At 39.5% G+C, this 133,205-nt stretch overlaps 2 protein-coding genes across 4 annotated transcripts in view; one reads left to right on the forward strand and one right to left on the reverse strand.

The window, feature by feature from the left end:
* Positions 1 to 8,369: 8,369 nt before the first annotated feature.
* Positions 8,370 to 78,367, forward strand: phf21ab (PHD finger protein 21Ab; the record flags this gene model as incomplete). The annotated part of the gene is made up of 13 exons (XM_059651879.1): positions 8,370 to 8,624; positions 12,557 to 12,646; positions 14,156 to 14,443; positions 23,849 to 23,944; positions 26,430 to 26,481; positions 32,222 to 32,301; positions 46,290 to 46,350; positions 51,638 to 51,792; positions 57,749 to 57,856; positions 58,726 to 58,881; positions 59,884 to 59,959; positions 60,358 to 60,461; positions 63,425 to 78,367. Coding segments are annotated over 13 exons (1,740 nt in total), but the record flags the coding sequence as incomplete, so codon positions are not given.
* Positions 78,368 to 86,370: 8,003 nt separating this feature from the next.
* arhgap1 (Rho GTPase activating protein 1) overlaps positions 86,371 to 133,205 on the reverse strand; it is a 53,719-nt gene continuing 6,884 nt past the window's right edge. For 2 of the 3 annotated variants that reach the window (XM_048545243.2, XM_048545242.2), the window contains exons 2-14: positions 129,243 to 129,396; positions 116,957 to 117,013; positions 116,268 to 116,369; positions 113,821 to 113,908; positions 110,735 to 110,866; positions 108,408 to 108,494; positions 104,767 to 104,865; positions 103,485 to 103,577; positions 102,893 to 102,969; positions 100,925 to 101,002; positions 99,466 to 99,594; positions 93,084 to 93,187; positions 86,371 to 91,691 (exon numbers count right to left, since the gene is read on the reverse strand). In XM_048545243.2, coding sequence (XP_048401200.1) covers positions 91,518 to 91,691; positions 93,084 to 93,187; positions 99,466 to 99,594; positions 100,925 to 101,002; positions 102,893 to 102,969; positions 103,485 to 103,577; positions 104,767 to 104,865; positions 108,408 to 108,494; positions 110,735 to 110,866; positions 113,821 to 113,908; positions 116,268 to 116,369; positions 116,957 to 117,013; positions 129,243 to 129,381 — 1,359 coding nt within the window. In that variant the 5' untranslated portion in view covers positions 129,382 to 129,396 and the 3' untranslated portion in view covers positions 86,371 to 91,517. The remainder of the gene's footprint in view (positions 91,692 to 93,083; positions 93,188 to 99,465; positions 99,595 to 100,924; positions 101,003 to 102,892; positions 102,970 to 103,484; positions 103,578 to 104,766; positions 104,866 to 108,407; positions 108,495 to 110,734; positions 110,867 to 113,820; positions 113,909 to 116,267; positions 116,370 to 116,956; positions 117,014 to 129,242; positions 129,397 to 133,205) is intronic. The other variant, XM_048545244.2, reaches the window with a different exon arrangement.

Below are 133,205 nucleotides of genomic sequence, written 5' to 3' on the forward strand. Positions count from 1 at the left end.
GTTTTAGTTGAAATCAAATTCCACCATCTGCCATGGCCAGATTTGAACCTTGTCCTCAGAATACTATCTGCGTCTCTGCATTTCCCCAGTAATGTGCAATAGTTGCATCTTGGAAACTGGTGGACTGTTAATTCTGAATTTGGTTTTTGTTGAAATTAAATTCCACCATCTGCCATGGCCAGATTTGAACCTTGTCCTCAGTACTATCTGCGTCTCTGGATTAATAGCCTCATGATAACAGTACTAAGCCATCACATCTCCACATAGGCCATAGATAGCCTGATTTATCTAGTGAAGCTGTGAAAAAGATATTAATCCTCTACCTCATCAGTAAGGGGCAGAGGGAGTTGTTTCGGTCATCTCTAAGTGGTAATAGGAATCCTTCCTGTTAGCTGCTGGGAACTGTGGGCGTCCTCTACATCAGCTATCGGTGATGGCTCCATAAGTTTAAAAAAAAGTCAAAAATTGCAGTAGCACTGTTAATTTCACAAAATTAAGGCCTTTTCACGCAAGTAAACTAAATAGTCATATTACGAAGACAAGATCACAAAAAATATCGCCAGAAAGATTTAATTTCAAAGGTGGACCTTGTAAAACAGAGTTGAACATCTTGGAATAGCCAATTCTTAAAATGCAGAAAAGGTTCCAAATTTGATACTAAATAGAAGCAGAATAAGTTAATGCCGTTGAATTTTTGATTCACAGTAAAGCTGATGCTGTAACAGTCCAGGTTTGAGGAAGTGCTGAAAGCCTTTAACAATTACTTTTGCCCTCAGAACAGACAAAATTCTTGAAAGAACAAGATTTAACAGAAGAATTCAGCATCCATAGGTAACTTCATTAAAGTTCTTTAAAAATGAATGGACAAAAGTAACCATGATGATTTAACTGTGTTCATAGAGGATTGTTGTTAGAATTGCTGATGAATCTTGCAGATTGATTATTAGTCAAAAGAAGATTGGCTTTAGATTAAACCAAGAAATGGTGAGTGAAGCTGACATCCAGAAGCAATGCAGATCACTGTTCAGGAGAGGACAACCTTAACACAAGATTGGTAGATTCCATTCAGTTTTTAAGGTCCAAAACCACACAAGACAATCCTGAGAAACCAAGAGAATGAGTACAGTAGACACTATAGATACTGAAAATCCTTGTCAACATTTGATGCAAGGAAATCTCTCTCAGGCAGTTCACGTTGTTTTCAGAAAATGTGCACAGATTGGACAGTCATAGAAAAACAAGTAGTCAAAACGCCTTCTATACAGTGGTTAATAAGGTAGAACAATGTGCAATAAACAAAGGTCTGAAGTACTTCTGCAGAGATAGGTGATTGAGATCTACCTTTTCAGATGGAGATATTTACCTCAATGGATTTTTCATGTATCATAATTCTGTTGTCGTTGTTGATAACTAGTGAACCATGGTTGAAAGTCTGCAGCCAACAATAGTACTATTTTTGCCTTAAGATTAATGGCATGCTCCAAGCATTCTTCAGCTTAAATGGCATCAAGTAGTTAACCTATACGTATGGCATGTTTGAGAATCCTCACACTTGAGCATTAATGTGTGCCTTGACATCAGTCATCTACAAATCTTGCAGTCAGGTTAACCAAAGTCAAGATAGATCAGGAGGGCTGGTTATGAAACAACAGGTCAAAGGCCAGTCGGTTAACAAATAGCCAGCTGTGGACCAACAGATCAGAGGACAGCCAGTAGAAAATTTCATAGGGCTCTCTAGATTCGTGGCAGAATCGGAAGGCCGAATCCACTGGGGTTAGCTGATTAGGCATAAGAAATTTGTTTCATGCTGTAAACAAGACAAGCACTTGCAATTATCCTGGATTGGCACAAATATTTTGCACTGCTACCAGCACGAGTTCAGACAGCAAACTTTGGAAACAATCATCAGCAACTGTGTAGACAACGAGCATTTGATGCATCTTCAATTGAGGGAATTCAGAGTGCAACACAGTTTAGTGAACAAATACTTATGATAATTAAATCAGATCATGAGATGATTTGGGAGGTGCAAATTCAAATTAATTTCTTTATCATCCCAAGAAGAATCCTCAGCAGCAATGACAGAGATGACAGCAATGACAGAGATCATTGCCAAGCAAGTAACAATCCTCAAAAGAGCAGAGCTAAGAAATGAACATGGTTTCTTTAATCCTGCAATCATGGAGGCCGGATAAAAACACTTAACCCTCAACTAAACCTACACTTTTAATTCCAATATCATGTATAGTCTAGACTTAATGGATTGTGTTGGAACTCTACCTAACACCTACGAGGAGAATGAATAACTTTTAACAAATCTGGATGTTTCCACAAAATTTCCCAAAGTTGCCTTTGTGAAAAATTGCAACAAAAGTGGTAATGAGAGAGTTGGTACAATTTTTTTTAAACAAGATATGGATTGCCAAAAAAAGGTAAAATTTAATGCCGCAGACAATTAAAGAACTTATGACCGGTTTATGACCTTTTGAACTAATATATGAACGTGAAGTAACAGAACCACTCAAAGTTAATGAACCAAATCTCAAACAATACTGCCTCAAATTTGAGAGAAACTGACCAATGCAAGCTTGCTGGCGTGGGAGGCTTGTCAAAGAATGGAAACTAGAGCAAACAAAAAGGTCAAATGCAAAATTTTGTAGGGACGACGTAAGGTTTTAGTGTTGCTAACTTTCTTTGGGGAACTATTAAAAGCAAGGTTCAGTGGACTACTTCAGATTAAGAAGAGACTCAAAGATGTACATTATGTGCTGAATACCTCAGGCGGGGGAAAAAAATCAGCGAGTGTGTCATGTTAACATATTGAAAAGATAATGTGGCAGTAATAATAGTTGGAGGGAAAAATGTATTTGTGGAAATGAAGAAAGAGGGGAAAGAAATAGAAACATCAGACCAGTTGGAGAATTGACTTGAAATGAGTATTCAAAAGTTAACTTCTCAGCAGTCAAATTGGAAAACATGAATGTACTTTAAAGTCTGATTTTTCATGAAACTATTGAAGTGGTTTCTGAAGGCTAATAGAGAATTATAAATCAATTTGTAAGGCTAGGCCAGGGAAAACAGTTTTGATGCTTTGTGGTTGTTGATAAGTTAGCTCAGAACAGGGGAGAGATTAAGTCAGACAGTGATGTTATTGAACTGAGTCAAGTAGTTGGAGTTCCCCTAGGAGTACTGGCAAGTTCCTTGGAGAGGAAAAGGGAGCTAAAGAACACCAGCTGGACTTTATCAGTATAAAATCATGCAGTTTGTAATGAAAAATATGCCACAGTTTCAATCCTTGACCAATAAATTAATTGAAGGACTCGGTGTATTGTATTGTTTATGTCAATAACTTGTTTGTTTTTACATAAACCTGGGAGAACTTCTGCACCATTTGACTGAACTGTTTGATCAGCTATAAAAAGCCAATTGTTTATATGTCTGGGTAAGAGTGAATTTGCCATGGCTAAGATGACTTACTTAGGCCATATTGTGGGACTGCAAGCCACACAGCACCTGGAGAAGCAAAAGTACAAGCAGTTTTGGATTTCCACATGTCTAAGGTGAAATGTGAAATTTTAGGCCTTGTTGGCATGAGTGCTTTCTTCCATGGGTTCAGTCTGAACTTCAGCGCTGTCATTGCACCCTTAAACTTATTGGAAAAAGGCAAGAAACTTAAACACCTTTTGAAAATTTAAAAGTAGTGCTAATGACAGCACCATTTTTACCTATGCTGAATTTTCAAAGCCATTCAAACTGGCTCTTGATACCGGTGATAACAGTCTGGGCTGTTCTACTGCAAGATGACAAATTGGGGATTGAACAGCCTATTAGTTATTCTGGAAGGAATTGACTGCATGCCAACAAAAATATTGCACCATTGGAAAAGAGTTTTGTCCGAGTTCTACACCATTTTGACAAATATATCACCAATAATGCAAAAAAAAGTACTTTTATGGATCATAATCCATTGACAGTACTTTAAGAATATTTTTGGGACAAGAACATGAAGATCATTTCAATGGAGTTTAATTCCGGTTCCACCCTGCTCCAGAGATGTGTAATAACATTTGTGAACAGGTGGATTGAAAAATATCTATGATTTTTAAGTTATATTCATGCACCTGGAATAGGAAATATCAGGATCACTTTGTAGAGGGCATTCATGGCAGAGACATGTAAAAATTATTGCTACGTGACTTAGTGTATGATTAATGTTAACAATGCAATTAGTGGTGGAATGTCATTGACTTCATGGTAAGAAGAATTTTCATGAATAATGGAATGCCTGTTTAAGATACATCGTCATTTTTTTTTGGACGTGGGTGGTGTGATGGTAAACTGGAATTTACATGTGTAATTTTTAATGTGTTTAGTGAAAATTCGGGTTTCTGGTTTTTGAGTTAGTAACCTGTGGGTTTTTCTGTATCCAGAGTTATGAATTAACTTGTAAGTATTTCTGTGAACATGGAGATTACTTTCATAAACCATTTTCAAAGCCTGGCTGGTGATTGAAAAGGTTTTGTGCACTAATACACTTTTGGTTATTTTTCAAAAGTTTGTTGGAGAATTTTGGCATTTCTTTTGTTTTAGTCTTAAAAAGAGACGTGCATAGCTGAGAGAGAGACCCGTAGTTTCATTTCTGACTTTGAGTGGGGCATTCCTGTAAATTCCTAGTCCTAGGATGTCTGTATAGCGCAGTGCTGCTGAGAAGGGAATGATGGATATAATTATTTTGATTACCTTGGAGTGAAGACTTGTGTAGTCCCAGACCAGAAGCGTTTGGATGGAAAAAACCCTTAAGAGGTGACTTACAGCTGATGCATTTAAGCTCAAGTGTGCGGTAGCTCCAGGGAGAAGCTGCCGCAGTTCCAGTCTCAATGTTTAAGTCAGAAGTGATTTAAACTACTGAAGCATTAGCTAAAGGGACTCTGACTGGGCCTTGTAGACCCTACCTCAAAAACACATTCCAGATGAACAATTTGGTAGTCTGTGAATAAAGAGTAAGAATAAATAGGACATTTTCAAGTTGGCAGCTTCTAGGTAAATGAGCACTACTGCAATCATTACTTGGCCCTAAACTGTTTATAATCTATATTAATGATTTAGTTGTGGGGAGTGAATGTAACACATCCAGTTTTGCTGACATTACAACATTAGCTGGGAAGGTAAGCAGAAAGCTACAGTTTGTGTGAATGAGTAAGAATATCACATGTGAAATACAGTGGTTTTTGAATAGCGAAAAATTGGGAATGCGATTTCTAAGGAAGGATCACCAGACCTGAAACGTTAACTCTTGTTTTCTTTTCCACAGATGCTGTCAGACCTGCTGAGCTTTTCGAGCAACTTTGTTTTTGTTCCTGATTTACAGCAGTTCTTTTGGTTTTTATTTGGGAAATGTTAGTATTGTGTCTTTGTGCATGGATTTCATACCAATGCAAACAATTAGGATGGAAAGCGTTATGTTAACTTTGTTATAAAGTGGGCAGTAGAGGAATAAAGACCAGTATTTCCTTTGACTAGACAGTCTTGAACACAGGATCACAGTGTTTTAATAAGAGGTCAGCCTTTTAGGAGCCTGGGGAAATAACTTCAATCAAACAGGGTGAACCTTAACAGTTCTTCACCCTGGAGTGCAGTGGGTGCTCTGTCTTTGAGTGTATTCAAGACAGAGGCTACCAGATTGTAGGATATTAAGGCAATTGAGAGATATGGGAACAATTGCAAGAAGGTGAAATCAAGATTAGAAATGATCTTGTTTACTGGCAGAGCAGACCTAAAGGGCCAAATAGCGAATTTCAGTTCCTGTCTCTTCTCCTCTTATGAATTAGACATTCCAGTTACTTGGTATTGTACTTGTCTGCAGTTGAAAACCCAGTGATCAAAATTGTGGTTTTACAGCTTTTAGTCCTTGCATGTTGAGCAATAGTTTTTAAATATAGGTAAGCAAGAACACAAAGATATTAAACCATCGCGAGATAACCTTCCATGATAGACCTGCCAAGTATATTTGTTATTGATTAATGAACAGTTGTATCCCTTTCTTCATCAGATCCATCTGGCATTCCATTGCCTTTTGGAGCCTGAGGAAAGAGATTGACATTTTCCTGTTTATTATGCAACTGTTAAGCAATCAATTGTGATCAATTTAGACTTGTGCTTCTGTAAATCAGGAGCAGGAGATGAACATTCTAATTATTGGGTACGAAAACAGAAGTTGCTGGAAAAGCTCAGCAGGACTGGCACCATCTGTGAAGAAAAACGTCAGAGTTAATGTTTCGGGTCCAGTGACTCTTCCTCAAACTTCCTCTGTTCTTTTGGTTTTTATTCTAGTTTTGTATTGTTCAAAAAAAGGTCAGTGTCATCAACAAAGTTCAGCAAAGCATGTTTATATTTGTAGTAATTGAAATATTAATGTCTGCCTCATTTATTATGTCATTGCCTTCTGGTTTTTAGAGGAGTTAATAAAAGAAGTGTTGAGACATGTAGAATAGATGCATTAATGGAAATTGAATAAATATGTGCGAGATGAAGGAAGTGAAGGCTACGTTGGAATTGGGTAAAGAATGATGTACGAAGATGTATGTCGAACATAAATCCTGGACTAAATGGCAAGCATGTTTCTGGATGTAACTACTGCAATTTGATCCTTTGAAATGTATCACAGAAATCAATGGTTAGTAAAAGAGTACTAATCTGTATCTGTTGTCAGTATGGGCATGCTTAATTGATTTTCTGGCAAAGCTCATTGACCCATACTTTGACACATCTATGTTTTGCAAATTTTAAAAAGCAATGTAGTAATCCTTCTCTGTGATGTAACAAAGGAGAGACTGGACAGGCTGGAACGTTTTTCACTGGAGCATAGTTCACATGGACGCTGAGGAGTGACCTGATAGAGATTTATAAAATCGTGAGAGGCGTAGATAAGGTGAATAGCAAAGGTCTTTTCCATAGGGTGAGGGAGTTCAAAACTAGGGGGCATATTTTTAAGCTGAGAGGAAAAAGATTTTAAAGGGACCTGAGAGGCATTTTTGCACAGTGGTGGTTTACATGTGGAATGAACTGCCAGAGGAGGTGGGTGATGCAAGTACAGTCACAACATTTAAAATACATTTTGGTAGGTACGTGAATATGAAAGTTTTATAGGGAAATGGGCCAAACACAGGTAAACTGGACTAGTTCAGTTTGGGAAACTTGGCTGGCAGAGATGAGTTGAATCGAAGGGTTCGTTTTGATGCAGTTTGACTCTCTGACCCTGACCCAAAATTAGAGTACTCAGTGTGTTGGAAAAAAAAGTAAGTTTGCAAGTCCTCAGAATCTGAGTAAAGATCTTAATAACTGAACTTAAATCAAGATATGATAGACTCCTTCTGAATCACTGTAATAAAACATTTAAAAATTCAGCTCACATGGACTATCACCATTGTTCGTTCCAGTTGACGTTTATATTGCAAAATAACTTCAAAGTGCATGTATTTTAAAATGATGTTCTTCCATTCACCGGAACGATGCAACTGTCTAAAGACAAAGTAATGGATTTTCTTGAAGTACATTTGAATGATCATCTAGTTAGCAAGTAAGGGTGTGGGAAGTTTCCTTCTATATCTCTCTTTAATTCCCATGTCAAATCTGGCAAAAGTTGAGGATTTAATGTGCTCATGACATTCTGATTTTTATGGTTCTTCAATGATTGCAGTAATGTTTGTAATTGCAAGTTGTACTGATAGAGATGAATAGGTGATATAAAAAGATGAGTTGTACCAACATTTATTTTTCTTGTATTCCACCAAAACTTGGTACTGATGTTTAAACAAATAACTTAGACTGAAGATTCTCTGAAAGTGCATTTCCTACTCGATCATGTTTCAGGCTTACTTTGGATGCCACATTACGGTGAAAAGTTGGCATCATTCCATATTGGTGAGACTGCTTATCTTTGACTGTAAATAGTGGGCTAGATGTGTTGGTTGATTCAATTGCTTGTGAGCAATTGTACATCAGTGCTTGTGATTTCTACCCTGAAAACTTATGCTAATATATTTAAATAATTGGGATGCAACCAATTTAGGATAGGTTGAACACAATGGATGTTGAACATTTAATGTTTTCCTAAAATGAGTACCTTAATGATTCTACAGGTGCTACCCATAGAACTCATGTTCTCTGTACAAACTCACAATTTTTGTAGCATTATCGTGCTGAACATGTTTATTCTTCTTGAGGTTTTCTTTAGCGTTGCAAGAAAAAATCCTGAAACATCTGATTTAAAATACAGGTTGTAAATACATAAGGCTGAAATATTTCCATATGTCTGTTTTTTTTGTAACAAATAAAATGTAATCTCAATTTTTGTGTACTTTAATTCACAGAAAGCAATAACTGACGCCTCAGTTGTTACCACAAATCAGATTCCACTTTCTCTACTAAAAACAGCGCATGCCATGTCTGCCTCGGCCGTTACACCAAGACCTACCATTGCCATGGTAACGGCTCTAAGCAATCCTCAGAAATCAGTGGTTAATGCGGAGTCACAAAGCGCACCCATCAACCTTCAGATCACCAACAAATTGACAACTCTAGGGACAGACGCTGTGCGAATAATGCCAAAATCAGCTGTACAGTTGGTAAGAAAAACTTCAAAATGCTATCTTTTCTTTTAATGAGTTTCCTCAGTCTTTGTTGTACTCTACCCCTTAAGAATCGGTCATACATTTTTGAGAGTTAATTTTATACAGTGGGTTAATTAGTTAAATTTTAGCAATGATGTGTTTGCTTTTTGGATCTATTGCCAATTATAGATCGTATGAGTAGCATTATCCAATCAAATCATCTTGAACCCAGCCTCAAAAGAGCAATCTCCCTTTTTTTCCGAACCACCAACTCCCCACCTGCATGCTCCAAAATTTTGGCTTTCACAGAGGACATCCTTTTACTGCTGTCTTCCGTTGGGTTGCTGAAATGTTACATAGTTATGTGCTATACCTGTGAACGAACTTGCACTTGAATTGTAACTGTTCAAGCTTACTGCTCACTAAGGATCTTTTACAATGACAGACTTGTGGATTATATTCGAGACTGCTGTTTTTAAAAAAAAAAGTGTTTCTTCAAATTGTCCTTGGAATTTCTTTTCCTCTTCCCTTTGTCTGCCCACGGACTCTGGTTTTGAAGAGAAGAAAACTATAGTGTACAATGCCTTGATGTCATCCATGGACAGTCATTGACATGAAGGAATTTTTGACAAATAATGTAAAAGGACAAAGTTAACCCTGATTCACAACTAATTCAAGTGATGTAAAACAAACTGCGTAATTACTATTAAGTGAAACATTGCCCACCTTTCTGTTCCTTCCATGTAGTCTGATCAATTTTATCTGGTGAAGCTATGCAAAAATGGCAAATACCCTGCTGATCTCTCCAGCCTGTCTCATAATTATGATGCTTTCTGCATCATAGTACAGACACTTGCTGCCCACTCAGAGCCAGTACTGAAATCATTCCTTTTGTCACAAGGAGGATGGAAATATAACATTCACATGTTTTATAACAAAAAGACAGGATAATACTTGGGACAGGAGAGGAATATTGAATATAAGTCAAGGCTTTGATTCAGAGTGTGCGTTTGTGTGAATTATAACAATATACTCTCACTAATGAGCTGTGAAAAGTTGGCATCTTTTCAGTCACTTATTCTTAAAATCATTGCTTCTGTTTTATAGTAGGTATTAGCTTTGCTTCTAATTAATTATTTTTCCAGCTCTTTTTTGGATTAGGTGTTGTAAGCTCTGTTTTTGTTGCTGTAACCTGCTTGCTGTGACTAGGACCACTGCGTTCCTGTCTGGCAGTTCAAACCTTTATTTTTAATAACTCTTGAATTTGTCTGAGTTTAAAATATTTCTCTGGTCCCATATTTTCTTTTACCTTAGTTATTTTACAACTATATTGTCCAGGTTAATTGAAGAATTTATTCTAAAATGAGATACCATTTCCGAAAAAGTCAATTCGCTAGATTTGTTTTCTGATATTTGAATGTGCTTGCCCATAACACGGGGCATGAAATCATTTCCAATTTTGTGATTTAATGTCTTAAACAAATAAGAAACAAAACAAACTTTCTTCCTATCCTTTTGTGGTCAAATAATTGGGAAATGCCCAGAAATTGATTTTTGACAGCACCTTTTATTTGTGAGTTGACAGTTTCACCAGTTGTCATGAATTCAAATTGATCATGTAGGTTTTGATGTCACCCATGAAGTCGCAGCACTCACTGCTGACCTCAGGAAAAAGCTGCCCACAAAGACCATGGACTTCACTTTTCCTAATATGAACTTAATTCGGACATCAACTAGAATTGATCTCTAGCAGTGACAAGGATGTCATCAACGCCAATCAATTATAAATTCTCACACCACAAATTAACAAGTGGATTTTATCAATCATTTTGAATAGTTATAATGTAGCAAAATAAAGATCAGCATTAAGGCAGAAGCTAAATAATAAAGTTTTTTTTGTTCTACTTTAAAAACGTAATGAGGTTTTTTACTGGAAATGGAGAAATTTTACATTTCACAACTGTCGACTTAGTTTTCAGGGACAGAGCGGTTATTCGGAAATAATTATTTCTTAGTATACCATTTGAAACTGAGTTACAGCCCATTCAGCAGGGCATAACATTAAGGGATTTCATAGCGATAAAAAGTAAAATTTGAGTGTTTACATCAATTCGGGATCTCAAATTTTGTAGCAAAACTCTGTTTTGTATAATTGCTCCACTGAAACTGTCTACTGCTGCATGCAAAATATCCCCTTGATATTTGATCCAACCTTGGAAAAGAGGAACACAGTGCCACAGAGATCGCTGTCAGTGGGCAGCTTTTTTCAGTCAGTGGCAAGTGCTGTTGCTTAGCCACTGAGCCCAAAAATCTGGGCCAGAGATTTCTGATTCCTGCAAGGACTTGAGCAGTGTGAAGAGTGAGTCGTCACTGATAGAACCTTAGGAATTCTGAACTTCTCCACTTATCTGTGGATGTCAAGTGCTGCAAGTTACAGTCAATTGCAATGAAGGATGAAGAGAAATGCATTCCATGTTACCATCATTATAGCTGCGACATCTAGACTGTTGTAGTTTTTAACTTCATTTTTTTTAGTACCTTGCATATTTCAGGATTTAATTTCAAAACTATTCAAAAAATATTCTGTTAAAAAGTGTCCCATATAAACAGACCTAGAGAGAAGTAAAATACATTTGAATTAGAAGAATAAAATGAGTATAGATACCTAACAAGACAAGTAAAAGACAAAATAATGACATGGGATTAAATTTTTTTTAAATGATGAAAAGGAAATTTAAAACTTGGTTGGTGCTGGAAGTCATTTGCTGACTGTAAAATTACTAGTCCTGACTTTGAAACTCATATTTGTCACTGAAGCATCTCAAAATTGCATGACAGAGAGAGAGAGAGAGAGAGAGAGAGCAAGAGATAGAGGCCATTCAGGCTGTTTGTCGAGTTTGTCCTAAAATGTTACTTAATTCCCTTTTGAAGGCTGCTATTGAATCTGTACCTACCAATGTATCAGGTAATGCATTCCAAATCCTAACTACCAAAGAGATATTTTCTTCATGCTACCTCTGGCTATTGACCCTTTAACGATTTGAGACAAAGTATTTTTGATTGCTTTAACTAAGCCCGTGGTGATTTTAAGCACTTTCATCAAATCTGCTCTTGTTATTCTTACAACAATGGAGAATTAACCCTAGCCTCTTTGGTGTATCCACTCAACTGTAATTATTCGCTCCTGGAACAGTCCTACTAAGTTATTTTCTGTATCCTCACCAGTGCATTCACACCCTTCCTTAACTGTTATGGTTCAGAGTACCACTGTACCACTGAACACTGTATACTCCACCTAGATCGAATGAGTGTATTCTATATTGTGTGACATGGTTGTGGTTTAACTATAAATGAAAGTGCGTGTATTTATACTGTTCCTTTCACGACCTTCAACAATTTTGAAGCACATCACGGCCAATGACACATAATATTTGGCATTTGTAATGCTGGAAGTGTAGCAGTCATTTGTGTTAAAGATCATATAAACTGTCAGTGACCAAATATTAAATATTACTCAGGACACTTGGGAGAACTTCCTGTCATTCTTTGAATAGTTCATTGAAATCTACTGTGAGAGCAGGCAGACATCATTTGAAAGATGGCACTGCACTGTGCAGTTTGCCTTTGCTAATGGACTGAAGTGCCAGGTCTCTGGAGTTTGGCTATAATCCACCGACTGAAGATTGGAATCACATATTATTGAATTGTGAAGTACTTATTTTTATTTCTTACATTAGTCTTTGTATTTTTCTCTATTTATTAAATAAATGCTTCTCATAGTTTGGAAAGTTTGTGGTTTTACAGTTCAGAAAAGAAAGCACATTGACTTTCTGGAATCTTGGTTGCAAACACAGGTAGTACTAGCATGTATGTATCCAGGGATTTATTCTTGATATGAAGGATTTCTATGAAAGTAGTGTGTAAGAGATGAATGTGTTCAAAATCAGCAGGTGCAGTCTACAAGTTCCCCACCAATCAAGGTTCCTCAGTTCATTCCTCCACCTAGACTGACTCAACGCCCAACGCTCTTACCACAGGTAAATAAGGGTTATAGAAAGGCTGCTATTATTAGTGGTTGCACATTCAAAATGCAGAATTAATGCTGAGTTGTCGACTGAAACATTAAATAGACATGACTCTATGTAGTATGTCAGTGTGCCAAATTTGATGTTTCATACCTGTATTTCAGCGATACTGGTTAGGCCAAGGGCCATATTCCAAGCGTATGATGTGGTATTTAGGAGAAATTTACCATTTCTTTTGTTTTTAATCTTTACTCACATACAAATGAAAATATGGGAAGAGGAACGACCAAATCTACCATTCTGTCAAGAGTTTTATACCAAAAAAGATTGGTATGTAGGTATTAATCCAGAATTAAATCTCAGTTCTGATCTTGCCGCAGCTGTATAGTCAGGGTTTACATAATGCTGCTATTCGTGAGAAGTATTTGGAATATAACTTGAAATAACTCTTGCATATGAGCTGAAGAGGGAAATATCGGAGAAGTGACTCAATCCTGTGTGCTGTTGTGTGGGGGAAAAATATTGTGGATGGTTAATAGGAAATAGAAACAGAAGGTGCTAGATATACTCAGTAAATTTGACAACATCAGTGTGGATAGAAAGACTGTTGTGTTTCAGGACAGTGACCAGATGAAAGGGGATTTGCTTGCTGAAAAATGCTGCCAGATGATGATGATGAGTTCAGCTATGATGCTTTACATGGCTAGATATTCTGATGTCTGCATAGGTTCACAAGTGAAATTTGGTCCCCTGGTGAATTACAGTTTGGCTGTTGGCATATGTGAAACCATAATCCAAATGAGTTAGTCCCTTCAGAAGAGGAATAGGGCAAGGTGACGAATATAAATTTTTGAAAATACTGTGTACATGGTAGGTATTCAACCAATTTTACTTGGTCCTCATTGGTCCTCATGTTGAGATGCTGCTCTTGTAAAGAACTTAATTTTAGAATGCTTTAAGGCTTGGGAAACTGAAACCGTAATTGAACATTGCATATGTTTATTCATAGTGAATGTAAGCAGTACAGTTTTTGAAAGAATCACTGTTTAGTTTGTGAAGATCAGTTGGTAAATACATCTGTCTGACACTCAGCCATTTTTACTAGAAAGACCTCTGGTTCAATCTGCAGCCTTAACTAAACTAGTTACATTTATTAAAAGCTGTTGTAAGAGTGATCTAATTGGTCTCTATTTTTACAGTAAAAGAAGGACAGTGTTGTCTGCGGTTTCAGCTGTCACTATCCTTTGCTGTGTTCAGAAAGTGTAACTGTGGCATTAGGAATGAGCCAAGCAATGGAATGGTTTGAGTTGTGGTAGGCCTTGGCTGTGAAACTCAATATGATGTCATTGCCTGGGCCCACAAATAGAGTTATTACTTGGATGATACTGGACCAGCCAGTTCTGGACAAGAGGACTTGGGTAGTTGTCAGCTTCAGAAAACACTGATGATATTTGGGGTACGGGAGGACAACCAGTTTATTTTGTAACATGCTAAATTGCTCATTGCAACCTAAATTCTCAGGTTCGTCCGAAACCAGTGATGCCAAATAGTATTCCTATTGCACCCGCACCTGTGTTTACGACTTCGCAACTAATCCAGCGACCTGTGATGCTGACAAAATTCACGCCCGCTTCTCAACCATCAGCTGCAAATTCCATACATCAGGCTAGAATTATGAATGGACAACCAACTGCTGTCACCAAAACTTTACCAACTGCACAGCTGACAAGCATTGTCATAGCAACCCCGAGTCCTAAAGTGGTTGGCCCCCAACAGCTGAAGCTCAGCAAAGCAAATCTGGAGAATAAGGTACTAATGCCTCAGTATTTTTCATTCACAAAACCGGCACAGGCTTGTATCTCAGTAAAAATAATCTTTACTGCATTGACCTAGTTATTTTAATAAATGTAGTCGGACTGGTGTGATATACATCTGGGGCAGGTGGGTACTTGAACCAGGATCTTTTGACTCAGGTGGGGACAGTACCACTGTGTCACAAGACCTTTACAGCGTTCAGTTGTGTATTCAAATCCATGTATGGTCATTGATTAAATATTTTTGTCTATGACATTAGAACTTAGACAATAAGAAATATTTGGGGAAATGTTTTAAAGTGTTGGTTTTGAATAGTTGTGACATTGAACCACTCAAACTTCAAATTTCGTGCTGTTACAACATATATATTTCTTGAGTATAAATATGTATATATTGGTTAAATTGTTGGGGCTGTAATCCAGAGGGCTACTGTAATAATCTGTTGTCGCAGCAGCTAATCTGGAATCAAAAAATGCTTACCGTGAAACCAATGGATTGTCATAAAACTTATCTGCCTCATTAATAATACATAAGGAAGAAAGTCTGGTATCCTGCTCTGGCCTGTGTGTGCCTCCAGAAGCAAAGCAATGTCTTTTACTTGTCCTTTGAAGTAGCTTAGCAAGCCCCTCAGTCATGCCAAAATGCCACAGGACGCGCGAGAATCAAGATAGGCACACCACCAATTGATCTGGGAAGCAGACAGAGCCATAGAGGTCCACAGCATGGAAATGGGCCCTTCGGCCCAACTTGCCCATCCCGTTCAGTTTTCACAATTTAAAGTTCCATTTGTCCCTCCATACCTAACCCATCCATGTACCTGACTAAATGTTTCTTAAATTAGATAATTATATTTGCTTCCAGCACTGCCTCTGGCAGGCTGTTTCAGATTGCTCACCGTCCTCTGGACTCTTTTGTATCTCACCCCTCTCACCTTAATCCTATGCCTCTAGTTTCAGCCCCCGGCCCCCAACACCATCACCACCACGACTACGGGGAGAAGCTGTTGGCTATCTACCTTTGTCTATGTCTCTAACAAATTTATATACCTCAATAAGGTTGTCCCTCAGTCTCCTACACTCCAATGGAAAAAGTTCCAGTCTATCCAAACTCACTTTATAACTCAAACCTTCCAGTCCAAGTAGTACCCTAGTAAATATTTTCTGCACTCTTTCTAGTTTAGTAATAGCCTTCCTACAGTAGGGCAACCAGAGCTGCATGCAGTACTCTAAATGTGGCCTCAGCAATGTCTCGTCCAGCTGCACCAAGAGTATCCCATCTGCTATACTCAGTGCTCTGACTGATGAAAGCTACCATGCCGAAAGCTTGCTTCACCGCCCTGTCTACCTGTAACTCCATTTTCAAGGTACTATGAACCTGTGCCCCTGGATTTCTTTGATCTATAACACTCCTCAGAGCCCTACAGGTGGGAAGGCTGCAGAAAGATTTGAACAGTTTAGGAGAGTGGTCCAGGAAATGGCTGAAGAAATTCAACGTGAGCAAATGCGAGGTTTTGCACTTTGGAAAAAAGAATACAGACATGGACTATTTTCTAAATGGTGAGAAAATTCATAAAGCCGAAGTACAAAGGGAGTGCTAGTCCAGGATTCTCTAAAGGTTAACTTGCAGGTTTAGTCCGTGATTAAGAAAGAAAATGTAACGTTGTCGTTAATCTCAAGAGGATTGGAATATAAAAGCAGCGATGTGCTTTTGAGACTTTATAAAGCTCTAGTCAGGCCCCATTTAGAATACTGCATCCAATTTTGGGCCCCTCACCTCAGGAAGGACATGACTGGTGCTGGAGCGTGTCCAGCAGAGATTCACACTGATGATCCCTGGAATGGTAGGCCTGACATATGATGAACGGCTGAGGATCCTGGGATTGTATTCATTAGAGTTTAGAAGGTTGAGGGGAGGTCTAATAGAAACATACAAGATAATGCATGGCTTAGAAAGGGTGGTTGCTGGGAGATTTTCAGTTAGGCGAGGAGACTAGGACCTGTGGGCGCAGCCTTAGAATTAGAGGGGATTAATTTAAAATGGAAATGAGGAGACATTTCTTCAGCCAGAGAGTGGTGGGCCTGTGGAATTCATTGCCACGGAGCACAGTGAAGGCCAGGACATGAAATGTCTTTGAGGCAGAGTTTGATAATTTCTTGATCTCGCAAGGAATTAAGGGCTATGCAGAGACTGCAGGTAAGTGGAGTTGAAATGCCCATCAGCCATGATTAAATGGTGGAGTGGACTCGATAGGCCAAATGGCCTTCCTTCCACTCCCATGTCTTATACTCTTACATAAGACCTGCCTTAACAAAATGCAACTCTTTGCATTTATCTAATTAAGCTCCAGCTGCCATTCCTCAACTCACATGCCCAGTTGATCAAGATCCAGCTGCATTCCCAGATCACCGTCTTCACTGTCCACTATACCACCAATCTTGGTGTTATCCACAAACTTACTAACCGTACCTTCTAAGTTCTTATCTAAACTATTTATGTAAATGACGAACAACAGTGGACCCAATACTGATCCCCGTGGCACACTGCTGGTCACAGGCCTCCATTTTGAAAAACAACCTTCTACCACCCTCTCACACCCACCCTCACCGCAGCTGCTCCTGACCACCCTGCTCCTCTAACTGCCAACGGAACCCCGCCCATGGCCAACGACCTTATCGCTCCGCCTACAGCCAGCAATCCCAGAGAAGACAGGCACACTGAACCCTGCCGCATCTTCACCATCCCCCCCCAGACCTTCCACTGACTGAGGACGAACGGTCAGTCCTAAGCAAGGGGCTCACCTTTGTCCCCCTACAACCACACACCAACGAATACCAGTCACGGTTGGACATAGAACAGTTTTCCCGCCGCCTTCACCTCCATGCCTACTTCTTCAACCGGGAACCTAACCCTCCCTCCACTGACCCCTTCTCCCGCTTCCAACACAAGTCCTCCTCCTGGACACCACCCCCAGGCCTCCTACCTTCCCTCGACCTCTTCATCTCCAACTGCCATCGAGACATTAACCGCCTCAACCTCTCCACCCCTCTCACCCACTCCAACCTCTCCCCTGCAGAACAGGCAGCCCTCCGCTCCAACCCCAACCTCACAATCAAACCCGCAGACAAGGGTGGTGCAGTGGTAGTATGGTGCACTGACCTCTACATCACCGAGGCCAAACGCCAACTCTCCGACACCACCTCCTACCGCCCCCTCGATCATGACCCCACACCGGAGCACCAAACCATCATCTCCAACACCATTCATGATCTCATCACCTCACGGGACCTCCCACCCACAGCCTCCAACCTCATTGTTCCCCAATCCCGCACGGCCCGTTTCTATCTCCTTCCCAAATTCCACAAACCTGCCTGCCTTGGTCGACCCATTGTCTCAGCCTGTTCCTGCCCCACTGAACTCAGCTCCACCTATCTGGACTCCATTTTCTCCCCTTTGGTCCAGGAACTCCCTACCTATGTCCGTGACACCACCCACGCCCTCCACCTCCTCCAGGACTTCCAATTCACTGGCCCCCAACACCTCATTTTCACCATGGACGTCCAGTCCCCATACACCTGTATTCCGCATGCAGATGGCCTCAAGGCCCTCCGCTCCTTCTTGTCCCACAGGCCTGACCAGTCCCCCTCCACCGACACCCTCATCCACCTAGCCGAACTCGTCCTCACCCTCAACAACTTCTCTTTCGATTCCTCCCACTTCCTACAGACAAAGGGGGTGGCCATGGGCACCCGCATGGGCCCCAGCTATGCCTGCCTCTTTGTAGGTTACGTGGAACAGTCCCTCTTCAGCACGTACGCAGGTCCCAAACCCCACCTCTTCCTCTGTTACATTGATGACTGTATCGGCACCGCCTCTTGCTCCCCAGAGGAGCTCGAACAGTTCATCCACTTCACCAACACCCTCCACCCCAACCTTCAGTTCACCTGGGCCATCTCCAGCACATCCCTCACCTTCCTGGACCTCTCAGGCAACCAGCTTGTAACTGATGTCCATTTCAAGCCCACAGCTACCTAGAATACACCTCATCCCACACACCCTCCTGCAAAAATTCCATCCCCTATTCCCAATTCCTCCGCCTCCGCCGCATCTGCTCCCACGATGAGGCATTACACTCCCGCACATCCCTGATGTCCAACTACTTCAGAGACCGCAACTTCCCCCCCACAGTGGTCGAGAACGCCCTTGTCTACGTCTCCCGCATTTCCCGCAACACATCCCTCACACCCCGACCCCGCCACAACCACCCAAAGAGGATCCCCCTCGTTTTCACACACCACCCCACCAACCTCCGGATACAACGCATCATCCTCCAACACTTCCGCCATCTACAATCCGACCCCACCACCCAAGACATTTTTCCATCCCCACCCCTGTCTGCTTTCCGGAGAGACCACTGTCGCCGTGACCCCCATTGTTCGCTCCACACTGCCCTCCAACCCCACCACACCTGGCACCTTCCCCTGCAACCGCAGGAAGTGCTACACTTGCCCCCACACCACCTCCCTCACCCCTATCCCAGGCCCCAAGATGACTTTCCATATTAAGCAGAGGTTGACCTGCACATCTGCCAATGTGGTATACTGTATCCATTGTACCCGGTGTGGCCTCCTCTCGGCAGTGCCACAAGGATGCCACCCGAAGGTTGCAGGAACAGCAACTCCTATTCCGCTTGGGAACCCTGCAGCCCAATGGTATCAATGTGGACTTCACCAGCTTCAAAATCTCCCCTTCCCCCACTGCATCCCTAAACCAGCCCAGTTCGTCCCCTCCCCCCACCGCACCACACAACCAGCCCAGCTCTTCCCCTCCACCCACTGCATCCCAAAACCAGTCCAACCTGTCTCTGCCTCCCTAACCTGTTCTTCCTCTCAGCCATCCCTTCCTCCCACCCCAAGCCGCACCTCCATCTCCTACCTGCTAACCTCATCCCACCTCCTTGACCTGTCTGTCTTCCCTGGACTGACCTATCCCCTCCCTACCTCCCCACCTATACTCTCCTCTCCACCTATCTTCTTTTCTCTCCATCTTCAGTCCACCTCCCCCTCTCTCCCGATTTATTCCAGAACCCTCACCCCATCCCCCTCTGTGATGAAGGGTCTCGGCCCGAAACGTCAGCTTTCGTGTTCCTGAGATGCTGCTGGGCCTGCTGTGTTCATCCAGCCTCACATTTTATTATCTTGGATTCTCCAGCATCTGCAGTTCCCATTATCACCTTCTACCACCACCCTCTGTCTTATACCATCAAATCAATTTTGTATCTAATTGGCGAGTTCTTCCTGGATCCCATTAGATTTAATGTAACTCAGCAACCTATCGTGGTACCTTGTCAAGAGCCTTGCTAAAGCCCATGTCGAAAACATCTATCTGCCTTTTTGGTCATCCCTTCAAAAATAATTCAATGAAATTCATGAACTGACATGCCAGAACCACACCCAGCCCAGTAAGTCATGCCAACACCTCACTGTCATGTGAATTAGTGCCTAATTTGGAATAGCCATCATCTCATAGACTAGTCAAGCAACAACCTGACACTGCAAAATCATATCTTTTCTTTAAATGTCCAAGACTCCCACATCAGCATTCATGCTAAGTGAATGGACCTGTGCACTGTGGCATCAAGGTATTATAGAATCAAGAGGGCGTAACCCAGGGAGGCCTGAACATTGACCTATAGATGTCATGAAAGTCTCATGGCATCAGTCAGAAGTGGACAATAAAGTGTCCTGAATGATGCATTCTCCCTGAGCTAGTTAATCAATACACTTTCCGTGTTGAACTTGAAAGAACCACTGAGGGAGCGTGGGCACACAGATTACTCTGGATAGGAGCCACCAACCACGTTACCTACATTTTTGGCTGAACTGGTTAATTCCTGTGCATGTAAGCGCTGCGCTAGGCCAAAGGCAGTTGCTATGGTAACAAGCATGAGGGAAAGACATTTTTCTCACCAATTTATCTCTCCCAAACACAGCTGCCTGTTACTATAGCTATCCCATTGTCTTTGGTGAGGCAATGCCTGTCTTCACCCATAGGGCACTGTAACTGTGTAGTGTGCCACTGTTACCATGCTAGGTTTAGAACAGGCTTGGTATCTCATAACTGAATGGAGCATCCATGAAACCAACAACACTTTGGATACCTCAAGTGCTACGCGCAGACAAATGCTCCCACAGTCAGTCACATTCAGCTCAGCCTTGGCATTCAGTTCCTTTGCCCACATTTGGTCTCAGACTGTAATGGGTCAGGAGCCAAACAGCTATCTTTGACTGCTGTCCGCATAACCTCGTGCCCTGGCTTAGCCCCTGTTCAACCATTATCACTGAACATGGGGACTGATCCTGGTTCATTGAGAAGTGTAGAAGAGCAAACCAGGAGTAGCACCTGAAATCTGCAACCTGGTAAAACTAGAATCAGGATCACCCGTGGCTAAATAATGGAAGCAGTGTTATACATATAGCAAAGCACTACTTCGCCAAGCAGATCAATATCTGCAATCCAGCGATATGTGGTTGTGCATGGTGATGGGCATGGAAATACTTTAATTGGAGCAGCAGGCTTAATGAATAACACCATCCTCTGGTAATTGTGCACAACACAAGTATAAAAAACAAGATTGAAGCATTGGCAACCATTTTAAGACAGAAATGTCAAGTAAGTGGTCCATCTCGGTTTTCTTATGAGCGCCGCCTCATAATCAAAGTGTCTTCAGCCAATTTAGTTCATCTGTGATGTCAAAAAAATTCTGTGCACACTGAATATAGCAAAAACACTACAATATCCAAACTGCGGCGATTTTAAGAACATCCCCCAAAACTAACGGTTCCTTATTGCAGCTACAGTACTAGCATCTATTTGAGAAGAGTGTAGAGTTGCCCCGGAATGTCCTGTTCATAATGAGCAGGACAAATCAAAACCATTAGTCTACTTTAAAATCACCAACAAGTGATAGATGTCAAAATGTACTTGTTCACCAAAAGGATCCTGACTGGTGCCTACAACTTTGATCCAAACATGGGAAAAGAAGGTGTAGAATTCCAGCTGTGATTTGTCCTTGTTACCAAGTTGGCAATCAACTGTATGTCCTTGAAAAACTAAGTCATTGTGAACTGTGGAAAAAGCCTTTCCTGTATCTGAAAGAGACAACTCAGAAGTGAGATAGCCTGCTCCCTGCACGCATGCAGCACCAACAATACTTAAGAAACCCCATATCAGCCAGTGCAGAACAGCCTGCTCTTCATTACTACCTCCATCTACAGCATTGAACTTTTATTCCCTTTGACATTGCAAAGTGTGCAGTTTAGAAGTGTACTATAGGAACTTACTATGGCTTTTCATAAACGTAGAAACATCAAAGGTAGCAAGAATAGATTGTTTGCCCCTCAGGTCTGCTCTACCATTAAATATGATCAAAGCTGATCATTGATCCCAAGACCGTAATCCCACTGTCCCCCATAATCACCTCCAGAGTCATACAGCTCATCCTTGCTGACCAGGTTTCTCAAACTGAATTAGTCTCACTTGCTTGCATTTGGCCAATATCCCTCTAAACCTTTCCTATTCATGGACTTTTCCAAATGTTGTAGCTGTACCTGCATCTACTACTACGTCTGGCACTTCATTTCATGTACCAGCCACCCTGTCTGTGGAAAACATCGCCCCCTCTTGGTCCCTTTTAAATCTTTCTCATTTCTCCTTAAAATTATACTGTCTAGTTGATGAACTCCCCTGCCCTAGGAAAAAGACACTTACTATTCACCTTTTCAATGCCTGTCAGGATTTTAAAAATCTCTGAGATCACATCTCAACCTACTACTCTCCAGGGGTGGGGGAAGTCCCAGCCTATCCAGCCTCTGCAATTACTCAAACCTTCTAGTACAGGTAACGCCTTTGTAAATCTTTTCTGCACCCTTTCCAATTTAATAATAATCTTCCTATATTAGGGCAACCAGAACTGCACACAGTACTCCAAAAGTACACTCTACTGCCACAGCATGATGACCAGTCTATGCTGTGTCCAATGAAGGCAAGCCTGACAAATGCTCCCTTTATCACCCTGTCTATCTATGATGCCACTTCCAAGAAACTATGTACCTGAACCCCAAGGGGAGGAGGGGAAAAAATTGAAGATTCAGAGAGTGTAACAGCCAAGGGGCATTGAATGAAACTTGCATCACTTTTGAGACCCCAATATCTTCTGGTGTTACTGAAAAAAACCAAGACCCAGAAATCAGGGGGTTTTTAACAAAAAACCAAGGCATCCCAAGCTGTTTACTCATAGGTCTTCAGTAGCCAGTTTGACGCCTCTGCCTTGCAACCTGTCTTCAAAGAAAAAGGATAAAACAGCCTGTTAAAATTACTGGTTCATCACACAATGCTGTTTGACTTCTTTTTAACTTCTGAAAAATTACTTCATGACAGCAAATATAATAAAGTAGTCACGATTGTTCTTGATTTCTAGCAAGAATGTCGACCGCTCAATCTGGCCACATTTCACATTCGGTGGCAAAGCACCTGCCATTCATGCTGGAGCAAGCCTTGCTGAGATTTACTCATCTCTCGTGGGAATTTTACCTCTATTATTATTCAGTTGCACTGCAACTGTGTTCCTTACTGAACATTGTGTACAGTAACTAGTGATTTCTGTTTGTTCAAGCAGCTAATCATATCGAAAGACTTCAATAGATACTAAAATTAAAAACACTTGTTAAAAATGTTTTTGCACACAACAAATTAAAAGATGAAATAGAAGCTAAAATAGTTTGATAAATGCTTCAAAGGATACCCAAAATATATGACTTAAAGTTAAGATCAGTTTGTTGTTCATCAAATTTTATTAATCACATTGCTGTTTAAAACAGCTATATGTGATTGAGCATATTGTAACATGTAAGAAATAATGGCAGGTAAGGAATAAGAAATTTGAAATTATTACTAATTTGTGATTTCTGTCTGTGAGGAGGTCATAGTAGTCTGTGTCAGAATCCCCAAGGACAGACAGCATCTTAAGGATTTGTGCATTAATCTGCATATGTCTGACATTCTGAAGTTGTCAGTTTAACAATTGTTATCCCCTTCTCTGCAAAGTATGGCCCATTTATTTTACTGAAAGATACCAACACACATTTGACAGACAATCGTTATTTGTGATAAGATATCAGATTTCAGTATTTTAGAAAAAAAAATACCGACTTGTACTTTCATCATGGTAACCCATATAGGATTTGCTTCAAATTTGGCTTTCTCATTTGTTGTATTTTAGCTAAGATCCATTTTAGATGATCTGAACCAAAACTTCATGTATCTGAAGTATGCATGTGCTTAAGCTTGTGGAATGTATATTGTTGAAATATTTAGTAACTGAGTTTACTTTTCTATCATTAGACTATCAAACTTCAGGTGGAATGGGAAGAAAGACCAAATGACAGCAGTCCCACGTCACCAGTTCCACCTAAACCCAAGAGAGAGGAGAACCCAGAGGTAATATTAATATTGTTGAAGCAGTTTCTATTTAGTGCCCAGTTTGTTAAAATTATTGCCAATATCTTTTTAAATAAATGATTATTGGTTAATGTTAACATGTGAAACATTTGAGATGTTAGTATAAAGCAACTGGGACTATTAAGAATGCCCGAAAGGATAGTGGAAGCAGAATTAGCAATGAAGCGAACTGGATATATTGTATGGTTGGAAAAGAAAACATTGTGTTGCGCTTTGGGGGAACAACAGGAGGAGTCAATAGAGATGGCAAGAAGTGTAGATGCTGGAGTCGGAGATAACACAGAATGGAACTGGAGGAACACAGCAGGCCACGCAGCATCAGAGGAACAGGAAAGTTGACGTTGTGAGCTGGACCTCTTCTTTGTGCATTTCGGGTTGGGACTTAATAGATCGTTCAAACAAACTATATACAGGCAAGATTGGCAACTCAGTCTGTTTGTGCTATTTGATTCTATGATCCTGCTTGGGCACTTGATGATATGAAGTCAGAATATAGTAGTAGTTTAGCTGCTCAAACAATGAATTGCATTTGATGTATTGAGAGATATTAAGATTGGAACATTGGGAAGCCAGTGAAGAACTGGTGGACATCCTGTGAAATACAGACATGCTGTTGTAAGAAACCATTAGATTTTCAGGAATTGGATTTGGGAGATAGAGTAGGAGTTGGAACACTGGAGAAGGTTGATCCTGTTCTATTGGAAAATGCTCCTAGAAATAAATTTATTGTCGATATTTTTCACGAATCTGTTGGAAACATTGTTTCAGCACTTTGACCATTTTTATAGTGGGACAGCTTTAGTGTGGAAGGGTTATTGATTATCCATCAATAGCAATTTAGTAATTGAAGAAGTATGTACTAAAATGCTTGGAGGTCACTGTACACACTTCATTTTGAGTATGAATTTCAATGTGAGTGCATTTCACAGCACTTCTCCCAATATGAAGTCTTAACTCTGAGCTAGTTAGTTAATTTTAAAAATTAAGATGTTCAGGCAAAATCTGTTAAAATACATGATCAGCAATGCAATTTCTCTTCGATGTAGCACTGTAGCGAAGCTAAGTATGAAGCCGACCCATATTAAGGAGATTGCCAAAGATTTGAAGTCTGAGGAGTGCTTTAAAGAAGGAAAACAATTTAGGAAGGCAGAGATTTGTAGGGAGGAAATTCCAGACCTTGAAGGTGAGGCAACAAAAGATGCAGCAACCATTGATGAACAAGTTATACTTGTGAATACTTAGGAGGCTGAAATTAAAGGATCAAGATATCCCAGGAGAATACAGGGCTGTAGAGAGAGCAAACTCATGGGGAGATTTGAAAACAGGATGAGAATTCTGAATGTAAGATGTTGTGTCACCTGGAGTTGGAGTTGATAATCATGTACAGGTGATAGGGGAACTGGACTTATTGTGAGTTAGATATGGACTTGCAGATGATTTAAAATTTATAAAAGGTAGGATATATGAGATCAGCCAGGAATACATTGAAATAATCTCCAGAGGTGATAAGGGAATGATAGAGTTTCAGCAACCAGTTTGTTGACAGATGAAATCAGGGGGTATTACTGAAGTGGTGATTCTGTCAGGAAGTGGTGTGATGGTAAGGTGGCAAGGTCATCCCTGAATCAAATGTGATTTTGAGGTTGCAAACAGACCAGCTTAATCTTAGACAGTTACAGTGGAGAGAGATAGGGTTGGTAGCTAGGGACATGAGTTTGGATGGGGGTTGAAAATAATAGCTTAGTTCTTCCCAATATTTAATTGGAGAAAATTCCTGCTCATTCAGTACTGTCAGGTGAGCAATCCAATTTTGACAGAGGTAGTGGAGAGGATTGCGGGGTGCTACCTGTATATGTGTGAAAAATAATATTTGTGCCTTTGGTGCTGCGTAGATGAGAACTGGGGGAAGAGCTAAGGATAGATTCTTGAGAGACATTGTGTTAAAGGTTTGGGAGTGTGAAGACAAGGCATTTCAGGTGGTATTCTGGTAAGAATGGAACCAAGTTCAAGCAGACCCATCCAGCTGGATAACAGTGGGGAGATATTGGAGGAGGAGGACGGTAGTCAGCCATGTGAGGCTGCCGACTGGTTGAATAGGACAAGGAGGGGAATGTTTACCTCGACTACAGTCACAAAGGATGGATGTCATTTGTGACTTCTGTGTAAGTATTTTGATTCTGTAGTTGGGTCTCAAACCTGGTGGAGGGAATTAATTAAATAATGGTCTGGGAAAGATCAAAATACACATAAGTCAAGGACTTTGAAGAGGAAAAGTAGTTTACTAGGACAGTGGTCTCCTCAAAATTGAGCAGGAGTAGACAGAGCAGAATGATCTATATTGTTAGAAATAGTGCTGCCCTTCAGAAAATAATGAAAGTTAGGGCATAAATTTCTTATTGAGCAGTATATATTAATTATCATAGCTTTTATTACGTACCATCATTCTTGTTTTATTTTTGTACAGAAAGTTGCTTTTATGGTTTCTCTGGGGTTGGTTACACATGATCACCTCGAAGGTAAGAAATTAGTTTTTGTTCTTTTTGTATCTTAATATTTTGCAGTTTTATCTGGGCGTATCTTTTACACGTCACTCCCAGGAGTAAAGTTGAACATGTGCAACTGCTAGTTAGATTTAGTAAGATCACAATAGGTTGAATCACAGGTGCCTTGCCCACGGTTTTGTATTAAGCAGAGACTTGAGATAGCTAAGCAAGTCGGTGCATAATTTTATTTGCCTACAAATGCATTGTACGTCTAAAGAAATAAAGACACAGTATATATGTGAAAAATGTTTTTCTTCTTCAGCTTGTTCACACTTTACAATGGTCTGGCCTTGTGCAGTAAAAGGCATAAAAAATGCTGAGAGTTAGCTCGGAGAAAAGTAATATTTCTTTATAATCCTTAATTAATGACTTCTCAGTAATCTATTTAATCTTAGTAGCTGTCTTTGGATGAGTTCTCATGTCATCAATGAAGTCAGACCTGTTTTGTGTTTTTGTGTTGTACTGTGAAATTTCTCTATTTTCATGGGTTTTGCAGCTTCAGCCAGGGAAACTGGTGGGTGGTCATTCATTAGATTCGTCAAGGTTTTTCAAGATGACAGTTTTCCTTTTCTCATTTGATGCAGTTTTTCCAATTTTCTGATCTGAAACTCAAATTGTGCAGGTCATCCATGCAAATTTGTTAGATTTGTACTGTATGAGTAGTATCTTAACTTTTTCAAAACTGTATGATTTCTTGGATTTTTCTGTCACATGGAGCAGCAATTTTTTTTTTAGTGCCATCCATGTTGGCACAGACCGTAGCAGCAGAGACCTGTTCCTTGCATCCCTTTTCACCATTACACATTTCATCTTGAAACATCAAATGGCAACCTGGTAACAGATGGTAAAAGTGTCTAGTTTCATCTATGTAGAAAATGTGTCTTGGTGCATTTTTGAGTAGAACATGCATAAAGCTATTTGTAGCCAGCACTGCAGGCTTGCCTCTAATTTTGGGTGAGTGTGGTCTATACACTCTGTTGGCCTAGTCATATGACCAGCATCCACAAATTGGGCTAATCTGGTATTAGCATTCTAGAAGTTCAATTTATTGCAGGCATTCTTCTGTTGTGCTTGGTGTACTGCCAGTGGGTATGACTGATAACGTCATCACAACATAGTCAGTCAGTGTGAGCAACATGCAGTAAACAGCTGAGTCATTCTACAATAAATGGAACAAATCTAAGCTGTACCATCCTGCCATATCATTGTGAATAGTAGTGGACAACTAAACAGCTTCCTGGACGAGGAGGCTCTACAAATAGCATCATTTATGATTCCCAGCTCGTCAGTGCTAAGTATAAGGCCGAAATATCTGCAAACGTTTTCAACCAGAAGCTTCAAGTGAATGATCCATCTCATCCTCCCCGAGGTCCCCAGTATCACAGGTGCCAGTCTTCAGTCAATTTTATTCAGAACACATCAACAAACACCTGAAGGGACAGGATGCTGCAGAAGCTGTGGGTACTGATAACATTTTAGCACTCAGCAAAGATGTGTTCATGGACTAGCTGTGCCTCTTCAGTACAGTTACAATACTGACATGTCCAAGTTATGCAATAGCAGGAAATATTTAATCCAGAGGATTACTTCCCCGTCAGCATTTAGAAAGGGGACGGAAGATATCTTCACAGGTGACATCAAGTGGCATTTGCTTGATAATAATTGATTCAGTGATGCTTGGCATGTGTTGTGCTGGACCCACGCTGCAACTGATCTCTTTTTGCATGTTTGTTTCATTCACGGGCAAAGGAGCTGAACTCTAGAGAATGAGGATAACTGCCCTTGACCCCAAGGCAGCATTTATCTGAGTATGGCATCAAGGAGAATATTCTATGCTGGATGGAATCACGTGTACCATTAAGATGAATGGTTTTATTTGTTGGAGGTTAATCACCTTAGCCACAGAACATCTCTGCAGGAGTTTTTCAACCTGTTTTTCAGCAGCTTCATCAATGACCTTCATTAAAGGGAATGTTTGCTGATGATTGCAAAATATTCAGCATCATTGGTGACCACTCAGATGTTGAAGAAATCTGTGCCCAAATGTAGAAAGATCTGGATAATATTCAGATCTGGGCTGACAAGTGGTAAATAACTTGCATGCCCACAAGTGCCAGGAGACAACCATCTCTAACAGCAGAAAAATTGTCCACTGGTATTCAGTGGGGTCACCATCACTGAATCCCCCACCGTCAATATCCTGGAGGTTACCATTGGCAGAAACTAAACTGGACCAACCGTATAAATAGTGTGATTCGGAGAATGGGTCAGAGATTGGCAATTATGTAGCTTACCCCACCATACTTGCCAAAGCCAGGCCCCCACCTACAAGATAAATATGAGGAGTGCAGGCAAATAATCTCCCCTTGACTGGATTTGTGTAGCTCCAGCAAAACTCAAAAAAGAGCAACAACTACTCCATCTAACACCTTAAATATTCACTCCGTCCGATTGACACACAGCTCTGCTGACCTTTCAAAGTTTTCCTGACCAACAACTGCATGATAATGCCAAAACTGGGAGAACTGTCTGACCGAATTAGTCAAACAACAGCATTGTGTTGTTACGGAATCATACCTTGGTGTCTCAGATGTAACCATAAACGTCACCGTCATTGGATATGTCTAACCAGAGCATGCCCAGCAGAGATGGTGGCACCATGGAATACTATCAGGAGGGGATTGCCTTGGGAATATTCAACATTGACTCCAAATACCATTGTGTCTCATGGCATCAGGTCAGGCAAGAAAACCTTCTGCTGTTTGCCATGTATCGCCTTCGCTTGGAGGATAACTTCATGCTGAACAATACTTGAAGGAAGCGCTGAGGGTGGCGTGACGCAGGAAGTACTCTGGGTGTGGAAATTTAAATGCCCACCACCAAGAATGGCTTGGCAGCAGAATTACTCATTGAGCTGGTTGGGTCTGCGGCATCTAATGAGAGAACCAGCAAGAAGGGAAAAATAACACTTGACCTCATCTTCACCAGTTTGCCTGCCGCAGATGCATCTGATCATATCCGTGTCAGTAAGAATGATCAGCAAACAGTCCTTGTGGAGACCAAGTTCTGCCTTTATATTCTGTTGTGTGGCTCTGTCACCATATTTCATAGAAACTGTAGAGTGCAGAAGGCGGCTGGTCAGCCCATCGAGTCTCACCAACCCTCTGAAGACATCCCACCCAGACCCCTACCGTAACCCATAACCCCATATTTACCATGGTCAATCCACCAAGCCTACACATTCCTGCACACTATATGGACAATTTTCACCATAGTCAATCCACCTAACCTACACATATTTGGACTACAGGAAACTGGAGCACCTGGAAGAAACCCACGCAGAAAATGTGCAAACTCAACACAGTCACCCAAGCGCTGGGAAGCAGCAGTGCTAACCACTCTGCCACCATGTGCCAGAATTCAAACATATCTAGCAACTCAAGACTGGGCATCCATGATGCGCCATGGACCATCACTAGCAGCAGAATTGTTTTCCAGCATAAGATTCAAACTTAGGGTCTAGCATATCCCCATTCTACCATTGCCATCAAGTCAGGGGATCAATCCTGATTCAATTAAGAATTCAGGAGGGCACGTCAGGAGCAGCACCAGGCAAACCTAAAAATGAGGTGTCAACCTCGTGAAGCTATAAACCAGAAGTATTCATGTGCCAAGTAGCAAATGATAGACAGAGCTAAGTGATTCTACAACCAAAAGATCAAATCTAAACTCTGCAGTCCTACATGCAGTTGTAAGTAGTAGTGGGCGGTGAAACAAATCACTTTAGGCGGAGGTTCCACAAATATCTTCCTGCTCAATGTTTGGAGAGTCCAGCATGTCACTGTAAAACATATTGTTGTGAATGCTTCAGCCATCTTTAGGCAGAAGTGCTATGCCCAAATGCAACAAAACCTGGAAAATATCCAGGCTTTGGATGAAAAGTGGTAAGTAACACTCGTGTCATACAAATATCAGACGGCGATCATCTTTAATAAGAGACAATCTAACCACCGCCCCTTGACATTCAGCAGTGTTACCATCAATGAATTATTCATTATGAGCATCCTGGGGTTACTGTTGATGAGAAACTGAATTGGACTTGCTATAAATAGAGATTACCAAAGCCACATCAGAGGCAAACAATGCTGTAATGAAGGACTCCTGCAATAGGGTCACCTGTTTCCCCAAAGCCTGTCCACTACCAAGGTACAAGACAGGAGTGATGCAGATCTAACAACACTCAAGAAGCTTGATGCCATCCAGGACAAAGCAGCCTGCTTGATCAGCACCACATCCATAAGCATTCAGTCCCTCTGCCACTGGCATTCAGTAGTAGTTGTCATAGTAGTGGTAGTTGTATGTGCTATCTATAACATGATAGGAGTTAATCAATGCTCCTTAGCAGCCTTCCAAACATGGAAACATTTCCATCTCGAAGGATAACAGCAGGAGATACATGGGAGAGTCACCACCAGTATGCTTCCTTGCTGGTCAGTCACCATTCTGAATGGAAATAAAATGTTGTTTCTTCACTGTCATTAGGTCAACATGGTGGTTCTCCCTCCCATAGGGCATGCAGGTCAACTGAAAGCAAATGCACTGCAGGCGTTCAAGAAGGCAGCTGACCACCAGCTTCACAAGGGCGTCTAAAAGCAGGCAATAAATGCCGAACCAAAGCTCTTTTTGAATGGTAGAGCCATGAGTAAATAAAACCAAGGTGGTAGCATGTACCGTCTACAAAGCGCGCTGCAGTAATTCTGCAAAGCTCCTTCAACAGCACCTTACACACCATAGCCTCCACCGCCTAGAAGGACAAGTGCAGCAGGTACACGGGAGCACCACCTCCTGCATGTTCCCTTCTGAGCCTGGAAGCCCTAATGTTACCTGGATTCATTATTCCTGGAAGCAGGCAGTTACGCTTCTTAGCTTTTCTGACATGGTCAGAGGTCAGGGACAGGATGGGGCGTGACTCCAGATGAGGGGTCTCGGAGGACAACATTGCAAGGAGTTTCAGCGATAGCAATTGTCCAATGAGTTTGAAATTTTCTCAGTTTGTTTGGATAAGAGTGAGGACTATGAAATAAATGAGTGAAATGATCATGGCACCATGGCACAGTGAGCCAAAAAGCCAAAATATAATGGTAGTAAGACAATGTGGTCTGGGTGATTTACACTGTTCATTGCAGCAAAGAGCGAGAGTCCAGGTTGCTATGTTACAGTATGGAGCTGGAGGAACACAGCAGGTCAAGCTGTGAATCGGGATGAAGGGTGTAAACCTGAAACGTCGCCTTTCCCACACCTCTGTTGCTGCCTGACATGCTGTGTTCCTCCAGCTCTGTACAGTATTGATTCTGACTCCAGCATCTGCAGTTCTTGCTATCTCCAGGCTATTGTGCTGTCAGCTTTCAGGTATTTGCTCTGGGCTGGAGAAGAACTTGCAGTGGATTAGGGAGGATCCAATTGTAGTGCACTATTGCAGAGGTAGAAATGAAAAAAAGAGGTTCTGCATCGGCAGAATGAGGAGCTAGAGTCTGGATAAGAATCTCTGCCTCCCTCCCTACCACATGGACACTCATTTTGCTCCCTCTCCTGATGTGCATATAGTTAGTCTTAGTGTGAAAGTTAGGGAGGTCAGGCAGTAAACACAAAAAATACAGTTGGTACAGAAGTAATTGTGAAGCATGATCTGTATAACATTTTTGATTTTAAACAGAGATCCAAAGCAAGAGGCAAGAAAGGAAGCGACGAACAACTGCAAATCCAGTGTACAGTGGAGCAATCTTTGAACCAGAGGTACTACATATGAACATGAGATAAGAGCAGAAGTAGACTGTTTGGCCCTAGTCTGTTCTACCGTTCAATATGATCATGGCCAATCTGATTGTGGTCTCTTCTCCATATTCCCGCATACCTCTGAAAATCCTTCACTCACTTGCTTACCAAGAAGCTATCCACCTGTTTTAAAAATAATTCAAAGACTCTGTTTCAGAACCCTTTAAGGAAATAGTTCCTAACAAACTGAAAGAAATAAAAGTCTCCTTTAAAATAGGTAGCCCCTTATTTTTAAACAGTGGCTTAATCTCTGGATTCTCCCACAAGATGAAACAGTCATTCGACAACAACCCTTTAGAGAGGGAAACTACCATCCTTACCTGGTCTGGCCTGCATGTGACTCCAGACCCACAGCAATGTGGTTGACTCTGAACTTCCCTCTGGGCAATTAGAGACGGACAATAAATGCTGCCTAGCAGTGATGCCCTCTTCACGCAAATGAATGAAGAAAAAACAATGTGCATTTTATTCTTCCTGCCAAAATGGACACTAGCACATTTTTTCACATTATAACCTACTTCCAAGATCTTTGTCCTCTTCACATCTTGCTTTCCAACTTTTTTTTGTCAAGAGCAAGTTTAACAATCATCTCTTTGGTCCCTTCATTGTAGTCATTTGCATAAATTGTGAAAGGTTAAGGCTTCAGCATTAATACTTGTGGCAGCAGTTGGATATTTTTCAGATTGACAAGACACAACATTTTAATTCCTGCTGTGTTTTCTGTTAGCAAGCCCTTCTTCTGTCTATGCCACACACCTTTATTTTCCACAATTACCTTTGATGTGACACCTTAATGAATGCCTTCTGGAAATCCAAGTACAGTATGCCCACTAGTTCCCCTTTATTCCCAAAACATGTTACTCTTCAAGGAAGTCTAATAAATTGGTTCAACATGCCCTCCCTTTCACAAAACCATATTGTATCTGCTGATTACCTTAAATTTTTACCAAGTGCTCTGCTTGGTGTCTTTAATAACTTTTTGCCAGATGTGGCATGTAGTTTTTTTTATTTTCTGTCTTCCAGCTTTATTGAATAAAAGTTGAATTTGCTGTTGTCCAATCGAATGAAATCTCCTCTGAATCAGGAAAAATGTGGGAAATTAGAACCAATGCATCATCTGTCCGAATAGAATAGATATTTATTGTTGTGTACTTCTACATGAAAAATTATAGTGAAAAATTTCATGTCACTACACCACAGCACCTGTATTAATGACAGAATTCATATTATTTTAAAATAATTTAGATGATTAAGCTCATCTTCAGTTCATGGCTCCTGGGCTCAGAGAAAACCAATTAGGGAATGAAAGAATGCCATGACGACGCAGCTGGGATGAGTCTGCTTTTTCAGGATGAGAACACCATGCTGGGATGAGCCTGCCATGCTAGGCTGCTGGAATGCTGGCTGGAAGCTACCGCCTGAAACCACCACACCAGGCTGCTGGGGACCGCCTCAGTGCTAGGCCAGGAGAAGCCTCCTGTTCCCCACCTGACGCTGCCACCGATCAGCCGTCCATCCCTTTCGCCAGTGCTTCTGCCCTTTCAACTTTCCCGGCATAGGTGTAGACCTGGAGCTTTGGCGGAGTCAGCGCAGGACCTAATCCTCACTTGATGGGAGACCCTGGGTTAGGGCGGAGCCATATCTGGCTTGTCTGGGCATTGCTGCCACTGCTGCCGGATGTGGTCTCCTTCACATGCCTCCCTGCAAGCTTTAAAGAACATGAAGAAAAGAGACAGCTAAAGTAAAAAGAAGGAGAAAAGAGAGAAAGAAAGCTGAGAAGAGTGAATGAGTCCTGGGCTCAGCTCCCCTGCTCTGCGGGTGTCGTGCTTAATTCACTGGTCACTTCCTGGATAAAGTCCATCAGAATTTGGGAATTTGTCAACATGTAGATCCAACAAGTTGCTGAGTACCTGGCATTTGTCATTTTCTTGAGTTCTTCCCACCCCTCCATTTTCTGTTTTCTCTGAATGTAGCCTCTGTTGTGAAAACCAGTGTGAATACCTGTTCAAATCATTTACCATGTCCTATTTTTCATTGTTAATTCTGCAGGCTCATTTTCTCTGGGACCAAATTTCACTTTGTTTGCTTGGCTTTATTTTAGAAAAAGTCTATTTGAATTCTTACTTTTTTATTGTTTCCAGTTTTCATTCTCTCGTGCGCAACTTTTCCCTGAAGACCATAAGATGTAGGAGTGGAAGTAGGCAATTCAGCCTTTTGAATCTGCCCGGCCATTCACTGAGATCATGGTTAATTTGTAATCCTCACTTCATTTCCCTACCTCTTGCCAATAACCCTTCGTTGGCTTACTAGTTGAAAATTTGGCTGAGCCTCGAATATATTTAACAACCCACCCTCAATGACTGTCCACCTATTTGAGTCATCAGAAACTTGGCAACAGGGCATTCACTTTACCTTCTTAGTAATCCTTGTAGTTATTCTGATTTCTTAATATTCTGTGCAATCTTCTGACCTAGCACTCATCTTTGTATAATAATAGCCTTTCTCCTTAAACCTGCTCTCTAGTCAGATCCCTGCTTCTTTGTCCTGGTTTCCTGAACATTAGGCATTGTTCTGTATTGCATTAATTCATTAGCAGAGCCGTCCCTCCACCTCCTTCTATTTTCTAGTCCTTCCCAATTGCCCCATACCGTAAAGTCAGCATTTATTGCACGTGATGAAAACTATAGTATATATTATTTTAAAAATTTTGTTTTGTATTGTGTGTTTGGATTTCTGGTTTTTGATTTGGTGGGCAGTGGTCTAGTGGTATTATAGTTAGGCTATTCATTCAGAGGTCCAGATAATATTTTAGGGACCCAGGTTTGGATCCAATCACAGCAGCTTGTAGAGTTTGATTTTAATGAAAAATCTGGTATTAAAAATCTAATGACCATGAAACCATTAATGATGGAAAAAATCTGTCGTTCAGTAATATCCTTGATGAAAGAACCTGATGTCCTCAGCTGGTCTAGTCGACATGACTCCAGACCTTCAACATTGTGGTTAACTATGAACTGCCTTATGAAATGACCCAGCAAGCTACTCAGTTTTAACGATTGCCAGAAAATCTCAAGAAAGAAATGAAACTGGATGGATCATCTAGTGTTGACCAAGACACTGGGAGCAATGTGAAAATTAGGGGAGATAGCTCTCAGACTAATAAAGCGAGAGCCTGATATATTCATACTCGTGGAATAATACCTTGCAGACAACATTCCAAATTCCTCCATTACTATTGCAGGGTATGTCCTGTCTCATTGGCAGGACAGTCCCAGCAGAGGTGGTCGCACAGTAAGATACAGTCAGGAGGGAGTTGCCCTGGAGTCCTCAACATCGACTCTAGATCCCATGAAGTCTCATGACATCCAGTTAAGAAAACCGCCTGCTGATTACCATGTACCACCCTCTCGACTAATAAATTAGTATTCCTTCAAGTTGAATGCCATTTAGAGGAAGCACTGAGTGTGGCAAGGGCCTAGAATGTATGCTGGATGGGATATTTGCATGTCTATCCCCAAGAGTGGTTTGGCAGCAGCACTGCTGATCAAGCTGGCTGATTCCTAATGAATGGTGCTGCAATATTGAGCCTGTGGCAGGCGATGAGGGAACCAGTAAGAAGGAACAACATTTTTGACATTATCCTCATCAATATGTCTGCAAATAAATCTGTCCATGACAGTTTTGTTAAGCATGACTACCATGCAGTCCTTGTGGAGATGAAGTCCCACCTTCACACTGGGAATATACCTTGTATGGTGCAGCACTGTCACAGGTAAAATGGAAGACTTTGAAAAGACCTAGTAATACAGGATTGGGCATCCATGAGGCGTTACGAGCCATCAGTAGCAGAGCCATACTCCAACACAACCTGCAAACTCACAGCCAGGCACGTTCCCCATTCGACCATAATCATCAAGTCAGAGGATCACCCTCAATCAATGACGAGTGCAGAAAGCTTTGTCAAGAGCAGGGCTAGGAAAACTCTAAAAATGAGGTGTTAACCTGGTGAAGCTACAAAACAAGACTACTTACATGTCAATCAGCATGGCCAGAAGTGATAGACACAGCAAAGTGAACTCACAACCAACCGAGCAGATCTAAGCTCCATAGCCCTGCCACATGCTGTCATGAATGGTTATGGGCAATTAAATAATTCATTGGAGGAGGAAACTTCACAAATATCCCAAGCACAATGATGGGACAACCCAAAAATAGAAGTATAAAAGATACAGCTGTATTTTTGACCAAAAGTGTCCAGTGGTTGATCCATCACCGCCTCCTCCAGATGTTCCCAATGTTGCAGATACTTATCTTCAGCCAGTGCAGTTCACTGTATCTGATCTCAGGGTGCAGCTATCTGCAAAGGATATGGCCTTGTATCCTGCACATAAAGAAAAGAACAAGTCCAACTCAGCAAATTACTGCCCCGTCAGTCTACTCTGGACTATCAGTGAAGTGACGTAAGCTGAACCTGCTCAGTGATGCCCAGTTTGGGTTCTGCCAGGGCCACTGTGCTCCTGACCTCATTACAGCCTTGGTTCAAACATGGGCCAAGAGTAGAATTCCAGGGGTGAAGTGAGAATAACTGTCCTTGACATTAAGGCTGCATTTGACTGAGTGAGGCATCTAGGACTCCAAGTAAAACTGGAGTTAGTGAGCATTCGGAAAACTCTGCTTTGTTTGGAGCCATACCCAGCACAAAGGAAGATGGTTGTGATTGTTTAATGTCAGTAATCTGTTTGAGGGCAACCGTAGGGTAGTGCCCCAGGTCCTACCAACTTCACCTGCTTTATTGATGACTTCCCTCCATCATAAGATTAGAAATGGGGATCCTTGCTGATGAATGCACAATGTTGACTATTTGCAGCTCATTGAAGCAGACCATTTCCAAAGCAATAAAATCTGGACAATATCCAGGCTTGGGCTGAAAAGTCTCAAATAACATTCATACCACATAAATGTCAGGCAATGACCATCTTGAGTAAGTGACAATCTAACCACCTTGGCAATCACTGGTGCACCTTTCATTGAATCTACCACTGTCAACATCCTTAGGGTTACCAATGACCAGAAACTGGATTGAATTTACCATTTAAGTATAAACATATAAGAGTAGGTCAGAGGCTAGGAATCCTGTAACTTGTAACAAGCCTCCTTACTTCCCACATCCTGCTCCCTTCTACTTAACAGATCAGGAGTCTGCTAGAATAATCCCTACTAGCCTGAATGAGTGCAAATTGAACGTCACTTAAGCTTGAGACCACACAGGACAAGGAAGCCTGCTTGATTAGCGCCACATCCACAAGCATTCACTCCCTTTACCATCAACAAAGAAGCAGCAGTGTGTACCATCTACAAATGCACTGCAGAAATTCACCAAGGCTGTTGGGCAGCAGCTTTGAAACTCATTATCACCTCTGTCTAGAAGGACAAGGACAGAAGGTGCCTGGAAACACCACCACCAGCAAGGTCCCCTCCAAGCCATTCATCATCCTGACTTGGAAACAAATCACTGTTCTTTGCAGCACACCAAGCCTCCAGTCCAAAATAATAATCCTGTATGATCACCCTCTTACCATCAAGCCAATTGTATATCTAATTGACTGTCTCTCCCTGAATCCCATGTAATCTGATGTTACAAACCAGTCTGCAGAATGATCTAAATTGTCTGTTTAGAAGACAAAAGATTTTCAAACCTACCGTAGAAGACTCGTCCCGTTAATTCTGAAATGTTCCTTTGTAAACTGTAAAGAAACAATTATTGTATTGTACCCAAAAACGCACATTACATGTTGTAGGATTCCTAGCCTCTGACCTCCTTGTGTCACTGGGCCAAAATCATAGAACTCTCTGTTGGTGGTACTCAAGACTCATCACTCCCTTCTGTAGGAATTAGTAGCAAATGCTGGCCTAGCCAGTGACACCCACCTTCCTTGAATTAAAGAATTAAAAAAAAAAGAATTTTCTGAGCATCTGAAGTTAGTAATTAATTTGTAAGTAATTATGTGTTTTTTTGCAAACATTTTGAGGCCTTGCTTTAGAATTAATCAGTGTTGTGCACTATAACGGACTTCTTTAAATTTTAGATTGCTTTGCAACTCAGCATGGTATGTAATCAGATCTCAAGGTTTCTGAGGGTAATCTTGAATTTGTTTCTTTTTAAACTTGAGTGACATCTACAGTTGAGGGGAGGAATTTTAGCTTAATCTTTTATTTTGAACGAGCCAGTTCTGTGAAGTCCTTGGAATAGGATGCCTATGTAGAAAAGTGCTATTGAGTGGATGGATATATGATAAACAAGGTTACCCTTGAAGGAAGAATTAGCATTGGTCTCAGACCAGAAATGTTGGGATAAAATCCTGAAAAAAAAACACTTAAAGCTAAGTACATTTAAGCAGATATATGAAAGCTCCAGGAGAGGGTGTCCGCAGTTCCAATGTAAAACTTTAACCCGAAGATGACTTAAAACTACTGACATGTTGGAGACAAATGATGTTTTGAATATTGTACTTGGATGTGTGTTTTGGGTGCTGTGCAAAACATCTTTGTTTCTTTACAATTTTTTATAAAGGAATTTTTTGGAATTAATGGGATTATACTTGATAAGTTTTACAAATTGTTTAATTTGTCTTCTAAATAGATAGTATGGATCATTCTGGTCAGTAAAGTTAGATTACATGGGATCTAGGAAGAAAGAGCCAATTGGATACAAAATTGGCTCATGGTAGAAGACAGAGCGTGGTGGTGGAAGATTGTTATTTCGGACTGGAGGTCTGTGACTAGTGATGTGCTGCAACGATCAGTGCTGGGTTCACTGTTGTTAGTCATTTGTACCAATGATTTGGATGACAGTTTCGGCTCTATGGTTAGTAAGTTTGCAGATGACACACAAATTGGTGGTATGGACAGTAAAGAAGGTTATCTAAGAATACAGTGAGGTCAGATGAGCCAGTGGGCTGAGAAGTGGCTGATGGGATTCAATTGAGAGGAATGAGATGTTGCATTTTAGTGAGGCAAACCAGAGCGCAACTTGCACAGTTAATAGTAGGGCCCTGGGTTGTGCTGTCGAACACAGGGACCTAGGCATACAAATTCATAGTCTCTTGAATGTAGTGTCACAGGTAGACAGGGTGGTGAAGAAGGCATTGATGATGTTGTCTTCGTTGATCAGAGCTTTGAGTATAGGAGCTGGGACGTCATGTTGCAGCTGCAGTAGGTATTGGTGAGACCACTTTTAGAATACTCTGATCAATTTTGGTCGCTCTGCTATAGGAAGGATGTTGTTAAAGTAGAAAGGGTACAGAGAAGATCTACAAGGATATTGCCAGAAAATATCTACAAGGATTTGATGGATAAGGAGAGTCTGGGTAGGCTGGTGTTTTAGAGGCTGAGGAGTGACCTTTATAGAGGTTTATAAAATCATGAGAGGCATAAATAGGGTGATTAGTCAAGGTCTTTTTCCAGGGTAGGGGAGTCCAAAACTAGATGACAGTGGGTTAAGGTGAGATGGGAAAGATTTAAAAGGGACCTGAGGAGCAACGTTTTCACACAGACGGTGGTGTGTACAGAATTGACTGCCAGAAGTGGTAGGGGTGGGTACAGTATCAATTTTTAAAAGACATTTTTCACAGCCACATGAATAGGCAAGGGTTTAGAGGGATATGGGCCAATAGCAGGCAAATGGGCTGGTTCAGGATACGGGTTCGCATGGGCAAGTTGGGCCTAAGGCTCTGTTTCCATGTTATGTGACTCTATCTATTCAGTTCTTTTGAATTGGTTTCTTTTGTATTGTTCAAGCAAAAGCTGCAGTATTGCATGTTTACATTTCAACTAAAAAATCATTGCTTTAAAACCAAAGCAAATAAAAATATGATTAATGAAGTCCCAGGCTTCTGTTTGGGATATGACTTGTCTGGTACTAGCATCAGTTGAGATCCTAACACACATCCCCAATGATTTCAAGGAAATAGTGAGTTTTTTTAAATACGTAAAGACTGGGAACAGGAGTCAATCACTTGAGTCTGCTCTGTCTTTCTTTATGATTGGCTGATTCTCTTTCTCATTATTATATTCCTACTTTCTCTCCAATTCTTAATGTCTTCAGCATCTAAACATTTGCCACTGTGTTGCTTGAATGTATTCAGAGAGCCAGCCTCCACTGCCTTCTATGGTAGCAAATTCCATAGGTTGGCCACCGTCTGAATGAGGGGATCTTTCCTCGTCACTCTTCTAAATGACCTGCTCCGTATCCTGAGATTGTTAACCCTTATTCTAGATTTCCCAGTTAGAAAAAAACATCCATCATCTTGTCAGTCTAACCCCACTAGAATTTTATACATTTCAGTTAGATCCCCTCTCAATCTTCTAGTGAGTACAAGCCTAGTTGTCCTAATCTCTCCTCCATAGGATAAGTCCTACCATCCCCATACCAGACTAGTAAACCTTTACTGTGCACTCTGTGATGAGTAGGAGAGCAAACTGCATACAATGCTTCCAAGTGTGGCCTTACCAAGACCCTGTGTAAGTGCAGTAATTCGCCTCTAATTATGAACTCAGACCTTCTTGTAATTCTCCCTTATCTACTCCAATAGTTACACCCTCAAAAGACTTCAATTGATTGGTTAGGCTTTATTTCCTTTCATCATGCTGATTGTCTAATCCTGTTGAAGCTTTTCATGTTTGCAAGTGTTTGCTGTCACATGTTTTACAACAGGCGTTAGTGTTCTCCCCGCAACTGATGTTAGCCTAACTGTCTGTAATGCTCAGTGCTTTTCCTCCTTTATTTTTTTAAATAGTAGGGGGTCACATTTTCCACCCATCAATTTGTAGGAAATGCTCCAGAGCCTGTATAATTTTGGAAGGTATCCACCATTGAATCCAATATTTTCCGGATCACATCCCTGGGAACTTTGTGTCCCTGCGAACTTGTCAGACTTTAACCCCATTAATTTCTCTCACTGTTTTCAAAAACCTTTTTTAAACTACTTGAATCTCTGTAGTCAATTGGAATACATAAAATCTATCCTATAAATTTAACCTCCTGAAACAAAGTTCAAAATTTAACAACAATAAAAGTAAAATACTGCAGTTGCTGGAAGTCTGAAGTAAAAACAGGAAGTGTTGGAGAAACTCTGCACGACTAGCAGGCATCTGTGGAGAAAGAATCAGTCAAAAGTTTTGAGTCCACCATGACTCTTCTTTGGAACACTTAATTAAATTAATTAATTATAATCCTCCTCCATTCTCAAACATTCAATTAAAACTTCAGTTTTTTTTAATCCTTTTCTCTAACTGAAATGAAATCTGATAAGCTATTCCTCACAAATTGAATATCAGTTTAGAGTTAGTGTTGCTCCAAAATGAATTGTCCCACACTATTTATCTGTAAAGCCTTTTGCTTCCATTCTTTGCCAGTTAAATTATTCAAATCTGTCCAACTTCTTGAGAGAATTGATCAATCTTGCATCAGTTGGGTTTCAGAAGTTTGAATCTTAATTATTAACAGGAGGAATGATTTCTTCTATACTCTAATAATGCAGGCTAGTTCATTTTTAAATCTCATTCATAGACCATTATATGGCCTGTTTGTTGGGATAATGAGACTTGCACCACAGCAGAAATGACAAAAATGCAAACATGTTTAGTACTCAAATAGTGCAGTGCACTTTTGGATCAAGTGGAAGTTTGGGAGGGTGCCCAAAAAATTAATAGAATTGTTCCTAACTGGGAAGTTAAGTTACTTGGATACATTGAAGAAACTGGGAAAAGAGAATTTTGAGAGAAGATTTTCTGATGAAGCTGGAGTAGTAGACTGCCCCTGTCTTCAGTCCTAAGCTCCACTGACCACAACAAATTTGACCATTTTACTCTTATTGGTATGGCCAATTAGATGTTTTATCTATTTAAGACCTACTATAAAGTTCCATCGACCATGTTACTTTAATATGCCAGCACATCCCTGTAGCTGTGACAGACATACAGGGTAGGTGAATCAGCCATGCTAAATTGCCCGTAGTGCCCAGGGATGTTTAGGTTAGGTCGGTTTGACATGGAGAAACCGGGGGTAGGGGAATGGGTCTGGGTGGGATGCTCTTCAGGAGAGCAATGTGGACTTGTAGGGGCAAATGCCCTGTTTCCACAATGTAGGAATTCTATGAAAATGTTTAAGAGTCTAGCAATTTGAGGGCTTCACTTTCCAATATAGAGTATCTTTTGATGATGATTTAGCTTTTTGAGTAAATAACCAACAGGCTTCTCTATGTCCATCTCATGTTTTTGTAACAAATACACCGAAAAAATCACTCACGTTGAATGCTACCAAGAAGGGATTAGTGACTTTATGAACAACCAACCATGGTTCCTTGATCAGAGATAATGGGAACTGCAGATGCTGGAGATTCCAAGATAATAAAATGTGAGGCTGGATGAACACAGCAGGCCCAGCAGCATCTCAGGAGCACAAAAGCTGACGTTTCGGGCCTAGACCCTTCATCAGAGAGGGGGATGGGGAGAGGGAACTGGAATAAATAGGGAGAGAGGGGGAGGCGGACCGAAGATGGAGAGCAAAGAAGATAGGTGGAGAGTGTGTAGGTGGGGAGGTAGGGAGGGGATTGGTCAGTCCAGGGAAGATGGACAGGTCAAGGAGGTGGGATGAGGTTAGTAGGTAGATGGGGGTGCGGCTGCGATAGGGTTACAAGATGACATTCCACATTAAGCAGAGGTTCACCTGCACATCTGCCAATGTGGTATACTGCATCCACTGTACCCGGTGCGGCTTCCTCTACATTGGGGAAACCAAGCGGAGGCTTGGGGACCGCTTTGCAGAACACCTCCGCTCAGTTCGCAACAAACAACTGCACCTCCCAGTCGCAAACCATTTCCACTCCCCCTCCCATTCTCTTGATGACATGTCCATCATGGGCCTCCTGCACTGCCACAATGATGCCACCCGAAGGTTGCAGGAACAGCAACTCATATTCCGCCTGGGAACCCTGCAGCCATATGGTATCAATGTGGACTTCACCAGTTTCAAAATCTCCCCTTCCCCCACTGCATCCCTAAACCAGCCCAGTTCATCCCCTCCCCCCACTGCACCACACAACCAGCCCAGCTCTTCCCCCCCACCCACTGCATCCCAAAACCAGTCCAACCTGTCTCTGCCTCCCTAACCGGTTCTTCCTCTCACCCATCCCTTCCTCCCACCCCCAGCCGCACCCCCAGCTACCTACTAACCTCATCCCACCTCCTTGACCTGTCCGTCTTCCCTGGACTGACCTATCCCCTCCCTACCTCCCCACCTACACCCTCTCCACCTATCTTCTTTGCTCTCCATCTTCGGTCCGCCTCCCCCTCTCTCCCTATTTATTCCAGTTCCCTCCCCCCATCCCCCTCTCTGATGAAGGGTCTAGGCCCGAAACGTCAGCTTTTGTGCTCCTGAGATGCTGCTTGGCCTGCTGTGTTCATCCAGCCTCACATTTTATCATCATGGTTCCTTGATCGTTTTTTTCTGCTCCTCAGAAGCTGCTTGACATTCCCGCAATCACATTGCCTTGACTTTTTTTTGTTGAAAATCTATTGGTGGAGCTGTCCAATGCTGAGGTTTGGAACAGACTTGTGGAAGAAACCAGACTTCCCCAAGAATCTTAATTTCTTTGTTAATTTTAGGTGCAGGGAACTTTACCAGAGCCTGTACTTTGGCTATTCTTGGCAGCACTTGCTCTTGCCCTGCAATATATCCTAGTAGGTTACCCATAGATTGTTAAATCGATTTTGAGAAGGTTTATCACTATATCAGCGACTCTGTATTATAGCTAAATTTACTAATGAAAATAAAGGTAGGAAAACAAGATATAAAAAAGAGACAAAGGCCCAGATCTATTATCAGTGTTGTCCATGGGCTCGTGGTTTATTATGATCCTAGTTGGTGCTAGTACTGGACAAATCAGATCCCAAACTGCAACGTGGTCTGAGATTTTTTTTTTTTAAATTGCAGGTGCTTAATTTGTGGCTAGTTACTGAAACACAAGGCTGCAAAAGTTCTTTAACGTAACAAATTTATTGCACAAAATTTGAAAAAAAGACCGACAGAAAGCAGGAAGATCTTAACACATCAGGATAAAATTTCAAACTGATTCCCAACACCAGCAGAGTTTCAATCAGATGAATATTACTCTCCTCTCAGTTTATGTTAAAAAAATTTACTTAACTGATTTCCCCTTCTTTCTTTCTTCTTGAACTATGGTGAAAAGTTTATGATTCTTCAGACCACTTACATGAAATTCTGTCGACTCTCTCATGACCTAAACTGAACGGGTTCTCTCAACTTGAAGTTTTCTATCCAACCTTTACTGGCTTGGAAGATCCACAGACTCGAAACCATTCCTGTTGAGCTGACCAGTTAACCTGAACTGACTTGTTTCTACTGGTAGGAGAAAATGTTCTACTATGATTTGAACTCTGCATCTTTGCAACTAAACCTCAGAACTTGCCATTTTGAAGTCAAAGCTAAGTTAAATGGCTTAATATATTTATTCTGCATATCATAAACTCAAGAATATTAACATTTTATCTGCTTACACTACAGAGTTCTCCCAGGGACACTACTCCAGTCACATGCTTTCTTGGAACTCATGTATTTATGCCACTGTTCCATTTGGCTTTCTGACCTTAGAAAGAAAACCTTCAAAGAACTGACCCACGTTCATCTGCCTCTATCTTAAAATCAAAATACAAGTATATATTTTACACTTTTCATCCCAAGATGACTTCTAAAACCCCTGAGTTAACGGCTTCCCCCCAGTGGCTTGAGTAGATTCCCTCTCACCATTTCTTTTGGTGATTGCTAATGTTGATTGGAGGGTTTTAACACCACTTTTGAGGATATGTGGCCATTTTGGTCAGAATTATGGCATCCGCTTGTGCTAAGCTGAAATTAATAGAACAGATGCTGTAGAAGATTTTGAAATTACCTTTAAACAGTTTTAATTGATGTGTGTGAGAACTGGCTCCTGGAGTAGCTCTTTAAAGAGCACTTGTTCAAACAATCTTGAAGTGGGTATTCTGCCAACAAATCCACCCATCTTGGCTGAGATTATCTTGGCATGTTTGTGCCTGGGAGGATATTTTTACTTGTTCTTTTATTCCCCCCATTTGGTCACCAAGATCCTTCTCGGACAACATTGATTGGTATTGGTAAGTTGTTCAAGCCATGGGCCGATGGAGAAGAATGGGGAAAGCCATTGACTGTAAGGTTAAGCCACTGACTGTAAGTTTAGTGTTACATCTGATTATGATTCTTGGAAACTTTGAATAGATAATTTACCACAGATTGAGCTAACACATTGGATTCACTGGTGTACCTCTTCTTTCAACGTCAGCTTATTGGGTGAGTTGCAGCTACCAACCAGGTCGTAGTTAGCTGGAACGTGAAGGCAAGCTCCAAACCATCAGCTGACGACTGCAAGCTAAATCTGGATCTGTACCAAAACTTGTAATATGTTTCAATAATTAAAGCAGAATAATGAAAATTTTAAATGTACTTATAATGCATGTACGTGAACAGTTTACTTACTGAATTTTACAGTACAGTAATTGTTCTATATGAAGTTTTTGAATCCTTATGATTACATTCCTTCATGTTAGAAAATTTCCAAATTATAGCTTCCCATTCTGTTTGTGTTTTGAAGGGAAGGAAGGTGTGTAATTGAATCCAGTATTATTGATATGTCTTCTGTTGGCTACTTGAAATGTTGCCTGGGGTTTGCTTTGTGACTACTTCCAGAATGAAAGGACTCTAAGTACAGATTGTAATAAGTTTAGTAGTAGGAGGAAATGGTCTTATCATGTTAATTCAATGGTGATATGAGGCACAAATCATGAAATGACTGTCATTTTGTTTTCTGAAATTTTCACTACCTGTGTATTTATTTTTGTTTTTATTTGTTCCACAGCGCAAAAAGTCTGCAGTTACCTACTTGAACAGCCCTGTGCAACCTGGGACTCGGAGAAGAGGTAAAAAGTCATAAATAACCTCTGGTAAATAATATTTGGAGGTTTCCTTTTTCACTTAAGTCAGTTTGTACCAATTTCTACTAACAGTAATAGAGGATGGAAGATTCAACTGTTGTTTGGTGTTGAGAAATTAAGCTGATCTTTGTGTCTCATAGTAGACTAAACATGAATAACCTTAACAATTTGTCAATTCTTTCTTGATCAGGCTTCAGAATGTTTCAAACAAATTTTGTTCACAAATACTTTTCAGAATTTGCTTTCCCTTTTGTCTGTTAAAGGGTTATTACAGCCCCTGTCTGTCTTGGAGATGATCTGCCCTGCGATGAGTCCTAGTATTTGCACTACTTTGGATGGTGTTATTTGCTTTGTGTATTAATTGTAAAATTGTCATCATGATATTTTAAAGTGCACACATTAATGGGCTGGCAAAGCATAATGTGATTGGCTGTTGCGTGTTGATAGAATTTCTGTGAAGAAGCTTGGAATATTTTACAAAGATAAAGATAACACACAAATGTAAGCTGTAATATATTCAGATAATATTTTTCATGATTGCATCATTTGTACAATGGTCTAAACCATTTCTTTAATGTCAAAATCACAATGCTGTCAGTGGTATCAAGAAAATTAACTACTTTAATCAAAACAAAATCAATTCGAGCTTCTTCATTGCAGTGCAGGCACTCATCATCACTGTCGTTCTTCTCTACCCCCTCCCCTCCAAAAAAATTTGAAAACAGGAAATCAAAAAGCTTTTTTGGCTCAATATGAATACAGGACATTGAATATGGAGTAGGGTCATGCTCCACCTTTAATTAAATTTTTGGGCTAATCCTCAACTTAACTCCACTTGCCAATCATATCTGCATATCACCTGAACTTCTTAGCGTGATCCCCGAGGAGTAACATGCTGTAAACCTGAAAATTGCCTGTCTGTTGCTGCTGTCTCTTTTGTTCACCCTGTTCTACACCCATCTGGTTATATTGTCCCCTACTTCATGAATATTTAACTTATCCATTTTGTATGGCGCCTTATCAAATATCTTTTGAAAATCCAACTATTCCCCATCTAATAGCTCTTCTTTAACTACCATGATAGATGCTATTTCAAACTAATGTGTAGATATTTCAATATAATTTCCCATTGATAAAACCAAATTTGAGCCATCTTAAGTTGCATTAAGATTTTCTAAGTGTTCTCTTGCTACTTAGTTAACAATGGACTTTAACATTTTCTTAATGATTGTTGTTTGCCTTTCCCATTTACTGTTTCTGTCATTTGTTTACTAATGTTATTACATTTACTACCTACCGTTAGGAACATTCCAGAATCTGTGGAATTTAGGAAGCATCCATCATTTTTCCAACCACACCTTTTAGCGACATAGAATGTATGCTTTCAGTCTAGAGGATTTGTCAGCTTTTCATTCCATTAATTTTTCTGCCCTGTTTTACTGTTTATTATTGTGTAAAATTATTTTTGAGTTTCACACTTTTGTTCTATTTCTGGTATGTGTTTTGTGTCTTTTGCACTGAAGACAGGCATACGAAATTTGTTTAGTGTTGTTCCCTGTACTTGTGCTGTGTTATTCTGGACAATATTATGAATTCTTTCATGTAATTAAATGGTATCTTAACATTTTTAATTAGTCACAGATGGATTACTATTTTTCTGGAGTTACTAGTCTTAGTTTCAGTATTCATGAAGAATTATGACATGTTTCTTTAAATACTTACCATTGGTTATTTACATGTACACATAATACATTTTTCAACTAATTTCATAATTTATCTTGGCCAACTTGTCCTTTTTTAACATAGTAATTACAGCTATTTGACACTGTAGCTTTAGCCTTGTACCTGTCTCTCTGGAATAAGATGTGATTGCAACCTGCTGATTTCACTGTTTCCCCAGGAAGATCTCTTACTATGAGATTATTAGATCTTTTCTTTAAGAGAGATATTTAGAATAGCATTTTCCCTAGTTGATGCCATGACACATCATTTTACAAAAAAAACTTAAATGCAGCCCACACGTTCTTTTTGATAATTTGATTTATCCAGTTAATGCAAAGATTGATGTGAAATGAAGTCCTACTGTTGTTAAAGTTGTAATTTTTACAATATACCACTACACACTTGAAATGTTATTGCATATTTTAATGTTGGATTTTTGCAATTGAGAATGGATATTTTATTTTATGATTCGACTTATTGCATCACTGGTATATTTTTGAACTCAGGTTCCTGCTGTCAATCAAGATGGGATTCTAGAAATAATTGTTACATTTATATGCCTATGTACAGTTAATAATTTTTTAAAAAGCCTAACCTAGTGGATAATATATATGCATTACCCACTTTATAATGCTTGTTTCGAGTATACAAGAAATAGGAGCAGGAATAGACCATTTGACCCCTCAAACCTGTCAGATTTCTCAACAAGAAAGGGGAGGCAATGGCCTAGTGGTATTACCCAGAAACTCGGGTAACGTTCTGGAGACCCAAGTTCAAATCTTAATGTGGCCAGATGGTGGAATCAAAAATGGCATTATGAATTGATTGCTGATTGTCTGAAAAAACCCATCTGGTTCAGGGAAAGAAACCTGCCATACTCAGCTAGTCTTGCCAAATGTGATTCCAGATCCTCAGCAATGTACTTGACTATAAATTGCCTGATGAAATGGCCTGACTTAGTTCAAGGGCAGCTACGGGTGGGCAATAAATGCTGGCCAGCCAGCGATGCCCACGTTCCACAAGTGAATTTAAAAAAACCCGTTGCCCGCATTTGCCTTTGCAGCAGTAAGGTCATCCTCTATCCCTAATTCATCTGAATAAAAACTCCGCACAATGATTTTAATTCAACTTTGCAAGTTTATTTCTACCACCTTAGTTTCCTTGCCAGTGATTCAGTCCTGCCAAACCTCTTCCCCATTTTCCCATTGCTCAGATTGTAACCCATAGATCAAAAAAAGTGCTGTGTTTCCCCATGGCATCCAATCTCATTGTGTCTATTGCTACTTAGTTGACCGGATACCATAAGGCAAAGTGCATTATTTCCATTTCTCCTTTGTCTGACATTTGTTTTGACTAGAGAAATAGAATGAAGGACTGTTATATTTATTCTACAGTGGAGGCAGTTGTCTTCATTGAAGTATTCTCTTTCATTTAATTTTATACCCTTTCCCTTCCCAAGCGAGTTCACACCATTTATTAAGCAAGCTGTGATGTCTACGAGAATACAGAATGTAGAGTTACTGATGGTCTTGTGTTTGTGCAAAAGATCAATCGCATTCAAATGTCCCTGTTCTTTGTCCTTGCTGAATAGTCTACCTTCAACACTAAATTATAACTTACTTCTTTTAGACCTAGTAGTTCAGCCTCTCTATCACCACTATTTATGCTATTAAAATGATCATCAATAGGCTTTTTTTTGTTGGTGACTTGCTATTCCTCCTGCATGAAATTCATTGCATTAATTTATCCTAATGAAAATCCGTTAGTTCTGAGATGCAGTAATTTTTAAAAATTTTTTCTATGCATGAGAGATTTGTTCTTCTGAAACACACTGTTAGAAATTGTTGGTGATTGTTTTAGTCAAAATCCCCTGAAATATGAAATGAAGGTTAGTACGTTAATTGTATACGTCTCAGTGCAGTAATCTTTTTGTGGAGTAATGTAGAAAAAATAGAAAAAAATCAAACTTACATTATGAAGATTCAACCTCCTGTAGGGCAACTAACTAGCAGATCATTTAAAAGTCTTTGGGATAATAAGGTGCAGCAATGTGTTTCACACTGTTTTTGTATTAGACTTGTGTGAATTGTTGAGCCCACACAGTGGGAAGACTTGGTTAAATCTGTTGATGAGTGCACATTATAAGTAATCAAGAATTTTGATAAGGTAAATTTCATTAGCTGATAAGTCATTAACTAGAAAGCATACTTTAAAATAATCAAAAGAATGAAGCTAAGGGTTGAAGAGAGATAACAAGGTATAGAGCTGGATGAACACAGCAGGCCAAGCAGGAAAGTTGATGTTTCGGGGCCCAGACCCATCTTCAGGGGAAAAAAAAATTGATGCTTTTTACATGAACTTGTTTAAACATGGAATGATTGCCTATTAGGAAAAAGTAGTGGTAGCAAAGTGTTTACCTACCTGGTTTTTAAAACAGGTAGGAATTGTTTATTTTTAAACTTTGAAGAATGGCATAAATGGAAAACTGTTTCAGAGATGAGCCAAATAGATCCTGGTTCTGCAGCAATTTTTATTGTTCTGTGAAGTGCTTTCCTCTTTGATTTAAAATGGCTCCAGAATAATAATTGCTGCTATTTTGGAGTTTAGAAATTATTTTGGATCATCACAAATGCTTGGCTGTTTGCAAAGCACCCTTCAAACTCTGTGAAATTTGCAATGCAAGTACTCATTTTTTGAACTTTCTTGCACGGATCTCGAAGGCCTGACCAGAACGTGTTTCAAATTCAGATACTTGAAGAGAAGCAAACAGTATATTACTGATGGACTTTGCAAAAGAATGCTTAGTTCGTGCTACCTTAACTAAGAAGTGACATGTGTTTCACCAGGCTCTGTATTGGGTGTTAACAAATATTTCATACATTTGAGTCACAAAATCTATGTATGTGTATTCCCAAATATTGGATTTCAGTTTTGTAATGGGTATTTAGGACTACTTCTGTGAAAAACGATATCAATAATTAGTATCTAATGGTATTTTAATTGGCGAAATATAGCAGTTTTCTGAAATATAAGTTGTCTGTTAGAATTGGGATTTGAGCAACCGTTACTGTGTACCAAACAACTCTGTTGGCATTTGATTTAGAATGGCCTCACTGTAATTATCTTTGAAACATTTTTCCATGCATTGAATTGAAATAAGTCATTCAGGAGGTTGATTTGTTACAGTTTGTTCATTGATTACTGGGTACTCAACCCTGATGTAGTAGCTTTGGAAGTTTGAGTTGTACTGTTAGTAATTATTGTAGTTCTCAGTATAATACAATGACCAGTATAATTTTGAATAGATGTGTCTTTTCTGTACGTTAAACCAAGTAACGTTTGTCCGACATATTAATGCTGATTAAATTTTGTCATTCTTCCCTTTAATTACATGCCAGTTATGTGTTTTTGCTTGTTCCTTGTTTTGATTAATTTAAAACTGTTTATTAATGTTGCTCCTCCTCCTCCTCTTTCCTCAATGGCAGCCAATGAGGATCAGTGGTTGAAGGTATGTGTGTATATATTTTGTGTTTTTTTTTCTTGTGTGTAGGTCGCCCACCTAAGTACACTAGTGTGCTGGGTATAGGGGCTATGGCACCTTCCTCCCCTCCAAGTCATCCTGCCTCCCCAGATTTCGAAAAAACAGAAAGTTTGCTCAGTTTTGGTGCTCCAGCACAGTCTGCATCCAGCCCCAGCTCTGTAGATGTAAGTTGCCAAATTTCATAAGATTAATAAGTCAGCACAAAGAGGTATTATTTATGCAGGCTTATTTATTTGTCTTGTATTGTGGATAGTGGATAATAAAGAAGGAATACTATAGCAACTTAAACCACATTCTGAGCCTTTCTTCCTTCACCTCACTTGCTTGCTCACCACATTACTATGGTTGTTGAGCAAAGACTACAACTGCTCTATAACCATAAATTTAAAATCAGAGTCTTTGTTTCTGTATTGAAAGTTAGATTGCTGTTCTCCAAACTGTCAAGGTAAGCTGTTTTATACTATTCGAGAACATTTGGGCAACTATCTAGACCTTTACATTTATATACATGTTTTATATTTGCATATCATTGCATGCTTTGGGCATATCATTACCCTAGCGAATTCAGCCCCTCACACTCACTCAAACCCTCCAAACCAGTAATCTCCTTGTCAATTTTTTCTGACCCCTGTCAAATTTAACAACATCGTTCTTCTAGCAAGGAGATCAGAATTGAATGCAGAATCCCAAAAAATTCAAAAATTCCTACAGCTGCAACATAACATCCCAAGTCCTATACTCAATTCACTGACCAGTGAAGGCAAGCATGCCAAAATCATGCAAAAGAAATGATATGGTTCATGTTTAAGACATTCACTATCTGGATGTTTTCGTCCCGTGTCTTCCCCCCCCCCATTTCTATATGCAACCAAATATCAAGTGAAAGCAAAGTATTTGTGGACGTTGGTAATCTAAAATAAAAACCAGAAATTGCTGGAGAAACTTCAAGGCCCGGTAGTATCTGTGGAGAGAGAAACAAAACAGATGCTGCCAAATCTGAGTTCTCCATTTTATGTTTTTATTTCAGATGTCAAGTGACTTGCATGATAATGTTTTCCTGTAATTTCTCATATCTGAATAAATAATGACTTGAGAACAATGCTTCCTTTTTTCACCTGCAATCAGCAGATAGAGTAGTTTGAATTGGATTACCTTGTGATCACGTTTGATTGTTACTGTTTGCTTACATGTGTTTACAGGAAGAGCAATCTATTGGTTTATCATCAGATATGTAGAAATGAATAAATCAGAGTAGATTACAGCAAAATATTATATACAGAATTACTTATTAACGAGCAATGATATGGGCCTGTTGGAAAGCCTCCGGGTCCAGATGAGCATCATCCTAGGGTCATAAGAGAATTTGCAAGCGAGGAGTAGATGCATTGATAATTTTGCCAAATGTCTCCGATTCAGTAAAGGCTCTGTTGGACTGAAAAGTATCAAGTTAACCCCTCTGTTCAAGAAGAGATAAAGGCAGAAAAGCGAAAGCTATCAGCCAGTTAACTCTATCTGTCAAGAGAAAGCATTTAGAATAGATCAGTAAAGAGATTGTCGCTGTGCTGTCAGAAAGACTTGATAATCAAGAAGAGCCGCGTGGTTTCTTCAAAGGGGATTGTGTTTAATTTTTTTGGAGTTCTTTGAAATAACATATGATGAAAGCCTATATCCGTAATATACTTGAATTGCCAGAAGGAATTTGGAAAGATGTCACATCAAAGGTAATTGCTGAAACTAAAACCTCATATTGTAGGGGGTAGCATATTAGCTAGGGTAGGTAATTGGCTTGGAGGCCGAATTACCTTCACATGACTAATAAAGCTCTGCAGGGGTTTATACTGGGGCCTCAACTTTTTAGAATGTTTTAGGTGAGCGGAATAAGGTCAAGGTAGCTAAATTCATGGACAACACACAATTAAAATAGGCTGTGAAGAAAAACGTTGTGGGCACATACGGTTTGTGAGTCGGCAAAATTCTGTCAAGTGGAGTGTAGTGCCAGAAGATGTGAAATTGTTCACTTGACAGGAAAATATTTAGATGGAGAACAACTGCAGAATTCTAAGGTGTGTGGGAATATGAGTTTTGGTGCATGAGTCAGAAAAAGTTATTATCCAGGTAGAGCACATAATCAAGAATGGTAATGGGATGCTATGTTTTATTGTGAGAGGAATTGAGCATAAAAGCATCCATGTATAATTTAGGTAAAGAATGACTGCACTTTTCCAAGGCGTAGAGGGATTTAGATGTTTTCAATGCGTGAGTCACAAGAAGTTAGGATGCTTATACATCATGTATTATGGGATGTTATTATTTTTACTACAAGAATAGTTGAACGTGCAAGTATAGCATCTTTGCTTTTGTTGTACGGGTCATCTCTAATATTATGTGCAGTTTTGATTCCTCATAGTGTGCAAATGCATTGCTTGTTTTTAAGTGGAAGTTGTACTCGAGTAATAGCTGGAATGATAATGCTGCCTCGTTGGACACATTGAACTTATTTCCACTGGGGTTTAGAAGACAGTTAGGTGATTTGATTTAAATGTGTAGTGTTCTGCATGGTCTTGAAAAAAATGGATGTGGAAAACATGTTTTTCTAGGGGAACTGTTGAAACATTAAGGATCACCCCTCTGGAGGAGATTCCTGACTGTTGGAGACCCAAAATTCACCATGATATTTGGCAAAATTTAAGTTCAGTTAATAGATGTGAATATAATAATCATCAGCGATGGCAACCATGAAACTATCATCAATTGTCATAAAACATTTCTTGGTCACTATTGTCCTGCAGGAATGGACATCTGTCCTTGTCAGATTTGGCCTTCAGCAATGAGAGTAGCTCTTACCAGCCCTCTGAAAATGGCAGAGCAAAATACCCAGTTCAAAGATAATTATTTTAGGAATGGGTAACAAATGTTGACTTTACCAGTGAAGGTTACACCCAATGAAAGAATAAAGAAAAGCTGTATAAGACTTCAGTTAGGCCATATCTGGAGTATGGTGTGCAGTCTAGTGTCCCCTTCTATGGGAAGGATGTGGGGGTTTTGGAGAGGGTGCACAAAAGATTTATCAGAATGTTGCCTGGTTTGATGTGTATTAGCTATAAAGAGAAATTGGAAAAACTTGGAATTTTTTAGCCAGTGTTGGAGGCTGAGGGATAACCTGTTAGAAATGTACAAAATTATAACAGGCATGGAGAGTTGGAGTCTTCTTCCCTGGATGGAAGTGTCAAATACTAGGTGCATGGGGTTTAAGATGACAGGGGGAAAAAATGTAAAGGTGATGTGCAAGGAAAGTTTTTTTTTGACCGAGGATAGTTGCTGCCTGAAGCACCTGGCCAGGGAAGGTGGTAGAAGCAGAAACAATAGCAATGTTTAAGAAACATTTACACAGACATGAGCGGGGAGAGAATAGGGAGATACGGACTGTTTTCAGGCAGGTAGGGTTAGTTTAGAAAGGCATCAATGCAAACATAATGGGCCAGAGAGCTGTTGCTGTTCTGTTCTTGACTTCGTTCTGAGATAAGTATATTGTGCACCTCATGCGCGGGGTCTGTTCAACCGACTCAGCAGTATTTACAGAGCCATGGCCATAGTTTGTCTCCAATGCTCTCTGTTCCATCTCTGGAAAGATTTTTGAGGTTGGCACCAATAACCCTCTAGTTGGGCACAAGACAGGGAAGAACCCATGTTCACTCCAACCACATCCTGACCTAATCCCAAGGCTGTGCTCAACTACAACTTGCAAACAGCTGCTGGAACCCGCCTTAGCCTCCAAGATACAAAAATATGACAGTTCAGGGGCAGACTTATGTTTGGGAAGCTGCAAAAGACCATTTTGCCCTCTCTTGACAAAAATCCGGCTCATGGAGTCTTGAGTAATATAAATGAATTAAGTGATTGGGAAGAAATTTGGCTAAAGGAGTATGATATAGAAATGTGACGTTTAACAACTTTGATTGGAGAGGAATGAAAGAATGTTATTTAAATCAGGAGAGATGGTAGTGTGGCAGTACAGAGGGCTCTAGTTTCCCTTGTACATGATCATAAAAGGATAGTAAACAGATACAGCTGCTAATCAGGAAATCAAATATTGGCCTTTTTGCAAAGTGCTGGAGTATGAGAACAGGCTGTTGTATTACAATAATACAGGAAGTTAATGAGACCAAACCTGGACTGCTGCATTAAGCTTTCTTCTTTAAGGAGGGATGTGCTTGAATTGGAGGCAGTCCAAAGAAGATCCGCTTTGTTGATTTTTGTCTTGTAAGTTGTCATGCAAAGCAAGATTGAGCAGATGAGGTTATTGTCATCAGAGTTTGCAAAAATAAGGGGTGATCTGAGGAGGCTTAACAGGTCGATGTCAAGAGGATGTTTCTCCTTGGGAGAAATTAGAACTAGGGAATGCAATTTCAAAATAAGAGGTCTCCCATTTAAGACTGAAACGAGGACTTATTTTCTCAGAAGGCCATTTGTGTTCAGAATTCTCTAAAACCAGTGGAAGCTGAATCATTAGCTGTGAAATGTTTTGATCTACAAGGAATTTGAGGGTTTTGTAGAACAAACAAGAAATGAAGCTGAGGCCACAATCAGATTAGCCGTGATCTTGTTGAATGGTAGGGCAGACTCGAGACAAATGGTCTAATTTTCCTTTTTTAAAATATTCATGTTTAATGTTCACAAATGATGCTGCATCAAATGTTATATTTAATTTTAAGATTGATAGTATTTTATCATCCAAAGGAATTAGGGGATATTGGGCAAAGGTACAGGTGTGGAGTTGGGTCACCATGATGTCATTGAATTGTGGAACAAACTCAGAGTTAAGTAGCTGACTCCATATTCCTATCTTCTGTGTACATCTGGTGAAACATGAGACCATTGGGTGTATCTGGACAATCAGCCAATCAGAGTTTGTCAGGTTGAGCTTATTTGTAATCTGATTGTAATTTAATAATACTTCATATGTGTTTTTCTGCTCATCTTGAAATTCTGTTAAAAATGTGTTTTGAAAGTTTAAAAAAATGAACATAGAACATTACAGCACAGTACAGGCCCTTCGGCCCTCGATGTTGTGCCAACCTATCATACCGTGATGAGCTCTGATGTTTGCAGTGATTTGATTTATAAGAAAGAATACTTATCTTCTCTTTTACCCCGACACCTGCAAAAAAAAACCTTGCTGTTGCGCATTCTTTTCACTGCCCTATCTCTATCTGTATGTTTTGAATACGTTAGTAATTATTTAATGTAATGTATAAACTCATAGAGCTAAAAACCGAGTTGTTGCGCACAATATGATTGTATGCTATGGTAGAAAAATTAACATCCAAGAGGAATGAGCATTTCTTGTTCCTGACTTTCTAATTCACTGTTTTCACTGATGTTCAATATGAAATGGTGGATGGATGCAGATGTTATAAATGATTAAGTAGAATTCCTGCAACTGAGAAATAACTTTGAATTCTGTGCTTACGTTGATTCTGTAATGTATCAAGAGTTTATTAATATCTAGAGCTGCACTGAGAAAGAAAAACTTAATTGTTGAAAAGTTTCAAATTTAATTTTGAGGGGCTAATATAGAGCATGTTTAATATGGTTACACTTTCAGAAATTTATACACATGCAAGGTTTATTCTGGAAATAACAAAATGAGTAATGTTAACTTCACTGGGGACATTATTAAAACACCCTTGCAGTTATAACAACTTGATAGCCTCCTTTCTCCCAGTTTCTCTTTTTAGAAGTAATGTTGCTGAAATTGCCCTCAGTCTTTTTTTAATTTAACAACTATTGAGTGTCAGAGGTGGTATCCTGTTTGTTCTCTGGGAGCAAATTTTCAGTTTTAACTCAAGCAAAATTCGGTCGTAGAATTTGATCTCCACTGAATGAGTCTTCCCAAAGTGCAACAGGAAATATGTATTAATTTGTACTTGGTGTATTTGAGAATGAGCATGTATACAGTTAATTATTTGTTGTGCAGAGGGCAGTTGATGTGCTAGCAACTATTGCAGCAACACACAATTGCATTTTCTAACAATTCAGAAGAATCTAAATGGGTTAATATGGAATACCACGACTGGACGATTACAAATTTTTTTTTTATTTTAAAACATCTTTAACTAGGGTTTGCCCTATTTAGCCACAAGGGCTACTTTACAAAGGGGCCCTGTCAGCAAGATACAAGATGAGACAAACGACATTGAAAACATCACAAAAAATACAACCTTGTCTGTGAGTGCATTTATATTTGTTTAAAATGTATTTCAGGCTCTCTTTAAGCACTGAACCCGAGGAGTTCTTTTTATTTCAAAGTTGATTAGGATTCAAAAGTAAAGGCAGATTGGACTGGAAAGTACTGTGTGGCAAAGATGGAGCAGGCTTGGAATAGATCTGTTTACAATGACATTTAAAGCAAAATGTGGGTTGGGAGTTGGAGGGATACTTATAATGTGTTTCAACTGCCTGTCCACAGTGCAACCCAATCACATTTTTATATATTTGTTTATTTGTTCATTTATTCATTCATTCTTTCATTTAATTATTTATCTCCATCAAATTTTATTTAAAATTCTGCAGTGAATGTTGTGTTACATAAATACCTTACTAAAAGTCAATATAATATCTAGTGATGTCATGAGTAAAAACTAGGTCTAGATTTCAGGTATTATTCACAAGCAATTTACATACACGTGCAGGTATGTCTGTAACAAACAGAAAAGGAAAAAGTATTAAGAAAAAAGTTTTGAAGCATTTTGTGGTCCAGCCCTTTGGCACCAACAAATAACAATCTGCCAAGCACTGCATTTCAATGATGCACTTAAGCTCTTCCCTACACAAATGTGCTTTTGCTTCCACTTTAAGATGTGGCTGAGGCTGGATTAAGGAAAGCTTGAGGCGAAATTTTAGCTCAGACTGGAATCCAAATTTGAATCTCATAGTCAGAATTCCTAGTCCTGTACAAGTAACGGAGCCTCGGTCAGATGTTTATTTAGGCTAGTGTCTGCCACATTGGCAGCCCAATGCTAATAACTATTGCAAAAGTTAAAATCCCAAATTATAACTTAAACATGTAAATGATTGTGTAACTTTTTTTTTGATAGGGTGACATCCATGAGGATTTCTGCTCTGTGTGTCGGCGTAGTGGACAGCTGCTGATGTGTGACACTTGTTCTCGTGTGTATCACCTGGAGTGCCTGGACCCGCCATTAAAAGCCATTCCCAAAGGAATGTGGATTTGTCCCAAATGTCAGGAGCAGGTGTGGGCTTAGATAGTGCCTTAGACATAATTTAGTCTAATATAGCTGTAGTAGTTTGAGGGTTTTGTTTTGGTAACATTTTTGGTGGGATTTACTCTTTTAATTTCATTATGCCGTAAAGTGTCTCAAACACTCCAGGGTATACACATAGATATAATTCAGGAGACTAACATAATAAAATTAGCAGTGAATAGTATCTGATAAATTACCATCTTTAGCTGTTCTCTGGTTATTAGGGATTACAGTGACCACTTTATTACCCCTGAGTTAAGTAGTGTCTGCTTAGTTTAATCACATCAGACAGTATTATGGGAACTGAATGTTCTTTCATCTCTGAAATCACGTGTAAGTCTAGAATGTGGAGAACACAATACAATTCTGTCAGATAGCTGGTAAAGATCTGACATGACACTCAGTATAAACAATCTCAATCTATAACTCGCCTGAACCAATTGTAATTTAGAACTTCTAGGTACTGGTTTGCCAAACTTTCTGAAGAGAGATCCATGATAGGCGGAATGCATAAAAATACTGCATGTGTATGAAAGTATTTTTGTGTGGTTTTAATTAAGGCATGTTATTTGCATCTCAGTCTGCTGTACCTCTCCTGAGAATATCTGATACCACCACACACCTAAAGACACTAACAGTTTATTCTCTACCATGGTCATCCATTTGTCATATGCATTCCCAGGCACAATTTGGACATTGCTGTTGATATGTCGTGATTGAAAAATGTCTAATTTTCTTACATTGAAATGCAAATTGTACTCTGAGGCATCAATACAAAGGGAAAGAAAATTACAAAGAATAAATTTACTTCAGTACTTTACGGATTGACCAGCCTTTACCCAAAGGCAAGTCTTGTCTTGTCACTCAAGTCAGTTTTTTTTCTTTGTTACTTAAACAAATTATATTTGTTTTCAGCAAATGCTAAAACTGTGAAGAGTTTAAACAAGTGACATGTTCTATCCATCACTGTTGGAAACATTCTGTTTTTAGATCCTTAAGAAGGAAGAAGCAATCCCGTGGCCTGGAACATTAGCTATTGTCCATTCTTACATTGCCTACAAAGCTGGTAAGAGTTTGCTGTTCTCTAAGCCTGTCTACGATAAATGTTGCTGCATCATTGATTGTATATCAGATCAGCTGTGAATTAAACTGATCCATCCTTTCTTTCTTCAGAGCAGAGATTTTGTGTGGTCTTGCGTCTTTCTTTCCTCCCTCCTGTTCTATGGTTATATGGATTGAAGTTTTATGTGCAGTCATCCAGCAACTCAAAAATATAATAAAAGAGCCTGTAGGATATGAAGTGTGCAACACCCTGTTTTATTATTAAAAGGCTATGCTCTTTTGGATTAATACAATTCCTTTTCAAAGAATCTGTTATTTTCCTCAGCTGTTGGACAATCTTCAGTATTAGCTATGTTTGTTAAATTTGCTGCAGGTTCTCAAATTTTATTTATTTCTATTCAGCAAAAGAAGAAGAAAAGCAGAAGTTGTTGAAGTGGAGTGCGGAGCTAAAGCAGGAGCGAGAACAGTTAGAACAGAAAGTCAAACAGCTGAGTAATTTCATATCTGTGAGTAACACAAACTCCAGGCACAAGAGATTGTTCGTCTGACATAGAAACATAAAGTTACGGTCATAAGTTAGAAGTAAGAAGCAACACAGAACAGCATTTTCTGGAAGGTGACAACTATGTTTTGTGCACTTTGTTTTCATGTTTGGAAACAGGGTGTTGAGAAGAACAGACTGGAGTTTTTAGTTCAAAAAGTACTGTCTTGTTTGGTGGAAGTAGCAAGAGAAATCTTCAAAAATGTCAACAATTCATTTGTAATGTTTTAATCCACAAGTCATTTTGTAACTATGTTATGAGAAAACAGTTTAACTGGACAAGACGTTTGTACAAACCAACCAATTAAATTAGAGACCGAACAGAGCCAATCTTATAGCTATAGCTAATGATTCATCATTTAGCCTTTACTTTTTCCTCACTGGCTGTGCAAACTTACAACAGGTAAGTTTGAAGATGAGATGCTGGTTCCTGAGAATTATAGTTACAGCTTTGATATAGTTTGTTTTAGGAATATAAGTTTTAAATAGTAATTTGGAATTGCAGAACTTGAGTACTGCGAAGAAATAAAGACACATTTTGACAACTAACAATGTCCCAATAAGGATAAGAAAAAAAGTTTCAACAGAATGTCTTTTCTCAGAAATACTCAGTATAACTTTTTTTTATTGTGGGGATTGAAATTTTATAAATATAAGATAAATGAGAGCACCTGTTTGAGATGCTGGTAAACAGATTTAAAGTAATTTCAGTTCAAAGTGTGGCTCATGTTTAATAGGATCAAGGTTGAAAATTGAGTTTTTGCTGACATTTTTCTGAGTTTAATGATGCAATGAGGACAGATCAAAAATTTTATCCTTTGGTTGAAATGAAAGACTTCTTCGGGATATACTTACTGTTATCATCTGTCAAAGGATATTTCATACTGATGTACTGAGATTTTAACTATTCAATATAGTATGTTTGCATTAATTGGCTTTATTTCAGGATTCCAATCCCAGAGCTTGGAAACCAGTTGTTGGATTGGTGATAAGTTTTAGTTTTTGAAGGAATCCACTTTGTTAGAAATTCACAGCCAGGATGTATGTGCTGACCTGCCAGTAGGGTGAGTTTTAATAACAGATTAGGTTTTGATTTGAAAGCTGTTTTCACTTAGTGATTACATGGTAGAACACTCCTTTTGACTGTGCAATAACTGGAAAGATAGTCTGTACCACGTACCCTGGAGTAGTCAAAATACACAGCAAAATTAAACAAGAACAGAAGTAGAAATATAATGAACTTCAAATTTCAAACTGAAGACAGTCAGTCTGGGTTCACCTAAGACAACAAAATTTTATGTAATGCCTGTTTCTGTAAATAAGGTTAGCACACAATTTGATATTTTAAAATTTGTGTGAAGATTTCTGATTTCACGTTGACTCCGTCCACTGACTCGACCCAATGTTTCTAATGTACTGAGTGGTGTAAGGGACTTTTTGAGGCTCTTGCATCTAGGCTGGGCCTCACTGCATTATTGCTTAGTGAACCAAAATTAGAAAATTATGTAATAATTCTGTCACTGGCCTATTGCTTATTGGCAGTTTCTCTGTTTGCTTGCCTGAAGGCTGCTTCCAGGTTGCCCTCCACTGCCTTTCGATAAAAGTGACATAAGTAAAAGCCCACAACCAAAAGGAAATCTCTGGAGAAACTATTCCTGAGCATAATTCTACAGGGCTGTGTCAGTTAAAATGTAAAATTAATTATCTTCGGCTTCAAACCTGTCCTTTAATCTGGAATGTATTTGGATACTTTAAGACTTCCCTTAGTTTACCAGTCCTCCTTTGATATTGGGAAATCATTGCTTTTTGGGATGGTTTTGTACTCACTGTCTGCATTATGAAACTCAAAAAGGAGTCATCAGTTGTTTATTGTTTCCATTTCCAACTCAGATTGTATTAAACATTGACCAGCCTTTGAATTGAAATTACTTGGAGTCTCTTTACCAGTTTTTCAAACCATGTGCTCTAATTTACCTTACATAGACAATTTTAATCCCCATAATCGAAAATATAATGATCATTGCTGAAAAAATTACGCACTTAGTTGAAGCTTTTTGTCTTGCATCCATCAAGATTTTGTTTCTTTGTCAAAATATGTCTTTGATTTTCAATAGTACTGAAGTCCTGCACTTTGAAATGGTTTCTTAAAAAGTATGCTCCTGAATCATATGAATCGTGAAATCGCATTCTTCATAAAGTCGAAAAATTTAAATTAGTTGGTGAAACTTTTATCCCATGAAGAAGGATTGGCTGCAGCGCCAAATTTGTCGTGCTGTATCAAAGATAGTCCTGATTTTTGTATTTTTTGAAGAAGGGTCCCAACCCTGAATGTCAACTTTCCTGCTCCTCTGATGCTACCTGGCCTGTTGTGTTCCTCCAGCTCCACACTGTTTTGTCTCTGACTCCAGCATCTGCAATTCTTGCTATCCTTGATTTTTGTATGTTTGTTTATTATATTTGTACCTCCAAGTTCCTGATACCATACTCATAAATCCATACTGAGCCACCTACATTAACTTATTCTTTCTGTGAATGGACCTCCATTATCCCAACTGGTCTCACTACGTCTTTTCATTCTGTTGCTCTGCCTCTACTCCATTAGCTTTATGAACTTATTGACTGCATCTAATGCCTTGTGAACCTGAATCCCCTAAATCTTCCTGTTCTTGTATGACAGCCAATAGTCTCCCACTCAAGTGTAATTATTGTTTCTATTATTTTCTCATTAAAATTGACCTCTTATTTACTTAATGAAGTTCCAGCTGCGACAATTAGGATTATCAGTCAAGGCTTGTACGAGAACTAATATGGTGTATCCTGAACATGGACAATTGAAAGATTATATGGAATTGTATGAAATGAAATTTAATATGTTTTTCAACAACATCAATAATTGATCACACTAAAATAATTTTTTCTTTTCTTTAGAAATGCATGGAGACTAAGAACACTTTACTTGCCCGACAGAAGGATATGCAGACTTCATTGGAAAAAGTGAAACGGCTTATCCAATTGATCCAGGGTATACAGCTCTCAAAAAATGCCACACTGACGGATGAGACGATCAACAGCCCCACAGACTGCATGAACTCCCCTGCCACTGCATCTTCACCTGTGAACTGTGATAGTAACTCAGAAACCAAGTAGCTGAAAGAACGGGCTGGATTTTGAAGAATGTATAATTCTGGGAACAAAATTGTGATGGGCAGTTCCTGATTTGCCAACTTAAAGGGAGATTCTGTGCTAGATTGTGTTCTTATAGATCCATATTGGGAGTACAAGCTGGGTAAGGACCAGCGCCAAGCCAAGTGAAAATACCAGTGTGTGCCTGCTGCCACCAGTTTGGTTTTAAGTTTGCCTGCTCTTCAGGGAAATAGGTAGAAAACAATGGCAGAAACCTAGTCAGCTGTCCTGGTCTTGAATTGTATTCTCACAATTCCCAACTCCAGGATTACTTGAGCAGAATGGCAGAACATTTAGTACAATGCAACATAATGGAGAAAAAAAATTGTGCAGTATGCAAAGGTTGGCATGAGAACAAAGAGGTAGCAATCATTGAACTGTGACTGAAGTAGTGAAGGTTGAGTCAGAATTACAGACAGAGCGGTACATTGTGTAATGAACACAACACAAAGTACAGAGATTCTCTCCTTATTTTATTTACGAGGAACAGAAATGTAGGTTTATGATTGGGATTGGTAGGCGGTGGCACCGAAAACCATGCATGGCTTTTGATGAAGAGTATTTCTTTCTTAATTTGAAAAAAAGTCACATGCTTGTTCATTATTCAAGTAAGTTTTTCAGTGCTTAGGCACTGGAAAAGGTACAAGAGGGACAGACTGAATTTGTCCTGAGATTTTTGTTTTTTTTAACAGGTTAGGGAAATATTCAGGTCTTCCTAGTGTTAAAGAAATTAGATCAAGTAAACTGTTGAGTACTCTTATTTCCTAATGAGGTGATTTATAGAAAACAAAGTGTTAGAAATTGAGCAGATTCTGTATATATAAATATATATATACACACACACACACACACACACACACACACACACACACACACACACACACATATATATATAAAAAAAATTCTGTGTATATATAAAAAGGAAAAAAAAATCTGTTATTGTCTGAACTGCCAAATGCTTCTATATTGAACCTGCAGGGAATGATCTTCAGTTTACTGGGGAATATACTGGAACAGTTTTACAGTTCTTACTATTTCCATCTTTAAGACAAGTGGATTGAAGGTCACAGCTAACGAGATCAGTTAAGTAAATCAGTCATAGGTGATCAGTTGTGTAAAGAATGCAAAAAGTCTGTCTGTTGTGCAAGTGCAGCCGGAATGGAAATTTATATTATCTTTGCATTAATATTTAATGTTGGTTGTACTTAATTCACATCAGGGTGTGCTTGCCTTTACATTTGGCACTAGGTAAAAATTTCAGCCATTTATACTTACATTTGTAATTATTAGCCAAACAATGTGCAGATGGAAGAGACTATTACTGAGGAGTTTCTTCTAAATCAGTTATGGTGGGGATTCAGTTTTCCTTATTGCTGCTTGCCCAACCTGGCAATGGTACGTAAATAGAACGGACTTCAGAAATTTTTGGGAAGTGGGTGCGGGGATAGGAATTTGCCTAGAAGTGGTCGCAATTTTCTGCTGTTATTTAGTGATCTTTTACAATGTTTTTAACTCAATTCTGGAACATAACTCATTAAAGATATTTTTAATAAAATTGATATTCCATATAAATGATTTAAAAAACCAACAGAATAATGATCAAAACTGTCTCAAAATCAAAAGATGAAAGCTTTTCAAAATTAGTTCACAACCAAATAACTGCTGTTGAGGACTGAAGTAGTATTTTAAATAAATGAAAATGGTTGCAGAAATGTTTCTGAATGTCAACCAAAATCTTTGTTTTTCTTTATTCTCTATCCCCCTTAACATTAGTACTTTCCTCAGCACTTCAATGTGCAAACACATTCTTGCCCGACATATTATTCTACGCCAGGGCAGTCCTGATTGAAGATGTCTCCACGACTTCTGTTGGGGCTCTTTCAGTTCCACGTGTTAGAATGCTCAATTAGGTAGGAAGCTGGAAACTGATATTCAAATTAAAGAGATTGTATGTGACAACTGTGTCTTACAATTGACTAAGTATTTTTCAATTGGTAACTGTAGTAAGTTGATAAATATTCCGACTTGAGTTTAACCATAATTTATTCTTGTGGGGCTAATTTCCTGCCAATTCTGGCCTACTCTAATCATGAATATATCACGATTGGCTCATCGCTAGTGTGTTGCTAGAAAGGATATCAGATTTGCCGCATACCTTTGTTCCTATATCAGAATTAAATTTAGTTCCTCCTCCTACAATGTGATTATTTCCGTCACACTTTGTGTGTGGCAAATATACAGTAATAAACATATAGCAGAGTTTGTTTGTAAATTATTTTTTGCTAACATTCACAAACTTTACTTCATTAAAGTTATCTTCGGAAACTACTTAAGTCAATAGCTTGTGCAGCTCATTGTCAGCTGTGCAGTACCTACGAATTTAGTTGCTGATCATATAGCAGTAAACTAACTTTCCAGTTATATGTTTTCACTTTGTACAGAGAACTTGCTGAAGCATTCCAGTTTATTGATTTGGTAAAACTAATGTCGATGAACCACACCAATCACAAACCTCATCTGAGTTAGTTGCTTGGTGCTGAGATGCCATCTGTTGAAGGCAGTGCGACAGTATTTGATAACTGTGAGGAAGAGGAAATTAGTGAAAAATCAAAGCTGTGTTTACGAGTGGCTTCCACTGGAAAGCACAGAGTGCACGTATTACTTATCTACAGAATGGCTTGACTGTAATGTCTTCCATGGGCATTCACTGCCTAAACAAATGAATGAGAGTGCAACTTCCTTACATGATGGGTGCCTAATTTTACTGTATGACAAGGAGTAGAAGAGCGGTGAAAATGACAGAGAAGTCCTGACAAATGAACATCCAAATCAAAAGTAGAAGGTAGTTACGTGAAGGATCCCATATTTACTTCTCTTATTTCTTTGATTAATGTGCTTTTGAGCAGTGTTTTAGAGCTTTGTAAGTATGATAACTCCCAGCTGTCATTAGTTGATCATCCTTAAGGGTATTTCCCGTGGTGAACTTGTATCCTATAGAGTTTCATATAGCAAATACAACTGCAATGGCTTACATTAATGTTTGGAAAATAGAACAAAAAGTACACCTTTGCTCTGCCCATTCCCTCCTTCCTTGTTGTTACTTTGCTCCTGAATAGGGCACAGCAATCCATTCTGTCTTGCATCCCTTGCTCAACATACTTTGAGAAGCTATTGGATGCACAAGTTTATTCAGGAACGCTAATCTCTTTTTGCCTTGCAGTGTCATTTTATTTTTGTCACACAATCTCGACTGCCTTCCATGCTAGCCCAGACCTTTTTCATTTTTTTCTGTTCACCCACCTTTCCCTGCTATATGCTTGCTTGAAACTGTTAAGCAGCTAACTTTTCTCAATCTGACTTGTTGGGTATTTCCAGCATTTTAAAATTTAGAATCATCTACACGAGCAAGCGGTGTAAATGAGATACTGAGCAGTCTAGTACAGCGTTTGAAATCTGGAAGAGTTTATCTGTGGTTATTTAAACTAGACATTTAAACAAGCTCCTACAAAATGTTTCAGAAATTAGTCAAGTTTTTTACACAAACTTTGGCTATCAGCCAGATTTAAACAATTGGCTGATCAAACTTTTACAGTCTATAGACAAAGACGTAGTGTAACTTGGGAGTTTTGCAACAACTGCAACTACGCATCCACCAAATGCTGTAAATCACGAAGCAGATCAGGCAGCATTTGTGGAGCTAGGAAGGTAGGATCAATGTTTCAGGTTTTGGAACCTTTTGTCAATTTTTTTAACAAGGAGACTGCAAAACTGGGAAAGAAGAATGACCTTTCAGAAAGTGAGAATTCTAATCAAGTTGAAATGAGTGGAACAGATTAGGGAACAGAGGGTGAAAATCGAAAGCATTCAGTGAGTACAGAAAGTAGCATAAGAAGAATCCTTAATATGTTGGCTGAAAGAAGAGGTCAGGGAAGAAGTCTGAGTGGAACTGAAATGAAAAATGTAGAACATAACATTCAAAATGGGAGGCATCGCTTGGAACTATGTGGGCTTCCATAAAAATGTTTTATTTGGAGGAGTAATTGAAGTTCAAGGAAGAATTGTTCGATGTGACAAAATGGTCAAAAGATGTGACAGATTACCTCTAGGTTTCCCTTCCTATGGATGAGGCTAAGTGCTTTTGCATTTTGTTTTAAATTTAAATTTTCAACATCTGTAATATTTTGCTTTTCACAATTCTGTTTTATCTGAGTTTAGGAAGTCGAAGACAATTTCAACCCAAAATTGATGTTCGGGCATCTTCCTTTCATGCCTTGTTTGAAGCACTTTTAACTTCAGTGATTTTTCAAAAACATTCAGCCTGATGCATTGATGAAGTGTCCTTGTTCATTGTCAATAAGCATTTTAGCATGACTGAGTACTTTTTCCGGTTTGTACTGTGGCTGTAAGTTGAACTTTGCTCTTTCCAAACAAACATAGTAGTATTTAATGAAGGTGTTTCCTTTATCTTGACTGTGATGTTTACCACTATTTAGGAATCAAGAGAAAAGCAAAACAATTTTATCCTATTATTTGGCAGAGACTTTTGAATGTTGCTGACATCTTGCTCATGAAGATCAAAATTGTATTCTACTCTTGATTTGAAAGGATGTTAGCGTTTCAATGACAGTGTCCATACTGCAACCTACACAGGCAATATTCCATTCCAATTAATGTAAGTTATTTTTGAGTTTAATCAAAGTAAGGAGCTGTGCTCAGATTATACTGAGGATTGTCCCGTTAAAGGACAGCTACAACTATGCAGTGTCAATGTTCTACTTTGGTATTCTTTAAGATTTTGTCACTGTACCATGCTTTGTGACCATAATGTTTCGTGCTGGAAGATGATCAAGGGCTTCTCGCTTAAAATAATTTACCTGAATAAATAGAGCTAGTGCCCCTGTTCAATGCCATCTTACGTACACTATTCTGGACCATGTAACACTTTGTCTGAACATAATATGTCTCTCTTTTACTAATATGTTCTCCATATTAAGGAGCAAGATTACCTAGTTTAGGTTTTGCCTTTTGAATCAAACCTGCAAGTAAAGTAACTATGCCAGTAATCATTTATGAAATTAACTGTCCCCTACTCAACTGCCAGTTTCCCAAAGAATGTGTGGATGTATTTACTTCATTGTCTGATGGACTCATTGTTTATAATGTCCAGCTTTTCCCAATTAGGTTTCTATTTTCCCCATCTCGTAGAGTGATCAGGTTGCCCGCTCCACAGGTGCCCTTCCTGCTTAACATTGGTAAGGTGTTGTCCCAGCCCAAGTAAGTATGAGAATATCTGCAGATGACAGAGCAAATTCCTTTGTTACTGGAACTTAATAATGCATTTTTTAAAAAACTCCCAAACAGCATGGTGGTAAACTCAAGTCCCAACAGTATGGTGAACACAACATAATTGTATTGCACATTTGCAGTATTTGCTAATAGTTTTGGAGAATTGGGAATTGTTGGGTGGTTAACACTCTGAGCTCTTCCTGGATTTTCACCCCATTGTGTATAAGATGTATTCCCCTCTTGGATCATTTGTTTCTCAGTATGCTAAAACTCTCTGATTTATCTTAAAGACATCTGGGAATCTCCAAAGGCTCTTGAACAGCTCCAGAACACAAGATATAACATCTCTGATTCCATATCCTTGTATCCCATCACCAGGGATGTCCCTCTGTAAATACATCAACATATGCTATACTTCCATTACTTGTCACTTAATTCATTGCATAGAATCTACAACACAAAGAAATCAATTGTCCAAATAACGTGGTATTTATGATCCGTGCGTGCCATCTATCACTGAATTTCGCCTACCTAACCTAACCTGGCCGACTGCCTATTCTCCCACTTGGACATGACTAGCTTTGCCTTTAAATGACTTGTTGCCATACATCTCATGTACTCCATCCCATATTTTAACTACTGTCTGGTTAAAGAAGTGTCTTTACAATTCTATCTTGAAATTTTCTGAATGCCAACCCTGTCAAATCCCTTTGTAATTTTAAAGACCAAGGTCAGACATAACCCCCCGCTCTGCCTCAGGCTATTCAAACTTTTCTGGAAATTATAGCATGTCATTCTTGTAACACTTTTTTTTTGTACAAACTTGAATGCCTAGATTTTCTTTTTATAATGCGGAGGCCAGAATTATATCCAAGATTCCAAATAATAAAGTGAGTCAAATTCAAACAATTTTGCATAAGCTGTCTTAGGTTCAGTATGTCCATGTGGCAGACCTGCTGCTGGTTAAGTTCTGTATCCTCTCATTTTTTTTCTTAATTTGCAGCTGATTTGTGTCAGTGATCAAACTTTTTTGCTCAGCTGCACTGGTATTAATTTGGAAAGTCTCTGGTTTGTATATGGTTTGTGTGAGATTCGTGCAGCTTGGAGAACCCCTCACCCCCCGCCCCCACTCCGGTCCTGACAAATAACTTCAGTGTTACTTTTCTTCTTCAGCATAAATACACCTGCTTGTCCTGTTACGAGTCTAAGTTGTAACAGACCTCTGGTGCTCTGATCTGGTTTATGTTTTTTTCTGACAATGCTGCTTGTAATCAGTTGATCTGTTCAGGTAATACCTCACTTCGGGTGTATATTCAATATGTTCCAATCATGCATTTTCTTCAGATGCTTCCTTGATTAATGTAATGTATAATTCAGCACTTGTACAAGTATTCAACTGTTGAGAGCCCCACTGCTATGCAAGACATCATCCTGTAATCAAGTACTCGTCTTGTGGTCCTACCTTTCAAAGTGCACTAGATGTAGAATGCTGTTATCTAACAGAAATTGCTGATTAGCTACAGATGTGGCAATATAACACTTTTAGCTGGATGTTAAATTAGTAAACGCTGTTCATACATTCACTTCACCATGTACATGAATGTAAAAACATTTACCCTCATTCAAAACCAAGGAAATAAATCACCAATAACAATTAGAAGACACATCCACTCTGCTTTTAGTAACACTGTATGACCTAAAAATACCTACAAACACAGTGTACTATTTGAGCTATACCTGGCTAGTGACTAAATCTTTTAATGGATGTGGATGCCACTGGCAAGGGCAGCATTTGTCATTCATCTACTCTTGTGAGTTATCTTCTCAAACTTTTGCAGTCCCTGTTATGGAGGTAATACCCGCAATGCTGTTAGGGAGGGTTTTTAACTCAGCAGCAGTGATAATATTTACAGGTCAGGGTGGTGGCTTTAACTTACATCTGTACCCTTGTCTCTGCTGCCCGTACTTTTCCAGGTGATAGAGGTCATGGGTTTTGAAGTTGCAGTCAAAAAAAGGCTTGAAGCTGCAGTGAATCTTGTATATTGTACAAACTGCTGCTGCATATGTTGGATAACACTGATGTACAGTAATATGACATCATACTTATTCCACCAACCTCTTTGTATGGGATTGATGTTGATCATGAATTTGAGAGAAGACATTGAGAGATTTGACCAGTCACCATGTCTCTCAAGTTTATCATTTGTGGAGGCGACCCCATTCCCTAGAATTTTTATTCAAGTAGAATTTTTCAGATTTCTTTTAGTGAATCTTGACTATTCAACATAGTTGTCACTATTTGCTGTAACACTACTGATTCCCATTCTGATCTTTAGACAAGGTTGATTTGAATGATCAACTATTATCTCTTACTCAGTTATCTCTACTGATCAGCTATGATCCACTGAGATCCCGGTGGGCTCCGTTTTCCCATGTTTTATTGTGGTGGTCAGTATGTTGCACAGTGCCTAATTGCTTCCTGGTTGATAATTTCTGTGAGGTGCTATACAAATAATACTCTGATGTCTGCTTTATCAAGCTGCCTGAAACATGTTACTATATTAAAGGTGTGAAACAAATTCCAAGTTGTACGTGCTGAATTTAGTCCATCGCGATTGGAACGGTTGACGGACCAGTGTTTTAGATTTGCGTCCTGAGTTTAGATGGATGAGAAAGCACTTGAAGGTCCAGTTTTTGCAATGTAATTTTTATTGTCTGTGACACCTACAATCAAGGAATCTGCTGATGGCTTCCATTAGCTAGGAAAATATATAAAGAATCGTACACTTGAACAGCGGCTGGGAATCACAGGAACAAATCTGTTGAAAATTGACATGCCTTGGGTTGGATTAATATTTCCTTAGAAATCCTCCTGGTTGGGATGTATTTTGTTTAGGTAAATTTGTCTTCATTGGTTGATTTTTAAAATATTATAATCATGTCCAACCCCAAAGGCAATCCATTGATCTGGTGTCTGATATCTAACAATTATGTGAAAGATTGTCCAATGACATTTAAGAGTTCCACATCATACTTCAGGGCAGGATGAATAAACTGCATAGAATTTCTGATTCTGAGAGTAGTCTCTTCCTTTCCTGTGGTCAGAGCTTGCTGCCATTCACTTTTTGGCTCACACATGAAAGATGCTTACTTGTAACAAAAGTTACAGATATTTAATATGTCTGAGATGTCTGCTTGAGTCCGTATCTTGCACATGAATTGGGTAGATGCAGGGTTTGCAGTGATATGGGCATTATTCTTTTCAGTGTTGTACTACTTCAGTTTTTGCACGTTTACCGCATGGATTCTGTACCAGTATTTTAGTTTTTACTAATCGGGTGCATTCACACAGGTAGAAAACTGAGCAAATCCATTTCCTGCAATAAATATAGAGACTAACCTGGCAAATGGATTTCTTTCCAAGTTGCGCTCTCTAGAGTATTGGAAGAACAAATGTGTTAATGATCTGCAAGAATTTATACAGAATTCATATTTTTTTTCTATTTTGAAATTTTTGCAGCATTGATAACAAATAGGTTCTAAACTAATGTTATGATTTGGAATTGATACCATGGCTGGCATTGCCAAAGTTCAGTTCCAAGCCCCACACTCCTTTTCACCCAAAACCAGATGTTAACCATTCTTACAAATCTTGGACAACACCAGTTTCTGCCCTCACCTTGGCTCCAATATGGTGCACCCCACAGTGCAAGATTGGAAATGTCTCAAGTATATCCAGGAACTTAATGCTCAAATCATTTAAGTTTAAAGAATTGTAGATCAATGATTATAATTTACCATCCTTTTACTCAGCTCGTTATTGAAATCTGGATTTCTTTCCTTGAATTCCAAGTTAAGTTTACAGTTTTAGCTGGATAATTAAAGTAAGACTTGCTAGTGACCACTTTTGGTAAATTACAAGCTTAAACTTAGAGAGATACAAGGTCTAACAACAAATCAGCATTAAATGAGTGAAATATAAAAATGGTAACACTACATTAACATGAATTAGCAGCCAAAACCTGTTGCAATTGTTTGCCTTTTTGAGTGAGCATAGTTGTTCAATGTGGACTGTTGCCTTATCTCTTCATTCCTCTATCCCCATTACTAAAGCAGTATGATATACTAATAAACATCATCTCACTCCAACATACCGTCTTATAAACAAACACACGCACTCAAATACCGTTGAAATTTGATGACTCGTTGAAGCCTGAAATAGTTTAAGCAGGTTATTTGTTTGTTGACTGACCGTACTGTATTTGAACACAGCCTTGTTGTTCTTTATTTCTTTAAAGAAAATGCATGCACAGCAATACGATTCACCTTTTGTACAAGTCACATAATCAGTGTACATTGGTTTCTTGCAGCCAACATACCAGTGCACAGTTACATCCAGAATCCTCTTAGTTTTATTATAGTTTCCGGAATGAAGGACAGTGTGTAGTCAGTGTAACAGAATGGCTGTTGCAAAAAAAATTGTAAAGATTGTTTTGCTTGTGAATATTCAACTATGAAAGATTTGCTTACTTGGTTTTGAGAAGTCATGCAGATATTGGATGCAGAACAAGAGTTCAAACAGAGTACTCATATTGATCACGGTTCAAACCCATCTTGGATGATGACAGCATGTCGTGTGGATAGGAGCGGGGGTTATTGTGATCAATCTATGATCAAAGAACTGCTATTTAGGTTGACATTAAAAATGATCACTTGGGTGAGGTACTGGATAGCTTCCAATTATTACTTATCATTGCCAAGAAGAATGTTTAAGATGAGCAAGAACAAAAACAAAGTGGTTAAATTCACCTTCATATACATTGAGCAATATTTTGTAAAATGGTACAACTTGTAGCACTAGTATTTAAGGTACAGTGAAGGAATGTCTTTACAGCACTGATGGTAGCCTTTTGGCACATGGCGCCCTCTTTACAAGACCTATCCAGTCAGTCCTATCCTTATTGCCCAGCAAACTGATTCCTCAAGTGCCCATTTACTTTGCTCTTGAGAGTTGTTGCTGCGTCCGTCTCCCTTGTTGGCTTTAAGTCATGACTACTCTACTTATTTTCTTTTCCTTCCATATTTAAAATGTGGCTGGTTAAAATGAAGCAACGTTAATCTTGAGGGATAAAATTAGTACCTATTTTATATTCTGTTATAATTCACTCACTTGACTTTTATAACTGGTAAATAATTTTCGATGGCTTCTTTGGTCCCCTCCATAAACCCTACACTATTGTTCGAGAGACCAGGTTGTATTGGTTATTCTAAGGGTTGCTAGGCCATTAGGTTCAAATTACAAAACTGTAAGAGTATGCAAATACAATACAGGGTGATGGTACATTGATTGTAGACATGGTTAGCAAATTAAGGCATTCTCATCTAGAACTAAAATACTTTGGAAAAGCCCTGGAATACGGTGAAATCATGTATAAAGCATGGCACTGCTGATAATCTACCTAGTGGAAGAGGCAAAATATTTCTCTTGGAAGGTAACTAATTTCAGAAGATCAGTCTGCAAATTAAAGTAACTGAAAGTAATAGGACAGTAGGCTTACAAACAAAAGTGAGCTATCGAAAATAAAAGTGGTCTTTGTATTCCGTAGGTTAGTGTCACCGTATCTTTCCAGTTTCTTTTGATGTAGTGCCTGATACGTCTGTGTGTCTGTCATTCAATCTTACAGTTTAACAAAATAAGCATCGTATTAAACATGCAGTCATGGTGCAGCCAGTTTCCTGAATTGGAGTCCTGCTGCAGGGAATATTTGCGCATTCTTCCACATGCTCATAGCATTCCTTTTGAAGATTGAATATTTATTGCTTTTGGCTTGAATATTTTAGGTGCAAGAGATTAATTTCTGTGGTAATGTCCATAAAGTGAACGAAATCAATATCTGTCCATTTTAATGGCAGTTGACTTAAATACAGTATTGATATTGAACTTGCAAAAATTATTACTATTGTTCCAGACTTAATTTGAAGTTTGTTAATTAAGTCTTGCTGTAAGAATTATAAGTGTAACATCAGTAAAACCTAATTATTGATTTTAATTGCACTGGGAATTGTTGAGTGATGTCAGTGGTGGAATGTGTAAAGGAATGGTATGCCCATTGAAGAAGGTTTACTCAGCAAACACCGGACAACAACTTGAGTTCTAAGCTCCACTGAATTTGGGTCCGAGAGAAATCCCAAAACTAGAGACTTAGCTTTTGGTCCAATCATCTGAGAGAAGATGGGTGGGATGGGGTTAGGACTTGTCTTTCACTGCTCAGGATTTTAAAAGCTAGTACTATTTTAGTCACCAGTCATAGCTTAAGGCCACAGATTGAACTGTCTCATTGTCCTGATTAAGAATTGTTGAACTTCAAGGGGAGAGAGGAGAAAATATGTATATTGCATTGTGTCAGTTTGATTAATTTTTCCTGTATATCAAACAATATCAATTGAAGCCAGCAAATTAATAAAAATATTCAGCTCCAGGTAAAATAGTCGTATAAAGGAAAGTTTTTGGTGTATCAGCCCAAATTTATTTTTTCTCCTCTTTATGGTCTCCCTCCACTGTGTCCCTGTTTTTAAAAAAAAAAGATTGTATTTGTATTTTCTAATTTTGTAGTTTAGCAAGACAAGCTGCTTCATAGAGCGTTTTAAATTCTCCGGAGCTAGCATGAAGCAGAATTAAAGCTGCACTAGTCAGAACAACAAACTATATGCTGCATATATACCACGTTCTCCTGCTGTCCTCAGCATTTAGCAAAGCCAAATTTGATTTCACTCTTACTGTGAAATTAGTTGTGTCATGCAAATAAACCTCTTCAGTCATCATGAAAGAGCTTGTCCTGACTACCACCATGCAAATTCATTGCTACTTTTCATATTATATTTAGAATGCCCAAAAAGTCTGTGGTCATATTTACATGCAGTTATTAATTTTTTAAAAATTGAATTATCTGAGAAATATTTACATTGGTTAATGCTACAAATGAACTATTCACAATGAGTGGCATATTGGTATTTTTAAAAGGCTTATAAAGCATTAGGGTAGAGCAATACTTGATAGTTTACAGCCTTTCAAAATTAACTAAGTTCTTTTTAACACCTAACCATTATTATTTTATAAATTGTATGTTTTTCAGTTATAACTTAAGTATTGAAATTGTACTGAAGAATGAAGATTGCAACATCAATTTAGGATATTTGGTGCAACCCATTTGTACCCGAATACATTGATTTTATTTTTAAAATCAGTAGCAATCCTCTGATGGAAGTGTTATGCAGTTTTAGTCTCGGAATACGGGCTCTGTGATGTTTTGTGATGGTGATATGAAGGAGAGATATGTGGGAGTAATTTAGAAGAAGAGAGGATGAGTGGAGGGGAGAGAGAAGCTGCTTAGTGCACCAGGTTTTTAAGCAAAATAAAACCTAACTTTAAATTTTTCATGATAGAATTAAGGCCTTTCAGTTTGGATTGTCAGAGTTAATAGTTGTTAGTCCTTGTTGAAAAACCATGGCACCCATTGCTTCTTCAGAGTTTGCAGCCCCAAACATTTGACTTTAGTTCCACTGGACATCCTGATCCACAGTTTGGGAAGTCCCAGATCAAGCTGATGACAGCATGCTTGACTCTTGTCCCCTAGAAAACAATAAGGAAATCAGTGGTTTTATGTAAGATGATCTAATTGAGGGTGTGGTACTTGTGAAGTATTTGTACTGGAGTATCCCTGATTAGTACATCAGAATTTTTAAATAATTTAGAAATTTTGTGTAATTTAAATCTTGTTTTTTGTCAGTTAGAATGACCTGCACTGCTTAGGTGGCTCTTGATAACTTCTTGCTAACCCCTTCCTCACCTCTTGCTGCCAAGCATCTTTTGAGATATCTTGCTCTGTACAGCTTTTCCTCTCTTGAAGGGGAAAGAGGTAGCTGTTGTGCTTTGAGACTCTCTGCTCTTTGACTGTCTAAAGAATACCTTAAAATTCCCCTATTAACAGAGAGGGAAAGAGTTTGCCTTCACTTTCTCCTTCCTCAACACTGTCATTACTTATGTAATGTCACTTCCCGCTACTTTATAGTTTAGCAGTACCACAGGGCTGCGCATTTTTTAAATTGTCAGAGAGACCATCTACTAAGTGTGAATTACTGTTACTCAATATTTGGATTGCTTTGTCACTGTGGCTTGGAGTTTTAACTGATATGCTCAAGATTACGTGATGAGTTACGAAAAGCTAATAATGCAAGAATCAAGAAGGATGTGTCTCATGTCTTTCTCATGCCTAAATATATCAATCACCAGAACTGGCACTGTAGATAATTTTATAGCAAAAAATGAATTGCACATTGAAGGAATGACTGAATTTCTGGCAAATACTGATGGGATGAAAGTCTGCCATCAGTTTTATTGCCCTAGCTCCAAATGACCTTGTGACAGTTTAACTCTACATTTGGCATGTGCTTGAATCCAGAATTCTCTCTAGATCAGGAACTTAACATGTACTGCAAGTATAGCCTTAAAAAAAATTACAAAACTCATGGACACGTATTGATTGGTCTCCATCGTGTGCATGTTTGCCTTTTGCAATTATTTCTTTTATTAAAACAAAAATGCAAGCTATTACAAGTTGCACTGGTATGAATCCCCAATATTTAGAAAACTATTAAAAACAGGAATGGAGTTATAATTTACACTAATATTATAACAATTAAAGTTCCTACAACGAGCTTCGTTCTTAAAATTATTTATAAGTCTTCTCTTATTATATTTAATCATTGCTTCTATGGCATTGCTTTAATCATTTACATTATTCTTAGTATTTAATGACTTCTAGAGTTAATTGGTGTACCTTCTGAATTCAGAAATGAGCAATTCTGTATTAGTTTTGTGCCTCCCAGCTTTAGAAATACTGGTAAATATGTTTGGTTCAGTTTCTCCAGAATGTGTAACAATCTTTCCCCTTTCTCTCATTAGTACTGATAAGCCACAGACTACATTGTGGTAGTGGAATATGGCATCTTGGTTGAGAGGATACAGTGGGTGTTTGTCTGCCTTTTTGTCTGCTGTACAGCAAAGTTAGTTAGATAACAGCTATGGATTGTGTCTACTGTGAAGAGGTTATCTTGCTAACTTGCTATTCAGCTGGAAATGAATGACAAACTATCCACTCCGTATTTGTTGAAACCCCTTGAAGGGGATTTAAATAAGTAGTCTGTCATCAAAAAAATGTGTTCTCTGACCATAAAAAGAACCCCAGATACAATGTTCAAAGTAACTGGTGGCAACTGTTACTAATATTCTTACAGACAAAAATGATAATAGAATTTTCAAATGATCATAACCTTTTGAGTTGTATAATATTGTTAGGAAAACAAACTACTGTGAATGCTGGAAATCTAAAATAAAAACAGAATGCTGGGGGGGGAGGGGGGGAGAAAAAAGCAAGAGTTAATGTTTCAGGTCAGTGACCTCCTTCAACAAAACTCAGTTCTGATAAGTGGTCACAATCCAGAAATATTGACTGTTTCGCTGTCCTTAGATACTGCCAGACTTTGAGTATTTCCAGCATTTTATGTTTCTATTTCAAAAGCCCAGAAATGTGCAGGTAATATTGGAGCTCCTCGCTCTGCAGTAGCTAATGTTTGGTACTGGAAAAGGTACCAAATTAACCCCGAATAAAGAAAATGTTTTTTTTGTTTCAGCTTGACAGGGCAGGAGGTAGTAATGGACATTATGAATTATATGTGACACTAGCAACAGTATGACTGCTGATTTTGGCATAGTGCCCCAAATATCTTGTCACATTTTCTGTTCTGTTCTGGGCTTATCTTTTTAAACAAGAAATTGGCAACACTCAATGAGCTTCTGTAAACTGGAATTGAGATAAAACCAGCATCAGTATTATATCTGTTTACTGTAAGGTGAGTGAGAGAAGAGCAGAATTTTTTCAAAAGCTATTACTCTGGTACTTTACAATTTGCACGTACTGTACATTTTCCCCCAATTTATTTTGCCATCACTGGTATATTTTTCCCCTGTTCTTTGTGACTAGTAGAAGCATTGAGTTAAATAAGTGGATCTGATGACACTATGTTGCTGATTCCTGCTGCCTGAGACAACCCTGTGAAAGCTTCAGCCTGTACTCCGAGGCAGACCAAATAAAGAGTCTTTCAAGTAATTTGAAAGGAAGAATATACTTTCAAAATTACCTATACTGTTTTCAGAATCAGTATTCAATGGTATAAGGTCTTTTGAAAGCTTCATTAATCACTAAATTAAATCTGGAACCAATTTTCTTAACATGTACTTTATCAGGTTACTTGCCACCATCAAGATTCAAGCCTGAAAAACAAATGGGTCAATATGTGACATTAGTTGAGTAATCTTCCTTTATCTCACCAAAGTCTGCAATGTTTCTTTAACTTTCCAATTTTGTTTGCTGCCTGAGTGCAACATTACTTGGCTGAAGAGCAATATGGATGCTTTGTCTTCCAAGTGAGAAGTTCCTGAACTTGAGCAATCAACATCAAATAATTCATACTTGGAAGGGCCTGATCTTTCTTCTCATGTCTGGACTTTCACATTCATAAGCACAAAAAACAAATTTACACCACAACACAAACATGCATATACAAGAAAAGGGGTGCACAAATACATAAATGAGAGAACACATACACCTGAGTCTGTTTGGAGAAAATGCACTGCACACATTGACAGATGGTGCATGATAAAGCACATACAATAGAGGTAAATGTGAACGAGTGCAGATAGATGTGACAGTGCATGTAGCCCAATGTGCGCATGTGTTTACAAATATACACAAACACGTGAATGCACGGACTCTTGTACACATACCAATGCACAAAATACATTTTCCAGAAAGTTGTCGTTGCACAACCAATGGAATCAGTGATTATCATTTTTCACTAACTCCCATCTGTACAAGGATGGAGTGTACTGAACCCACTGCTGCCCTGTCTAAGATTAGCTTCTGTTTTTAAGCTCCAGCCACCATATTGAACAGTGTACTTGATTCCTGAATGGTAGTGGATGGAATAGAGAGAGGCATAACTACTGTGACCTAAAACAGTAATGTTTTACAGCCAGAAAAACCATTGGTGATTGACTGCATGTGACCTGAAGAAATGTGGTGTTACATCCTGCTTTTAAATGACCTCAGTCTTAGTTTTTCTTGAGAATCTACCCTAGCCAGCAGTGAATGACCCAAACAAAAAATCTACGCACTTGGAGTGACATGAATCAGGCTTCTTATTTAAAAAAAAATCTGCCTGCATCTTGATTGTGAATGTCTGTAATTTTTCCTCCCTGGCAAAAAAGAACATTATATTTGCCCTAATGATGGTTCGTAAATGGCAGTAGGAATCACTGTTTTTCAAAGCCAGATATCCTTGTAGCAGTAGGCTGGAAAATGTTCATGCTGTTGGCTTATGAAGAGCAGGGCCTAACAAACTAACTATGACTGTTTACGCTTGTTATTTTTAAAATGGACACTTTTACCTCATATATGCTAAAATACCTTTACTCTTCTATTATTGTCTTAATATAAAAAGTGGGGGATGGGGTGGGAAGCAAACAAATGAACCAGGAATGCAAAACTAGCAAAAATACTTAGGTTATTTGGCTCATGCTTCCACATTTAATACAGATAACTAAGGAGGAAGAAGCACCATATTACTTGTCTGTCCATTCAGGAGGGCAAAACAGACACTAGAACTGTTTGAATGTGCTGCACATTATGTAAAATGTATCATAACACTGGCTTACTATCAGTGTTTATCTTATTGTAAGATAGTGGTGTTCAGTTTTTTGAAAATTGTATAGTTTTTTTTCAAGTTGGTTTGATAGGAAAAGGCAAATCCAACAAACTTTTTAAAATGTAATTGTTTTCTAATATTGTTTAAGATGCTGTGCTAAATTTTTTGTTTCTATACTTTCACCGACTGTTTACTAGCAGTTTATGCCTCTTAATTATTCAATCTTTCCTTCTGTTTCAAAGCCATTGTGGTTTTTAATTGGTGGTGTATCTAGATAATAGCTGTACTAAAAACAAAGGACAAAAATTGAGATGCATCTGAAGCCTTTTGGATCAATTTGTATTTATTTTATTCTTTGCTAAGTAAAGATTGTACACATGCTTTTTGGACTGTTTTGATCATGTTTTTTGTATGATGTAAGCCTGAACCAGCAGAAATATTTTTAGGATGACACATTTTGTTTTCATTTTATTTTCTTTGTTTTTTTTTCTGAGGAAATGGTGGCCAAAATAAATTTTACTGGAAATTACAACCCAGCACTGTTTGCACTCCTCTGTATAACATTTTCAGTTGTTTTGAAACATCTGTTGTGCACATCAACATTGTTGCTTTCCCTGCTCATATGGTCCCAATTATAATGTCCAATTTTGTCACTTATTACCAGAAATGCCTAAAGAACAGATAGTGTAGTTTCCTCATAGCTGAATTTTGGCTTCTGTTATTTGCTAGGAAAATTATGTAGTGGATGGTAAATAGATCCAATCAGAATCTTCAAGAACTTCAGTCTGTCTTGCTGCCTTATCCTTCCTTTTCTGTATCTTTCCCTTGGAAGTTTTATTTGCTCCCAAAATTTATTTATTTTAAAATCTAACTTGGATCTAGAAAGGCACTGTTGCTTCTAGGTGATAGCAGTTGGATTCTGAAATGTTTTAACTTGTCAATAAAGGTAGGTGAAGTAATTGGTTGCCTTCGAAAGTCAAGCTTTTTAAGAAATTGAGCCAAAGCTGACAAAAAGGACAGATTTCCTCCTTGTCCCTTAACTTGTGATTCCTGAGTTTAGAGAATATCAATGCACTTCATTTTCCAAGGAGATTTTCAGTCACTAGAGTTAGGAAATTGAATTACTGTTTGTGGCCATTTACAATTGCTGCACTGACATTTCCTTAATTTTTATGGAATGACTTTTCCCCTTTTGAAATGTATATGTCATGTGGCTGGTAAGTCTTTGGCACTTGTATGATTCATACAGCATAAATATAAAGCAGAATGAAGATCTTTCGAATCAGATTGTAGCACCTGCACTTTTTCTAACATTGACTCTGCTGTATTTTACTCTTGAAAAGTTAGAAACTGGGATTTGAGTAACTTCAGAATGTTAAATCTGTCAGATTTTGATCATTACTATAATTGAGATGCATTTGTTTATGATTTAATAATGCAAGTAACAGGAAAAAAGATCGCTTCCCCCTTTCAGAACTTGTTTGGACATGTTGTGACACATCTCCAGCACAGCAGGGACTTAATGAACTGGACCCTTGGTGAAGAAGTAGGGACAGTTGCCACAAGATCCCAATCTCTGGCCAGGAAAAGAAGGCTGTTTCAACAGAGAGGGGAGAATATGTGCTTTTAGTGGAGGTGGGGAAGCTTTTGCATTTTGCCGTCATTCAGCCTTTAGTTCTGAAGTCGATTCTGAATTAGTAAGCAGTAAGCGTTTGCTAGCAGTAAATTACTGGAGTGCAATCATTGTTCCAGATACTAGTGTTCATTTTATTCAGAGGATGAATGCCTACAACTAAGGAGAGCTGCTGTACATTATTATGTAAGTACGTAACTTTTAAAGAAAACCTGTTGCTCACTTCTCTGCTGTATTAACATATTATTTTGCTCATTCATACTTCACATGCAACTCCCACATAAGTATTTTGAATCTTATTTTGAAGTGTCATTGCAGCATATAAATCTTTACTGGTTCACTGGTAACTTATTAAACGGTGTATACAGACATATTAATAAAGCTATTCTTAGAGATGTTAGACCAACATTGCAAATTTTCAAGACCCATCTTACAATGGCAGAGAATGTCCCCACAAAATATCAACCAGTAAAGTTCCTCTATTAATATTTCAATGACCCTTTACAACACACTCACTCTATTATAGACACCAGCTGATGCATTCTAAGTGATACCCTTTGGCAATCTCTCACCTTTTATCCCTATATATTTTATCCTGTAGCAACCATAATAAGCCTTTTTCAAAAAATAATTTAATTGAAGTGCTTTTGGTGAGATCCATAAATGGAGCCAGAGTGGGAAGGTTGTGGTGAAGATGGAGCAGAAACCAATCTTCCTTTCTCAGGTTTAACTACAGAACAAGTTTAACTAAGTGAAAGGTGTACCTCTCAGTCGTGACTGTTTCCTCTCACTACCTCACTGTTTTCTCTAATAATAAATTTGATTCTGCAAGTCATTGCTCACATTTCAGAACTTTAAAGTTTCAGCATCATTCTCTGCTAAATTTTCTGTTATAATTTGGCATAGAAAGCTATCCTCCTTCAGAAATTATTTTCATTATGTTTTGTTTATGAATATAAGTGCTGCTGGTTAGGCCAGCATTATTGCCATCCAGAAAATGGACATGAGCTGCCACCTTGAGCTGCTGAAGCTCGTGATATGGGTGTATCCATACTGCTTTTAGGGAGTTCCAGAATTTTGACCTAGGGACTGTGAGGACAGACTCCTGACTTGTGCCTTGTTATCTTGTGCTGACAAGCTTTGGGAGTCAGGAGATGCATTACCTGTTACAGAATTCCCAGCCTTTGACCTCCTCTTACCACAGCATTTCTGTGATTGGTTTGGTTAAATATCTAACCAGTGGTAACATCCAGGGTGTTGATGTTGAAGAAAATGAGTGACTTTAGTGCCATTGAACATCATTTGAAAAGTTTAGATTCTGTCTTGTCGGATTTGGTCATTGTCTAGCATTCACTGTTTATTCAGGTCGAGCTGCACGTTGTCAAGAATTGTTTTATTGTCAGAGGAGCTAGAGATGAAACTGAACGTTAAAATTATAAACTAACACCATGCATTGAAACATGGTTGGAATACAACAACAGCTATACAAGTTGGAGAGGTTGAATCAGTTTCCATTAATTTTATGTTAAATTTTCAGTAGTATGACATGCACACAAGCAGTTTCGATGGAAACAGCCAGTTTGTTATGAATAATAATAAGAAGCAAATATATTAGTGCCTTGGAACAAATAGAAATGTTTGATTTGTTTTAACGATATTGTTATGAATGTTTTATTGGACAGTAAAAGTTCTCAAACTCGGATACTTCAATTTGAAGAGAAAACTGAAACTGATTACTCCAAATTTCAAAACACATTTGCTATCAGGGTGTAACTCAATTAAAAATATCAATTTTGGATAATTTATGTATGTGGTAATGTTTTGTATAAAGTTGGACGTGCCTATAAATTGGTTTTGCACTCTACAATAAGAAGACTGGCTCTCCTTCCATACTTATGAAAATAATTGACCAGACACTTGATTCCTGAGTTCTCTTATCAGTATGTTGAATTGTCCAGAAATCAAATGAATTAGCGAGTTTTGAGAAGATTTGTAGCTCAGGTTGAGGTTCTGGATGTGAGTTTGCTCGCTAAGCTGGAAGGTTAGTTTTCAGACGTTTCGTCACCATTCTAGGTAACATCGTCAGTGAGCCTCCGACGAAGCGCTGGTGTTATGTCCCGCTTTCTATTTATTGTACCAGCGCTTCGTCGGAGGCTCACTGATGATGTTACCTAGAATGGTGACGAAACGTCTGAAAACTAACCTTCCAGCTCAGCGAGCAAACTCACATCCAGATCAAATGAATTGACTAAAGATTGGCATACATAATAGCAGTGGACCTCAGGAGATCAAGATAATTTCCCACTGATACTTCCAGCTGATAGCTGCAATGTCTTGTCATTTGCACTCATTCTAGGCTGGACCATTATTTAGTTGCCTCTTTGCATTAGTTGTGAATGACTGTGAGCAATTTTACAACTAACTATGGCAGAGCGAGGAACTTGATCTGATCTTCAGGTTGTGAAATTGCTGAACTGGCCCAACTGTTCAGCATATAATCTGGTGTTGTATTCCCACGAGGTTGATGTCTCACTTTTTTGTGTGTTTGATGCTTCTATTATGGTCTCCCACATTCATAAAGACAAGCAAACAATCCTGGTACAATGTTTGTTAGTCATAGATATAATGCACTAAGAGGTTACAGATTGTGGTGGAGTAGAATTCTGCCACTGCTGATATGCTACAGTGACTCAAGGATGTTTACTATTCAACTTCCAGATCTGTTCTGATTCTATCCCAATTAGCATGGTGCAGGTCCAGTCTGGCATATATATTTTTAGGACACAGCCAACAGTGATTACAGGAAAGTTTCTCGTTTGTGGTACATTGTGCTCTTGCTGTTCTCGGTGCTTTATCCAAGTGTTAGTCAATGACATTCCCATCACTATTATCATCAACATCAAAGGTTGACCAGAAACTGAACTAGCCACACAAATACTGTGGCTACAAGAGCAAGGCAAAGGTTTGGAATTCTGCAGGGAGTAAGTCTCATCACCTGACTCCTCAAAGCCAATTCACCATTTACAAGGCACAAGTCAGCAGTGTGATGGAATACTTCTTCCTTGCCTGGATGAGTGAAGCTCCAACAAACTCAAGGAATTCAACATTACCAGGCCAAAGTGGCATTTATTCTTTTATCATTGACATACAGTTTGCAGTGCATGAACTTATCCAAGCTTCTCACACCTTCTCTAGTAGTTGGAAGGTAAAGATCACAAATTCATGTGAACATTATCTACTGCAAGTTTTTCTGCAAGCCATGACCTCATTTGGAATTACATTGCTGCTATGGTATTGTCACTAGGTCCATATCCTGATTTGTCCTTCATAACAGCACGAAGAATGTTCCTACAACCCGAAAGACTGCAGCGGTTGTAACAGCTCACCACCTTCCCTCGGGAAATTAGAGATGAGCAATAAGTACTGGCATTGTGATATGCACATCCTGTGAATGACACTTTTTGTTTAAAAGTTGTGTTAGATGTGGTTGGTATATTGAGTTGTCAGTTGAAAGAAGATGGTAATCAGCAGGAGACTTCCCTGTCTATGTCTGATCTGATCCAATTTGAGAAATGTGGTTGTTTACATTTGAAGCATGCCTTCTCCAGAAGTCATGTTCCACAGTTTACTTGAACTAAATAATTTAATCCTCAGTTTGATGCCTAAAAGTTTGTTTTTTTTAAATCTTTCTCTACTAACAGGACCATTGAGAGTTTTAAAATTGACTGGCAGAAAGAACAAAGTTGGCGTGTTCTACAGTATCTTTGCCTATCTCATAGCTGAATTTTGAACAAAGGACAGTTTATATAAAGATTATTCACACTTCTGGGTTTGGGTAAGTCAATCCTAATGTGAAACAATTAATCATTTAATCTACTTTTTTTAATCCAGATCCATACAGTTCTAAGTGTGGTCCTGGTTCACAAAACACGTGGCCATAAATGGCTGTTTTTACCAAATACAGTGTGGGTAAATTAACTTTAAACTTAGAAACAAACACTAGATTCAATGTTTGACACAATTCATGTATGTATTTTATTTTAAAAGTCACTTTGATCATCGCTACATTATAAAACAAACCAAATTACAACACGTGTGACTGGTCTCCATAAATTGAAACGGAGTGTCACCGATCAAGATGTATAAATATCATCTGCTTAGGCGTAGTGAACAAGTGACTGGCAATAAATTTCAACATTAAGAAAACATACAGTAAACCCTTTGTGGGTGAACAAAGTTTAGCTCAACATGAAATAATAGGATTGTATTTTGTGGCATGTACAACTGTAAGTTTGTTTACTTTCTGAACCCCTGTCCTAACACCCTAATTTTGAATTTTATCTTTCAGTCTGTATTTTTAATTGTGCCTTTACAATAGCAATGTACCCTCTAAAGGGGACTAGTTGAATGTTAGGTTATAGCGTCCAAAGCACTTCTCTATTCTACTTGCAGCTGCTTGTGTGATCAGCCATTCATTTGAAATGTTATTTCCTGACTCTGTAATGATCAAAAACAAAAATTAACCTGGTCAGGCCTACTTTCATCTTACTGACTGATCATGAAAAAACATGCACTCTTAGAAATTCTCATTTTTTACAAGCTGCTGCCATGTTTATCCCTATATATGGGCAAGTTGTGTTATAAAATCACAAAACCAGAATGGAAAACTGCCAGGTTTCTAAAATTATTTTAACATCGATTGTCTGGGGATGCAGCCAAGAAAAAACAGTGCTGGTCAGCAACAATGAGGGCAGCCACGGATTACTTGACGCAAGCATTTTATAGACATAGTTTCAGAACATCAGAGCAGGGTTGAAGGAAAATGATGACTAGGTTAAGCAACTCTGTTGGCATTGGAATAAAGATTTTAATGTATAAACCAGGGGTTTATCCAGAAAGAGGGAAAAAAAGCCCAGAAGAATTTATATATCACTCTTTGTCCCAAAAAGCTTCTGATACAATTAAACATATTATATGTGATTCTATACATTTCCCACTTTCATAGAAGTATCTACTTTCAAATTTGAATGTGTCCAGAAGCTTAAGGAATGTTTCTCTTTGCAGTTGCTTACACATGATCCACGTATCAAAATCTTAGGGCTCACAAGTGGAAAAAATGAACCTGAGCAGAAGGTTACAGTCCTTGCATTTTCTACCTTTTTATTCTTGAAATGTGAAATGCTCATCGAACCCTACAGTAAAAAGGCTTTCTTTCAGCAGGAAAGACATTAATTTTAGAATGGGGGAAAAAAAAACACCCCAATAGAAGATGGATAATACTGAGGTAGAATGAAACTCATTTGACAGTACATAGAAATAGTGTGGTTTAATAGTTGGCACATTGAAACTTTTTAAAATTTGATTTGCAATCAGTAAAATTTCTTTCTACACCACAGAAACTACGTGAAAAATTAAAAATAAGGCAATCTCATCTTGAAGGAAGAAGACGCACCAATATTTTAGAAATAGCTGAAAGAACAAAGCCTTAGCCTTAGTAGGTGATGTTTAAAGGAATCCTAAAATAGTTGAAATTCATTGGTTTATTAGTTTATGTATAACTAATTCTTCCCTGTTGCTTCATGTCTCAAACATGGTATAGATTTTTAAAGGCTCAAAAATGAGAGGAGTGGTACAAGATGTATGCATACATCTGAAAATAAGGCAACCATTTTGCAGTGAAAAAAGCAAAATTCTATAGAGACCTATGGGTTCAGGTTTATAATTCTTTGAAATTTGCATCATAGAATAGTTAGCGTTTAGCGCATTTGCCTTGATTGCTCAGACCTTTTGACTTGGGACAGAATGTTGGTCAGCAGTTCTGGTCACCCTGCTATGGGAAGTATGATGCTAAATTGAAGAGGATTCAGAAAAGATTTTACCAAGGCAGTTGCTGGGACTTCCTTCATAGGAGGTTGGGGTGGTGACGTTAGAGAGGTCCATAAAATCATGAGCAGCATATTTATAAGGTGATTGGATAAAGTTTTAAAAAGAACTTTTTTTTTAAACAGAGCAGTTCATCCTCGGAATGAACTGCTGGAGGAAGTGGTGGATGCAAATACAGCTACAAGATTTAGAGGTATATGGACCAAACAAAGGCAAGTGGGAGTTTGGCAGCTTGGTTGGCATGGACAAACTGGACTGAAGGGTCTGTTTCTGTTCTGTATGACTCTATAATGTATTCAACAGTCTGTTGCTTAACAGTTTAGAGTTTTTAAAATCAATATATTACGTACAGACTTCATAAACCTTTGTGATCTTTTGAGAGTTTTGTGCATCATGTGAAATTTGGGTTACTGTTTTGTAGTTTGCTCCCTCCCACTCAGTGTCCCTTTTTAAGTAGGAGTTTGATATGTTCATTGTATAAAAGGCATCTATCATCTTATCACCCCACTATAGAACCATGCAGTTTTTTCCCTTTATATTATGGTGGGTTTCACAATATTAGCACCTAAACAAACAAGAAAGCCCCAGCAAGCAATTGTTTTCATATGCAGATGCTTGTACATTTTGATTCAAAGGTTGGATTTCTTATTAATGAACTTTGCCCAGTGGGTGATGGAGCTTCATACAGACCATCAGACATGATGCTTCTTCACAAGAAGCCTGCACAAATAAGTTCAATGTGGGAATGACACTAATCACTCCAGCTTGAAGGGAGCAGATTTCATTAACTGCATGGCGAGAGCCACATGCATGATTCTTAATGACTTTCTGAAGTATCTGGAAGGGGCGTGGCAAAGTGAAACAGTTCACTTTACTGTGAACAGCAACATGTGGCTCTTTTGCCTGTTTTGCATTCTGCAAAAATATAAGGATGACAAAATTACACAAATAGGAGAGCCCAGCCCCAGGTACTCAGTGATAGTGGTCTTGCTTTGCTGTGGAATAACAGACTTTAACCCTGGAAACATCACACATTTTAGAAAGATACCAGCAACACAAAAAGGAAAGCAAAATATTCCACTCCTGTCAATTCTGAAATGTTGGAACTTAACCCAAGAACATCAATGCACTGCAATGATTTAAACATGAAATAAATCTATGCCTAATGCTCACTGTCCATGGTTCACTATAGCTAAAATAAACTTCACCAGAAAGTAACAGAGATATGGAATGTCCAACCAGAGGGGGTAGTGGAGCCAGATACTCTAAATGTTTGAGACACAGTTGGATGAGTACTTAAAAGGCCATGTGTAGCAGCCATAGATAAACGGGATTAAGTGTAGTTTGGCATTCATTGATATGGTGGGGGTAAAGGGCCTGTTTCTATGCTGTAGAATTCTAAAAAAATTGTGATGTTATGTTTAACTTCAGTACTCCTAGGAGAAAGCAGTGAAGTATAGATGGAAGAGAAAGGAAGAACAGCCAGGCTTCTTACTCCTGCTCACTGTCTAATTTTACTGCTAGAAAGCACATGGATATCGGTGAGGATTGAGCAATCTCGGCTGTGACGCCTACCTCAGTTTCATACCCAACGCAAAAAAGGTCCACTCAAATTCAGTGACATGGGTACCTTTGCTAAGATCTGACACCTCCAGGGCAGAAAAACACTTGAAGAGAGATCAACAAATTTTAGCAACATCCATCAAACCCTCATCTCAGATAGAAGGACTGCATTCATTAAGTGACACCGACCTAATACTAGGGAGTTCATAATAAATTAACCCAAAAGGTTACGTTCAGGTTTCCCTCTGTTCCTTTTGTGTTATAAAGTTATTTAGGAAAACTTAAAACTTGCCTATTCAATCCTTTCTTTAAGCACCAGCATTAAAATGTTTCTCAACTTTATCGTGCCTCAACCTGAGGTCTAAACAGTACACCTTGCTCACCAAAACGTTTTTTAAACAAAACTACAGTCTTCAAGGCTTTTTGCAAAATAATTAAAATGCTCTATGGCAGATAAAAGTTGCCAAATTCTGACCACGCAGTTTTTTTCAAGTTATGCTCTAACTAAAAGTGGTTTCAGTAGCAACCAAATCAGAATAGACTAGGGATGGGCTTTCTGATCAAATGTTGGCTAACAGACTTTGAAAAGAAGGGGAGGGAAAAATATATAAAGATGCAAGCTTAACTGCTGATAATTTGCTTAAAACTAGAAAAGTGAAGGTAGTAAAAATTGAATGCTGATGACATCATCATGAGAACTTAGGTTATTACTGGCAATTTCATCCATTTGAACAAAATGAATTATGTACTGCTCTATAATTTGATCACAGAATGTCAGGAGAGAAGTTAACAATGGAATGGCAGTAGGGCTTTCCGTGCCTACTTAGGCTAACCTTATAATGTAAATCCTTATAGATCGGACAACAAAATTTGCTGACTTCAAAGAGAATGACGACCTGAAGCATCCCAAGATAACCACAGCATTGACATGGTTATCAGTTCAACATCCTTGTACTTCTAGCCTCTGCAACTATTCCATGACAATGTCACTGACAGAACAGCAAAAAGGCTCCCTCTTTAAACAATGAATTTTTTTCATTTTTAAAAATTTAAATTGTAACATTATATTCTTAAACAGCAAAACCTATAAATCTGATTACCCAAACACAATCTTGACTTTATTTCTTCAGAAGGAATTCACAACTTCTGACTAGTTCCAGCTCATTTGGATCGGCAGAGAATCCATGAAAAAGTACAAAAATTTTAATTTTAAGTTGTGTACAACACAGTTAACACAAATGGCACAGAACACCACAAAAAAATCCCTCATTTGAAAATGAAATCAAAAGCATATTCATTGTAGAAATATCCCAGTCATTTTTGTAAATCTTTCATTATTTTCCAAGATTGAATGATTGCTCTCAGTGCACTTAGAGCAGGAAATTTCAGAATTTAAATCAAAAACGTTCTCCAATATCATTCCCATTATAATAATGATCAAGTCTACAACTTAAGAGTCATGGATTCCAGCCCCAGACTCAAAATGATTAAAGCCCCATCCTGGATACTTGTGTAACCACACAGAGCCACCACACAGACCAAGCAGTGTTATGAGGTGCTAATCATACCCCTAACTAAAAGGGTGCACCAACTAATTTGATAGCCTTTCTTCTGTGTGTTACCACACAACGTGCATTGTCGTGAACATTTAAAAACTGAAGGGCAATCTGACTCAACTCCAGCTGTGCTTTAAAATGGTAAAGCTTTATCTTATTTGGGTGGAAAGATTTCAGTATAATTTTCAAAGAGTAACTGAGTGAAGTTATTAATGGGGTTGATGGCATTGAGTGAAATTGCAGCATCCTTTGCCCATAAGAGAGCAGGTCCAAACACCAGAGCCAAGTTGGATGCAGTCATTTTATTCAGGTCACTGTAGTCAGCAATCTGGGGAACAGACAGGAAACACAACATAGTCAAGATAAACTTTAAACCCTTTCCTTCAAATTCTTTCTTGGCTTCCAATTGCGTAGTAAAAGATATCTTTTTGCCTTGTGAAAAATCATCTACTGTCTTAACATTTCTACCGATTCGCAAACACAAAACCTGGCAATGAATCACAGATACAGCAGCTTCTGTATCAAATATTCATGTTCGATCAGGCTCTGCTGTTTCACCATAATCAACAACGTAGATGTTAAAGTTAGCTAGGGGACGCTCTTCTCTGTCATAAAAGCACATAGTTCAGCTGATGTCTCTGAATCAGAATATCTCTGGTCAGAGTGCCATGGGATCCTATTTGCTTATCAGCCATCCTAAAATGCAAATAGAGCATTTCCGACAGTGCAGTATTCCTTCAAGACTGTACTCAAGTGTCTGATCTGGGCACTTATATGCTGCAGCTAACCTGCACCATACCCAGTGAGAACGCTTCATGCTTGCATCATCTATAGAATTGGATCGCGTAATGGACCTAAACAACCTCACTAAAGATTTCAAAGAATGACAAGTATCGCTACAGCGCCTGACTATTTCAGTGACAGCTCTCCATTGTGGTGATGTGGGAATTATGTTAGCAATATTCTGAGGAATGGACAGTTGGGAATTCATTATGAATAATGTTTGGAGGGGGGGGGGGGGGCAAACAAAGTGAGGAGAGTGACATCTCATAGAACTTATGAAAATGCTTTGTATGAGGTGACAGCATTCACTAATAGTTGTGCATGCTGAGATCTCTCAACTCACCTGAGAGAGAGAGAGATTTAGGTCCATGTAAAGGAATCTTTGCACAACAGTAAGTAAGTACGTCATTGCCTTGTCAGGGAAATGAATCACTTTCCTGTGCAATTGACCTAACTGTGAAACCTGATAAGTTCTTTGCAGATGTTCCACCGTAATGCCAAACTCACCACAACCTCTACCCTAGCAGTCTGGAGGAATTTAAGTGTGTGAAAACCTGGAAACTTTCATCCTTCATCTTGGGTTGAATACAAATCCAGTGCACTACCAGACAACCACAATGGTTATAAGCACAGAAAGAGGCCATTTGGTTCAACATGTCAACACTGTTTTAAAAAAAAATTAAGCCATCCATTCTAATCACACCTTCAAGGACTGGGTCTGTAACCCTGCAGGTTACAGCACTTAGGTCCAGATCCAGATTTCTGACTCAGTCACTAAACTAGGCAATGAATTCCAGACACCACCCTCTGCGTGGAAAGGTTCTTCTCATCTCCCCTCTAGTTCTTCAATTAAAAATATGTAAATGATATTTTTCTGGGGATTTAAGCTGTACGGGCAAGTTATTTTAAAATTCAAAGGCAAAACAACCAAACTCACCTCTCCCAGGAACTTTACCAAGTAACGTAGCACGGTATAGTTATCCTCCGGGAGAAATTTAATCATCTCAGCAATCGTTTCTATCTGTTTATTTTCCTGCACTTCTATTCAGTGAGGGAAAAGAAATATTAGACACAAAATATTGTGCAACTGAAGCACAAATAGACAACAGGATCAAATAAAGATCATGCAAAGTATAATGTCAATTCACCAAAGTGTTTGTGTTATTCAGAGCTGATATATGTTTAATACTTTCTATTACAGTGTATGAATTCAGCAAAGACCCAAAATCAGAGCATCTTTCAAAGTGTCTGCTCAGAACTTGGTTATCTGCTAGGTTGTGTGGACATTCTAGCAGCACAGAATTTACAGAGATGTTTTCTGATGATAATTCCAAAACATCAAGGAAAAAGGATTTTAAAATATTATGCATTTTGCAAATTTTTACCTGCTTAGATCTTCATACAATGCATTCTAAGTTTCAGCAATACAGACTATCAGCTCCCTTACATTTGTAAGCTTCATCCTTGAGAGAATTTGGTTTCCAACCTCCTCGCAATGTCCCTTTCTTCTAATTATGGAGCTGAGATTGAGAGATTCATCAGCAAGAGATGAGGCATATCCGATCACTCCACACCAAGGAAATCTATGCCAGTACTTGTGCTGGCATCTATCCATCCCATACTCCAATATGTTGTATTGTTCTAATCCACTATAACAAACATACAGTACACATTCCCTATAACTAGCTCCACTCTCACTGCAATTTGAGGAAGTAAAGATTCTCTGTGATGGGTTCATTAAAAGAAGCTGCTTTTTTTTCTTAAAAAAACATAGGTTTAAAACACTTGCAACCCGGAAAGCATTGGCAAAATGTTCTGGCTTTAGCTTGAATGGAGAGGGAAGGATGTTTTTGAAACTTGGTGTAACTGTTTTAAAAATCAATACATTTTTGGTTAACATTGTATTAATTAAAGGTGAAACATAACTATTGGCAAATAGTACCAGAAATAAAGATGTGCTGACTGTTAGTAACAAGCACCTTCATCCCAGGTGAAGTAAAGAAAGACAAACAACATACTTGAATCAGTGTTCCTCATGTGAGCTGTTATAACTGAGAATTTGGATTTAGTGTCTTGAATTAAGGCTGTTTCTATACCTACACCCATTAAAAAAAAATCAAGACTGTGATCAAGTTTATTATTTTCAGAAATGTTTAAACAGAGATTCTGTCTGCCCTGTCAGCTTAATGTAAAAGATTTCACAGTTCAACTTGGAGTTGAGGAGTGTTCAAGTCTAGGATCCTAAATCTAAATAAAGGAAAAATATGATATGAGGACCAAGCTGGCTATGATAAACTGGGGATTATTATTTGAAAGGGTGACAGTGGATAGGCAAACATTTAAGACCGCACAAAAGAAATGGAACAATTATTCATTCAGGAAAGGTGGCCCAACCATGGTTAACAGGGAAATTAGGGATAGTATTAGATCCAAGGAAAGGGCATACAAATGGGCCCAAAAAAAGCAAACCTAAGGTTTAGAAGTAGTTTAGATTTCAGAAAAGGGCAATGAGGGGATTGATTAAAGGGTTCAAAGAGTACAAGAGTAAGTTTGTGGGAAATAAAAAAACTGATTGTAAAAATCTTTGATTGGTATGTGAAGAGAAAAATTGATATGAAGGCCAATGTAGTAGATGGAAAATATTCAACATGTTGTTCAATTACAAGTGGTGTACCACAGGGATCTACTCTGGGTCCTCTTCTGTTTGTGATTTTTGCAAATGATTTGGACGAAGGAGTAGAAGAGTGGATTAGTAAATTCGTGGATGATACGAAGGTGGGTCGATTTGTGGATAGTACGGATGGGTGTTCTGGTTACAAAGGGACATTGATAGGATGCAGAGCTGGGCTGAGAAGTGGCAGATGGAGTTTAACCCTGAAAAATGTGAGGTGATTCATCTTGGAAGAACAAATTTGAAAGCAGAATACAGGGTGAAAAAAGATTCTTGGCAGTGTGGAGGAGCAGAGGGATCATGTTCACAGTTCCCTGAAGCTGCCACCCAGGTGGATAGAGTTGTTAAAAAGGCATGTGGTGAGTTGTGTTAGCTTTCATTAGTAGAGGGATTGAGTTCAAGAACTGTGAAGTTATGCTCCAGCTATACAAAAGCCTGGTTTGGCCACATCTGGAGTATTGTGTCCCGTTCTGGTTGCCTCATTACAGGAAAGACGTGGAAGCATTGGAAAAGGTGCAGAGGAGATTTACCAGGATGTTGCCTGGAATGGAGGGAAGGTCTTATGAGGACAGGTTGAGAGAGCTAGGGCTTTTCTCTTTAGAATGATGAAAGATGAGGGATGACTTGTACAAAATGATCAGAGGTAGAGTAGACAGCCAGAGACTTTTTCATTGGGTCGAGGTAGCTATTACAAGGGGGCATAGTTTTAGAGTGGAGGTAGATATTGGGGAGACATCAGAGGTAGGTTCTTTACTCAGTGGTAGGGGTACGGCACGCATTCCCGGAGAGGGTAGGGGAGTCGGCCTCATTTGGAGCATTTAAGCGGCTATTACATACACATATGGATGATAGTATAAGGTAGGGGTGGAGATCAGTTATAGAACATAGAACAGTACAGGACCTTCGGCCCTCGATGTTGTGCCAAACTTTTACCCTAATCCTAAGGTCTATCTAACCTCCATCAATAGATTGACCTTAGTTTAGGGTAAAAGTTTGGCACAATATCGGGGGCTATGTTCTAGGTCCCTTACAGTCAGAAGCAGGGGAAGTTATAATGGGGAGCAAAAAGATGGCAGACCAATTTAACATAATAAAATGTGAGGCTGGATGAACACAGCAGGCCCAGCAGCATCTCAGGAGCACAAAAGCTGACGTTTCGGGCCTAGACCCTTCATCAGAGAGGGGGAGGCGGACCGAAGATGGAGAGAAAAGAAGATAGGTGGGGAGGTAGGGAGGGGATAGGTCAGTTCAGGGAAGACGGACAGGTCAAGGAGGTGGGATGAGGTTAGTAGGTAGGAGATGGAGGTGCGGCTTGGGGTGGGAGGAAGCGATGGGTGAGAGGAAGAACAAGTTAGGGAGGCAGAGACAGGTTGGACTGGTTTTGCGATGCAGTGGGTGAAGGGGAAGAGCTGGGCTGGTTGTGTGGTGCAGTGGGGGGAGGGGACAAACTGGGCTGGTTTTGGGATGTGGTGGGGGAAGGGGAGATTTTGAAGCTGGTGAAGTCCACATTGATACCATTGGGCTGCAGGGTTCCCAAGCGGAATATGAGTTGCTGTTGCTGCAACCTTCGGGTGGCATCATTGTGGCACTGCAGGAGGCCCATGATGGACATGTCATCTAAACAATGGGAGGGGGAGTGAAATGGTTTGCAACTGGGAGGTGCAGTTGTTTATTGCGAACCGAGCGGAGGTGTTCTGCAAAGCGGTCCCCAAGCCTCCGCTTGGTTTCCCCAATGTAGAGGGAGCCACACCGGGTACAGTGGATGCAGTATACCACATTGGCAGATGTGCAGGTGAACCTCTGCTTAATGTGGAATGTCATCTTGGAGCCTGGGATAGGGGTGAGGGAGGAGGTGTGGGGGCAAGTGTAGCATTTCCTGCCGTTGCAGGGGAAGGTGGTGGGCTTGGAGGCCAGTGTGGAGCAAACAAGGGAGTCACGGAGAGAGTGGTCTCTCCGGAAAGCAGACAGGGGTGGGGATGGAAATATGTCTTGGGTGGTGGGGTCGGATTGTAGATGGCGGAAGTGTCGGAGGATGATGCGTTGTATCCGGAGGTTGGTGGGGTGGTTTGTGAGAACGAGGGGGATCCTCTTTGGGCGGTTGTGGCGGGGCGGGGTGTGAGGGATGTGTTGCGGGAAATGCGGTCAAGGGCGTTCTCGATCACTGTGGGGGGAAAGACCAATTTAACACATGCTTTAGTTCTGCCTTCACAATGAAAACCCAAAAAATGTTAAGGAACATAGGATCAAGTGAAGGGGGACAGGGGTGTGGAAGAACGAAGGAAATTGGTATTTGTAGGGGAAACTGATGAGATTAAAAGGTGGGTAAATCTCCAGAGCCCAATAATCCACAACCCAAAATACTTATTAAGTGTCCTAGGAAATAGAAGATGCATTGGTGGTCACCTTCCAAAGATTCTGTAGGCACGAAGAATTCTTATGGACTGTAGGGCGGCTAATGTAACTACACAATTTGAAAAAGGAGGCAAGAGAGAAAACAGTGGTTTACAGATCCTGGAGCTGGGAAAGTGCTGAAGATGTAATTGTAACACTGACGGATTGGACAGCACCAGCAGTGATTTGAGAGATGGAAATCATGTTTGACAAATCTACTAGAATTTTGAGGATGTAACTAGTGAAGTTGATAAGGGAGATCCAATGGATGTGGTTTACCTAAACCTTCAAAAGGTTTTTTGATGAGGTCACGTGTAAAAATAAAGCACATGGAATTGAATGTAATGGACTGAAAAATCAATTGGCAGACAGGAAACAAAGGAGAAATAAACGGAAGATCAGTGCAAGGACCCCACCAATTCAGAATATAAATGATTAAGATGAGGGAACTAAATTTAATAGCTCCAAGTTTACAGAAAACACAAAGTTGGATGCACACATGCTTTAGTGTGATGTGGGTAAGTGCATGGCAGATAAAACATGGATAAATGTGAGGTTATCTACTTTGCTGGCAAAAAACTGAAGGCAGGTTGTCAGTGAAGGCGGCAAATGGTATGTTAATCTTCAAAGCAAAGGTTTGAGTACAGAAGCAAGGATGTCTTGCTGCAGTTGTACAGAGCTTTGGTGACAACACACTAGGGTATTGTGTGCAGTTTTGGTCTCTTTTTCTGGCTGCAGAGTGGATGCAAGGCTTACCAGACTGATTCCTGAGATAGGAGAACTGAGACCGGATTGGTCAGGACTATATTTAAGTTTGGAAGCATGAAGGGAATGCCAAAAGAAACGTATAAAATGTTAACAGGACGAGACAAGAGTAAATGCAGGAAGGATGTTCCTGATGACTGGGTGGGCGAGAACCAGGGGTCACAGTCTAAGGATAGAAGATAGACAATTAAGGGCAGATATGAAGAGAAATTTCTTCACCTGAAGAGTAGTGAGGCAATGGAGTTCTCTGCCACAGAAAGCAGCTAAGGCCATAAACAGACTTATAAGCTGAATCGCTTATGTCTGCGCGTCTTAATACTTTGAACGTTTTCAAGAATGAGTTAGATATCATTCATCGGACTAAAGGGATCAAAGAATAGGAGGAGAAGATGGGAACGAGGTACTATGTTTGATGATTAGCTGTGACCACACGGAATGACGGGAGGGCTTGAAGGGTTGAATGGCCTCCTAGTTCTAGTTTTTACGTTTCAACGTTTAACCTTTAATCTCATCAGGAAGAATTGGAAAGACTGGAGCTTTCTCACCGAGAGAAGTGAAGGTTATAGGGTGATCTGAAAGAGGTCAGTAATGAAAGGCTTTGAAATGATAGACATGTAGAAATGTTTTCTGCCTGTGGGGCTGTCCAAACTAGCATTCATAAGCGTATCACCAATAACCACAATTAGGAATTCAAGTTAACTGCTTTACCCAGAGATTGAGAGAATGTGGACATCATTACCGCAAGGAGTGGTCCATAGATGTAATTAATGGGAAGCTAGACAGGCAGCTGAAGGAGAAAAGAACAGGTTGTCCTGATAGGATTATGCAGGGAGGATTGGAGGAAATTCATGTGAAACATAATACCAGCATTGATAAGATGCCTGCCCATCTGCAAAGTTAATATCACTATGTAAGCAACACACTGAAGCAAATTATCTAACCGTGGTCACATTTGTGGAACTTTGTTTTGTGCAAACTTGTTGCTGTATTTTGTTTCGACATAAATGCCTTACAGTCAGTGAAGTATGCAAATTCAGCCAAACTGCATCCATCCCAGGCACCAAACAAAAAGGTAATCTAGCAAGTACATTCAAAACAAAACGAATCCAAACTATTTTGAAAAAAAAATGAGTAATTTGATCTATGTACCTGACATCAAACAATCGTCTTTGATTGTTTGATAATTCAGAATAAAATTGCTGCTTCCTGGAAACGTTGTGTGGTTAATGCCATTCTGCTGCTCAGTAACAATTGTTCTATTTACATGATACAATACTGAATCAGTGAATCGAGTAAATGTCGCAGTTTTAACTAAGAAACAATTTTCTGAGTCAATTTTCACTGAACTGTTCAATGTCATTCTTTCCAAGTGGCATTCTTTCAAAACGGAAACTTACTCGAGCAGGACAATGCAATAAATATTCAGGTATATGTAACATAGGAACAAGACAGTGGCAACAATGCCAAGTATTGGCTCAAATATCGAACTTACTTCCCAATGAGATCACTTTGTTATATAGGTTGTAAGTCAGCAGAGGCTCAGGCAATTCACGAAGAAAAGTCTTCAATATGACAGCTGCCAGATGAACATCATTGTAGGTTTCAAAATCTACAGGAACTCCTGCAGAGAAGTCACAACATCAAAGAAGTATTTCAAACAACCATACCACTGGGTAAATGCTGAGTGATGAATGAGTGGGTACTTGGTATTACAATGCACAATTTGGTGCCAGTTCACATAGTCCATGAGCAGACAATGATACCATGTATCCAAATTATAATTCATACTGTGTATTCCATTACAATATTACTGCCAACAAGAACTGAGCCAGCACCTTTCAGTTTACATGTCATATTGAATCAAATAAAGTGATGTGGACTAGGACGTTTAAAACTTATTTGCAGCAGGAACACCATGTAATGTGTTTTGATTGATTACACCCAGAATCAGTGCATCATCCACTGACCTTTCACTTCTATTTGCAGTCTCATTTTATGTTGAAGCCCAGGTGAAAACTTAGAATAACTAAATTTCATGTAACTAAAATGTACTTGTGTGTGACGGCTTCTTGGTCTTCATTTTACTAGATTCCTCCATCACACTTTGCTCTTGCAATGCAACCAGATATTTTAATTATGGCAAGCACAAAGGTAACAATATCTATCATCTTCTTCCTAAATTCCACACTTAAATCTTGCTTCTGAATTGGCACTGTGTCAGAAATCTAGCAAAACCTCAGCAAACCTGTCAAACCACTCCAATCTCGCTCCATGGCCATTGCATAGATCATGACATGAACAATACAGCTTTACAGTCCCTATGGTCATCTTTGATACATTTTCCTGAGATTTAACACAATTTCTTCTGTTCTTACTCTTCACACGATAACAGGGGAGGTAACACAAATACAGAGGAATAATTGTGTTAACAGAATGACTGGCCTTCATTTTGAATGGTGGAAAAGGCTGGAAGAGCCAAATGGCCAGCTCCTGCTGTTATATTTAATGTTTGTACGTTCTTCTTCTCATTCACAAAACCACGGTTCCTTGTGGTCTTGTTCCAGCAGAGTCACCACTCGTGCTGTGCACACCACAGGTCGAAGAAAGTTACTCACATTTGTGCAGCTCACTGCTCTTCAAATCAAAGGTGTTTTTCTCTCTTACTGAGTCAATCAGTGGCAAATGTGGGAGAGAAATGGCCTCCGAGTGGAGGAGCATATCTGGCAGGCTGGATCTAACCCTTTGTGGCTCTTGGACAAGTCTAGTTAATAAGACGTTTACTCTATCTCTGCTGAGGAGAGAGTTTGATAAATTGGAAAGCCAGTTTGTCCTTGATCCTTGTGATAAATGATCAGTAAGTTATAATGCATAGATCTAAACGTAACACATGTACCTGTCAACTTAAAATATGCCTAAAGTTTGCAATGTGATCTGTACAGCAGCCCACTCACCATTATTGTACTTCTCCAGTACTTCCTTTACGAGGAACATGTTAGCTGACCGACGGAATATCCCTTCCTTGTTCAGACCTGTGCATGGGAGAAAACAGCACATTATCGAACTTAACTGACAGAAGACATTTTAACCGCTTTTTCTCACCGACCAGGGTTATTAACAAAGCAATTTAAGTTTAGGTTATTCATGGAAAAGGACGACTTGCAGGGGGGTTGGTTTCAATGGGATGTGGAGGAGTCTGGTCCAAGTAAATTGAAATCAAGGATTGGAAGGCAAAATCTATAAATTAACACTGGCTACCTTTTAAAGGGGAGATGCTTTGGTTACATTCAAGGTCCATTAAGGGGGAAAGGTGAGTCAAGCAAAGTTAAAGCTCCCTGGATGATTAAAGAACTGGAGAGCAAGATGAAGCAGAAACGGGTCTGTGCCATCTATCATGGTGATAGTATCAAATGAGAATCAGGCTGAATACAAAATTCAAGAGGGTCAGTGAGAACAGAAACGGCAAAACGTTTAAGATAGCTACCTGTATCTTCTCAAAGGGAAACTAAAAACCTTCTAAAATTCATGAAAATGGCTCCAATATCCTCCCTTTACCTTCAACTGCTCTGCACTAAGTTGGGAAATGAAGTAGAACCCACAGGGTTGGTCAGCCATTCAAGACGAGGAAGGCACAGCTTTGATCTCTGATTGCACAGAAGTGACCATCTTAAATGCTGGAAATGTTTGTTTGAGAATCGTGGAAAAGATGTCATTTGGCAGCAATAACCTACCATTTACGGTAAAATATTCCTTTGCCACCTTGGCTCATATGTAAATAGTGGCAACTTGGACCAGGCAAAACAGAGCACAGATGGGATGACAGAATCTTAAAAGGAAAACTGGTTCCCCCATCTTTTATTCTTTTAACTATAAAGTGGATAATTTCTACAAACTGTTGTTCATTGGTCACCACCTTATCCCATCAGTGGTCCCTATTCCTTTTCAGTCTTATAATAGTTTATTTTCTTAACTAATTTTGTATAATAAGCAACAGATCAGAGGTTAGGAATGTTGCAGCAAGTGACTCACCTCCTGACTCCTCAAAGCATCTCCACCATCTCCAACGTACAAGTCAGGAGTGTGATGGAATACTTGCCATTTGCCTGATGTGTGCAGCCGCATCAACACTCAAGAAGCTTGATACTATTCACGGCAAAGCAGCCTGCTTGATCGGCACTACATCCACACCTACCTCCGCCACAGATACGCTGTATCTACAAGATGCACTGCAAAAAGTCACCAAGGCTCCTCAGACAGCATCTCGCAATCCCATGACCAGTGCCATCTAGAAGGTGAACAACAGTGGGTATATGGAAGCACCAGCCCCTGCAAGTTCCTCCACAAGCCACTCGCCATCCTGACTTGGAAATTTAGCAGTTTCTTCAGTGGAACAGGGTCAAAACACTGAAATGCTTTCTTTAACAGCATTGTGGGTCTACCTACAGCATATGGACTGCAGTGGCCTGGACCAGGCCAGGATGGGGGGTGGGCTCACCACCATCTTCTCCAGGGTAACTGGGGAAGGTCAGTGAATGCGGGCTCAGCCAGATATTCCCAAATCCCATAAATTTATATCATTTAAAAACAAAATGCAAGAGAAACTCAGATTAGATCTCGGCAGATTTAAAAGGGACTTAAGGAACAATTTTCCCACACAGAGGGTGGTTTATATGTAGAATGAACTGCCAGTGGAAATGGTAGATGCAGATATAGTTAAAATATTTAGAAGATGCTTGGACACATACATCAATAGGAAAGGTTTAGAGGGATGCAGATCAAATGCAGGAAAGTGGGACAAGTTTGTGAAACTTGGTCGGCGTGGAGAAATTGGGTCGAAGAGTCTGTTTCCATGCTCTACGACTATGAAAAAAAAAGGAAGGATATGTGGATCGGTGGTCATGGTTTAAATATATATCACTCACCATGGTTTTTGATGTAAGTGGAGGTCTGTTCCATGACTAGTGGGATGACCTTATGTTCAGGGTCCTTTTCTCTGAGCCTGCAGCAAACAAAACATAACATGAAATACGCAAACTAAACTCCTATATAATGGAAGTGCATATCCTATTGTTTCTCATCTGTCACACAGAGCTACAAAAAAAAAGGATGACCATGGAGTTCACGAAGATATAGGCTGAAATACACTGCTGTCGCCAAAGAGAAACCCAAATATTTCCCTTAAACACACACTGCACAGACAGACAGCTCTATTTATGGTCTCTCCAAACACTGGTCAACAACTCCTGATTCTGAAGGCATCAATCTGGCCTAATTCTCTACACTGCAATGCTGCCAGGAGAATGGGGGAACGCTCATGTGGCATTGAAGAAAACTGAATCTGCTGGTCCGCAGCTGATCTGCACCGAATGTATTCAATGAAAAATGGGGGAGGTACCAGGGCTTGCTGCAGCCCACTGAACAATAACTTGGGAAGGAATCACTGCTACCAGGAGAAGTAAGGAAAATGCAGCATTTATTAACAAAGCCAATATCAAAATGCATGAAAGTACTTACTCTTGAAGTGAGATCCCAAACTGTTGATGAGGTAACTGCTTTTTTGGTTCTTGTGGCTTGAGTTTCTGCGCTGTCTGAATACGCTCATCAAATCTTTTTTTAAGAAAATCAAGATAAGACATTCAATCATCTGATACAGCTTTGTCATCAAGCAAGAAAAATCACAGTATAAATTGTAAGTTGTAAGAAGTTTCAAAATGCTTCAGGGCTATGTAAGTGCAGTCAAATATTATGCAAACAAATCAACCTACTGGTAAATGAAGAGCCCACAAACAGGAAGTAATGTTTCAGGTGGCATTGGCTGAGGGATCAGTCAGCAAGGACTCCAAAAAGAAGTGTGTTCTACAAGTGATGCCCCTGAACTCTACACTTCTGTATTTTACACCTTCTCTGAAGATCAGCACTTTTTAACAATATAGTACTTTTGTGATACAGAGGCAAGAGTTTGATCAACTGAGCCAAGCTGATTGGTTTAAAGATTTTCAGCAAAGGAGATGGATACATGAATAGATCTGTCCTTTCAAAGATTTAAGAACATTAGAAAGACCCTCCACAATAAGATGTCAGTTTTAGAGTCTCAGCAGGGTGACTGGGTAGGAGGGTATCCAGAATGCTGCTATCTCTGCAAATGGGTGTGGACCAAAAGACTGAGAGATATAGTAACCATCATACGCACACGGCCTTGTATTTAGTACATCGTTTGAAGCTGTCATTCTTGTTCCTCAGTCTAAACTTTGCTGAATATACAAGCGCCTGTATTTTAATTTCATCCCTTTACCTTTCATTCTGGAAATTAGAAACACCTTCAGTGACTTTTTGTCTCATATTTCTGAGCTCAATCTCAATTCCTGATCTGACCAATGATCTGTTCCCAGGCTGACACTAGCCTCATTTTCGAAATGGCTGCTTTAAATTATGAGATTCAGATGTTTGCACTTTTCATTTCTCTTCTTCATGCCCTTTGCAACTGTTTGCACAGAGATTTCAGCATGCATTTATCTACTCTTTGGATTTACTGAACCAAATAGCCCCCTTTTGAGCCATAATTTCTCTTAAGTCCTCCCTATCATTCACCACACGTTACATTTGCACACAAAAATTGCCTGGGTACAAACCAACATATTTGATCCATTTTCCAAAGTAACAAGTACACGAAGATTAAATTTTCCTGGAAAGTAAAAGTAACAATTCCTGACAAACTGGGTCCTTTACAAATCTTAGTTACCTGGAAGATGACAAACAAAACACCTCTCTCATAGTGATGAGGTCTAGATGAACGTACCTTTTCACACATTGTGGAATCACCATTCGCTCACACTTCAGGTACTGTTCAAGTTCACTTAAATGATTCACATACAAGATTTTCCGTCCAAACTTCATGCTGGAACAGAGGAAAAATAGGAATGGAAAGAGATCGAAGATAAGGCTACTGCATTGTTTGCTAAATCTCTCTATACTTACCTATTTGTTAGCAAGTCCTAACTGATTTCCAACCTTTTAATGATAGAAATCAGGAATAGGAATGAAAGTCTTAGCGGTTCAGTGGATAAATTCCCAACATTTCCCAGACACATTAGCCAACAAACTCTGATTTACTTATTCATAGAGCTGTACAGCATGGAAACAGACCCCTTGGTCCAATTCATCCATGCTGACCAGATATCCTAATTTAATCTAGCCCCAGCTGCCAGCATTTGGCACTTATCCCTCTAAACTCTTCCTATTCCTAAGTCCATACAGATGCCTATTAAATGTTGTCATTGCACCATCTTCCACCAGTTCCTCTGGCAACTCATTCCATACATGCACCACCCTCTACATGAAAAAATAGCCCCTTAGGTCCCTTTTATATCTTTCTCTCTCACCGTAAACCTATGACCTCTAGTTCTAGAATCCCACATTCTGGGGATAGGTTCTCGCTCTTTATCTTATCCATGCACCTCAAGATTTTACAAACTTTTATAAGGTCATCCTTCAGCCACCAGCACTCGAGAAAATAGCCCCAGCCTGTTCAGCCTCTCCCTATAGATCAAACCCTGGCAATATCCTTGTAAATCTTTTCTGAACCCTTTCAAGTTTCACAACATCTTTCCTATAGCAGGAAAACCAGAACTAAACACAGTATTCCAAAAACGGCCTAACCAATGTCCTGTACAGTCACAACAGTAACTCCCAACTCATACTCAGCGCACTGACCAATAAAGGCAAGTGTACCAAATGCTACCTTATGCGCAACTCCACTTTCAAGGAACAATGAACCTGTACTTCTAAGGTCTCTTTGTCAGCAACACTCCCCAGTACTTTACCATTAAGTGCATAAGTCCTGCCCTGATTTGCCTTTCCAAAATGCAGCACCTCACATTTATCTAAATTGAACTCCTCCTGCTATTCCTTGGCCCATTAGACCATCTGATCAAGATGTGGTTATACTCGGAGGTAACCCTCTTCACTGTCAACTACACCTCCAATTTTGGTGTCATCTGCAAACTTACTAAACATACCTCCTACGTTCACATCCAAATCATTTATATAAATGATGAAAAGCAGTGGATCCAGTACCAAATCTTGTGGCATACTGCTGGTCACAGGCCTCCAGCCTGTCTTCTACCTTTGAGCCAGTGCTGTATCCAAATGGCTAGTTCTCCCTGTATTCCATTTGATCTAACTTTACTAACCAGTCCACCATGAGGAACCTTGTCAAATGCCTTTCTAATTCCATACAGGTCACGTGCACAACACTGTCTTCGTCAACCCTCTTTGTTACTTCTTCAAAAAACTCAATTATTAGATATGATTTTCCATGCACAAAGCCAAGTTGGTTATCACTAATCAGTCCTTGTCTTCCCAAATACATGTAAATCCTGTCCCTCTGGATCCCCACCAACAACTTGCCTACCACTGATGTCAGGTTCACCAGATTACAGATCCTTGGATTAACCTTACCACCTTTCTTAAATAGTGGCTTCACATTAGCCAACCTCCAGCCTTCCGGCACCTCACTCGTGGCTGTCGATGATACAAATATCTCAGCAAGGAGCCCAGCAATCATTTCCCTAGCTTCCCCACAGAGTTCTACGGTACACCTGATCGGGTCCCTGGGATTTATCCACCTTTATGCATTTTGAGACATCCAGCACCTCCTCCTCTGTAATTAGACATTTTTCAAGATGTCATTATCCATTTCCCCAAATTTGCTAGCTTCCTGTGAGCCTGTGAATATATATGAGCCTGGATTCAGCATTTGTGCCTGACAGTGGGTGTGACATAGTTCAGATCAATTGCATGCAAGGGAGAGCCTGCCTGGAGTGAGCATTTTCATACATGTCAGAGAACAAACATGCAAAAGAGCAGTTGTGCGTGCATTAGACAGAACCTAAAAAGACTGCATGTGCATTTTTGCAAGCTGCAATTAAATGTGTGCATGCCTATCTGGCCTCTCACCTCCAACATAACTAAGCTCAGCCAAAACTTTTCCCTGTAACCTCCTTTCTCCGTCCCTAAAATCTTCCAAAACATCTGGAATCCAGCAACTCTGGCCTCTTGTGCATCTTTTTGGTCGGCGTTTCTTCAGCTATGATGGTCCAAACCTCTTTCATTTCCCCCTTAAACCTCCTAGTTTTCCTAGCTCTTTTATCCACGAGGGTCCTTAAAAGCTATCTTCATCACACTCCCCATATGACTCCTTTGACGTGCCTTGGAACGTTCTGCTCGGTTAAGGCAGTATAGAAGTTAAGATATTATTGTGACAATCTAGAACATAGAACAATACAGCGCAGAACAGGCCCTTTGGCCCTCGATGTTGCGCCGACCTGTGAACTAATCTAAGCCCGTCCCCCTACACTATCCCATCATTATCCATATGCTTATCCAAGGACTGTTTAAATGCCCCTAATGTGGCTGAGTTAACTACAATGGCAGGCAGGGCGTTCCACACCCTTACCACTCTGAGTAAAGAACCTGCTTTGAGAAGATTTGTAGCTCAGGTTGAGGTTCTGGACGTGAGTTTGCTCGCTGAGCTGGAAGGTTCGTTTTCAGACGTTTCGTTACCATTCTAGGTAACATCATCAGTGAGCCTCCGGTGAAGCGCTGGTGTTATGTCTTGCTTTCTATTTATCTGGTTAGGTTTCCTTGGGTTGGTGATGTCATTTCCTGTTCTTTTTCTCAGAGGGTGGTAGAGAAAAAGAACCGGAAATGACGTCACCAACACAGGAAATGGCATCACCAACCCAAGGAAACCTAAACAGATAAAATAGAAAGCAGTACATAGCACCAGCGCTTCAACGGAGGCTCACTGATGATGTTACCTAGAATGGTAACGAAACGTCTGAAAACGAACCTTCCAGCTCAGCGAGCAAACTTACATAAAGAACCTGCCCTCCGACATCTGTCTTAAATCTATCACCCCTCAATTTGCAGCTATGCCCCCTCGTACAGCTGACGTCATCATCCTTGGAAAAAGTCTCTCACTGTCCACCCTATCTAACCCTCTAATCATCTTGTCTATCTCGAATAAATCCCCTCTTAGCTTTCTTCTCTCCAATGAGAACAGACCCAAGTCCCTCAGCCTTTCTTCATAAGACCTTCACTCCAGATCCAGCAACATCCTGGTAAATCTCCTCTGCACCTTTTCCAATGCTTCCACATCCTTCCTGTAATCAGGAGTACCTTTGTGTGCATGTGGTCAGGAAATCATCACAGTCAACTTCAACCCTAATATTTATGCATCAACGCTCAACAGCAGATACCAATTAGCATTAGAAACATGCCTACCACAGAGTGTTCCACTGCTGAGATCAGCTAGGACAATACTGACCAGTTTAAGAGAAAACTGAAGTAAGAAAGCAAACTATTAACAAATTCTATAAAGCTAGGGATGAATGTGTAACTTTATTAGAAAAAATTAATTGCTAGGCATGGACCAACCTGATTATTGGTTTAAAGACAACCAAGAGTGCTTTGATGAATCTGGTAGGGTGGACGATGTACAGAGCCTTTATGTTCTTCTTGTATCTGTGTGGATGAAAACAATCCAGGTTTCTGAACACAATTCACCATCTACTCTTTTTGCAATATTAATTTTAACAGGGAAAGTTCATAGCTTTGACAGTTCAAGAATCTAAGTCAACAATAAGAATGGTACTGGCTTCTCTCGCTGGGGAGTGACAACTGAAAGATTCAAAGTTTTAACTGATATCCATCACATACAAAAATACAAAAGGAGCAGTAGTAGGCCATTCCAATCTGCACCATCATGTAAAAATATCATGTCTGATCTGATTGTAATCTCAAATCCACGTTCCTGCCTATCCCTGATCACCTTTCACCTTCTGCTCAACAAAAAAAAATTAAAATCTACTTACCGTTGCCTTAAAGATATTCAAAGACTCAACTTCAATCTCCCTTTCAGGAAGGGTTCCAAAAACTCTCAACCCTCAAAAATAAAATTCACCTCATTTGTTTTAAATGGGCATCCACGCATTTTTAAACAGTGACCCTCTAGGTCCAGATTCTCCTTTGGCAGGAAGCCACATCTATCTGATCAAAATTGTTCAGCATTTCAAATGTTTCAGCCAAATCACCCTTACACTTCTAAGCTCCTCCGGATACAAGCCAAACCTGCCCAATCTTTCTTCACAAAACAACCCTTTCAGTCAAGATAAAAGTCTGGTAAATCTTGTCTGAACCACCTCTAAAGCGAGTCAACATAAATAATAACATACTTAAAAGCATAAAGGTTTAATTAGTCACCAAGTTTTGCCTAAGTGGTTATAGTATAAGATGTAGGTGTACAAGTAGGCCATTCAGCCCATCAAATCTGCTTCACCACTCAATGACATCTTAGCTGATCTGATAATTCACAGCTCCACTTCCTGCCTTTTCCCTATAACCCCTGATTCTCTTATTGATTAAAAATCTATCTTACCATCAAATATGCTTACTGACCCAGCCTCCACAGTCTTGTGACATAAAGAATTCCACTACCCTCAGAAAATAAATCCCTCCACATGTGTCTTACTTTATTTTGAGACTCAGCCCTCTGGGCCTAGAATCCCTCGAGGGGAAACAGCCTTTCTGTACCTACCCTGTCAAGCCCCCGCAGAATCTTGTGATGTTTCAATAAGGTCACCTCTCATCATTCCAAACTCCAAATGGATACAGGCCCAAACTAATGAACATTTCATAATGAAACAATTCCTACATACCCAGAGCATTACCAGCATTCTGCCTTAAAGACTTTAACTCAGCTTGTCTGAACTTTGACAATGAGGGTCAGAATAGAGACAGACATCTCAACTCAGCCTAATCCACCCATATATAGTTGGTCAACAGCTGGGAGCAGAAATCCTAAGACGTTTTCTTCTTACCTAACTCAAAAACCAAGATCAATTACAGCATTCTACAGAGATTTGCTGCACAATCAAGGAACTAAACTTTAGATGTGCCATCTGTCTAAGACTCTGAATCCATTATTGTAAAGTACAATAATTCTGACACATAGCAAAGGCAGAATTACTAAAATGCTTTGGATTAGGATAGTGGCAACACCATTAATTGTGTCAAAAAGTTGTGAGTTCAAGTACCACCCCGTGGATCTAGCACATATTCTACGCATTTAAATACATCAATGACAGAGTGCTGCAATGTTAGTGCCACGGCCCATCAGCTTGGAATGCTAAAATCAGGCTTGCTCAGAAGACTAGGAAAGGCCTCAGGGTAATTCATTAAAACATACTTCAGTACAACTAACTACATGGGTTAACTGGAATAACTGATTAATCAACTGCCTGCTTTGACATGAAGGACATAAATAAGCAGAGATCAGTGAACTGACTTAGCTTTCTTTGCACACTGATTCTGCTTCAGCTCACACACCATGTTGTTTAAAGTAACAGGAGCTCGCATGGAACATCAGGAATATGGTGTTTGATCATGATTTTCTGCAATTTTCTCCAATCTTACATACAATCTCAGATTTGGTCTGTATGATTTCCCTCAACCCTGCTGACCCGCTGCTCTGATCCACCAGCAAGAAAAGCTCATTCATTTTATAAATCAGCAGATGACCTGGAAGAAGCCACATACCAGATACATATTCAGACAGATCTAAGTACTGTTGGAGACTAAACACACATGCATTTCTCTGTTATATAAGTACAGGGCAGCAAAAAAAAAGAAACAGAACAGATGGGAGAACCAAACTTATTTAATTGAGATGCTGAAAAGCCTGCCTAAGGAACAGTCATACTTACTTTCTGTCAAACTCCTTATAGGCTTCCAGCAACCAAGCAAACGAAGGTTTATTCTGACTGTTGAGCCCATAGTGAAAGTACACAACTGAGTAGTCACTTTCTACATACTTGTCCAGTGTGTGCTTCAGGTATCTAATGCCAAGGAGACAAACGGAAACAGACTCAATACTGCCGAATGCACAGTGCTGCAAGCCCAAACTCCACTGATGAATTGATATACATTAATTATATAATTTGATTGAATATTCAAACAGGAACAAAATTCAACATATTAAGAAAAGACTAAAAGATAGGAGCAGGAACAGACATTGTGGCTATTCCACCATTTGATACAATTATGGATGATCTTCTGCCAATTCCACCTTCCATTCACTCCACATGTCTGTCCCCTGAAAGGGGGAATCAGTTTATACAGAATCCCATAGAATCCCCACAGTATGGAAACAGGCCATTCAACCCAACAAGTCCACACCAATCCACCGAACAGCATCCACTCAGACCCATTCACCTACTCTTATTGCCGAAACACTGCATTTCCCACTGCCAATCCACCTAACTTGCACATCTTTGGACTGCAGGAGGAAACTGGAGCAGCCAGTGGAAACCCACACGTAACTGCCCGAGGCTAGAATCGCACCTGGGTCGCTGGCACTGTGAGGCAGCAGTGCTAACGAATGAGCCGACTGTATCTTAGCCTTAAAAATATTCAACAGCCCTCTGGGATTGAGAATTTCAATGACTCACACTCCTCTGAGTGAAGAAAATTTTCTCATATCAGTTCTAAATGATAGTCTTCTTCTTATGAGACTGTGCCCCTTTGCTTCCCCTAACTGGGAAATTTACAGCAATCTCAGTATTTATTTCTGTCAAATACTTTCAGGTTTGTACATTTTGTCTCTCGGCATAGGACAACCCTTCTTACCAGGAATCATCTAGTGAATCTTCACTGCACTTTCTCCATTACAAATATATCCTTTCTCAGACCTGAAAATCAAAACCACACCCAGTATTCTAAGTGTGGTCTCTGTATATCACTGTATAATTTTAGCAAGGCATCTTCATTCTTGTGGTCCAATCCCCTTGCACTAAATGTCAACATGCCACCTGCTTTCCCAATTACTTGCTGTACCCGCGTGTTAGCTTTGTATATGTACACCAAAAGTCTCTCCGGACATCAACAATTACACGTTTTATGCCTTGTAAAGAACATTTTGCTTTCTATTCTTACTACCAAAGTGAATAACTTCACACTTCCTTGTGTTATACTCTCTCTGGAACCTTGCTGCCCACTACGTAAAACCAATTTATATCTCTTTGCACCCTCTCCAAGTCCTCCTCACAGCTTACATTTTCATTTTGCTTTGCATCATCAGCACACTTTGACATATTACTCTTGGCTTCTTTGGCCAAGTTATTCATAGAGATTGAAAATAGCTGAAAGCCTCAACACTGATCCTTGCAACACTCAAGTCATTGTCTGTCAACATAACAATCTGCTCATACAAGCCCTTTGCTCCCTGTCCATTATGCTGAATACAATCCTGTATCCATGTATATTACCCTCAACTCCATGAGCCCTTACCTTGCATATTAGATTTTTGCGAGGCATCTTATCAAATGGATTTTGGAAATCTGAGTGAACTACATATACTGGTTCCCCTTCATCCATCCTACTAGAATCATCAAAAAAATTCTAATGTACTTTGTAAATTAGGACTGTCTCTGCAGTTCTTTTTTAGAACTGCAGGGTGTAGACCACCAAGTCCTAGAGATTTGTCAGACCTTAGCTCCTTTTGTTTCCCCAATACATTATTGATAACAGCAGAGAAAAGGTAAGTTTTTTTTAAGAACTTTTTACCTCCAAAACATAATTCGCATCCAGCACAAAGTATTGGTTCAATGTCTACCTTTAAACACAAACTGGTCAGAGTCATGATTGAAACACAACCCAGACTAAGAAGGGGAATTCTCAATTATTAGCTAGATGTGAGATAGTAACTCGTTTTGGGCAAATTAACTCCAAGTGGCATGGGTACCAAAGCAGCATAACTGCGTCCAAACGGCACAAGAAAAGGGGCTACAGGATGGCTCATGTGCAGGGTGACCCTTCTACACAATTGGAGAACTCTTCTGAAGATAGTTAAGGCACATTGTTGGGGTCCTTGTAGAGAACTTTTAGGTACTTTGTGTGACCTGGGAGTACTTACTGTGTACAGTGTGCTCCCAAAATGAATAGTCTGCTATACGCTCAGTATTATCAATGCTTAAACAGAAACAAAATTCCATTCAAAGAGAAATTTGCACTACACTACTTACCAAATAATGGTGACTGAAAATGTGTGTTTATGATGAGGCAATGTTCATTAGCATAGTCGAGTCGAGTTAGCCGTTACAACAAGTAAAATAACAGCGCAGAAAACGCTCACAGAAACTAAGCTTTGATAATAGAGAATGTTCAGTCAACCAGGACAGTAGTATATTGGGGCTTTTAACTTCTTCCACATCAGCCACTACCTGCTGACATGTTTATCATTCCAGAAAGAATTCCAACTCCTCACCACAAGATAATAAACAATCAGAAAGGAATAGGGTGGCCCAGCTTTGAGGAAACGAGTTGCTGACTAAGATTCAGCTCAATATTGCAAAGTCGCTGATTATCTAAAGCAGTAACTTGCTAGGAGGATTAGCAACATCATACCTACTCCCAACATGTACCCACAAGTTCCCATTTACGATTAATCAATCGCTTGCCCCACAAATTGTCTACTCTGTTGACTTCGGGTGAAGGATTAAAATCTCATCTCCTGAAAATTATTTTGCTGTTTGATTCCTTTAAACCCCTCTCAAAATAATTAGTTGGTATACGAATTCAACATTATATCCAGGCACAAGATCACACATTGTTGATAATAGACAAAAAAAATTCTATATCTGTTGGATCCCCCATGATAACTGAAGATGCCTGGTTATCAAAATGTCCCATGTACTCTAAACCAAGACGCACTCAAAGATTCATTCATTCCAAGCTCTTAGGGTGTGGCATTTTATAAGACAAAAGAATAACACAAATCTTGTGGTAAACTCACTTCAGCAGTTGGGTGTGATCCAACTGGTGACTGGGAGGCATCCGACAGGCACTGACCACTATCACCTTCCTGCCAAAGTTATCATCGCCTGTAGGAATAGACAGGTTGGGTCAGTTCATTTCACACAAACCAATGTTCTCTCCAGTGAACCAGTCAGCTTTCCACTGAAAAGTAAACCTTTATAAAACACATATGTAAAGCAAAAGTTGTGGATGCAAATTAGTAGTTTTCCTTTTTAACTCTCACTCGGACATCATAGGAAATTTCCTATTTCCTTGAGTAGTCTACAAAGACCTCAAAATCAAAAACATTATTCGGGCACAACCAAATCTCACTTCAGGTCCCAGTGTCCTGAAGCCACTCAGATGGTGTGATCCCTCCTCACACACATTCCATCACCTCCCGATTGTGCTCCTCTATCCTGAACACCTTTAGAGAAATTAACACAGAGCTCACTACATCCAAGAACCAGGCCTGTTTGTGGGAAATGGTGCATAGGCCTGTTTGTGGGAAATGGTGCACAGGAACTGAAGAGAATTGTTTCATTTTGAAGGAGGCGGCTGTGGGGGGGGCGGAAATCATCAAATACCTGGATGGCCATATCATACGGAGTAGCTACAGCATAACTTAAGGGGAAAGCAAGCTAAGCATGAGAAAGAAAGCAACACAGCTGATGGTTACATTAAGTAGGGTGGGCGGAGGGTCCTGTACAACATAAACAGCGGTACAGACCAGTGGGTCCTGTTTTTCAGCTGTATATTCTATGCAGTCCTTTCTAAGTATTTGAAAATAATTTCTTCCCCCTCATACATCAAATTGAACAGGAAATTCCAGTCCAAGTCGAACGTGGGATGCCAAATAAAAACATACTATTCAACAACTTACTGATCAATTCCACAACACTTCTGCAATGCAAGGAACAATGCTCCCAGAACGTTGAGAAATACAAAGGACTTTGTGTCTAGTAGTGCTGGTGCTACAACTTGAGATAAAATAGTCCTTGTGTACCAATGATCAGCTGCAACACACCAAATCACATCAAACTGGGTGAAAAGGGTGTGGACCATACAGAAGGCAACGTACACACCCTGTCAGACTAATAGAAATTCTATCAGTATGAATTTCAACTGTGTAGAGACAGCTTTCACTTAGTGGTAACATTCCACTTAAATCTAAGAGGTTTGTACCAGACTCCAAACAGTGTTGGCAAAGGCAGACATACGACTGTGCATGTTCAGCAAGATAATCACATCTAGCAAGTGTAGCTGGGACTTTCTACTTGCATCATGGATGACAGTTAATCAAATCCACCCATGCCAGCGGAAAGTGCACTAAGCGAAAGTAACACTGATGTCACAGCCAAAATACTTAATCAGTTCCAAATCCATTCATGATTCACATTATTCTACAAGAAAAAAATGTGAACACATAGAAACAACCACAGTTTGGTTAAGAGATCCGAACATCATGATGGCCTCTAATAGCATCCAGAACCTCACAAGACAACTTAGAAATAAATACATAAGAGCACAGCAATAGATTCCTTTAGATAATAAGCATAATTTCTGCAACCCCCACCCTAGGCATACTGAGGGACAAACACCAGCACAGGAGATTGTCCGAAATCAGAGAGAAGACAAGCAAAAGAAAAATAGATACAGACATAACACACAGGGAGGATGTTTGTGGGGTGTGGGGAGGGAAGCATAATTAAAGACCATCAATATAATACAGTAAGGATTGAAATCAAATAAGGAATTTAGAAGAAATATCTTTAGGTAAAGAGTGGTAAGAATGAGCACTGTGATGACAAGGAGTAGTTGAAGTGATTAGTGTAGATACGTACAAGGGGGAGACAGAAAGCATTTAAGGGAGACGGGATTAGCTAGTTAGGATAGCAGGTTTAGAGGAGGAAAGCTAGGAGACTTGGGTGGAACCTAAATAATCAAACTGGTTTGCCTGAATGGCCTGTTTCTCTATTGCGTAATCATATAATTTTATATTAAAATAAAGCCAAGAGGTATTTTTAAGTATCTGAAGGAACTGCGGATATTGTAAATCAGAAACAAAAACCGAAATTGCTGGAAACGCTCAGCAGATCTGGCACCATCTGTGGAGAGAAATCAGAGTTAACGCTTTGGGTCCAGGGACTATTCTGAGAAAGAGTCACCGGACCCAAAACATTAACTCTGATTTCTCTACACATATGGTGCCAGTGTTGCTGAGCGTTTCCAACAATTTGTTTTAATTTTAAGAATGCCGTTGTCGTGGGCAGAAAGGAAAGGAGAAGCTGTTCACAATAAAGAGTATTCCTTCATTTACATACTACAAAACCCGACAAGAAGAGGGAGTTGCATCAGAAGGGTTTCAGTTTGATTTTCCATCTCATCCAATTACCCAATTCTATTCTGAACAGTAGTAATTACAGACTATTTAAAACTACTTACCTGCTACCTCCACTATTTGGCGTCTTGCAATATCATAGTATGGATCGTCCCACTTCAGATCAGGGGGAGGATCAACAATTTCAGGCAAGTTCTCATCGTCTGCTGGAAATCAAGAGAATATTCAGCCTCCAATCTCACATATATATATTTTTTTCTTACAACGTACCCAGGGTTGTGCTCTTCAATCAGCAAAGTGCAGGTAGGTATCAGTCAGTAAACACAGGCAGAACCAGCTATCAACTAAGAATCTGAAAAGATCTATACTGAGGATTCCTGGAGAGTTTCTTGTTTATTTTCTCCTCACAATATTCATTCCTGAGAAGTTAAATTCTGAAAGATAGAAAACATGCACTGGGTGTACTGGAGGAGATTTTCCAATGTCAGCATTGGCAAATATTACTGCCTTGGGAAGTCTAAACTTCTGACAGACTAATATGCACTGTCCAGGACCCTCCAGAAACATCTCTCATAATGATTTGCTGGTCAGATTTAGACTAGATAAGTATTAGACAACCAAATACCTACCTAGAATTATTACACTGCTTAATCTTTAATGTCATTTAGAAATTCCACCGTGCCCCACACACTCAAAAATGCTCCCAAACCCCAAAGACCCAATTACCAGCTCAGCCTAATCTCTCATCCACTCATTCACATGTCCACACACTTTGACATCTTTAAATACTTACCTGAATACGGCAACTGGCTCTCTGTGCCATCCTTCCTTGCAGAAGGCTGCTCTGAAACTGAAAATCAATGATGGTATTAAGAAGACATAATCAGGATGTATAGGCAGTTTCATAAAAGTAAAAATAATAAAGGCAAGAAGGCACTTCTTGAGAAGTGGCTTACAACCTGGCCTAAGAACTGTAAGATGGTAGAGTAAAGCATAAAAGAAGAAACAAACAGTGTAACAGAGAAGCACAGAGATAATCATAGAGGATTTTAATCTACATATAGACTGGAAAAATTAGATGGTAAAGGGTAACTTAGACAAGCAGTTGATAGGATGTTTTTGGGACAGTTTCTAGAAACAGCACCTTCTGGGATCTGTCAGGAAGCAGGCTGTACTAGATCTGGTACTGTGCAAAGAGATTTGTTGATCTTGCATTGAATTTTACGGTCAGTTTGAGGGAGAGAAGACTGAATCCAGGACAAATATTTTAAACTTAAATAAGGTTAATTACGAGGCCATGTTAGCAGGGCCAAAGAGAAATGGCAAATTAGGATAAGGAACGTCAACAGAGATGCAGTGGGAGACATTTAAGGGGAGATTTCAGAATGCACAGAGTAGGTACACTCCAACAAGAAAGAAAAGTTCCAAGTAGAGGACCCATCATAGAAGTACAAGAATGGTATTCAAACCTAAAGAAAACACATGTAATTGTGCAAAGAATGGTGGCAGGAGAACAGAATATTTGAAGAAACACAATGGCTAAAACATTAAGAGAAAAATTATAGTATGACAGAAAAGCAATTATAAGTATGAAAAGTTATAAAGAGTTTCCACAGATACTTAAAAAGGAAAGAGTTCACTAAGCGAGCTTTAATTCAATACAAAGTGGGCTGAGAAATTACCAATGAAAAATGAGATTAATTAAACAGGTATTTTATATCAGTCGTCATTATGGGGTACAAATAGGTGTTAATCAAAAAATGGAAAGCTGGGAGGAACTCAAGAAAAATCACCAAGGAAATGAATTCTGTCCTGAGCAAACTGTTTGAGCTGTTGGCTGACAAGACCCTGGGTTCTGATGGACTCAAAAGAAGTGTCTCATGAAAAACTTGATACTTTGGTATTAATTCTTAAAACTTTCCTGCACACAGTGAAGATTCTATCAGACTGGAAAACAGCAAATATAACTTCTTTCACCAAAGATGGAGGGAGACAAAGCAGGCACCTCCAGGCCAGTTAATTTAACATCCATAATAAGGCAGATATTAGAAGCTAGTACTAAAACATATGACAGCAAGACACGGGATACTTTATGGTAATCAGGCAGAGTCAACAAGGTTTTGTGAAAGAAAATTTATTTAACTAACATATTGGAGATTTTTGAGCTACGGATAGAGAGGAATCACATGGACGTGAATTAAGTTTCCAGAAGCCATTTGATAAGGTGTCACATTAAAGGTTGCTGTGGAATATAAGAGCTGATGATTGAGGGAATAACATATTGGCATTGATAGATTGTTTCTTGCTAGCTATGCTTAAATGAGTCATTGTCTGGGTGGGAAGATGCAACAAATGGTGTGCAACTGGGATCAGTGCTGGGACATCAACTTTTTACAAGTTATATAAATGACTTGGACAAAGGACATTTGAGACACCACATCTGGGCTACTGTTGTACAATAATACTTATCTTATTTAAAAGGTGTACACGTGTTAGAAGCAGTTCAGCAAAGGTTTATTCGACTAATACCTGGACTGGTCAGGTCGTCTTATGAGGAAGTCTTGTGCTGGAGTTTACAAGAGTATGAGGTGACTTGTTTGAAACATGTAAGATCAAGATGGTCCATGCCGAAAAAAATACTTCCTGTTGTGGGAGACTGCAGAGCCAGGGATTAGTGTTTAAAACTGAAGGCTTGCCCATTTAAGCGAGAGATAAGGAGACATTTTTCTCTCAAATTCTCTTTCTCAAAAAGTGGTGGAAGCAGAGCCGTTGAATATTTTAAGGTGGACGTAGATAGACTCTTGATTACCAAGGGGATGAAAGGTTATCACTGGAACATGCGAATGAGGTAATCTGATCAGCTACAACACACATACCCACCATACAGGGAAAGAAGAATGTTTACAAAACCTGCCTTTGTGATTCTGCAAATAATTTGGAAATTGGCCATTGTTTAGAGATTTATAAATCACAGATTAATAAACAAATTTAAGCAAATTTCTAAAGGAAAGTTTGTGGAAAGCACCAGTGGTGTAGAACTAACTGGTTTGCCAAGTCAACATAAGCATTATGGCCAATATCATAGAGCTCCACTAATATCTTAAAGAAAAATCAAGCCTCATTAATTCAAACCCATTCCTGGCAGATTCTTCTCCCACCTCAGACAACTGACGAGGATCACGTTTAAAATTCAAAACAGATTAGTAGTATAGATTCATTATAGCTAAGCATGGGCTACCTTCCACATTTGAGGAAGTTAATAATAATGAGCTGTGATTAGTCATCTCATTAAATCCAGTCTCCTGGACTTCAACCTATGTTGCCTTCAAGTGTCAGGAATATCCAAGATATCCTTAAAATTAAACGTTTCCCAGGAGAGTGCACAACTTCTGAGGATGTGACATGCACACAGATTTCAATGGTCTCTCTAATCCCATTAACTGCAAGCACTCAGTATTTCACTGTTTTCACCCTGGCTTCAGTGCAGCCAACCTGTACTCAAAGTTGGCCACTGTCCAGAATAGCTGACTGGGAGGACACGTTGTTGGTTCTACATGGTCACATGGGCTCTTTCCCATATGACCGTAAGACATAGGAGTGGAAGTAAGGCCATATGGCCCATCAAGTCCACTCCACCATTTAATCACAGCTGATGGGCATTTCAACTCGACTTACCTGCACTCTCCGCATAGCCCTTAATTCCTTGCAAGATCAAGAAATTATCAATCTCTACCTTTGAAGACATTTAACGTCCCGGCCTCCACTGCGCTCCGTGGTAATGAATTCCACAGGCCCACCACTCTCTGGCTGAAGAAACGTCTCCTCATTTCCGTTCTAAATTTACTGACTGATGCAAAGTACTTAAGTTCTTCAGCTATTTCCTTTTCTCCCATCACTAGCATTCCAGAATCAATTTGGAGCAGCCCAATGTCTACTTTTACCTCTCGTTTGTAAAAGTTTCTTTCAATACATAAGAAACAATCATTTCTAATATTACTGGCTGGCCTACCTTCATATTCGATCCTCTCCTTTCTTATTCTTCTCTTTGTTATGCTCTGTTTGTTTTTGTAGCCTTCCCAATCTTCTGATTTCCCAGTGTTCTTGGCCACTTTATAGGCTCTCTCTTTTTCTTTGATACATTTTCTGATTTCCTTTGTCAGCCATGGCTGTCTAATCCAGCCCCCACCCCGGATAATCTTTCTTTTCTTTGGTATGAACCTCTGTACTGGGTCCCCAATTACACCCAGAAACTCCTGCCACTGTTGCTCTACTGCCCTCCCCGCTAGGCTCTGCTTCCAGTCGATTTTCATCAGTTTCTCTCTCATGCCGCTGTAATTACCTCTATTTAACTGTAATACCATTACATCCGATTTTGCCTTCTCTCTTTCAAGCAAATTTCCCGAATACTTGGATTGGTGTTACATCGATTTATTTACAGCTGTTCATAGCAGGCATAAGGCTCACGATGCGCCCTGCATTTCCCGTCTGCAGTCCATGTGCTTTTTGCCAAATGACCCCACCCTATACCAACTGGTGGATGCAGGACCATGGAGTAAGGAAGTGAGGTTGGAAACAAGGGGTTTGAGCAATTTCAGACGGACAGCATTCCAGGGATAACAATGGTGGAATTGGTGTTGGGAAAGTGGTAGAATCCACAGCTTTGCTGGAGATCCAGATAAAGATATAGGCTTGAGAAATGACAGATGTATCATTTGTTCTTGTCCTGTTTCATTAATATTCATAATGGGTGTAGATACCAGGAGTACTCTCAAAGTCTCTCTCAACCCTTTCGCTCCTCCAGCTGATACCCCTCATTACCTTTGGGTGCTTGCAGCCTTCAGCACTATGCTGTAGCAGTTACTTAGGCCCTGAGTCCATACAGTAGAGGTTTGAAGGGTAACTGGACTTGAAAAGTAGCTGAATTCAATACTGCTTATAGCATGCATGTATGGCTGCTCTACAGGAGACAAAGAGAGGTATCCTGGATATTTACTATAATTGTAAGTTCCCCTCCAGCCATACACCATTCAGACTTGAAAATAACATGCCAGCAGCTGACCATTAACACCTTGACGATAATTAGACATGGACAGTAACTGCCAGTCCACGTCCCACGTCCCACAAATCAGTTAGTAAAAACTGGAACCTGAGGATGTATAAAGGGTGTCCTTAGCCCAGTAAGGAATTTTGAGCTGCCCCAAGTGTGCTGTGATTTTAACTAAACCACAGTTTGAGTCCCATGCAATCATGTGACCTACCTTGCTCTGGAAGCTTGAAATGAATGGCCTCACATGCCTTCATAGCCACAATCAATTTTACTTCCGGTATGGTTTCTCAAAACAGCTGATCTTCAGAGGTCTTAGTATTGTTTCATATACTTAATTTTGGGCTTGGTGACTCACAAGGCACCAGGTAAATCAGTTTAAATGACTTTTCTTACCTAGTTTCTCCTTAGCTGAGAAGAGTTTGCATAATAAGGAACAAAATACACAGTCAAATGGCATTCTACTGCTAGTGGGTGGCAGCCTTGACTCTTTATGTCATCATGGGATTGGTCATCAAGACTGACAGACAGGCTGGAGAGCCAATCAAAGATGGATATACCCTGGTGATGTCACAAAACACCAAATCTGCCTCAACTCTTCTGGCCCAAGTCCCAAAACTGTCTCTGGAGAGAGAAAGACTTCAACAGGCTCAAATGGGAACAAGGTACCATCTTAGGTTTAGAAGCTGTAAGGTATTTTAAAATTAAGGAGTAAATTAAAACTTGACCCACTGGTTAAATGGTTACAAATGCTGAAGCAATCTAAATAAATTTTTCATTCAAATTACTGCAAAATCCTGAATAAATCAACACTGAAGACCACTTACAAACTGAGGTGAAATGCATGGACCTCTGAAGACCATTAGGAAATTGCCAGTATTCATTCTGATTAAAAAGATTGTTGTTGGACAACTGTACTGTATACCTGCTGAAAATGTTCATAAATGGACTTGATTCTTCTGATTATAATATGCCCACACCCTAACTTAATTCGCTATCAACTAGCATGCCAATACTCACCTGGCACTCATCAAACCACACTCAGCAAAAGCTGCACCAACAGGACAGTGTCAGAAGGAGTGGCTGACAGAGGAGGCCAGATATTTTGCAGTGAGAGTTTGATCCCTCTCCCCTCCACAGTAATGTGTCCTCAATTAACAACGCTGCTATTAGAAGTTGCCCAGAACCCCTTCAGCTTTCTCAGATTATTTTGCGCCTTGATTTTATTACTTCCGTTGAAGGTGCTGTCTCACATCTAGATACTGTTCCAATGACACTCTCATTCATATTGGTGGGTAAGTACTTACAGTTTCACATTGAGGTGAACAATCTAATCACCAGCCTCAATGTGAATGGTGGTGGTACCCCAGTGGATTTCCAAGGTGAAAGGTCAGTGTGGGAACAGTAGGCTGATTGGATGGCACAATTTGAAATCTTTCTCATGTTCCAATTGCGGAATGAGTGATTACATCATCCCTGGCCCTTCCTCCAGTGATTGAGGATAGTGTAGATTTTATTTGGCTGGTGGAACTTGGGACTCGGTCATTCAGGTTAGTTACAGTTGATAATGTTTGTTGTAAACAAGGTTCACCAGTGAAAGGCGGGGCTGTCATTAGTTTGTTGGGTATGCAGCATGTACCAGTTATTACTTTGGGTGAATCTCTGGGTCTTTTTTTTGAGTTTCTGTATCAATGGGAGTGCTCCATTAGCTGTCAGTCAGTGGCGTTCTTTGAGGATGATGTTTTCCCTATGGGCATCGTGAAGTTCAATGTGTGCTAATGTGCAAAGCCACGTGGAGCTGTATTGGTCTCAACCCAGAGATAATTCTTGTGGCTTCCCAGAGGTGGATTTTGCCATGTTGGGGTGACAACAACTCAGAGCCAAGTTGAACAGCAATTCATCAGCAATGCATAGACCAAAGTGAGTGAAACAACGTCTGATGTGGTGCTTCTGATGCCCCAGGCAGTACCACGCAGCACTAAAGCTGAAAAACATGGCAGTTTTTAAACTGCTCAGGAGCAGCTGAGCAACTACATTGTCAATTCCCAAAATCCAAGTTGATGCCATACTTTCAGAGTCCCTAATGAATAATGACCCGCAGGCAAGGTTCCATGATTGCTGTAGTATCATCAGTGGCTGCTGTTCCCTCCATTTACAAAATGGTCATCAGTTTCTCCTGTGGATCTTAATGTGACTGAACAGGTTGAATGTCAACTTGTAGATCTTTGAGGGAGAGAGGCAGGACAGACATCTCTTGGTGTAGTGGGACCTGGCATAGCAGGATCTGTTTCCTTTCTGTCCTCTGCTGCAGCACTGTCTCATCATTGAGGCAACAGGACTCAAAGCAAGACGCACTTCAATGAACAAGTTGTAGCCATTTCAACAATTGGTAGCAAGCTCCTTTCAGTTATTAATGTGAGTGCTTCAAGAAGAGTTTGAGTATCTTCATTGCATTTTTCTTTGTCCGGTAACTCTGACCTTTTTGGGAGTTGGGAAAACAACCTTTTACAGCCATCCAAACACAATGTCCCAGGCTATTGCAGGCAATTTTGCAAGAGTTTTGCCTGAAAGCTTGTGGAGTTGATTTCCAGAAGATTACTAGTGTCTGTAAATCGACAGCTCTTTGGATTATGCTCCAGGGATTTGGTAATCCCAAAACACATTATTGCAATCCTACAACTGTTAACGCCATAAGGGATTCCATTGTCAAGGGATCAGGCTAGCATTTTTCTAGCATTAAATGTGATTTTAGGATGGTGTGTTGTCTCCCGGTTGCCAGGGTCACTTGTCACAGATTGGTTGCAGGACATTCTTCTTGGGGAAGTGGGTGAGTTGGAAGTTGTGGTCTACCCTAGTACTGATAACAAGTACAAAGAGGCATGAAGCCCAGAAAGCAGATTTCAGGGAGTTAGCATGGAATTTAAAAAGCAAGGTCTCAAGAGGAGTAATCTCAGGATTATTCCTAGTGCCACATGTTAGTAAGCAAGACCAGGAGGACTGACTGATTGAACATGCAGCTATAGAATTGGTGTAAGAGGGAAGGTAACAAGATTTCTGAGGTAGGTGAGACCTGTACAACATGCAGGGGTTATATCTTAATAGAACTGAAACAGATATTCTCACAGGGAGATTTTCTCATGCGGTTGGTGTCGGTCCAAAGTGGCTTGTCAGAGGACTGGGAACCTTAAGAGTAATCCAAGTTAGGAAGGAGTAACAGGAAGTAGAAAAGCCACTAAGGAGCCAGGAAGACAGGAGAAACAAAGCCAAGCATCAAGTCTGCTTCAAATGCAGAATGACATCGAAAAGGCATTGTCAAGGGCACTCTCGCTGAACACATGCAGCAAGGTAAATGATCTAAAGACACAATGAGAAAACAACAGTTATGATCTAATTGCCATTCCAGAAAAAGACTGCATGGTGACCAAGGGTGGGAACTGAATATTCAACAATATTAAATGTTTAGGAAGGATAGACAAGAAGGAAAACTGGTGGAGTTGTAATAATGAGGAATGCGATCAGTACATTAGTAAGGGATGATCACAGATCAGAACATGGAAGTGGTGTCTATTTACATGAAGCTAAGAAACAGCAAGGAGTAGCAGATATTGGTTGGAGATATTTGTAAGCCACCAAATAGTGTTGGTAGAAGGGCAACTTGGTATTAAGCAGGAGCTGAGAAAACTATGTAGACTGGGTAACATAGTAATCATGGGTGATTTCAACCTGAGTATTGACTGGATAAACCAATTCGGCACTAAAGCTGTGGAGGATGGATTTCTGGAGGTATGCTAGGAATGGTTTTCCAGAGCAATATGTTGCAGAGCCAACTACAGGACAAGTTATTTTTAATCTTGTATCATACAAAGAAGCTGGGAAAATTAATAATCTTGTTGTAAATGAATACTTAAGGATCAGTGACCACAGTACATTGAAAATGAGGTGGTTCAATCTGAAAGAAGGGTTTGAATAAGGGCAATTACAAAAGCATAACGGACAAATTGGCTGAGGTAGATTAGGTAAATACATTAAAATGCATGACCAGTGGGCAATGGACTATACTGAAAGATCTGTTACATGGCTTGCAGAAACTTTAAATTCCTTCAAGGTGCAAAATCTTATGAAAAAGGTAAGTCAATCATGGCTGACAAAGGAAGTAAAGGATTCTAAAAGGTTAAAAGAAAAGACTTATAAAGTTGCCAGATATAGAAATAATCTGAGGATCTTCAGGATTTGAGAGTACATAAGAAAGATCAAAAAACTGGTCAGGAAAGGGCTAATATGAATCTAGCAAAGTACAAAAAAACTGACTAAAAATTTCTGTTTGTAAAAATGAAATATTTGGCAAAGATGAAAGAGGGTCCATTATAGACAGAGATAGGAGAATCTAAAATGGGGAATAGAGGAATGACAGAAAAGGTGCTGATCCACTTTTGTTTGTCTTTTATACAAATGATTTGGAAGAGGATTTAGAAGGCATGCTAAGTACATTTGAGGATGATGACACAACAACTGGTGGCTAGCTGACAGTGAAGAAGGTTATCTAAGATTACAATGGGCTTGGGAATGGCAGGTGGAGTTTAATTTGGATGCATGCAAGTTGTTGCATTTTGGTAAAACAAACAAGGGCAGGACATACACAGTTAATGGGGCCCTGGGTAGTGCTGTGAACAGAAGGACTAGCAGTTCAGATACACAGGTCTTTGAAATTTGTATCACACATAGATAAGGCAGTTAAGGCGGCATTTGGCATGCCTGCCTTCATTGCTCAGACTCTCGAGTACAGGGGTTGGGACGTCATGTTGAGGTTGTACAGGGTATTGGTAAGATCACTTTTGGAGTGCTGTGCACAGATCTGGTTGCCCTGTTTATAGAAAAGATATTATTAGATAGGGTGCAGAAAAGGCTTACAAGGACGTTGCTGAGTTATAAAGATAGGCTGGATCGGCTCGAACCTCTCTCACTGGAGCACGGGATGTTGAGGGGTGACCTTACTGACGTTTATAAAATCATGAGGGGTATAAATAAAGTGAATAGCAGGTGTCTTTTTCGTAAGGTGAGGGAGTTCAAAACTAGGGGGTCAGTTTTTAAGGTGAGCAGAGAAGGATTTAAACAGGACATAAGAGGCAACTTTTATTTTTAAAACACAGACAGTGGTTTGTGCGTGGAATGAACAATCAGGAGAAAGCGGCCGATGCGGGTACAGTTACAGTGTTCAAAAGACATTTGGATACGTTTGTGTATGGAAAAGGTTTGGAGCCAAACACAGGCAAGGGGGACTAGTTTAGTTTGGTCAGCGGAGACTGGCTGGCCTAAACTGTTTGTTTCCATGCTGTACGACTTGATACAGAAAATCTCCTGGAATGAAAGCTGTGATTGAGTAGAAAAATGAATAAGTGAAGGAAATTAGTAAGGCTGCACTGGAGAATAATGGGGTTGAAAGAAAGTACAGGAAATTCTAGAATACAAAGGATGCAATAAAGGGACACTTGGATGATAATGATCTGATTTGTCATTGCGAGCATCAATTTGAGGTAGATACAGATAAGATTGAGAAGAAAACCAAGAGGCTCAATTTAAAAATAAGGGGCATGCCAAGGAGGACTGAGATAAAAAGTTTTTTTTAACTCAAAGGATTGTGAATATTTAAAATTCTTTCCCCCAAAAGGCTGTGAAAGCTTAGTCTTTGAATATATTTAAAGTAGGATTTATGAGGATGTTGCCAGGTATGGAAAGTTTGAATTATAAGGAAAGGCTAGATAGGCTAGGACTTTGTTCATTGGAGAGTAGGAGGCTGTAGGGTGACTTGGTAGAAGGTTGTAAAAGAATGACAGGTATAGATGGAGTTAATGGTAATTGTCTTTTTCCTAGAATGGGGGATTTCAAGAGTAGGGGGCACATTTTTAAAGTGACAGAAGAGAGGTTTAACAAAGATGCAAGAGGCAATTTTTTTTAAACAGAGGACAGTTTGTGTGGAATGAACTTCCTGAGGAAGTGATAAATGCGGGTAGAATTACATGGAAGAGATATTTGGAATAGATACAGGGAAGGGAAAGTTTTGGAGAGATACAGGCCAGGAGCAGACAGCTGGAACTAGTTTAGATTGGGATTATGTTTGACCCAGACTGGCTAATGAGCCAAAGGATCTGTATCCGTGCTGTATGACTAGGACTAGAGATTGAATATTTTTCGTTATCAATGGTGTAAAAGGTTATGGAGATTGAGAGAGTAAAGGCTTTGAAATGACTGATCAAGTATAGTTTAATTAAATGGCAGAGCCAGCTTGATGGGCTGAATGCTGTTCCTATGATTGCAACTGTTTGAGAGGGAGATTTGAAACAGTCCCTTTCGAAACCCAGACTCTTAACAAACAAGGCCCATACCACTTACACTCTACCTGACAGAGTTATTCATTTCATTAAAGATTCTCTAGCAGGAGCATTAAATTCCACTTGGATGGTCGACTCTTTCAACTCGGTTATCTCCATGTCAAAACTGAATTAAACTGGTCAACGCTCCTGTGAATGTTTAGGTTGCCAAGCCAGAGTGTGATGGTATGTTAGGAGAATTTCAATAACGAATGCAAAGCAAACTACAGGGTAGAATCTTCCCGATAGTGAATGACACAGACAATGACAAGGAAGTTGGGACAATCATGCGAGATTATCAACAAGGAGATCCCTGACTCTGTAAGCATTTTCCAATCAAGTACCGAACGGCAAGACAAGATTCGCACTGATGTGCAGCAAAAGGCCTGTTGCATGTAGTAATATCCTCACTATTTCATCTCAGCTTATTGATATATAGTTTTTCATTCTATCACATACCAAACAGAAACTAGACAACAAAATTCCTAACATGAAAATCAGAGCAGTTACCTGGCAACTCCAGCTCTCGGCCTGCTCTTCCCGCCTTCCCAGAAAACAACATCTGAAAGCACGTTCCAAAGTCAGTCACCACAAATAGCCCCTTGTCCACCAAGGTCTCCAAGTCCCCATTGGCAAAGTGGGTGCCAAATTCCGTCTCTGACAATGTCTGGCGAAACTGCAGACTGACACTATTTCACTTTGCACCAACCCCAGGAATCTCACTGACCAGCAGTAGTATTTCCACCTGTGGTGAGTGGGAGAATACAACAAGCAGCCTGCCAGAGGGGCCGAGTGCATGGTGCGCGATGCATGAGGCAGGTTTGAGAAGATAGGTTGAGAAAACTCATTAGGCTTTGTGGAGAGAAACTCACCATTGAACTCTCCAAAATTGCATCAGGCTCAAAGTCAGAATTGGGAGTTCAGCCTTTTGCACTGTAAATTTTGCATCAATCACACAGCAGAGTAAGACACTAGGCAAAAGACTGAACCTTTTTAACCAACATTTTGCTGGTAAAGCCCATGAATTTGGCAGGTTTAAACATGAGAGGTACAAATTCTGAGTGGGCTATAGAAGAAGGCTCTGAGGCTTATTGTGCATTCAGTGTGGTCATTTGACTAGAAGTCTAGGTTTGGTTAAGATTGGGAGCAAATTTTAGCTTATTATGGTGATGAGTTCTGGTTGAGGCTGCATGCAGGACCTGGGTTTCACACAGAACTAGACTGCTGGATGGAACGCAAACGTGCAGAAAGCAGGATTCTGGCCTATAAAGGGGTATTGCATGCTGGCAGAGGTTGCCATTATGAGTACAGGAAGGCAGCTAACGGAGATGATAGCTTGTTCAATGTCAGATCAGGGTAACTACTGTGGTGCTTTCAGCAGTAGATAAAGGTGTGGGGAGGAATGGTTAGCTAGAGATTTCTCTTGTGTTTCAGTCAAGTGAACATTTTGTGTAAGATCCATGAGAGGACAGCTTTAGTGATTAGGTGGTATACTTCACTATTTGTTCAAGGATAAGGGATGGGCTCAGTATATTCTTTTCAGAAAATCTTTGGATTTTTCTCAAGGGCTTTGAAGTTGCTTGCCATTGCCCCATGTACATTAAACATTGATCAGATGCCCTGTACTGACTCTGTTCCTTAACAGAAACACAATCACAGTCAACACTAACCTGACTGTAATTCGTCATCACACTCAGTAGGCCAGGTCTTTTCATCCAGTGGAGACAGCTTGAGTGGTCCAAGTGTCTTGGAAGTATCATCTGACACCAGATCATCTTGTAAATCCACCAACAGATCAGTTGTTGCCATAGCTGGTTATTTCACCTAAACAAATTGCAAAGATCATTGACAATAGACCAATTCTGGAAAAGCAGCTGAGGATTGGTTTTTATTTGAACTATTTTTTCTAGTCAACTACTCAGATGTTATTACATGCCTCTCAAGCAGGTAGGGCTTGAACACAGGCCTTCTAGTCAAGGGGTACAGACACAAGCACTGTTCCACAAAAGGGCCCCTACTTCTTGTTTTATTTGACCTATTTTTCTTATCAACCCGCCCAGAGGGGTTATTGCACACCTCTGGAGCAGGGAGGTCTCGAACCCTCCTAGTTCATTACCACTGTGCTACATGAGGCTCCCAAGAGTGGCTTCTATTCTGTGGCAGGTAACTTAGATCAACCGGTTTCAACATAATTAGAGTTAAGACAGAAACTGATCTTTTTCTGTCTGGAGGTTAAAGACCACACAACAACAGATATAGGTTTTCTCTCTCGCTCACTAACAAGTGGCCCCAGTTAGAACCTACATCAACGTGCACACACCCTCAACTGTGATGCATCTCCCTCCATTCCCACAGTCTGTTAAGATTTACTTCACAAAACTGTACATATGAGCATGTGGAGTAACTGGATAATTGGCAGCATCTTCAGAATGACATCTCAGCAAGTAGTGTAAACTCCAACAACAGCTGAAGGGGCCAAATCGAGTCTTAGAAAAAGGAAGCAATAATGTTAAATTATGTGAATAATTAAAACAATTAATCCTAGTTAGAATTGCAAATGGTATTTTGATAGATGACTTTATGACCAGAGGCACATCACTATTAACCATATCCACAGTTCAGCAATAAGTGACAGAAGGCTACTTCAACTGTGGATATTACAATCATTGTCCTGTATGTCACATCTCCATCAGCAGAAACTAATGGGCATTAATTAACAGTGCAACCCTCACCAATTCTCACTTTATGGTTTCAGCTCTCTTTGGCTACGAGTACTACCCTGACTGAGATCAGTGAACTCAGCAAACAGCCTGGGTCTCTGCTGCCAAAAGCTCTAACAAAATCATCCAAAGGGAGTCCCAGTTCAATATTTTATTATTCTGGGGACAAAAACCGATTTGTAATGCAGGCAACTTGAAGGGGAGGCTACAATGATTCTGAAATAGGTGAAGCCTTTGCGGCAATAAACTAAAGATTGTCTTCTGAAGTAGGATCACTAGGCTCAAAATGTCAACTCTGTTTTCTCTCCACAGATGCTGCCAGACCTGCTGAGTTTCTCTCCAGCAACTTCCGGTTATGTTCGTTTGTGTTCAAGCTACATTTTGGTCATTTATAAGTAAATTGTCGGACGCAGTGAAATATGGGAAAATGCTGGAGTCTATTATCGTAAGATATTAGGCCAGAAGATTTGGATAACATGAACCCAATTGCACAAAGTCAGCAGTGATTTATCAAAGACACATCATGCTTAAAAATGTACTTTCCTTTTGAGGATGTAACTAGTAGAAAAAGATAAGAGAGAAGCATGGATATGTTGTATTTGGATTTCCAGAAGGCTTTTGATAAGAGGTTAGTGAGCAAAGTTTAAGTACATGGGATAAGGGATAATATTTTGGTATGGATTTAGAAGTGGTTGACAGACAGGACAAAAGAGTGGGAATTGACTGGATAGCGGTGACTAGTGATGTGCTGCAAGGATCAGTGCTTGAATCCGACATATTCAGAATGTATGAGTGACCTAAATGAGGGAACCAAATGAAACATTTTCAAGTTTGCTGATGACATCAAACTGGGTAGAATTGTAAGGGGGCAGCGTTAAATCAAGGCCCCTTCTTCTCACTCTGGTGAACGTAAAAGATATTTTGAGGAGAGTGGGACATATTTAAAGAGAACATCTTTGAACTGTTGAGCTATGACCGAAAGTGGAGTCGAGTTGAAACATGGCGCAGATTTTGTTGAATGGCAGAGCACGGACGAATAGCTTACCACTGTTTTTTTAATGTTTTTATGTCCTTCCCTGTATCAAGACACATATTTATTGCTCAATTATTATTATTAAAGCAGAATATCTGGTTATACATTATGGCAGATTGCAGCTGCATTTCTAAAATGACAAAACTGAATATCCCTTCAAATGCACTGCATTCAATTGTAAAATACTGGGGTTCTGAAAGTTGCTACAGAAATTGTAAGTTTTTTGAAAATATAATGTGACTGAATACTCTGATGCAAGCATTCAAATTGGTACTGGGGAAGAAACAGAAAGAAAAAGCCCAATTGTCAATGAGAAGAAATGGAAAATTGTGTGGAGCATTATTTTAGGAATGACATATTGTACTCCTTTCAAAAATACTTATCGTGGTGAAATTATGAACATGTAACAGACAAGAGGCTGAGACTTTCTGAACCATGAACTGTTCCACAACTCCATTACAGAGGGAGATTTGTTTGTTTGCCCGGCCTATAAAAGACTTCACACTTAGTGGGGGAAATAAGGTTAATTGAACCATATCATGGGAAAGATATACGGGCACTGAAGAAGATGTAAACCAAGAAATTCCAGAACAATACCACAAGTTAGACCTTTTGCCTAATAGGAAGGCTAGGGTGTTCTCTGAAGGAGAGAAGTAGCAGAGAAAATCTGACTGAGACTTCAAAATTACTAAAGGAATTGATAAAGTAGATATAGAGAAGCTGATTCCATTTATGGGAAAAGAAAATCCAGCAACAATAAATAGAAAAATAAATCCAGTCAAATCCAAACACAGCTCGTTACTCAAAGACCAGTCAGAATGTGGAAATCACTACCACAGAGAATGTTTAAAGGTGAATAGCATTGGTGTATTATGGGGAAGTTTTACAAAACCAAGACGAAAAATAGAACAATATACTGACAGGATCAGACAAGGAGGATTATGATTGGCTCATGTAGACAGTAAGCAACTACCGAGGTGGTAACCTGCCTCAAAATTATACGAATCAGGCTGAAGAATATGGAGTTTAATTAAACAGCAGTTAGAGTATGGACATTTGCATGCTCTGTTGTCAAATAAGGTCATCTGGACTTCAGTACATGAGAATTGAGAGTGGGTTTGCGGCAAATAAACTCTTCAGAACAGCTTCTAATTTCAATGCTGAATCATTATTGTTAAAATGCTGGAAAAAGCAAAAAAAAATTGTAACCAGAACCAAAATCATTACATAATTCAGCAACTGCAACATCCGTACCTCACACGTGACATTTTATCAGTAAGATATCATGCAAACTGTAGCATGGTTTATGAAAACCTCATATCCTTCTGCATTCCTGAGTGTAATGGGGAAAATAAACTCTTCAGAACAGCTTCTAATTTCAATGCTGAATCATTGTTAAAATGCCGGAAAAAGCAAAAATTGTAACCAAAACCAAAATCATTACATAATTCAGCAACTGCAATATCCATACCTCACACATGACATTTTATCAGTAAGATATCATGCAAACTGTAGCATGGTTTATGAAAACCTCATATCCTTCTGCATTCCTGAGAGTAATATCACACATAGAAACATCAGATTTAATCCTCACTGGAAAAACAAACCAATGCTAAGTCAAATAGTAAAATTCTCTGAAACCGAATGGCATTCAAAAGGATTTTAACTAAGTCAATCGCCTTAAAGCATGGCCCTATTGAAAGGTCTCAATTAAAGAGCTAAGCTTATTCACTGATTGAACACCGGCTTGTATATGAGGCTGCAACACCATTTGTTTTGATGACGCCTATCAGCTTTGCTTCAATGTGCAGGTTTGAAATGGATGCCAGCAATACAGAATGACACAAACATCGTGAATATCTTCATTAGCCAGATGAAAC

The sequence above is a fragment of the Stegostoma tigrinum genome, chromosome 17, assembly GCF_030684315.1.
Source record: "Stegostoma tigrinum isolate sSteTig4 chromosome 17, sSteTig4.hap1, whole genome shotgun sequence".
Classification (NCBI taxonomy): domain Eukaryota; kingdom Metazoa; phylum Chordata; class Chondrichthyes; order Orectolobiformes; family Stegostomatidae; genus Stegostoma; species Stegostoma tigrinum.